The sequence below is a fragment of the Nicotiana tomentosiformis genome, chromosome 4 (genome assembly GCF_000390325.3).
Source record: "Nicotiana tomentosiformis chromosome 4, ASM39032v3, whole genome shotgun sequence".
NCBI lineage: Eukaryota > Viridiplantae > Streptophyta > Magnoliopsida > Solanales > Solanaceae > Nicotiana > Nicotiana tomentosiformis.
Window position 1 is genome coordinate 3,014,353 of NC_090815.1, and position 144,179 is coordinate 3,158,531.

Below are 144,179 nucleotides of genomic sequence, written 5' to 3' on the forward strand. Positions count from 1 at the left end.
GAGGTAAGTCTCCTTTATAACCTTGTAAGAGGGAATTAACCCCATAGGTGAATTGATTAAATATGTGCTTCTATTTGCGGGGGCTATGTACGAGGTGACGAGAGTCCGTACGTAACTACTAGCTATGCCTATGTCCAGGTAGTTTTAGGTTTACATCATGCCTTGTTGATATTGTTATTTGATTTGTGGTTACTGTTTGCCTTGAAAAGAAGCTAGATTGAGGTTTGCGCATTAATTGTCTTGAGAAGAATTTAAATTGAGGAAATTAAGTTTTCAAAAAGTTTTCATTTAGACTTCGTATTTTCGAAAAGAAATTGAGGAACATTATAATAACTTAATAAATTTATATTTGATCGCGTCGCATGTATGATCCGCGAGCGGGGTAATAGATGTATGATTTATTGATACATTTATATTTGACCGCGTCGCATGTATGATCCGCGAGCGGGGTAATAGATTCATCTATGGTTCGTTCCGTTCGACCCTCGACAGTGCACAATTTATAATTATATGTTGTATCGGGCCGTACGACCTCGGCATGACTTGCGCATGATTGTATTAATTGCTTTGGAAATTGTAATACGCGATACTGCTTCATTGGCCTGAGTTACAAATTGTTAAATGATGAAAAATGAATTTGGGAAAATTTCTTATTAACAAAAGAATTGTTTACTTATTTCATGATATTGGGCTTACAGTCGTTCTACGTGATCCGTGCTTAATTAAATCATTGGTATCATAATTATAGCCCATAGTAAGTGTCTGAGTCGACCCTTCGTCACTACTTTTTCGAGGTTAGGCGGGATACTTACTGAGTATACGTTGATTTACGTACTCATACTATATTTGCTGCATATTTTTGTGCAGGTATATATATATTTAGAGGCCTTGTGGGCGCAGAGGCGCGGTTATTGCGGGGACTTAGGTGAGCTGCACTCTCTACTATGATTCGCAACCAGCAGAGTCTCCTTCAGAGTATTTATATTTCTTCTGTCCAAATTTGTATTCCAGACATATGTTGTATTTATTTTCCTTCCTAGTTGATGCTCATGCACTTGTGACACCGGGTTTTGGGGTGATTATGGTTGTCCTGTATTGAACTTGTTGAAAACATTATTATTTATCTTGTAAATTCCACCCTTTACTATTTAATTAAAGGAAAAATATGATTTCAAAATATTAAAACGAGAACCAAATTGAGTATTTATTGTTGGCTTGCCTGACAGCGGTGTCCGGCGCCATCACAACCTTTAATAAATTTTGGGTCATGACACTTCCTTTCCCAGTTCTTCAATCACTGACCCGTGTTGTACCAAGGTAGCCATGATCGTCTTTTGGTTCTCCAGGAGCTTCTCCAGTGCCTCGTCAATGGTCGGGGGAAACTGAGGTGCCTGAGCAGTGGACTGCGTTGAAATAGTATTGGACAAGTCAGACAGCTTTGCAATAGCTGTCTGTATCCAGTTGTTGAGACTCGCCAATGTCTGGGAGACTCGCAACGTAGATAGTGGGGCAGTGGGCATGGGCAATGGCCTAAAAACTGAGGTGGAGGCTGTGGCAGGAGCTGTAGTAGGTGTTGTGGATGATGGCACAGGCATAGCTGCGACACTAGAGGAAGGCTCGACCGAAGTGGAGGGAACATCAACTGCCTCAGAAGTTACTATGGCTGGCTCATCAGACTGGCATGTTGGGGTAGGAGACTGAACTTTCCTTTTCAGATTGTTCGCATCCATGAGTGAGTACTGTGAACAACTAATTTTTGACCACACCAAAATTTTATACCTTTTTAGCGTAAATATTTCTTTTACGTCTAATCTTAATATCTTAAACTTTGATTTTACTCTTAATAGTTTTTTTTTATATTTTATTTTACTACAAAAAAACATTCAAAAAAATATATATGTACATTATATATAGTACGTATATGATTTTTTTTAAATTATAATTTTAATAAGTAAGTTATAGAATTTTTCTTAGTATCATTTAAGTTACATATAAATATTTAATTTTTCTATATTGTAAGAAATGTTGGTTAATCTTCTTATCCTTATAATTTAATTTATCTTTTAAAATAAAAGACAAAAAAGGGTAAACAAATGGAAGCTAACGTAAAAGAGATCAAACTTTATCTCAAAAAATAAAAAACAAAGTAATCTAATTTAACAAAGATAAATAATCACAATCCCCACTCCCCATTTTTGGGTAACTTGCCTCACGTTATTCTTCACACACCCACGTCCCAACCCCCAAATTCCCTCCTCTCATCCCCATTACCCACTCCCTCACATATTCCCTCCACATATCGATCTCCATCACACAATGATTCTATACATATAACACACATTTGCACTTGCTGGGGGGACGGGGGAAAAAGAAAAAAAGAAAACAGAGAAAATTGTGCAAGTAAGAAAGAAAGAGAGGTGAGGAAAGCAATCTGGAGAGAAAAATCCAGCAACTTAAAAAAAACTGTTCTTCGAAGAAGAAAGAAAAAGTTTGGCTAAGTTAATTATTGAATCTGAAGATGGGAGTTCGGAATTTCGTTCATGGTTTCGAGTTCGTGGGTTCTAGAAGTTTTATAATTAGTAGATTAAGTCCATTACTGAGTGAAATTTTCGCAAAAAAGGTAACACTCGAATCTTCTTAGTAAAGCCATATAATAACATGAGATTCATGTTTTCTTAGTGTAATTTGAAAAGTTTTAGCAACCGAATGCTTCATTACTTATTTATTTGATTTCATGTTTAAGTTATAATTGTAGTTAGATTCATTGTTGATTTGAAGCATGTGATCATCTAAGTTAAGAAAAAACTTGTATGGAGTTAATTTTTATTCGGAAATTATTGTGTCGTCGCTAGTCATCGCATAATGTTAATGACTATTAGACAAAATAATCAGAAGGTATTTTTTGTTTAAGTTGTTTTAGGTGTAAATATATATCACATAGAAATCGTAATTTTAAGAGATATCGTCGATTAGAAAAGCGAACAAAAATAGTATTTCAGTTTTCTCAAAGTTAAGGCTTTGAAAAATATTTTGTAAGTCTGAGTCTTTAACGGAAGAAATCCTTTTCATCGCTACTGGGCTTCAATTTCATTATGGTTGAATGGGTATATTGGAATTTCAAGTTGCAACAAATTTATTCTTTAGTCTTTCAAATGAGATAACAATAGTTGGTATCACGTCGATTTGTGTTTACATTAGCTTTAAAGCATATGAAGTGTTTGGTTAAGAATTCAAAGTTTAGTATTTGTCTTGAAAATAGTTAGTCCCTTCTATTCTAATAGTTGGTGTCCAGAGTGTTAAGCAAAATTTTTAAGGATATGTACTTCTTTCAGTTAAGTTTTAAATTATTCCCATGATGCTTGAAAGTCAGCTTATAAATTCATTATTGTTTGGTTGGTTCTCAAAAATCGATGTGTTGGATTTGTAGTTTTAGATTACTCTTTTTTAAATGCCCTTCATACAAGTTTTTTTTTCATGTTATATATCATATGTATATTATTGCTATGCTCGTTTGTATATATTAAATTACTAGATTATACAATGGCTCATTATCTTCATACATAATTATTTCAAATTAATTCTACAAATAGTAGACAACTTTAGATGTGATTAAAATATTATTTTGACCATCAATATGTTTATTTGACATGGTTATAACCCATAAGTAGAAAGTTAAGGGTGCATTTGTGTAACTAGATAAAATGTTTTTTTTTTATAAGGAACGAGATGAGCGATGAACTAATTCAAGACTCGTTCCAATAGGTAAAAGAAATAATAATAGTAATAAAATACAAAAAAAATAAATGGAATACTCTGAATACGCTAGTATGCTTTAGGCGCGTGTTAACCAATCAATTATCGTGATTATGTATACGTTCGCGTGACATAATTACGATTTTTGAAATTAAAAACAAAGTAAGCGTTCGCGCACCTTTGACAAAACAATCTTAAAAATAATAAAGTGTTATTAATTGTGTACACGTACGCGTGACATGATTCATGACACACCAAACAAAACGAATACATGTACGGGTGATTCATTTCAAGATAAAATATCTAGAATTGGTTAAGCCAGGTAAAGCGACTGTGCTAGAATCATGGAACTCGGGAGTGTCTCACACCTTCTTCCGGGTTAACAGAATTTCTTACTCGGTCTTCTGTGTTTCACAGACTTAAACAGAGTCAATTTCCTTGAATTGGGATTTTAAAATAAATGGTGACTTGGGACACCGTAAATATTTATTCCAAGTGACGACTCTGAATCTAATAAATAATCCCATTTCGATTAATGTCACTTAAATTGGAAAAACTCCATATCCCTAGGAAAAAAGGAGGTGTGACAAGTACCAAGTAAACGGATTCTTCGGCTTCACCTTTATATCATAATCCCTCGGCTCTACCTTTGCATCGGTGAGATATTCTGTAATAGTGTTGGGATATGGGTAGGATGATTCCTCTTGCCGAGTGATCATTGAGATGTTGGCTGACATCACGGCACCCACATTGATTGGGTACCCGACCATAATAGAAGCCAGCAGAACTGCCCGAGGAATCGAATGGTGATTCTTATTCTGGCTCGGGTCCAGTCTCCTGGAGACAAAGGTTTTCCACCTCTTCGCCTCAAAAATCAACGTGCTCCGATGGTGGATGGGAACCCCAGCAGCAATCCATGGTGGTGGTGGTTCCAGAATATCCGCTAACTAAGGTCGGACCTCGTCCCCCAGTACACACTTCTCCAAATACTCCTTCGGCACAACATCTTCAAATCCCAAGTACGCGTTGAGCGTATGCTGATCAAACTTCACTTTGAGGTTATGCACTTTGGTCACCTTTGTCCCCTTTTTGATATGAGCCACATTGGCATAGAATTCACGGACAAGGTACTCTTTGTCATCCACTACACTCTGAGTGAACCACATGCACCCCTTGCATACCCTGAACTTTCTTAAAATGGCTGGGTTATACCTCTCCAAATCTATCAACAGAAACTGTCGCTCAAGAGTTAGCGACCTCACTGGCCACCACGTACGTAAGCTGGTGAAAGCAGTCAGGATGACGAAACTGTCCTCCCAAACCTCTTTCTTCTTTGATCTTTCAAGGCCGGCAGTTGTAGCATCTCCCCCTCTGCCATCATCGGGGATATCATGAGCTGGTGCATCCTTTGCCTCAGGAACTGGTGTAGCTGACGGCTTAGAAGCCTGACTAGCACTCTGAGATCTCTCGAAAGTGCTATGAGATAAGGACGACTCGTCCCTGAGTTGGTATCTCCCTTGCGGCCTTGACTGTACTTCCGACTACTCCTGAACAGAGGCTGCGTTTCCCTCTAATACTTCCCTAGACGAGACATATGAGCTCGTCTCAGAGAGATCTGCACCTCTCCCTCTGCCGGTTGTTGCTTTTTTCCTTATTGTCTTTGGTTGGCCAAGGGTTAAGTCACTCTTGCCTCAACCTCGAGAAGGTTCACCTCTCCCTTTTGAAGTGTCGCCTCGTCCCCTAGATCAAACCATTGTCTGTATCACGCAAAGGTGAGTGTTAGCTGCAATTCTATGTTCAAACATACAAAGGAGTCATGAAAGTAAAGGATAAACCGGAATACACAATGAGGATGTTCAGTTAGACCATGCTTGCAGGGAACAAGATCTGCGGTCCGCACAATATTTCTTGCGGACGCAGATTAGGATTTGCGTACTGCATATTTTTGTTGTGCGGCCGCAAAAGTGAAGTGCGGGTCGCACAATTTCACTTGTGGCCGCACCTATGAAACCCAAAAATGTCGACTCTCTGATGATAAAGAATTGGCTAATGTGCGACCGCAACAGGATTTCTGCGGTCCGCACAATTGAACTTGCGACTGCATAGTAAATGTGTTGATCTACGACCGCGATGGGAATTCTGCAGTCCGCAGATTTTGACTTGAAACCACATACCCCTATGTTTCCTTAAAATCAACATTTGCGGACCGCACAAATTCAAGTGCGGCCGCGGATTTCAAAAGTGACGCACAGATAAAAAATTTTCACTTAGGTTTTTCAATTTTTGTGCACAATTTGACATGGCAACATTATAAAAACTTGAAATTACACTAACCCAGTCCCCATATAGCATATATCAAGCTAGCACAGTACATATTTACCCTACATGGATACACAATTGAACTCGACTAGCAAATGGCCTAAAAAAATTAAACATCTATAAATTAAACTAATTTAAAAGATTAACGTGAAATTGAAGCATACCAGATAGAGTGTGTTTAATGAGTGACTGATCAAAATGGTTGTGTGTGTGGACAGATGAAATCACCAAGAGAATTCACCAGAGCATAATATTTTTTGTTCAGAGAGTGAAAAACGTAACAATGGGCCTCGTTCCTCTATTTATACACTTGGTTTGCTAAGGGAAAGAAGGGCGAGTGTGACCGCACATTTTCATGTGTGGTTCGCACTCTGTTACCTGGGACCTCATCTTAGCTTTTCATCTGCGGTCAGCACAATTTCATGTGCGGCCGTAGATTTCATGTGCGGTAACAGATCGACCTCCTCATTGACAGCCTAAAACTTCAAAGAGTTGGTATTTTCATCATCTTGATTGTGCGGTCCGCAAGCTAAATGTACGGCCGCAATGCTCTTTTGCTATAACACCCATAATTATGGTGTATGCACAAATCAACTGAAGTCCGCAATTCTTAGAACACTTTGCCAAATTTTTGGTCCACAATTCCTGTAAGTCACATTCACCCCTGTAGCACACTTCAAATCAAGTTAGAACAAAAATAACACCTAACTACAAAAGTAAAAAAAGAGAAACACGGGTTGCCTCCCAAGAAGCGCCTAATTTAATGTCGCGACACGATGCAGAATACACTCAGGTGAATGAATGACCGCCACGACGTGGCTATCTCTAACTTTGCCCAAGTAGTGCTTCACCCGATGACCATTGACTCGGAATACTTCATTATTTTTGTTATTCAAGTCTAATGCACCAAAAGGTGTCACACACACAATTTCAAAAGGACCTATCTATTTAGACTTTAGCTTCCCGAGAAACATCCTCAACCTTGAGATAAACAACAATACAAGATCGCACACCTTGAACTCTTTGTTCCAAATGTATTAGTCATGAAGATATTTCATCTTGTCTTTGTACATGGACAAACTTGCATAAACATGGTACTGGAAGTCATCCAATTCATTCAAATGTGCAACCCTCAAATTAGCGGCTACATCCCAATCAAGATTCAACTTCTTTAGAGCCCTCATGTCCTTGTGCTCTAGTTCCACCGGAAGATGACACGCTTTTTCAAACACCAGTCGGTATGGTGACATCCCGATAGGTATTTTGTAAGCCGTCCGATAAGCCTATAATGCATCATCAAGCTTATTGGACCAATCCGTCCGATTAGCATTCACCGTTTTGGACAAAATAATTTTTATCTCTCGGTTGGAGACTTCCACTTGCCCACTAGCTTGTGGATGATAGAGGGTCGTGACTTTGTGAGTAACACCATACTTGCCAAGTAGAGTGTCGAAAGCTTTGTTGAAAAATATGATCCCCCATCGCTTAGAATTGCCCGCAGAGTACCAAACCTTGTTAAAATATTCTTCTTCAAGAATGCCACCACACTTCTCGCCTTATTGTTGGGTAGAGCAACGGCCTCAACCCATTTGGACACATAATCCACCGCGACCAAGATGTAGGTGTTTTCACAAGAACTCACAAAAGGACCCATGAATTCAATACCTCACACATCAAAAATATCAATCTCCAAAATGGTAGTGAGAGGCATTTTGTTTTTCTTTGAGATTTTACTAGCCCGTTGACATGCATCACATCTTTTCACTAACTCACTTGTATCCTTGTAAAGAGTGGGGTAATAGAAACCACAACTAAGCACTTTTGTTGTTGTTCTCGCTCCACCATGATGACCACCATATGGCGAAGAATGACAAGCCCCAAGAATTTTACCTTGCTCTTATTCCAGTATACATCTTTTATCACCCCATCCATACAAATCTGGAAGAGGTATGGTTCATTCCAATAATAATCTTGACAATCTCGTTTGAGATTCTTCCTTTGGTTTGAATAGAACTCACCTGGAATGATCCCACACACAAGAAAATTTGCTAGATCCGCGAACCATGGCACCTCCTTCATTGAAATAGCTAAGAGTTGCTCATCGGGGACAGAGTCATTGATTTTAAGGCCATCATGCGGCCTCCCTCCTCCTCCAAACGAGACAAGTGGTCCGCCACTTGGTTTTCACTACCTTTTCTATATTGGATGTCAATATAACACACTTGCAACAAGAGAACCCATCTCATCAACCGAGATTTAGAGTCCTTTTTGCTCATAAGATAATGAAGCGTCACATGATCCGTGTGGACAATGACTTTTGCACCCATCAAGTACGGGCGAAACTTCTCAATTGCAAACACAATGGCAAGGAGCTCTTTCTATGTAACAGTATAGTTGACTTGGGAACTATTCATGGTCTTACTAGTATAGTAGACCGGATAAAAAATCTTGTTGATACGTTGCCCCAAAACAACCCCAATCGCTACGTCACTTGCATCACACATGAGTTCAAAAGGCACACTCCAATTTGGAGCGGTGATGATGGGAGTAGTTATCAACTTGAACTTTAACAATTCAAAAGCTCTCATGCAATCATCATTGAAGTTAAACTTATCATCCTTCTCAAGAAGCTTGCACAACGGGTTTACCACCTTAGAGAAATCTTTGATGAAACACCGGTAAAACCTCGCGTGGCCTAAGAAACTCCGCACACCCTTCACCGAAGTTGGAGGTGGAAGTTTAGAAATCACCTTAATCTTTGACTTATCAACTTCAATTCCATTTTTTGAGATTTTGTTGCCAAGGACAATGCCTTCCTCGATCATGAAATGACATTTCTCCCAATTGAGCACCAAATTTGTTTCTTCACATCTTGCCAATACTTTATCCAAATTTGCAAGACAATCATCAAAAGAATCTCCAACCACCGAGAAGTCATCCATGAAAACCTCAAGGTATTCCTCCACCATGTCCGTGAAAATAGCCGTCATACACCTTTGAAAATTCACAGGTGCGTTGCACAAACCAAATGGCATTCGCTTGAATGAGAAAGTACCATAGGGACATGTAAATGTTGTTTTCTCTTGATTTTCCAGAGCAATAAGGATTTGGTTGTAGCCCGAATACCCATCAAGAAAGTAATAGAAAGCACGGTCGGCCAATCTATCGAGCATTTGATCTAAGAAAGGAAGTGGAAAGTGATCCTTCCTTGTGACTTTGTTGAGCTTGCGATAGTCCATACACACTCTCTAATCAATCACTGTTCTTATAGGAATCAACTCATTCTTGTCATTGATGACCACTTTCATGCCCCCCTTCTTCGGGACACATTGAACCGGAGAGGTCCACAAACTATCGTAAATGGGGTAGAAAACCGCGACATCCAACCATTTGATAATCTCCTTTTTGCCAATTTCATGCATAACCTCATTGAGTCTCATTTGATATTCAATAGATGGTTTGGCGCCATCCTCTAAGTTGATCTAATACATGCAAAATGCGTGGCTTATCCCTCTAATATCTGCTAAGGTCTACCCAATAGCCTTCTTCCTCTTTTGTAGCACCGCCAAAGTGGAATCTACCTGCACGTTAGTCAAACAAGAGGAAAGAATAACCGGTAAAGTAGAACAAGGACCAAGAAATTCATACCAAAGGTGTGGAGGTAATGGATTCAACTCCAAGGTAGGAGGCTCTTCAATAGAGGGCTTTGTAGGAGGAGTTGTCCTATTTTCAAGATCCAAGGACAATTTCTGGGGTGCATAGTTGTGAGACCCCATTCCTTGCAAAGAGTTCACACATTCCATGAAGTCATCCATCTCTTCATCATCAAAGTTGAGCAAGACGGCCTCCAACATATCACCAACATTGATTGTATCACTTGTTTTATCAACAATAACATCGGTCACCAAGTCCACAAACGAGCACACCTCATTGCTATTTGGTTGCCGCATGGACTTACACACATGGAATACCACTTTTTCATCACCAACCCGGAAAGTAAGTTCTCCGGCTTCAACATCACAAAGAGCCTTCCCCGTAGCAAGGAAAGTTATCCCAAGAATTATCGGCACTTGATAATCAACTTCACAATCTAGAATGACAAAATATGCCGGAAGAATGAATTTATCAACATGAATCAAGACATATTCAATCCTTCCCAAGGGCCTCTTCATAGTACTATCTTCCATTTGTAATCTCATAGAGGTAGGTCTTGGTTTCCCAATTCTCAAAGTCTTGAAAACCAAATAGGGCATCAAATTGATACTTTCCCCAAGATCACAAAGAGCTTTAGCAAACTCGGCACTTCCAATTGTACAAGGAATTGTGAAGGCACTGAGATCCTCAAAAATTAGGAGCCATTGAATGCACAATTTCACTCACTTGATAAGTGACTTTGATGGTTTCAAAATTCATTGACCGCTTCTTTGTCATAAGATCCTTCATAAACTTTGTATAATCATGCATTTTCCAAGGCTTCAACTAATGGAACATTGATTGATAGACTCTTCATTATTTGAATGAACTTCTTGAATTGATTCTCACCATTTTTCTTGGCAAGTCTTTCAGGGTATGGAGGTGGAGTCTTAGGCAGTGGTGCCTTAGCCTTTTGCACTACCGGCTTCGGTATGTCAATAATGTGTTCCCTAGACGGGTTCACTTCCTCTTGATTCTCTTCCACATTATCATCAATATCAATCTGAACTTCATCATTAGGTTGCACCACATTGTTCAAGATCTCTTCTTCTTGCACCACTTTCTCTTCATCCACAAGTTGCCTTTGACTTGAGGTGGGTGTATTCCCACCTCTTCCACTTCTCGTAGCAACGGCCATGGCATGCCCTGTGTCGTTTCCACCCTTTGGGTTTACTACTATGTCACTTGGTAGTTCCCCCTTGGGATGAGAATTTAGAGCTTGAGAGATTTGCCCCATTTGAACTTCTAAGTTGTGGATTGATGTGTTGTGTGAGGCAAGTTGGGCATCCGAATTGGCATTCTTTTCCATCATTTGCTTGAACATATTTTCAATACGCCCCATCTCAGTATTTGAAGAACTTGGACCATGGGAAGGATAAGGAGGGGGGTTGTTCGATTGTTGATATATCAGGGGCCTTTGAAAACCCGACCCCCAATTGCCTTGATTGTTGTTCTATCCGCCTTGATGGTTCTCCCCCCCCCCCCACAATATCCTTGGTTATTTCCACTCCAATTTCCTTGATTGTTGCCACCACTCCAATTTTCTTGATTGTTAGAATTCCAATTGCCTTGATTGTTTTGCGGTCGCCATTGTTGTTGGTTTGGGCCTTGGAAGTTGTTTCTTTGCCCTTGAAAATTGGTCACATATTTCACCTCCTCTTCTTGTTCATTATAGGAATCATCTTGCTAAAAACAACTATCTTCTTGCACATAATTCTCTACTCAGTTTTGCACTTATGGACCTTTGGTCCTTCTCTTGTTCACCATCATCTTTACCCCTTCCATGGCATTGACTTGCTTAGGATTTTGCACTTGAGGAAGTTGAGCCTTTGCTAGTTAATTCATGGTAGTAGTCAATTTAGCAATGGCTTGCCCATGGTCATGCAATTCTTGTGAAGGTGGATCATGTTCGAATCACCTTGTGGAACATTGGCCCGGGATTGCCACGTCGATGATGTTTCTGCCATTTCATCTAAAATCTCACACGCCTCCGCATAAGGCATAGTCATAAAGTTCCCGCCGGCAAGTTGATTCACTACACATTGGTTGGTTTTGTTAATCCCACGATAGAAGGTTTGTTGAATCATGTTTTCCGTCATATCATTGATGGGACATTCCTTGACAATAGTTTTATATTGCTCCCACATCTTGTGTAGTGGTTCATTCGGATCTTGCTTGAATGCCAAAATCTCATCTCGAAGTATAGCCATATGCCCCGGAGAGAAGAACTTAGCAATAAATTTCTCCGCCAACTCATCCCAAGTGTGAATGGAATGGTTCGGTAATCATTCCAACCAATCTAAAGCTTTCCCATGTAGAGAGAATGGAAAAAGCCTTAGCCTCAATGCATCCTCGGAGACAATTATTTGTTTGCTCCCCCAACAAGTATCCACAAACCTCTTCAAATATTTGTATGCATTTTGAGTTGGAGCACCGGTGAAGAAACTTCGTTGCTTAAGCAAAGTGAGCATCACATTAATGATTTGGAAGTTGCCCGCCCTAATACGAGGAGGGACTATTGCACTAGCATATCCTTCGTTGGGTAACACCCGGTGTAGAGCCGTTCGTGGTGGAGGTAGGGGGTGGAGCAGGGACATTGTCATGAGGCACTCGACCTCTTCTATTGTCTTGAGGTTTAAGAGGAACCTCCTCAACTTGCTCATCCTCGACGTCCACATCCCCCAAAAACATATTTTCGAGTTCATTGTTTGCCACCATGATTGTACCTAAAATTCTCACACAAGTTAGTAACAATGAAGGAAAAGAAGATATTCCAAAATTAAAATCAGATATATTGCTAACATCGTTTTAACTCTCCGGCAACGGCGCCAAAAATGATGACGTCCACAACACACCTCAATAAGAGATATGATACGGTTGTATGCAATTTAAATTATCCAACTATGAGTCGGGATCGAATCCACATAGAGTTATGAGGGGTGTTAGGAGTATATATTTGAAGCAAGAGAATGGACTACCTAAAATTGCACTTGCACAACAGAGTTTTGATTTATACTTCTACTGTTACTCTAATAATTGCAAGCTAAGGAAAATAGACTAGAGATGAATGTATTTGGTGTTTTGCCAAATAGTTTAAAAGCCTAGGGATGTGACCATAACCTAGGTGTTTGCCTAATGGGATAAAGACGTTAATGCTTGCTTTGTTGATTGGGGTATATTATAGTTCTCAACTCTACATTACCCACTCAATATCTCTCGGTCAGCGAGTGATTTTTCCCAATTTGGCTTTCTCAAGTCCAAATGGGTATCAAACAAAATAGTTAATATGAGCTCAAATCGGGTTCTTACTTTCTCTAGTTTGAACCCTCTAATTAGGAAAATCAATCTCTCAATTAACCCAATTCCTTGTTAGCCAAGTCGTCCTAGACTATATCCCTCTTTGTCAAGTAGAGACTAAGTCAAATAGGCATGAATCAATGTTTGCAACCATTAATTCTAAAATTGAAGCATGAACTAAGCTAAATAATTAACACTCAATCATAAACAAGCATTAAATTAAATACCCATAAGGTTTATACACTAGGGTTGAGTCACAAACCTAGTAAAAATCTAGTTACTCATAATGAAAATTGAAGAACATAAAGAATAAAAGCTAATTAAACTCATAATTAAAGATGAAAATGGTAAAATTTAATGTTTAAACACTCAAATAATCTAAAACTTACTAAAATGGTAAAAAAACGGCTACAGTAGCTTTGAACGTTCAAACTTAACCTATATTTGTCAAACTCGTCAATTTATACTGGGCCAAAAATCGCTGACAAAAATGCCTCTCGGGAGATTTTGCGGCGGCACGATTCCATGTGCGGTCCGCAGATTTCTTCAGTTGGTAGGAAAGAGGATTCTGCAGCCGCACATTTCTGGACTACGGCTGTAAAGCAACTTCTGCGGCTGCATAATTCTTGTGCGGTCCGCACTTTTGCAAGGTGTCAGGACTTGATCTTCTGCACATTTTTTGAACTTGAAAATACTTGTTAGTGCGGACCCTGTTTTGCGACCGCACAATTCATGTGCGTTCTGAATATTTGTCAATCTTTTGTTGGACTCTTTAGCTTGGGTTGCGACCGTAGATGGAATTCTGCGGTCTGCAATTTCTTTTGCGGACTGCACATCTTTGCTTCTACACCTTTTATTGCCTTGTACTTTGGAACACTCCTTTTTTAGTCGAATTTCATCATGGAAGACCAAACTTCCAGCATTCTTGCAATTTGCACAATTTCATTAGTTTTGGGAACATAATTCAATACTTTCAGACTAAAACAAAAGCAAAAAAGATGCTAATAAGCAGTCAAAATTCTCACTTATCAGTTATCGCCTCTCCAAATACTTGATTTTTGGCATTTTAGGGCTATAAACTGGAATTTTGCATGATTCCCTGATTTTTGTGTGTTATAGCCCACAACTTTTGCATGGCCCGGGGCCACCAGACCTGGACTGCCTAAAATTTTGTTATACCATCAAAACTGACATGAGGAACAATAGTTACCGCCTCGTCATGATCGTTCCTCATTTTTTGGTGTTTTAGGGCCATAAAACTAGAATTCTGCCAGATTCTTAGATTTTTGTGTACTATAGCCCGCGCCTTCTGCATGTGCCCTGGCCACCGGACTTGGACCGCCTAAAATGACCATCACAGTTTACCAGAGGAACAATAGTCACCGCCTCGCCATGACTGTTACTCGTTATTTGGCATTTTAGGGCCATAAAACTGGAATTCTGTCTGATTCCCAGTTTTTTGTGTGCAATAGCACATGCCTTCCGCATGGGCCCGGGCCACCGTACCACATAAAGTTTTGCTGGACCATTAAAAATGACCTATGGAAAAATAGTCACCGCCTCTCTAATTACTCGCTTTTGGCATTTTAGGGCCATAAAAATGGAATTTCGTTCGATTGTTAGATTTTCGTGTGCTATAGCGCACGTCTTCTGCATGGAGCCGGGCCACCAGACCGCCTAAAAATTTTTCGGACTATAAAAATAGACCTAAGTAACAATAGTCACCGCCTTTCCATGAACGTTCCTCGTTTTTATGCATTTTAGGGCTATAAAACTAGAATTCTGTCGAATTCCTAGATTTTCGTATGCTATAGCCCACACCTTCTGCATGGGCCCAGAACACCGGATCCGGACCGCCTAAAATTTTGCCGGACATTAGAAACAACCTAAGGAACAATATTCACCGCATGTCCATGACCGTTACTCATTTTTTGGCTAGGGCCATCGGACCCAGACCACCTAAAATTTTGCAAGATCATCTAAATCGACCTAAGGATATATAGTCAACACCTCTCCATAACCGTTAATCGATTTTTACCGTTTTAGGAGCATAAATTTGGAATTTCGCCCGATTTCCAAATTTTCGTGTGCCGTAGCTCACGCCTTCGACATGGGCTCGGGCCACCGGACCTGGACCACCTAAAATTTTGCTGGACCATAAAAACGATATAAGTAACAATAGTCACTGCCTCGCTATAACCGTTATTCATTTTTTGGCATTTTACGTTCATAAAACTGGAATTCCGTTCAAGTTCCTAATTTTCGTGTGTTATAGCTTACGCCTTCTGCATGGGCCAGAGCCACCGCACCGGACCGCCTAAAATTTTGTCGGACCATCAAAAATTACATATGGAACAATAGTCACCGCCTCGCCATGACCGTTACTCTTTGTTTGGCATTTTAGTGCCATAAAACTGGAATTTTGCCCAATTTTCAGATTTTTGTGTGTTATAGCCTACGCCTTCTACATGGGCTCGGGCCATAGGACCCGGACTACCTAAAATTTTGCCAAACCATCAAAAATGACCCAAGAAACAATATGCACCGCCTCACCATGACCGCTACTCGTTTTTTGGCATTTTACGGTCATAGAACTAGAATTCTGCCTCATTCCCAGATTTTCGTGTGCTATAACCCACGCCTTCTACATGGGCCTAGGCCATCGGACCCGGACAACCAAAAAAAATTCAGAGCTTCAAAAACGACCAAAAGGAATAATAGTCATCGCCTCGCCATAACAGTTACTTTTTTTTGGCGTTAGACTGCCTTAAATCTAGAACTCCGTCTGAATCCTAGATTTTCGTGTGCTACAGCCCACGCCTTCTGCACGGGCCCGTGCCACCGGACTGGGAATGCCTAAAATTTTACGGACCAATAAAAATGACCCAAGGAACAATAGTCACCTCCTCGCCATGACCGTTCCTCATTTTTTGGCTTTTTGGGCCACTAAAACTGAAATTCGGCCCGATCCATATTTTCATGTGTTATAGTCCTCGCCTTCTGCATGGGTGTGGGCCACCGGACCTGGATAACCTGAAATTTTGTCGGACCATCAAAAACGACCTAAGAAAAAATATTCACCGCCTCGCCATCACCGTTACTCATTTTTTCGCGTTTTAGGGTAATAAAACTAGAATTCCGTACTATTCCCAGATATTTGTGTTTTATAGCCCACGCCTTCTACATGGGTCCGGGCTACCTAATATGGACAGACTAATATTTAGTCGGACCATCAAAAACGACCTAAGGAACAATATTCACTGCCTCGCCATAACCGTTCCTCATTGTTTTGGCATTTTAGAGCCACAAAACTGGAACTCCGCCCGATTCTAAGATTTTTATGTGCTATAGCTCACGTCTTCTGCATGGGCCCGAGCCGTCTAAAATTATGACGGGCCATAAAAAATGACCTTAGAAATAATAGTCACCGCCTTTCCATGACCGTTACTCATTGTTTGGTGTTTAATGCCATAAAACTGGAATTTCGCCCGATCCTAAGATTTTACATGTGCTATAGCCCACGCCTTCTATATGGGCACGGGCCATCAGACACGGACCACCTAAAATTTTTTTGGACCATCAAAAATGACCTAAGGATCAATAGTTATCGCCTCACCATGACCGTTACTCATTTTTTGGCGTTTTAGGGTCATCAAACTAGAATTTCGCCTCATTCCCAAATTTGCGTGTGCCCATTTGGGAATGAGGCGGACCGCCTTCTGCATGGGCCTAGGACACCGAACCCAGACCACCTAATTTTTTGTCGGACCATAAAAAATGACCTATGGAATAATTGTCACCGCCTCTCCATGGCCGTTACTCATGTTTTGGCTTTTTAGGGCCATAAAACTGGGATTCCGCCTGATTCTCATATTTTCGTATTCCATAGCCCAAACCTTCTGCATGGGCCCGGGCCACCAGACCCGGACCACCTAAAATTTTGTCGAACTGTCAAAAAATACCTAAGGAATAATATTCACTGCCTCGCCATGACCGTTACTCATTTTTGGTGTTTTAGGGCCATAACGTTTGAATTATGCTCGATTGCGAGATTTTTGTGTACTATAGCCCACACCTTCTGCATGGGCCCTGACCACTGAATCCGGACCACCCAAAACTTTTACGGACCATAAATAATGACCTATGGGACAATAGTCAACGCCTCGCCATGACCGTTACTCAATTTTGGTGTTTTAGGGCCATAAAACTAGAATTGCACCTCATTTCTAGATTTTTGTGTGCTATAGCCCACGCTTTCTGCATGGGCCCGGGTCGCCTAAACCTTTTGGCGGCCCATCAAAAATGACCTAAAGAACAATAGTCACTTCCTCACAATGATTGCTTCTTGGTTTTTGGCATTTAGGGCAATATAAATGAAATTTCGCTCGATTTTCATATTTTCGTGTTCTATAGCCCACGCTTTCTGTATGGGCCCGGGCCGTCTAAAATTTTGCCGGACAATCAAAACTGAAATTTTGCCCGATTACCAGATTTTCGTGTGCTATAGCCCATGCCTTTTGCAAGGGCTCGGGCCACCAGACTCGGACCGCCTAAAATTTTGCCGGATCATAAAAAATGACCTATGGAATAATAGTCACCACCTCGCCATAATCGTTACTCGTATTTTGGCGTTTTAGGGCCATAAAACTGGAATTCCGCCTGATTCCCAAATTTTCGTGCGCTATTGCCCACACCTTCTACATGGGCTCGGGCCATCGGGACCAGACCGCCTAAAATTTTTAGGGACCGTAAAAAATGAACTAAGGAACAATAGTCACCGCCTTTCCATGACCGTTACTCATTTTTTGGCATTATAAGGCCATAAAACTGGAATTCCACAAGATTTCCAGATTTTCATGTGTGTTATGCATGGGCTCGGGCCATTGGACCCGGACCACCTAAAAATTTTCCGGACCATAAAAAATTATCTAAGAAACAATAGTCACCGCCTCTCCATGACCGATTCTCATTTTTTAGCGTTTTAGGACAATAAAATTTGAATTCTGCCAGATTCCAAAAGTTTCGTGTGCTATAGCCCACACCTACTGCATAGGCCCGGTCTACCGGACCCAGATCGCCTAAAATATTGTTGGGCAATCGAAAATGACCTAAGTAATAATAGTCAATGCCTCGCCATGACTGTTCCTCATTTTTTGGCATTTTAGGGCCATAAAACTGGAATTCCACCCGATTCCAAGATTTTTGTGTGCTATAGCCTATGCCTTCTACATTGGCTCGGGCCACCGGACCTGGACCGCCTAAAATTTTTCTAGACCATCAAAAATTACCTAAGTATCAATATTTATCGCCTCGCCATGACCGTTAATCATTTTTGGCATTTTAGTACCATAAAACTAGAATTCCGTCTCATTCCCAAATTTTCGTATGTTATATCCCACGCCTTTTGCATGAGCGCGGACCACCGGACCCGGACCGCCTAAAGTTTTGAAGGACAATAAAAAACAACCAAAGGAACAATAGTCACCGCCTCGCCATGACCGTTACTCATTTTTTGACGTTTTAACGCCATAAAACTAGAATTTCGCCCGATTCACAAATTTACGTACTCTATAACCCATGTCTTCTGCATGGGCCAGGACCACCGGACTCAGACGTACTAAAAATATTTTGGACTATCAAAAGCGATAAAAGGAATAATAATTACCGGCTCGCCATGACCGTTCCTCGTTTTTAGTGTTTTAGGACCATAAAACTGGAATTCAACTTGATTCCCAGATTTGCGTGTGTTATACCCCACACCTTTTGCATAGGCACGGGCCACCGGACCCAGACCGTCTAAAAGTTTTCCGAACCATAAAAAATGACCTAAAGAACAATAGTTACCACCTCACCTTGACCGTTCCTCATTTTTTGACGTTTTAGGGCCATAAAATTAAAATTTCACCTGATTCCTAAATTTTTCGCGTGCTATAGCCCACGGCTTCTGCATGGGCCCGGGCCACCGGACCTGGACCTCATAAAAGTTTGTAGGACCATCAAAAATGACCTAAGGAATTGTCACGCCCCAAACTCGGAAAGCGCGACCGGCACCCAACCGAGTAAACCTGGTCAAGCAAGCCTGTTAGATGCTTTTTACCCGACGCACACATGATCAAGAGAAGACATAATTTCGTTAATTAGACAGTAGGGAGATCATGTACACAATACTAAATCATTTCATTAGTTACTCCAATTTTAAGTCTCAAAATACATATACTCTTATAGTTTGAGTGGAACAAGTCATCAAAATACAACATAACTTGTTTGACTTTTCTAGCACCCATGTACAACCCACATAGTGTCTACGGAGCCTCTAAAAGATACAAAAGAGTGTTATGATAGTGCAGGCAACAAGACCCCGTCTATACCTCAAGACGTGATAATAATATGAACAAAAGATACAATCATGACCGCGGGATGAAGTGGGGCTCACCAAGTCTGCTGGAGTGGGGCTCACCAAGTCTGCTGGGAAGAGGATGTACCACTATCACTTATCAACACAACATGCTATAGAACCACCTGCATCCATTTAAAGATGCAGCGCCCCCGGCAAAAGAGACGTTAGTACTGTCGAATAGTACTAATATGTAAAACTAAACACCATCACAATAGAATGAATAATAATACATGGGGGAAACAATCAAGAAATCAATAATAGCTTCAAATAATACTAAAATATCAAGTTAAGGATCACATAAGTTTTCAAGTCAATTTACATGTTATTAGGTTGGGTAATCTTTAGTGTCCATATACCATAATTTACAATACCACCGTATTCTTACACGGAGTCCGATCACACCCGATCGGCTAGGTCGTCTCATTTGAGACATCAACCATAACCACAATTTCATTATAATTTCCAGCACAGTCACCATCATGTGTCCAACATGGCGTCCAATCACGGCCCGATCAGCTAGGTCGTCTCAACCGAGACATTACCTTTTTTAGTCAATCATCTCACATCATACTTCTTTCATATCCTTTTGATTCATTGGCACTAGTGGCCACAATTATAAAGTCATTCTTGGCACTTGGCCGTATTTCATAATTCCAGTTTCCCTTTCCTCATTCAAACATCATTATCATTATCAACAATAATAAGGCTTCCCATTCAAGACATTAAATTCATACATGAGCAATTTGGGAATCTTAGGCACATAGAGTATTTTCATACAATTTGGCATAACAACTTTTATTTCGATCTTGACTTGAAGTCTTAACATTTTTAACACATATTCCATATTTTGAACACATCCTCAATGATAAAGTGATATGGTAAAGCATTTACAATACATATTGAGCATATATCCTTCAACACAAGCACATTCGGAATAGCCAATTCTATTATGATTAATTTGGGACTTACACCAATTACATGAACACCATGGGATTCGATTCTAAGAAGAAGGGGGTTTAGCCAACATACTTCAATTGAGCTTCCTTTAAACTCTAAAACGTTCCAGAATTCTTAGCAACTTTGATCTATTTTAGAAATATAACAAGTTGGACCAAAAATAGGAAGATGGTCATGATTCTAGCTCATTTGAGCACATTATCAAACATTAGGTGTGCATTAATATTTTTAAGGCCCTTTTGTGAAAGATTCCAACATTCCCCAACCCATTCTCTACCATTTTTAGTTCACAACCTACCCACATTCTTTGATAACACACGCATGCAAGATAACAACTCTCATACCCAAGAATTATCTTGCTAATTACCCACTCTTAGATAAATCTCGAAATTAAGGGCTAGGGTGTAGAATCTTACCTCTAGGATGAAGACCTAGTGAGTTTTCCTTGTTAATCTTCAAAGATTCGAGCAAGAATTGAAGAACAAATTGTTGAAGATCACTCTCCCACTCTAGGGCACTCCCTCACCATCAAAATATCAGATTTTACCTCAAAAGTGGTACAAATCGTCTATTTAACGAAGTAGGGTTGGGTTATAAAAACCCAAAAATAAAGCTCCGGAACAGGGTATGCGGTCGCATATATGACCGCATAATGCTTATACGGTCCGCAGAATAGGCCGCATAATTGCCCTCCAGAACTGGGAAAATCTGACTCGGTTTACGGTCATTATGCGGCACGCATACCTGTTCTGCGATCACAGTAATGCGCCGCAGAACCTCCCTCCAAAAAATCCTAAAGTTGCATATGCGTTCAGAGTGCGGCCCGCAAAATAGTTTTGCGGTCGCACAATGGGCCGTGAAAAATGACATAAAAAATGGCCCAAAAGACTGTCTTACTTTGCGACCATTATGCGGTCTGCAAAGTGATTCTGCTGCTGTATAATGGGCCGCAAAAGTGCATTTCTTCTGTCCAAATTTTTTTTCTTTACTTTCTAGTGTATTTCTCAACCTAAAAAGTCCGAGCTTGTGAACTGGTTCACAAGCTCGCCGCGAAGAATTTATACAATCCTAAAAAATATAAGCCCAGTTCGGCACCATAAAACATTATTTTCCTTTGAGAAATCTTTCGGGGCCTTACATTTTCCCACACTTAGGATCATTCGTCCTCGAATGAGGGTCAAAATCTATCATTAGCATCAAATGTGCCCCAACTGTTAATTCACACTTACTAGTAGTTTTATAATTTGGCTAACTCCCTAAATTTCCAAAACTTTCGCCAGAGTTACCCCTGTAACTGGGCTTATCCACCTGCAAGAGAACCTGAGAAACACATCCTAACAATATATACATAATCTAACAACGTAACATAAGACCAAACAACACCAACTGTGGCCTCACATACAATATATTTAGAAAGAAGCACCTTTACATTAACTAAACAAGTGATACAAGAATCCATAGGCGACAATTTTATAGAAAGGTTACATAGCTTATACAAACAAGTAAGGATACTTCTTTTTCATCTCTTCCTCGGCCTTCCAAGTAGCCTCTTCAACCTGCTGGTTTTGCCACAACACCTTCACATATGCAATTTCTTTATTCCTCGGCTTTCGGACTTGCCTATCAAGAATGGTAACTGGAATTTCTTCATATGACAGTTCTTCATTAACCTCAATGGTCTCAATCGATACAATAGCTGAGGGATCTCTAACTACCTTCTTCAACATAGACACATGGAATACCAGGTGCACTAATGACATCTCATGTGATAGCTCAAGCTTGTACGCCACCTCACCGATCCTCTGAATGATTCTGTACGGTCTGACATACTTCGGACTCAATTTCCCTTTCCTTCCAAACTGCATTATACCCTTCATGGGAAAAACCTTCAAGAATACCCAATCATCTTCCTTGAACTCTAAGTCTCTGCGGCGAACATCCAAATAGGATTTTTGACAACTCTGAGCAGTCTTCAACCGCTCCTTAATGATCTTAACTTTTTTCATAGCCTGATGCACGAGGTCTGGCCCTATCAACTCTGCTTCCCCAATCTCAAACCACCCAATGGGAGATCTATATCTCATACCATATAATGCCTCAAATGGTACCATTTGAATACTAGCATGAAAGTTGTTGTTATAAGCAAACTCTATGAGTGGCAAATGATCATCCCAGCTACCCTTGAAGTCAAGAACACAAGAACGTAACCTGTCCTCAAGTGTATGAATAGTCCGCTCTTCCTCCCCGTCGGTCTATGGATGGAAGGTTGTACTAAGATTCACCTGAGTACCCCAACCTTGCTGAAATTTCTTCCAAAACTTTGCCGTGAATTGAGCCACTAGATCGGAAATGATAGAAACTGGAGTGCCATGTAGCCTGACTATTTCCTTGATATACACCTGAGTATACTGTTCCGTTGTGTCGGTAGATTTAACTGGCAATAAGTGTACTGATTTCGTGAGTCAATCCACAATCACCCAAATTGAGTCAAACTTGCATGGAGTGCATCGTAATCCTATCACAAAATCCATATTAATTATTTTCCACTTCCATATTGAAATTTCTATGTTCTGTGCCAACCCACCAGGCCGTTGGTGTTCGGCCTTCACTTGCTGATAATTTGGACATCTCGCCACAAAGTACGCTACATTTCTTTTCATATCATTCCACCAATAGGCTTCCTTAAGATCATGATACATTTTTGTAGGGCCGAAGTGTGAGCCGAAGTCATGATTCTTTACCGGAGACCATTTATATTTGGAATACATAGACGCCATTGGTACCTTAGTGTACCATCATCCATGCCAAAAGAAAAGGACATGGTCTTATGTTTTTGAATCCTCTCCTTCAGTTGTACCAACAATAGATCGGCGTATTGCTTCTCTTTGACTTCCACAACAAGTGATGAGTCATCCCTATTTTGTACAATCATGCCTCCTTCACTAGAGTCCGCAAGACGAACTCCCAAACTAGCCAATCGATGAACTTCATTGGCCAATGGCCTTTGAAATGCCTCCAAGTGTGCTAAACTACCCATAGATTTCCGGCTAAGAGCATTCGCCACAACATTGGCTTTCCCCGGGTGATATAGAATATCGATGTCGTAATCCTTGATTAACCCAAGCCATCTTCTCTGCCTCAGATTCAGCTCATTTTGTTTGAAAATATATTGAAGACTCTTGTGGCCCGTGAATACATCCACATGGACCCCATACAAATAATGACGCTAAATTTTCAATGCAAAAACCACTACCGCAAGTTCCAAGTCATGTGTTGGATAGTTCTTCTCATGATTCTTGAGTTGCCTAGAAGCATATGATGTAACCTTGTCATGTTGCATTAACACACACCCAACCCCGATCCTTGAAGCATCGCAATATACCACAAACCCATTTGTACCCTCTGGCAGGGTCAACACCAGCGCCGTAGTCAATCTTGATTTCAACTCCTAGAAGCTCCTTTCACAAGCATCGGACCATTGGAACTTAACCGCTTTTTGAGTCAATTTAGTCAACGTAGAGGCAAGAGTAGAGAAACCCTCCACAAATTTTTTGTAATACCCTGCTAAGCCCAAGAAACTGCGAATTTTGGTTGGCGTTGTAGGTCTAGGCCAATTCTTCACCGCTGTAATCTTTTGAGGGTCAAACTTAATTCCTTCTCTGGAGACAACATGACCTAAGAATGTGACAAACTCGAGCCAAAATTCACATTTTGAAAATTTCGCGTACAATTGGTGTTGATGAAGAGTTTGCAAAACTGCCATAAGATGATCGGCATGGTCCTCTCAGCCTCGTGAATACATAAGCATATCGTCAATGACTACTATCACAAAGGAAACGAGAAAAGGCTTGTAAACCCGATTCATAAGATCCATGAAAGTCGCCGGGGATTTGTTATCCCAGAAGACATTACCAGAAATTCAAAGTACCCATATCGGGTCCTGAAAGTTGTTTTTGGAATATCCTGCTCCCTGATCTTCAATTGGTGGTACCCGGACCGTAAATCAATTTTGGAGAAGTACCTAACACCATATAACTGATCAAACAAATCATCTATTCTTGGTAATGGGTATTTATTTTTGATTGTGACTTTGTTGAAATACCGGTAGTCAATACACATCCTCAGTGATCCATCTTTCTTCCTCACAAAGAGAATCGATGCGCCCCATGGTGACACACTCGGTCAGATGAAACCCTTCTCTAACAAATCCTTCAATTGTTCATTTAGCTCCTTCAATTATGTTGGTGCCATCTTGTAGGGCGGAATAGATATAGGCTGCGTGCCTGTATCACATTAACCCCAAAATCAATCTCCCTGTCGGGCGGAATTCCAGGGAGCTCATCAGGAAAGACCTCTGGAAATTCATTCACAACTGGCACATACTCGAGGCAGGTGCCTCAACATCGGTATCCATAACCCGGACCAAATGATAGATACAACCCTTATTAATCATCTTCGTGGCTTTAAGGTAAGAAATAAACCTACCTTTTGGCATTACATTATCCCCCTTTCACTCAACAACAGGCTCATTTGGAAATTCAAACCTCACAGTTTTAATTCGGCAATCGAGCTTGAAAACACATGAATAAAGCCAATCCGTTCCCATAATTACATCAAAATCGACAATCCCCAATTCAATGATATCGGCCACGGTGTCCCGACCACACACCGTGACAACACAACCCCTATAAACCCATGAGGCCACAATAGACTCGCCAACCGGAGTAGATACAGAGAATGGCTCAGGAAGCTGTTCAGTTTTATCCTAAATTCCATAGCAACTTAAGGGGTAACATAGGACAAGGTGGAACCGGGATCAATAAGAGCATATACATCATGAGATTGGACAGTCAATATACATGTGACAACATCTGGAGAAGCCTTTGCACTCTGGCGATCACTCATAGCATAGAAACGGTTGGGTCCTCCTGAATTCTACGCACCACACCTAGTTGCACCACACCCTGCCGGTGTTGGAGTGCCTCGAGCTGGAGGGGGTGCTGAAGATGTACCAGCTGCAGAACTGGATGGTTGTGTTGTGCCTCTGCCCACACCCTAGTGGGATGAATGACACTCCATTTGAATATGACCCCTCAATCCGCACCCGTAACATATAGGTAGGTCCATGTAGCAGATCCCCAAGTGCATCTTCCCACACCTAGGGCATGGGGGCCTCTGCTGCTACTGGAATCTCCCTCCTGATCGGCCCTATTGGTAGGGTTCCCTGCTGACCTGATTGGGCCTTAAACGACTCCCCTACTGCTGACTGAGCCCTGTTGGCGGTGCACTGGCTAAAGACTGAGCAAAGAACTGGGATGGCCCTGATGACCCTCCCCTAAAAGCTGATCTTCCCTCACCAAATGACTCCCCAAATTTCCCCGCGGACCGGGCCTTGCTGGTACCCTCTCGCTCCATTATGTTCTTCAATTAACGGTTCTCTTAGCTTGATAAAATGTTACCATCTTCCCATAGTTCATATCTGAATTCAAGGCAGCTGTAGCGGCCTCATTGATAACCAAAGGGCTAAGGCCCTGCACAAATCGGCGCACTCTAACCTCCATAGTAGGCAACATAAAAATGGCATATTTAGACAGACGCGCGAACTCTATGTGATACTCCCACACACTCTTACTTCCTTGCTTAAGGTTCTCAAACTCTGCGGCACGAGCTGCCCTAGTCTCAGCCGATAAGAAATAGTCCATGAAAGCGTCAACAAACTCACTCCACCTCGCTGGAGAGCTCCCCTCCTCCCGAGAGTCCTCCCACAACTCAAACCAAGAATAGGCCACCCCTTTCAGGCTGTAGGCGGCCAACTCCCCTCCCTCTGTATCAGTAGCGTGCATAACCCAGGGAGTTTTATGCATTTTATCAATGAATTCCTGTGGGTCCTCCTTAGTATTAACACATGTGAACACCGAAGGATCCAACTGAAGAAACATGTTCACCCTGGAACCACTAGAATCCCCTTGTTGGTTAGAAGATGTGGGTGCAACATTTGATCTCTAGGCTTGAGAAGCCACTATCTGTGTCAGCATCTGGATAGCTCCCCTAAGATACCCGTCCGAAATACTAGAACCAGAAGCTGGGGCTGGAGGTGGGACCGGAATATCAGTTGGAGGAACCGCTGCACCCTCAGTAGGTGTAGGAATTAGTGTGGCCTGGTCAGGTGTAGTGGAATCGGGCAGTGTAGCAGTCGAGGGATTATCCCCACCCCTCGGGTATTCACCAGCATCACCAAATAAAGGGTCAACTGCCACTCCTAAGGTGGGATTGGCTCCTTGTCCAGTTCTTGCTCTCTTCTTAGGTGCCATGTACTGAAAGTTAAAGGAATGCATGAGTTAGAGGAGGAACATTTTCACAATCAGTTTCATAGCATGATCCAGAATATCAAAGAAGGGTATTATTCCTAAATGTCCAAGTAGCCTCCAACTTATAGATGTGGTCGACAACACACAGATAAAAAGGATTCTACTAGACACGACTCCGAGACATCCTAGGACACTTAAAAACCTTAGGCTATGATACCAAGTTTGTCAAGCCCCAAATTCGGAAAGCGCGACTAGCGCCCAACCGAGTAAACCTGGTCAAGCAAGCCTGTTAGATGCTTTTTACCCAACGCACACATGATCAAGAGAAGACATAATTTCGTTAATTAGACAGTAGGGAGATCATGTACACAATACTAAATCATTTCATTAGTTACTCCAATTTTAAGTCTCAAAATACACACTCTTATAGTTTGAGTGGAATAAGTCATCAAAACACAACATAACTTGTTTGACTTTTCTAGTACCCATGTACAACCCACATAGTGTCTACGGAGCCTCTAAAAGATACAAAAGAGTGTTATGATAGTGCAGGTAACAAGGTCCCGGCTATACCTCGAGACGTGATAATAATATGAATAAAAGATACAATACGTGACCCCGGGATGAAATGGGGATCACCAAGTCTGCTGGGAAAAGGATGTACCACTATCGTTGATCAACACTGCCTGCTATAGAACCACATGCATCCATTTAAAGATGCAGCGCCCCCGGCAAAAGGGACGTTAGTACAGTCGAATAGTACTAGTATATAAAACTAAACACCATCTCAATAGAATAAATAATAATACAAGGGGGAAACATCTAAGAATTCAATAAGAGTTTCAAATAATACTAAAACATCAAGTTAAGGATTACATAAGTTTTCAAGTCAATTTACATGTGCCGATATACCATAATTCACAATACCACCGTATTCTTACACGGAGTCCGATCACGACCCGATCGTCTAGGTCGTCTTATTTGAGACATCAACCATAACAACAATTTTATTATAATTTCCACCACAACCACCACTATGTGTGCGGCATGGCGTCCGATCACGGTCCGATCGGCTAGGCCGTCTCACCCGAGACATTGCCTTTTTCAGTCAATCATCTCACATCATACTTCTTTCATATCCTTTCGATTCATGGGCACTAGTGGCCACAATTATAAAGTCATTCTTGGCACTTGGCCGTATTTCATAATTCTAGCTCCCCTTTCAACATTCAAACATCATTATCATTATCAACAAAAATAAGTCTTCCCATTCAAGACATTAAATTCACATATGAGCAATTTGGGAATCTTAGGCACATAGAGGCTTTTCATACAATTTGGCACAACAACCTTTATTTCGATCTTGACTTAAAATCTTAATATTTTTAACACATATTCCATATTTTGAACACATCCTCAATGATAAGGTGATATGGTGAAGCATTTACAATACATATTGAGCATATATACTTCAACACAAGCACATTCGGAATAGCCAATTCTATTATGATCAATTTTGGACTTACACCAATTACATGAAACACCGTGGGATTCAATTATAAGAAGAAGGGGGTTTAGCCAGTATACCTCAATTGATCTTCCTTTAAACTCTTAAACATTCCAGAATTCTTAGCAACTTCGATCTATTTTAGAAATATAACAAGTTGGACTAAAATTAGGGAGATGGTTATGATTCTAGCTCATTTGAGCACATTATCAAACACTAGGTGTGCATTAAGGCCCTTTTGTGAAAGATTCCATCATTCCCCAACCCATTCTCTACCATTTTTAGCTCACAACCTTCCTACATTCTTCGATAACACATGCATGCAAGATAACAACTCCCATACCCAAGAACTGTCTTGTTAATTACCCATTCTTATATAAATCTCGAAATTAAGGGCTAGGGTGTATAATCTTACCTCTAGGATGAAGACCTAGTGAGTTTTCCTTATTAATCTTCAAAGATTCAAGCAAGATTTGAAGAACAATCATTGAATATCACTCTCCCACTCTAGGGCACTCCCTCACCCTCAAAATATCAAACGATTAGCTCAAAAGTGGTACAAATCGTCTATTTAACGAAATAGGGTCGGGTTATAAAAACCCAAAAATGAAGCTTCGAAACAGGGTATGCGGTCGCATATGCGACTGCATAATGCTTATGCGGTCCGCAGAATAAGCCGCATTATTGCCCTCCAGAACTGGGAAAATCTTACTTGGTTTGCGGTCATTATGCGGCCCACAGACCTGTTCTGCGATAACATAATGCGCCGTAGAACCTTCCTCTGAAAAATCTCAAAGCTGCATAACCCGCGAAATGGTTTTGCGGTCGCATAATGGGCCGCGAAAATGACATAAAAATGGCCCAAAAGACTATCTCAATCTGCGATCATTATGCGGTCTGCAGAGTGGTTCTGCGGCCGCATAGTGGGCCGCAAAAGTGCATTTCTTCTACCCAAATTTTTTTTCTTTACTTTCAAGTGCATTGTTCAACCCAAAAAGTCCGAGCCGCGGTTCGCACCATGAAATATTATTTTCCTTTGCAAAATCTTACGGGGCCTTACGGAAATAATAGTCACCACCTCGCCATGACCGTTACTCGATTTTTGGTGTTTTAGGGCCATAAAACTAGAATTCTGCTTTATTCCCAAATTTTCGTGTGCTCCTTCTGCATGGGCCCGGGCTGCCGGACCCAGACCGCCAATTTTTTTGCTGGATCATCAAAAATGACCTAAGGAATAATAGTCACCGCCTCGCCATGACCGTTACTCATTTTTTGGCATTTTAGGTCATAAAACTAGAATTTTGCCCGATTCCTAGATTTTCGTATGCTATAACCTACGCCTTTTGCATGGGCTTGGGCCACCGGACCCGGATCGACTAAAATTTTGTCGGACCATAAAAAATGACATAAGGAATAATAGTCACTGCGTCGCCATAATCGTTCCTCATTTTTTGGCGTTTTAGGACCATAAAACTAGTATTCTGCCTGGTTCCAAGACTTTCACGTGCTATAGCCCACGCCTGCTACATGGGTGTGGGCCACCGGATCCGGACCACCTAAAATTTTGCTGAACTATCAAAAACTACCTAAGGAATAATAGTCACCGTCTCTTTATGACTGTTCCTCGTTTGTGGCGTTTTAGTGCCATAAAACTTAAATTTCGTCAGATCCCCAGATTTTCATGTATTATAGCCCACGCCTTTGGCATGGGCCCGAGCTACCTAAAATTTTATCGAATCGTAAAAAATGACCTAAGGAACAATATTCATTACCTCGCCATGACCGTTACTCATTTTTTGATGTTTTAGGGCCATAAAATTTGAATTTCATCTGATTCCCATATTTTCATTTACTATAGCCCACACCTTCTGCATGGGTCCGGGCCACCGAACCCGAACCTCCTAAAATTCTGTCGGACCATTAAAACGGCCGATGGAACTATAGTCACCGCATCGCCATGACCGTTACTCATTTTTTGGCATTTTAGGGCCATAAAACTGGAATTTCACCCGATTTTCAGATTTTCGTGTGCTATAGCCCACACCTTTTGCAAGGGCCCGGGCCACTAGACCCAGAACGCCTAAAATTTTGCCGGACCATAAAGAGCGACCTATGGAATAATAGTCACCGCCTCGCCATAACGTTTCTCATTTGTTGGCGTTTTAGGGCCATAAAACTGGAATTTCGCCTGATTCCCAAATTTTCGCGTGCTATAGGCCACTCCTTGTGCATGGGCTCAGGCCACCGGACCTGGACCGCCTAAAATTTTGTCGGACCATCAAAAAATACCTAAGGAACAACAATCACCGCCTCGCCGTGACCGTTACTCGTGTTTTGGCTTTTTAGGGCTATAAAACTGAAATTCGACCCGATTCCCAAATTTTCATGTGCTATATCCCACATCTTTTGCATGGGCCCGGGCCACTGGACCCAGACCGCCTAAAATTTTGTCGGACCATAAAAAATGAACTAAGGAACTATAGTCATTGCCTTGCCATGACCATTCCTCATTTTTGGAGTTTTAAGGCCATAAAACTTGAATTCCGCCTGATTCCCAAATTTTTATGTGCTATATTCCACGCCTTCAACTTGGGCCCAGGCCACCAGACCCAGACCGTCTAAAATTTTGTCGGGCTATCAAAAATGAACTGAGGAACAATAGTCACCGCCTCGCTATGATCGTTCCTCGTATTTTAGCGTTTTAGGGCCATAAAACTTTAATTCTGCTCGATTCCTATTTTTTCGTATGCTATAGCCCACGCCTTATATATGGCCCGGGCCACCGGACTCGGACTGCCAAAAAATATTGCCGGACCATCAAAAACGACCTAAGAAACAATAGTCACTGCCTCGCCATGATCGTTACTCATTTTTTGGCGTTTTAGGACCATAAAACTGGAATTACGCGTGATTCTCTAATTTTTGTGTGCGCCTTCTGCATGGGCCCGGGCCAGCGGACCCGGACCGCCTAAAATTTTGTCGGACCATAAAAAAATAACCTATGTAATAATAGTCATTGCCTGATTATTATTCCTTAGGTCATTTTCGACTATTATTCCTTAGGTCATTTTTATGGTCCACAAACTTTAGTAGATTCAGAGCCGGTCGCTAGAATTCATACAGATTGCGTGGATTACATCATAAGAAAATCTAGGAATCGTCTTGAATTCCTATATTGTAGCCCTAAAACGCCAAAAATGAGGAATGGTCATGGGGAAGTGATGATTATTATTCATTAGATTATTTTTATGGGCTCGTAAAATTTTAGGCGATTCGGATCCGGTCTCCCGAATTCATGCAGATGGCGTAGACTATAGCACACAAAAATCTGAAAATCGTTTGGAATTCGTGTTTATGGCACTAAAATGCCAAAAAATGAGGAACAGTCATGGCGAAGTAATGACTATTGTTCATTAGGTCATTTTTATGAGCTCTCAAAATTTTAGGAGATTCGAAGTCGGTCGCCTGAATTCATGCATATGGTGTGGACGTACATGAAAATTTGGAAATCGTCCTAAATTGTTGTTTTATGGCTCTAAAAAGTCAAAAAGAAGGAACGGTCATTGCGAAACGATGACTATTGTTCATTAGGTCATTTTATGGGCCCGTAAAATTTTAGGAGTTTCGGGGCCGGACGCACTAATATGCAGATGGCAGCAAAAGAAAATTCGAGAATCGTCTTGAATTCCTGTTTTATGACCCTAAAATGCCAAAAAATGAAGAACGGTCTGAAAATTGTTCATTAGGTCATTTTTATGGGGCCATTAAATTTTAGGAGATTCGGGCCTGGTTTCCCGAATTCATGCAGATGGCGTGGACTATAGCATACTAAAATTCGGGAATCGTCCTGAATTCCTCTTTTATGGTTCTAAAACGCAAAAAATGAGGAACTGTCATGGCAAAGTGATGACTGTTATTCATTAGGTAGTTTTTGGTGGGCACACAAAATTTTAGGAGATTCGGAGCCGGTTGCCCGAATTCATGCAGATGGCATGGATTATAGCACACGAAAATCTAAGGATCGTCCTGAATTCCTGTTTTATGGCCCTAAAACGCCAAAAAATGAGAAACGGTTATGACCAAGATATGACTATTGTTCATTAGATCGTTTTATATGGGCCCACAAAATTTAAGAATATTCGGAGACGGTCGCCCGAATTCATGCTGATGGCGTGGACTGGCACACGAAAATCTGGGAATCGTCCTGAATTCCTGTTTTATGGTCCTAAAACGCCGAAAAATAAGGAACGATCATAGCGAAACGATGACTATTGTTCATTAGGTCTTTTTTTATGTGCCCGTAAAATTTTAGTAAATTCGTGCTAGCCAAAATCTCTATCCAGCCCCAAAGACTTAAATCTAGTAATAAGAACCACATGATGTATGCATTAGATGTACATTACGGGTCCGAACTCTACAATAGACAAAACTCTGTAGTTAAGTAAAGAATGATTAACAGTAGCCAACAACTATCAATCATCGAGTTTCTAGCAGTACTTAATGGTATGATCAGTGGTCAAGTGAGCACAGTTATTTGTAGGAGTGTTCGTTGGTCGGTACGGTACAATATTTAGACATTTTAATTTGGTATTTTCGGTATTCGATTTCTTAAAATGCAATATCAATACCGTACCTAATTAAATTCGGTATGGTTTGGTTTTTCTCTTTTCGGTTTCGGTTTGGTAACTTCGATTTATTCGGTTTGAATACTAACTAGTGCATAGAAGCACATACTGTAATATTCTAAATTAAAGTACTCAAAAATACAAAACTAAAAATATTTGTTGACAAAAGTTTTGTCTAAAACTAGCAAATATCAACCCAGAGAGAGAAAACTATATATAAATGAATAAATTTGATCATTAGAAATGTCTTGTTACTTTTTAGAGTTAACTGATGAACTTAGAGAATAAAGAAAAGTAAAATTTTAAATTTTTATATTTATGTTATAACTAATAATATGTGTATTGTGTAATATAATATATATTTCGGTACAGTATCGGTATTTCGGTATTTTATTTTAAAATACCAAATACTATACCTAATACCAATATTTTTTAAAACTTAAACCAAATATCAAAATATTGAATATCAAATATTAAAATTTTTGATTTCGATACGATAATTCAATATTTACCAAATTATACACCGTCCTTGATATTTGATACTTATAGTGATAGGTGCAGCTGCACAGTGAAATAACACAAACTAGCATGGACACATCCGTCATACAAAAAAAAACTGACGCTACCTAAAAATAATCTTATTTATTATTTCCTTTCTAATTTTCCAAAGGATGCAAATTAAATATAAAAAAATAACGACACGTGTGTCTCAATTATTAATCTAGTACTAGTACAACCCCTAGAGAATTCTTCTATAATAAAGAGTGACACGTTCAGTACGTGTTCTACTCATCTTCAACAAACATCTTCAGTGATTTGAGTTTCTTCCTTAAACTGTAAAAATGGAAACTAAGCCTACAGAAATCAGCAGCTCCAAGATGTTTGGAGGTTACAACAAGAGATACAAACACTTCAGCCCAACACTTGGTTGTTCTATGAATTTCCACATCTTTTTCCCCCCTCCTACTTCCCCTTCTCACAAGTTCCCTGTAAGTTTTCCACTTTTTTATCCATTTTTTCAAGAACCCGTTTTTGAATTATCGATAAATTTATTAACAACCATCTTGGATTTATGGGTTTTAGTTGCAAAGTTTCATTTTTTAAAGCTCAATATTGGAGTAAGATGGGCCAAATGTGCCTGAATTGAACAGTATGATAGTAAATGATTTATGTGACTGACCTCTAGGATAATTCTTGCTGAATAGAATCATCTTTTAACTACCCATTGATTAATTAGCAGCTAGGATTTATGGGTTTTACTTGCAAAAATTCATTGCTCTTAATTTATATTCTCAGTCTTTTTGTTGCTTTCGGGTCTTTCGGAAACAGTCTCTCTCCCTTCTTGAAGGTAGGGGTAAGGTCACATACTATCCTCCCCCAAATCCCACAAGATCCTCCCCAAATCCCACAAGACCCCACTTGTGGGATTACACCGATTCTGTTGTTGTTGTTGTTAGCCTTTTTGTTGCTTTGTTGCACTAGTCAATGTCTTTGATTGATCTCTTCTTGTTACCTTATCAAGTGAATTCTTTTGTTAGTCTGTTCTTTTTTCTTGTTTTTTTGTATTTCGTCCAAATTTTTCTGACGGGTTTTGACAGGAGATGTAGTTTAAGAAAGAAAGAAGGATTTTTACAGACAGTTGTGTTGTTATAAATCATCTTATTAATTGTAAAATGTGAATTTTAAAGTTAAATTGCTTCTCAATATGGAAATGTGTCATTCCTTTTGGATAGACGAAAAAGGAAAGTGTGTTGCATAAATTACGACATCGGTAGTAAGGTTTTTGCTAGTGTATTATTTAGCTCAGAATTGGACTGAAATGGGCTTAAATAGAATGGAATGATTATTAAATGATTTATGTGACTGACCCCAACTAGCTTGTATTGAGGCGTAGTTGATTGATTGAATGTGTTCTTGATCCATTCACTTGGAATCAGTTTGATGTTTGTTTTTCTCCATTTGTTAAGTGGTAGGAGTGTATTTACAATTATTTTATGTGGTGCTATGTTAGCTGATGCCACATTGATTTTGTTTCATTGATGGACCTGTTTTATGTTGGTTATGAGTGTAATCATATTGGTTAGCTATGTTTACGGATGTTGTATGGCTGCACCAATTTTTAGGTTCTTTACTGGCTCTCTGGCTTAACTTGCACGGACGAGAACTTTATAGCTAAATCTGGTGCTCAACGTGCTGCTTCAAATGAGGGTGTTGCGCTGATTGTTCCTGATACATCTCCAAGTGAGCTTCTTGGCTTATTTGAAGTGTTTATTGGCTTTTAAGCACTTTTCTAGTTTTTGTGGTGTTTGGCAATGATAAAAAGTGCTTAAAAGCACTTACGTTTAGGCATGAAAAGTACAAAAATAAGCCATTACCAACTTTTGGCTTTTGGTTTTTAGCTTATAAGCTACTTTTTAAAAGTCAATCCAAACACCCTCTAAATCACTATATGATAGAGGTCATTCATTTTCTAACACTAATATCTTTTAGATGATGCTATACTTTTATTTGTGATTGTCAATGAATACAAATTTAAAGTTCTTACCTGGTTATTACATGTTTTGAAGCTTGTCAAGGTAATACAGAATTTGACTATACATGAATACTCGGAAAAGAAAAAAAACAGAAGCATTACTTTTACTTAAAATGTAATGCATTTATCCTGCTATTAAAATTGACTTTTGTTATGTTAAAGTTCATAGTGGAGCATGAGCATCAATAAGCTGCACTTGACCTAGAAGAAGTGTGTGCTCCATCTCCCGCTCTTTGCTTAATTCCCATTGGGCTTTTTTTTGGGCGTTTTTCACCTTTTGATTTTCTTAAAACGTTGTAGTTAAACTTTCCACATAAACTGGGAGGACTGGGGGTTTTACAAAAGAAGTGCTTATTTCTCTTTAAAAAAAATGTTTATTTCTTTTCCCTATATTTCTTTAAAAAAAAAGAATCTTGGATATTGTTGAACAAATATTTGTCTAAATATGGATGTTCTGAGCTTATGCCTAAGAATGATCTAGTGCTTTGACCAGATTTGTTGCTTGTTGCATCTAAGCTGTTAGATGAACAAGTCAACAGGGAATCATATCCTATTGAGAAACCCATTTTATTTTGTGTTATAGTATGTTTAGTCAGATAAAATCTATTGGTGAAATGTAAATTTGGATCTTTGAGACCTACGCTTTGTGCTAGTTAAGAAATTACATTTGTGAGGAACGGGATCATGCCATCCTAGTTTAGATGGTGGGGCCCAAGGGGTGGATTGTTGAGTATACACCATGTAGTCATATCACTTTTGTGCTGGAGTTCACCTGTCCTGAGCAGCAGACTATGTAATGAATCACAGAGCAGTAGATGTAGTCCTGTTGCAATTTAAACCTTATTAGTCAACTAGGCAAATCTTGAGTTAGGTGATGAGGCTGCAAGCTCTCATATATGTATGTGTGTGTGTAACTAAAACTTAGCCTTCTATGTGATGGTAATTATCTTAATCAAGCTATTCTTATTTCTTACTTTTGTACATATGGGCTATAAATCTAACTTGGTATTGCCTGTTCTTATTACAGGAGGCCTGAATGTGGAAGGAGAGTCAGACAGCTGGGACTTCGGTGTAGGTATGTGAAAAATATGTGTCCTTATCGATATATATAAATGATTGACAGGGAGTACATACTTATAAAGAGTTTGACATCTGACGACCACACAGACCATGTGGGAGTTTCAAGGCTTACCTTATGATATGTTTCTTCATGTCTGCTCTACATGTTTTCCATTGATGAATCAGTGATGGGGATAGTAATATGGACAATTTGATTTGTTCGCATATATTAGAACTCCCGCCAATATGATTTATATGCTTCCAAATCCTGTATTTTTCCCCTTCGTTCCCAAAGTTCAAGGAAAAAAAAAAAAATACTACTAGAAACTAACAAGAACGGCTTGTCTTGGTGTGGACAGCTTTTGGCCTATATTGGTTATTGATGCCAACATCTCTCTTTGTGCCAAAATTTGTGGTTACTTAAACTAAAAGACCTCTAGAATCCTCACCTATAAGATCAAGCTTGAAAATGCAATAGGATCACTTGTCATGATTCATGCAACTTCCACTTATACTGATATTTTGATGTCATTGCATCTTGTAGCCTGTTGACCGAACTTTTCCTTTTCTTAATCAATTTCGTTACTCTTCTACTAAGGCTTAGGCTTGTTTACATCATGTATTGTCTTTTCTGATGTACTTTTTTGTTCCCAATATGAACTTAACATTTGCAACCCGAAGAAGCTTGACTTACGATAGATTATGTGTAACACTGGGAATAAAGGGTTCTAATTTCCTTAGAGAAAAGTGCCTCACATTTCCTTTTAAAATGCTGTTATGCTCCATTCAGGAAATAATGGTCAACCATACTATCCCTTAATTTTCTTACACCTGAATTGCTTTTTCAGAAGGAATGGGTTATTTGCAGTGCCATCTAAGTTTATGATAACTCTTAGCTGAGATTCTTTGTTTAAATTTTCATAAGCTGAATTCGGCAACGTATGAGAAACTTCAAATTTATTTTTTGGAATAGGTGCTGGTTTCTATCTAAATGCTACACAAGAGAAATGGAAGAACTGGAGGATGTATGACTATGTGGTCAAAGAATTGCCGACACTTCTTCTTGAAAACTTTCCAGAACTTGATACATCACGCGCATCTATCTTCGGTCACTCTATGGGTGGGCATGGAGCACTGACAGTCTACCTGAAAAACCTGGATAAATATAAGGTAGTTCTCTGTGAAAATTATGTCTCTACACATGAACTGAATTTTTGCCAGCAGCTGACTGATTTTATTTGCCGCTGAATCCTAAGGTTTGAAATTTTGAATATTTAAAGCTTCTTTAGACCTTTAGTTTTCATATGAATTCATGTGAGCATTCACACGAAGCATTTTGCTTGTTTTCTTTCCAGTCAGTATCTGCTTTTGCTCCTATTGCAAATCCGATCAACTGTCCCTGGGGCCTGAAGGCTTTCACAAACTACTTGGGTGAAAATAAAGCTGATTGGGAGGTATGGTCTTGAAGTTTTGCTGCGTAAAACTAGACATTCTTGATGTGTCTTCATCTTATTGGGATGTTAAATTCTGAATATGCAGGAATATGATGCTACCTGCCTTGTATCAAGGTTTAACAATGTCTCTGCTACCATTCTTATTGATCAGGTACGGCTAAATCTCTAATATAACAGATGATTTTCTCGAATTGAGCCTTTGAATAGTTTGTTGTTAAAATGTATCTCTATCTTCTATTTACAAAGTTATCAAGGGACATGAGCTTCCTGCAGTTGGTCATAGGCTTTAATGAGTACAATTGGGAAATAGCATCTTGCTCAATTCTGTTGCGTGGAAGTCTTCCACCTTTACAAGTCTATTGAAAAAGAAAGGTCTCCCATGTCTATGTAGCTTCTCTTGCTTTAGTCTTATCTAAGGGTGGCAAGTGGGCCGGTCCAGGCCCGGGACTGCGGGCCAAACGGGGCAAATGGGCTAGGACCGTTTGGCCCGGTTTTAGTGAGCCTGTGCCGGTCTCGTGGGCCGGTCCTATGCTTTGGGCCCGCCAGAGACCGGACCGGTCCCTTAGCGGGCCAAACGGTCCCAACATCTATAGTCATTGGGCTGTCAAAAATAGCCGTTGGCTATTTTTATAAATAGCCATTTAACCCCCCAACTTTGTTTTAACCCCAAACTTTTTATAATTACACTTTTCCCTATTTTCAACTATAAATACCCCTCATTCTTTCATTTTTCTTACAAAATCATCAATCTATCACAATCTCTCTCTAATTTTCTTCTATAATTGTTACTATTGCTTACTTTATTGTAACATGAAAGGACCAAAGTATGGTACTTTTTAGCTAGTATAAATATGCGATGATGGAAGATCAAGTTTTAGCTCAACTCAGATTACAGTTTTAACTAATTTCCCACTCTTAGATATATTATCCTCTCTATCGGCTAGCTACACCAGTAACATAGCTAAATATAATGTCGCTTAAAATCACAGCAGAGAATTTGGCAGCTGGTGACCCCATTAGCCATATTATATATAGTATAATACGATATAAGATTGTATATCTTTTAGCTCTATATATATCGATATAAGATGTATATATAGTATAGTATAGAATATATAATATAGTATAGTATAGTATATATACTAAATGTATAATATATAAGCTATATATATATACATAAGATGTATATATAGTATAGTATAGAATATATAATATAGTATAGTATAGTATATATACTAAATGTATAATATATAAGCTATATATATATATATATATAGCTTATATATTATACATTTAGTATATATACTATACTATACTATATTATATATTCTATACTATACTATATATACATAATAAGCCATCCAGATCTAGCTAAATTTAGCACCCTTTTGTACTAGAATTCTTTCTAGAATTCTCTATTCCATGGATTCATAAGTGGACTCCGGAGTTGGGATTCACTGAATAACAAATTATCTTCATATGGAAGAGAGACAATATGCTTTTTTCGATTCCAAAAAGCACTAGGATGATCATCACAAATATCAATAGCAATTTGTTCGGAAATCAATTTAATCTTTTCCTGTACTTTAGTGGATTTTAAAGTATCAAATATATTCATACTAAATAATTCTAATCGTAAAGAATCAATATGTCTTTGTTTCATATCAATTAATGCATTTATATCTCTAGTTACGGGATCTGTAACAAAAGTATAGCTTATTTTTTTATCCTAAAACCTTTTGAGTCTATGCTAGTAAAAGGATAAATAGCGTTAATAAAAGGTGTTCCAAGTATAATGGGAGGACATAACTGGTTTTTGACCAAGAAAAAGAAATGAGAAATGCAGACTTTATTCTGACAAATACTCGTATTAGGCAATTTATACTTTATATCTAAAGCATGTCCTGATGCAGATTTAACCATATGAGTAGTTTTTTGAAAATATTTAGTAGGTACTAAACTTTCTTGAATGCAGCTAATATCAGCTCCACTATCAATCATAGCAATAATAGAAAAACTATTATCAATTAAAATAGTACATTTAATATACCATTTATGGGCAGTAATAATTTGCATCATTCCCAAAAACATATCACGTTTAGGATCAAGACTAATAGGTTCTTCCTCAATATCATTTTCAGAAATACCTTTGTTTTTATCATTAGATTTCTCAGCTGGAGAATTGATTTTCTCAATCTGAGTAATCCTATGATCACAAATCATTTGATTTTGTTTAAGAGATTTGATCTCTTTTTTTAAATTTTCAATTTCAACCTTTAAATCGTCGAAAGAAGAATCTCTTGCTGAAGTTGTATTTTTAGTTATAAGACGGTTATTAACCTCTAATAAAGAATAAGGCGCAGAATATTCAAATTCGTTTTTTAAGTTTTCAAAAGGTTTTGAAGAACTTGAACTACTTGCAGCCAAATTTATAATTTTTTCTCGAAGTTTTTCATTAGTAACTTCTTTTAAAAGTTCTATCACACTATCAGAGGTGATAGTTTTTATATTAAAGTCTTGAAATTCTAGTATCACGTTCTTCCTTAGATCTATATCTAGACCTCTTTTTCTTATATGGACTATCAAGGTTAGGGTATCTATGATACTTGTGTTTCTTCTTCTTACTATGAGCAGAAGTCTCGGGTAAACCGAACTGGGTACAAAAGTCTCCTAATTGATATTTTTCCTTAAGCTTATCTTTCTTAAGCTGTGTAGACAATTTCAACTCATTACACAAGTTTAATCCTTTTTGTGTGCATACTCCTATCAGTTTTCCATAGGTATAATCCTTATATGGAATTTCACCGTAACTATCCCTTCGAGTTTTTCTTACTCTTTCAGCAAATAAGGAGGGAAGGCCATCTATAAACTTAGCTTTCCAATGTTCATAGCTATTTTCGGGTAATTCCATAACCCTACTCATAAAGGTATCTTTATACCATCTAAACTCACCTAAGGTCATACATCTAAGACCATTTAGTAGAGTACGAACTGTCTCATACTGATTGGTAAATCTACCATTGAAATGTTCTAATATAGTAAGAATAAGGGTATAAACAACATCTTCTCTATTTTTCACTAGAGTCATGCCTAAGTTATCAACTCCTTCGTCAGTGGCTATTGCATTAATAACCGAAGCCTTTTCATCAACAGTTAAATAATTATCCCACCAGCCACGAAGTAGGCCAGTAAAACCTGTAATAATCATTTTGCAAATAGTTCTATCTGTATTTTTCACACTTTTACAGATAGTTGCATACATAAGCATTGTATGCATAAGAATAGTCAATTGTCTATCAGTCAAACCATCAAGATTCCATTAATAAATTTCGGAACCACTATAAGACGTATTAGTCTGATTCCAATCTCGTTCTTCTATTAACACATCTTGAGGAGTAGGACGATTATAATAATAAGTTTGCATCTTGGGTTTATCAGCATACATATTATTCTTTTTGGGATAACCTCTGAGTTTATTAAACTCTGACCAAATTTCATTTTTATAATCAGAATTGGTTTCTAATTTATCAACAATTTTTTTTGATAAATCAATTGTTTTGACATTTAAACCAGATAACTTTTTATCAAGAAGTTCTTCTAAATCATTTAACGATTTGAATTTAAAATCCTGAATCTTAGGATGTCTTTGAACACGAGTAAGAACAATTTGAGTGTCTAATTTACTTCCAGAAGTAGAAGCAATATCAATTTTGTTAGTACTCATTCCTTTTATCAAAACTGTTAATTCGTCAAGTTTTTTATCAAGAGAATTTATATGTTCACCCAAAACTTTGATATATAAACTCAAATAATTATTTTGAGAAATCAGTTTATTAATTTCGGTGATGCTGACTGCGGCCACATCTTCTTCAATAAATTTTTGAAATGCAGTGAAAGTAATACCTGTATTATTAGGTAAAACAAAAGGTGCTTGAGATGGGTATATGGTTTTTAAAATATTACCACTCCCATCTTTATAAGATCTTTCTAAAACCTTTATGTATAATGGTAAATAGGTGACTATAAACCAGGGAACAAAATACATAATTTGATTATGTAAAACACGAGTTTTTTAAAACTCTTGTGAAATATTATTCAAATCTTATTTACTATAAGTGTCAAAAAACCAAGTTTTAAACCGGTTCCATTTATCACTAAAGAAATCCTTTTGAACATATTTTCTTGCCTGTGATCCTGGACTAAAATCAATTTTGTGAGGAATCATTTAAACTTCATTTGGGTCAAAATCCATTTCGGATGCAGAAGGAATATCCTTATCAAAAATATTATCATTATCCTGAACAATATTTGTTTGAGGGTTAATTTTAACCCCTTTCAACAGGCTTATCACCAATTTTAGTAGAAATAGTGTGCAAAGATGCAGCACGATTTCGAGCTGGTCCATAGATTGGTTCAACAAGAGAAATATGTTGAATAGCAGGCAATAATTTATGATTAGAAAATGAATGCCTATTATAATTAGGACTAATAGCAGGCAAAAGTTTATTATTAGAAAATGACTGCCTATTATAAGTGGATCAATTATCATCAAATTGAATGCAAATCCTACCATCTAGATTTTGAGTAATATGAGAATATTCAGTATTAGTGACAGCATTTGTTATTTGACTTGGGGATATAACTGAATCCAAAGTCCAAGTAGTTGGGAAATTAATTTCTTCCCACTTAATAGGTCTCCGCGTGGTGACCTTAGACTTTGCAAAATTGGTTCCCACCAATATAGTCTGATCGGATGTATCATATAATTTACATCTAGGGTTTAACGTAGATAGTAATTTAAAATAAATTCTATACGATAAACATTTAAGTTCAGATCCAGGCGCATAATTATAACCATACGCTTTCACATTTAATGTCAATGCATCAAGTATATTAACATCAGAAAGAGATAATTAAAGATTGGGTTGAGTATTAAAATATACTGGACCATAGGCCACAGTAGATTCAATCGAATCTAGCATCTCTAAGAGCCGCCAAAAATGTCTCTGGTAACCCTTTAAGGGTTAATGGTTTAAAAGCAATTTGAACCATACCAACATGCAAATAATTATACTGATTTTTATATAAATCAACATCTTGTTTGTTTAACAAACGAATAGTCTGTTCAGACGAGTTTAAAGCTAAAGATTGCTCAATAGTTTTTACCAGTTGTTTTGAAGATAATTTATCAAACCATCCATAATCATAAATTATTTTTTTCGGGTCTTTAGGAATTGTCCATTTATTTAACAAATCAAGATGCATACATAAGCAAAATGATTAAATGTGGAAAATTTGGTTACGGAGGGATATTGAAACAAATAAATCCCAATGATAATTGTGAATACTTGATAAGATTTCACTTTGGAAAATGGACTGAAGCCCAGAAAAAATATGCTACTGTGGCTCATGAAATGTTAACTATTGTTAAATGTGTTTTAAAATTCCAAGATGATTTATACAATCAAAAGTTTTTGATAAAATTTGACGCTCAATCTGTTAAATATATGTTTAACAAAGATTTTAAACATGATGCCTCAAAGTTAATATTTGCAAGATGGCAGTCTTAATTAGCCCCTTTTGATTTGAAATTCCGTATAAAAAGGGAATTGATAACTCTCTGCCAGGTTTCTTATCTCGTGAATATTTGCAGGATGGATCCTCCATGGGTCAGAGGTAGAGGTAGAGGAAGGGGAAGATCGTCCCCACATTCCCAAGGGAGATCATCTCCGTCATACTCTCAAGGATCGTAATACGGATCCTCATCAAACTCCCAGTTATACAAATGGGAAAAAGAAGTTTAGTAACTGAGAAGATATCTCTCAAAGGCGAATCTTCGTCAGGTGGGATAATTCATCTAGAAGATATTCCAGAAGATGGTCCGTTATACACGTACACTTGCAAGCATATTTGGCTGCTCAAAAGTAAAGTGATACTTTTGCTTCAATTACCAAAGAGGACATTAAGTCCTATGAAAAATTGCTTAAAAAAGAAATGATATTTCTTTTAGAAAATACTGAGATTCAAAGGAAAGAAAGCCATGGAAGATATTACAAAGGTACTTGATAAATGGATTATATTATCCGGGTGAGTCATACAAAACCCGTTCTTAGTATGAGACTATTCTCGCCAGTACATGCAGTGCAGAATTTCAGCATTTTTCCGGTTATAGCACGGACGAGAATGTTTATAACTTCTCAAAAATTATTATCAAACAGATTATATCAGTTGAAGATTGGGGTATATCTACAATGAAAGAAAGGCAGATAAGCCTTAACAAATCTCGTATGAATTTTACTTATTGAGATTATATCCAAGCTTTTGATAAAGTGCTCTATTATAATAATGATAGACATAAGTACACTTGGTTCATAAAAGTATGTGCACAAATATTTACTGAACCGATTCCTAATTGGTTTTTAAATTGGTGGTCATACCACGGTCCAACAGCCAGAATATTACCTGATCCATTTCTTATGTTATACAAAGAATGGACAAAAGTTTCACCAGATTTAAATGAGTTATACCACACAGATCATATCGGTTATTTAGAAAAAAATCACCAAATATATTTCTTTCTAGAATTCTCTATTCCATGGATTCATAAGTGGACTCCGGAGTTGGGATTTACTGAAGAACAAATTCCTTGTTTATACAGGACTTTTTATAATAATTTCTGTGATAAATTGATAAAAAAAGATCCCAAAACAAAGATGTTATACGGTCAAGAACTCTTGGATTCCATTAAAGCAAAAATCCAAGAATATTCCAACAAACCCCAAAAGGAAAAAATTGATGATAGCTCAGCTCGGCACATTGCCAGAAAAATCTCTTTTCAAGGAGATAAAGATGAAATGATTAATGATTATCTGGAAGAAGTAAAAAGAAATCTGCTTCGCTCCATCAACCAATATGAAAAATCTGACACTTCGATGCAGAGTGAGACTAGCAACGATGATATTGCGGATGATTCTCAACCTATTGAATCAGAAAAGATATTATCTGATGATGTCATACAAAGTGCGGAAGAATTCCTCCAAAGGATGAAGGAATTAGAAAAACAACCTGGACTATGATATTTGGGACCTACAGCACAGTGAAGCCGCCGGGCACCAGGGTATCTATGATACTTGTGTTTATAGAGAATTCTAGAAAGAAATATATTTGGTCAATTTTTTCTAAATAACACATATGATCTGTGTGGTATAACTCATTTAAATCTGGTGAAACTTTTGTCCATTCTTTGTATAACATAAGAAATGGATCAGGTAATATTCTGACTGTTGGACCGTGGTATGACCACCAATTTAAAAACCAATTAAGAATCGGTTCAGTAAATATTTGTGCACATACTTTTATGAACCAAGTGTACTTATGTCTATCATTATTATAATAGAGCACTTTATCAAAAGTTTGGATATAATCCCAATAAGTAAAATTCATACGAGATTTGTTTAGGCTTATCTGCCTTTCTTTCATTGTGGATATACCCCAATCTTCAACTGATATAATCTGTTTGATAATAATTTTTGAGAAGTTATAAACATTCTCGTCCGTGCTATAACCGGAAAAGTGCTGAAATTCTGCACTGCATGTACTGGTGAGAATAGTCTCATAGTAAGAACGGGTTTTGTATGACTCACCCGGATAATATAATCCATTTATCAAGTACCTTTGGAATATCATCCATGGCTTTCTTTCCTCTGAATCTCAGTATTTTCTAAAAGAAATATCATTTCTTTTTTAAGCAATTTTTTATAGGACTTAATGTCCTCTTTGGTAATTGAAGCAAAAGTATCACTTTACTTTTGAGCAGCCAAATATGCTTGCAAATGTGCGTGTATAACGGACCATCTTCTAGATGAATTATCCCACCTGACGAAGATTCGCCTTTCAGAGATATCTTCTCATTTACTAAACTTCTTTTTCCCATTTGTATAACTGGGGAGTTTGATGAGGATCCGTATTACGATCCTTGAGAGTATGACGGAGATGATCTCCCTTGGGAATGTGGGGACGATCTTCCCCTTCCTCTACCTCTACCTCTGACCCATGGAGGATCCATCCAGCAAATATTCACGAGATAAGAAATCTGGCAGAGAGTTATCAATTCCCTTTTTATACGGAATTTCAAAATCAAAAGGGGCTAATTAAGACTGCCATCTTGCAAATATTAACTTTGAGGCATCATGTTTAAAATCTTTGTTAAACATATATTTAACAGATTGAGCGTCAGATTTTATCAAAAACTTTTGATTGTATAAATCATCTTGAAATTTTAAAACACATTTAACAATAGTTAACATTTCATGAGCCACAGTAGCATATTTTTGGAAGAACTTAAAAATCGATTCCTCAAGATAAAAGTATGATTTGTGATCGTACTTATATTTGATAAAGTACAGGAAAATATTAAATTGATTCCCGAACAAATTGCTATTGATATTTGTGCTGATCATCCTAGTGCTTTTTGGAATCGAAAAAAGCATATTATTTCTCTTCCATATGAAGATAATTTTTCTGAGGATGATATCCCTGCTAAATCTCGACCTTGTCAGATGAACGCTGAATTGATAGAATTCTGCAAAAAAGAAATTAGAATTCTGCAAAAAAGAAATTGATAATTTGTTACAAAAGGGTTTTATAAAACCTTTGAAATCTCCATGGTCTTGTACCGCTTTTTATGTTAATAATGCTGCAGAAAAGGAACGCGGTGTTCCTAGATTGGTTATAAATTATAAACCTTTGAATAAATATTTAAAGTGGATAAGGTATCTTATCCCCAACAAAAAGGATTTGTTATCAAGATTATATGACGCCAATATATTTTCAAAGTTTGATTTAAAATCTGGTTATTGGCAGGTTCAAAATTTTAAAGAGCAAACTTATTATTATAATCGTCCTACTCCTCAAGATGTGTTAATAGAAGAACGAGTTTGGAACCACTATTAAGACGTATTAGTCTGATTCCAATCTCGTTCTTCTATTAACACATCTTGAGGAGTAGGACGATAATAAGTTTGCATCTTGGGTTTATCAACATATGTATACTAAATAATTCTAATTGTAAAGAATCAATATGTCTTTGCTTCATATCAATTAAAGCATTTATATCCAAGTATAATGGGAGGATATAACTGGTTTTTGACCAAGAAAAAGAAATGAGGAATGCAGACTTTATTCCGACAAATACTCGTATTAGGCAATTAATACTTTTGATCTATCTCATATATACCATAAAAGTTCCTAGGCTCTGATACCATTTTAACAGGATCGAGTAGGCGGGCGGTAATCCGCCGGCCATCCAGATCTAGCTAAATTTAGCACCCTTTTGTACTAGGACATAAGAACCAAAATATACATAGAAGAATGAGATTGGAATCAGACTAATACGTCTTACAGTGGTTCCGAAATTTATTAATGGAATCTTCACACTTTTGCAGATAGTTGCATACATAAGCATTCTATGCACAAGAATAGTCAATTGTCTATCAGTCAAACCATCAAGATTCCATTCATAAATTTCGGAACCACTATAAGACGTATTAGTCTGATTCCAATCTAGTTCTTCTATTAACACATCTTGAGGAGTAGGACGATTATAATAATAAGTTTGCATCTTGGGTTTATCAGCATACATATTATTCTTTTTGGGATAACCTATGAGTTTATTAAACTCTGACCAAATTTCATTTTTATAATCAGAATTGGTTTCTAATTTATCAGCAATTTTTTTTGATAAATCAATTGTTTTGACATTTAAACCAAATAACTTTTTATCAAGAAGTACTTCTAAATCATTTAACGATTTGAATTTAAAATCCTGAATCTCAGGATGTCTTTGAACACGAGTAAGAACAATTTGAGTGTCTGATTTACTTCCAGAAGTAGAAGCAATATGCTACTGTGGCTCATGAAATGTTAACTATTGTTAAATGTGTTTTAAAATTTCAAGATCATTTATACAATCTAAAGTTTTTGATAAAAACTGATGCTCAATCTGTTAAATATATGTTTAACAAAGATTTTAAACATGATGCCTCAAAGTTAATATTTGCAAGATGGCAGGCTCAATTAGCCCCTTTTGATTTTGAAATTCAGTATAAAAAGGGAATTGATAACTCTCTGCCAGATTTCTTATCTCGTGAATATTTGCAGGATGGATCCTCCATGGGTCAGAGGTAGAGGTAGAGGAAGGGGAAGATCGTCCCCACATTCCCAAGGGAGATCATCTCCGTCATACTCTCAAGGATCGTCATACGGATCCTCATCAAACTCCCAGTTATACAAATGGGAAAAAAGACTTTAGTAAATGAGAAGATATCTTTCAAAGGCGAATCTTCATCAGGTGAGATAATTCATCTAGAAGATATTCCTGAAGATGGTCTGTTATACACGCACACTTGCAAACATATTTGGCTGCTCAAAAGCAAAGTGATACTTTTGCTTCAATTACCAAAGAGAGCAATGAGGATATTAAGTCCTATGAAAAATTACCTAAAAAAGAAATGATAATTCTTTTAGAAAATACTGAGATTCAGAGGAAAGAAGAGCCATGGAAGATATTCCAAAGGTACTTGATAAATGGATTATATTATCCGGGTGAGTCATACAAAACCCGTTCTTACTATGAGACTATTCTCACCAGTACATGCAGTGCAGAATTTCAGCACTTTTCCGGTTATAGCACGGACGAGAATGTTTATAACTTCTCAAAAATTATTATCAAACAGATTATATCAGTTGAAGATTGGGGTATATCTACAATGAAAGAAAGACGGATAAGCCTTAACAAATCTCGTATGAATTTTACTTATTGAGATTATATCTAAGCTTCTGATAAAGTGCTCTATTATAATAATGATAGACATAAGTACACTTGGTTCATAAAAGTATGTGCACAAATATTTACTGAACCGATTCCTAATTGGTTTTTAAATTGGTGGTCATACCACGGTCCAACAGTCAGAATATTACCTGATCCATTTCTTATGTTATACAAAGATTGGACAAAAGTTTCACCAGATTTAAATGAGTTATACCACATAGATCATATCTGTTATTTAGAAAAAATTGACCAAATATATTTTTTTCTAGAATTCTCTATTCCATGGATTCATAAGTGGACTCCGGAGTTGGGATTCACTGAAGAACAAATTCTTTGTTTATACAGGACTTTTTATAATAATTTCTGGGATAAATTGATAAAAAAAGATCCCAAAACAAAGATGTTATACGGTCAAGAACTCTTGGATTCTATTAAAGCAAAAATCCAAGAATATTCCAACAAACCTCAAAAGGAATAGCTCAGTTCGGCATATTGCCAGAAAAATCTCTTTTCAAGAAGGAGATATGAAATGATTAATGATTATCTGGAAGAAGTAAAACGAAATTTGCTTCGCTCCATCAACCAATATGAAAAATCTTACACTTCGATGCGAGTGAGACTAACAACGATGATATTGCGGATGATTCTCAGCCTATTGAATCAGAAAAGATATTATCTGATGATGCCATACAAAGTGTGGAAGAATTCCTCCAAAGGACGAAGGAATTAGAAAAATAACCTGGACTGTGATATTTGGGACCTACAGCACAGTGAAGCCGCCGGGGACCCCGCACAACAGTAGATATGAAACAGTGAAACACTGTTTGTACAGTAGAAACACTGTACAGGGACCCAGATTGTGGGACCTTCTTTTATTGTTTTAAGAATTGTTTTTATATATAGGTGCATTCATTTGAGAGAAGGCATCAGCCTTTAGACTCTCTCTCTTGTAATTACTCTTTTGTATCTATTTTCCTGAAGTAAATAAAATCCCCCGTTCATCGGACTCAGGCCTTGCATCCCGGCCTTAAGAGGTATTTATTTTATTTTGTTAGATATTTCAAGTCTCTTCTCTCCAGCCGTGACTATGTCCGGCTAAGAGATTTCATATCTATGTTGAATATCTAACTTCTCTCCTATGTACACCATGAAAGATCTAGCCTCTATTCAAATATAAATAGTTTATTGGCTTGGTTCCGAGATGGTGGTACAGTCGGATCTAGTACTACTCTTATTGGCTTTGCCTTAGTGGCTCCGTCTAGCAAGCCGTGGACCTAAGCCCGTTAAAGATGTTAAAAAAAGGGCGTCCTTTTTCACGGTTAAAACCGCTAGACACATGAGTTCAATAAGAGTATGTATTAGATCTGGACATGCCCCTTGTTTGGGTAAAAGGATAACCCTTCCATACAGTCATCAAGCTATACGATAATTCTTGTATATTTCGGTTCTTATGTCCTAGTACAAGAGGGTGCTGAATTTAGCTAGATCTGGATGGCCGGCGGATTACCTCCCGCCTACTCGATCCTGTTAAAGCTATAACTATATATATACATCTTATATACTATATATAAGATGTATATATAGTATAGTATAGTATAGTATAGTATATATACTAAATGTATAATATATAAGCTCTTTCTCTCTCTCTCTATATATATATATATATATATACACACTAAGTGTATAGTATATAAGTTATATAAGATGTACGTATAGTATAGTATAGTATATATATATAAGTTATATTCGATATAAGATGTATACTATAGTATAGTATAGTGTGTGTGTATATATATATATATATATAAGCTATATTCGTAATTAAATATTGAATATTAAAATTTAGGATGTTAAATAAAATTTAGGTCACAATTCTATAATAAAATTTACAAAGCATTGCCTTAGATATTTTTTTTAACATCCTTTTGTCTCTAATATCTATTTATTTTATTTTTTTTAAAAATATCCGTTGGGTCCACTTAGCCCGTTTAGCCCGCGACCAAACGGTCCCGGGCCGGTCCCTACAAAAAGACCACTTAGTTCGGGACCGTTTGGCCCGTTTAATTTGGAACCGGCCCGGAACCGGGACCGAGGCCGTTTGGACCGGCCCACTTGACCCGTTTAGGTCCGGGACCGGCCCACTTGCCACCCTTAGTCTGATAGTTGCCTTTCAACTGGAAGAAACAGAGCCCTTGGTAGCTCATCCTTGTTATTGCAAAAACAGCTAAGATTGTGACAATTTGAGAGCTTAGATTTGGCCGTACACGAAGCTTGATGGTATTGGATTAAAAATGGATGTTCATTTGACCAGTTTGAAATTTATCAGCTAGTGAGAATACGATACAGTTTAGAGCATAATTTCTCAGTTATGTCTTTTCAGGTTTCTAACAGTGTCCTCTGACCAAAGCTGCTTAGGCTAAGGAGATACATCCTGACACCTATCACACCAACACTTTTTGTTCTTTAAAATCCCATGACTATAAGAGATGGAACTACTAAGTCTGGAGATGATATAATTAATTCGTTGTGCAACACATATTCTATTTGCTTTGTGGAGGAAATAGGAAAAAAGTATAGGTTCATGATTTCGTATATTTTGAATTAGAATTGATTGTTGGGAACTTGTGACGAGGAACTGTATCTGCTGTCAAAATTCAACTTTAGCTGCGAAAAGCATTGTATTTTGAACTGCTGAAGGGGAAATAAAAGGACACCATTTGATGTATTATATAGTCTGCTCTCTGTTTGCAATAGTAGAATAGAATGATTCCTAGATAGCTCGGTATACGTCCTATATTTCCTATGAAGATATGACCTAACATACTTCTCAATTTATTTGAACTTCTGATTGTTTTATATTGTAGGGAGGGGATGACAAATTCTTGAAAGATCAATTGCTCCCACATAAATTTGAGGCGGCATGCAGAAAGGTTGGCGTTCCTTTGCTGGTGCGGTTGCAACCTGGTTATGATCACTCTTACTATTTCATTGCCACCTTCATTGATGATCACATTCGTCATCATGCCCAAGCCCTTAAGCTTTGATTTGGTTAAGCTTCTACTTCTGCTGAAGATTTTCTGGAAATGTAACGAGGGACAACTTAAGCAAGTTAATAGTGGTGCACTTTTCGTGTGGCAGGAAGTATGTTGAGGTACTTAATGAGTTGTACTATCAAATTAAAGTGTGAATTTCCTATCACATTCTATGTCTGTCTTTCCTGTTACTCTTGTTACAGTTTTTTCATTTGCTATAACTCATCAGTGGGCTGATGTAGTAGAGTTAATGATGTAGTATAAGTCTATCAAGTTTAGTGAATAGTGCAAATCCATCCTCTTAAAGCTTTAAAATTTTGATGTGGTCCAAGAACATTGAGTCCAAAACCAAAATGTGGTTCTTTTGGACTCAAAGAACCAAAATGTGTGGTGAAAAAACTGGTGACCATAATATATATATATAACTCCCTAATATAAGGCGTTATACCTTAACTGTCGTTTGTCCGTTGTCTTCGGGGTGACGAGGTGGACAATTCCTTACTCCAACTTCAAAGGAGCATCTTTGCAAGGTATAGCGCCTTATATTAGGGCGTTATATTTGAACTCAAACGGGCGGAAAGGTATAGCGTCCTAACATAAGGCGCTATACTTACATAAATAATCGGTCCCTTCCCCTTCCCGGCAAAACAGAACGGTCCCCCCACCCCATTAAAAAAAAGAGAAACATCGGTCCACACACCATTGTTAACCAAAACAAGCTCGAGTGGAGCCTACCGGTCCCACAAAGTGTAGATTTTCGGTCCCACGTCATATCTAAGGCGTTATCTCGTAGCGGGTTGCTTGTTTCGACTCTAAATCACCAAATCTTCAACTTTCCAAAAATTTTAAATCGAGGTATTCCGACTAATTTTATGTTAAAATTCATGTATAAAAAATGCCTATTAGTTGTTTTTATTGTGTTCTATATTATTTTGTGATTGTTTTGCGATATAATTAATTTGTTATTTTTTATTCGAATTATATTATTAGTGCGCTAAAAAAATTAGTAAAATAGAGAAATTATTATTAGTTGTTAAAAAAATATTAATTAGTTACTTTTTACTGTGGTATATGTTTTTTCGTGATTGTTTTGTGATTAAATTAATTTATTATTTTTATCCTATTTAGATTATTTATTTGCTAAAAGACTAGTAAAATAAATAAATTGTTATTTTATGAATAATTAATCTTATTTAGATGTTGTTGTACATATATGAGTATGTGACTTTAGTTCCCTGTAGTGGTATCTTGTGCCCTAATGTAGTGCTCGTATTTGTAATGTAGTGCCTTTTTAGCCTAGTAAAATGCAGTGCCCTTTAGCGTAGTATCTTTGTAGTTATTGAAATTAATCATTTAGTTATCTGTTAAAGCCAAAAATATCTGAAAAAGTTGATAGTTCAAACACACTCCCTTGAATTCTAGTCAACAAACGTAAGAAAATAACATGAGAAAATAACAATATTTGTCAAACTAAGTATTGTTATATGAATATTTAATAATTAAATCAATAATTAATTATTTAATTTTATTATAGTAAAAAATAGGTGAGTAACAAACAAACATATAAAAAATATAAAAATATAATATAGAAAATGTATCAACCTAATTAACAAAATAGTAAAAATATCGAATAAATTTTAATATTAATGATATTACAATATATTTAAAGATGTTAAGCAATGAAAAAGAAAAATACTTTAATTAATATTGTTCAATTTACAGTAGTCGTCAAGGAGGTTGCGCCTGCGCATCCCGGACCTGCCTCGCTAGAGCTACTGTTGCTACAGGCCGAGCATAGGTCTTCGTACATATGGGATGGGCAGTTATTGGCCCAAACGTTCCGTGCTAGACGAGTAGACGATATGTGAGACTTTCTTAGGGCCCACAATCTCCATCCCCGTATAATCAGACGCCTCTAGGATACGGGTTTCTAGAGGATTATTGAGATCGGCCGGTTGTAACTGGATTGGTCGTTGATCGCGGATTTGATAGAGCGGTGGTGACCAGAGACACACACATTTCATTTACCCATTGGCAAGGCTACTATCACGCTTCAGGACGTGGAGGTTCTGTGTGGGCTGCCGGTTGATGGTCATCCTGTAGCTTTACCGCATGCTATCAGAGATTATACGGGAGTGCAGTACCTGGAGATGTTGCAGTGACTCACCGGTTTCCAGCCAGCGGATGATGATGCATTGAGTGGGGCTAGTCGTGTGCAGTTGACGCCCGTCCGGCTGCATCTGGAGGCGATGCATGCGGACATTACAGATGATACATCGGATCTTCATATTAACCGGTGCACGAGATTGTTGATGCTGCTTATGTTTGGAAGGGTATTGTTCCCGAACACTTCGGGAAACCTAGTTAGGTTGAGATTTCTTCATTATCTTGAGCGGCTAGATGATTTACCTGGTTACAGCTGGGGTGCAGCTGCTCTTGGTCACTTGTACATGCAGATGTGCCGGGCTAGCATGGGAACCCAATGCGACGTTGCCGGATTTTTGCTGCTGCTGCAGGTGAAAACAAAGCTAATTATTTTCATGATTATAACATACATAGTAAAAATATACATTAAAATTTATGTCCAAATTGTATATTAGGTTTGGGCCTGGGAGCGGTTCCTGCAGTTGCATCCACCTCTACCACCCATCGCTCCGGGTGCACCACCTTCACCGTTTCTCCCTTTAGCTAGGAGGTGGGTTGATAGGCGAGGCTACGGACGCGAGTTCGAGGGTCGACATAATCTCCCATGTTGCAGGGATTTGTTGGATTTGCTGGAGGCCGCGCAGGTAAATGTATATTTAGGTTTACTTGGCCTGGCTTTATATGTGTTGCGTATTCTCACGATTTCTGTTTTTACTTGATAGTTCATTTAGAGGCCATACAACGACGAGCTAATAGCTGGTTTGCCCGATTATTGCTCGACCGACCGACTTATGTGGAGCTCTTCCGTCCCGTTGATGTGTCTCGATATTGTTGAACATCATGCCACCGAGTGATTCCTTTGCCAGTTTGGTCGACCGCAGCTTGTACCTACTCTGCCCGCTTGGCTTGGGACACATTACCAGCGGGATGATCGTTCCAGGGTTGACCAGACATATGTGGCCTAGCTAGAGGCACAGATCGAGATTTGGGACCAGCGGCATGACCTGATTCTGCCACCCCCTCCACCTAAGCGTACAGATGGTGAGTGTGAGTATATGGGCTGGTATCACATTACTAGCGGGATGATCGTTCCAGGGTTGACCAGACATATGTGGCCTAGCTAGAGGCACAGATCGAGATTTGGGACCAGCGGCATGACCTGATTCTGCCACCCCCTCCACCTGAGCGTACGGATGGTGAGCGTGAGTATATGGGCTGGTATCGCAGCGTTACCCGACTTTTCGTCGGGAATCCCGTTCATCGCGCTGTCGGTCAGTACGTTCCATACGCCGGGAGGCATGAGGCACTGGTACCCGTCAGTGCTTGTTTTCAGCTGAAATTACATTACACACGTTAGAAACATGGGCCAAGAAAGCACATTCACAGCACAGAAACGCGCCGGTGCACTCCCTGTAACAACAGCCACCGCCAACGGCGGCGTCCGCAGCCGCTCCGCCACCAATTCTTCTGCCTTACCACGCGGCCGTCAGATCCAACGTACATTCAACAACGTCAAAATCACCATCCTCTGCGGCTTCGTCACTATCCTCGTCCTACGTGGCACCATCGGCATTGGCAACCTCTCATCCTCCGACGCCGACGCCGAGACTCAGAATCTCATAGAAGAAACTAATCGGATCCTCGCCGAAATCCGATCCGATAAGGACCCGGACGACCCGGTTGATCAACCCGAGACTTTCATGAGCCTGAATGAGACTTACAGTTTAGGTCCAAAGATTGTTAATTGGGATAAAGACCGGAAAATGTGGCTCCAGAAGAATCCAGAATTTCCGAATTTGGTTAATGGTAAGCCTCGGATTTTACTTGTAACTGGTTCTCCCCCAAATCCTTGTGATAATTCAATTGGAGATCATTATTTGTTGAAGGCAATAAAGAACAAGATTGATTATTGTCGGATTCATGGTATTGAAATTTTGTATAATTTAGCTCATTTGGATAAGGAAATGGCTGGTTATTGGGCCAAACTGCCATTGATTCGTAGGCTAATGTTATCTCACCCTGAAGTAGAATGGATTTGGTGGATGGACAGTGATGCATTGTTTACTGATATGGTTTTCGAGATCCCTTTATCTAAGTATAATCGTCATAATCTTGTTATTCACGGGTACCCGGATTTATTGTTTGATCAGAAATCATGGATTTCAGTGAACACGGGTAGTTTTCTCTTTAGGAATTGCCAGTGGTCTCTTGATTTGTTGGATGCTTGGGCACCGATGGGACCTAAAGGTCCTATTCGTGATGAAGCTGGGAAGATTTTGACAGCTAATTTAAAGGGTAGACCAGCATTTGAAGCGGATGATCAGTCTGCGCTAATATACTTGTTCATATCACAGAAGGATAAATGGATGCGGAAGGTGTTTGTTGAAAATTCTTATTATCTACATGGATATTGGGCGGGGTTAGTTGATAGGTACGAAGAGATGATTGAGAAGTACCATCCCGGTTTAGGTGATGAGAGATGGCCATTTGTTACTGTTATTTGGTATACTTACTTGTAACGTTAACCTAGCGTTCCGTAATTAATATTTTACATATTGTGCAGGCTATCAACCTACATATGTTCTACCAGTTGGGACTGCAGATGCAATAGCATACCGGCGAGGGAGCGGCCGCTTTGCACGAGTATGACCGGCAGGTTACAGATCTGGCTTCCCGGACATTGAGGCGAGCTCGAGATGATGAGCGCTTAGGATACGATGCTGATTATGTGGCGTCATAGCAGTACCATCGTGTGCCAGCATTGGAGCCTGGACGTGGTCGACGTGGCAGTCGTGCCCAAAGAGGTAGGAGTGTCCCACAAGGTCGTAGGGGTCGGCGATGAGGTGGTCCCCAGCAAAGGGTCGTTGAGGCACCTGTTGAGGATGTTGGAGTTGATCATCCGGGTGACCACCCTAAGCCAGACCGTGCTCCTAGTGATATGCCGTCATTCAGCTTGCAGCTTACTCCAGGGATTTCACAGTTGACCTCATCAGCTCCATTGTTGATCACGGGCACGACCATTACACGACAGGAGTGTGATCAGTATTTTCCTGGTCCTCCAGAGCCATCGACGGTTGCTGATGATCGTCCGGTACGAGATGTGGAGAGTGGGCGCCGACTGAGTTATGGCTCATCATCGAGGGATGCTGAGGATCTTTCACAGGATTTGGTTAGTTTGTATTGCTATTATTTATATTTGTTTTTATCTCATTGATTAGTCATAAAAATCTAAAGTATTTTTTTAAGGCATCATCCTCGGCCGTCACGGAGGCCACTTTGTGCGATACTGACATGCCTGAGACGGATGATTATACTCAGGAGCCCGCCGAGACCATGGTAAGACAATTTAATTTTTTTGACTTAACACGTACGTTACTAATATATATTTCATATATTAAAATATCTTATTATTCTGTAGGTTACTGCTGGACCGACGGACCCTTCTACTGAGCCTGCCAGCATTTACTGACGATCATGCTGCAACGCATCCTCCGATAAAGAGGCGACGTGATGAGGATGATCCTGATAGTGTACCCGGACGGGATGGGATGCGCCTCGGGCCATCCAATGCTTTAAAGCATACAAGCTGTGGGACACATTGACTTTTTTTGATTTTATGTACATATGACATTCAGTAAATAATAACAACATTATTTGTGGTTTACATTATATGCGCATTATGTTTTTATTTCTCGAGTTCTTTGTTATTTTAATACTACAACACAAACATAGCAATTTAACATAATATATATTCGATACAACTAATGAAAATACATGACACGGAAAACATAAAGATAAAATACTACACTCAACACATACATGTGTTTGTTTAGTCACTATCTCTCATTATTCTCTGCTTCAACCACTTAAATTTCTTTTTCAACCTATTTTTTTTTTCTTCCGCCTCTTTTAGTTTCTCCTTCACTGTTGCAAGTTGTTGTTGTAACACAACACTATTAATTAACATGTTATATAAAGAATATTAAGAAATATTTTTTTCAAAACAATAACTTACAAGTTGTTGACATATCCAGCATCTGCGCCCCATATTACTATTTGACCAACATGGATTTAACCACAATAACACCTTGGTACGTCATTGCGTCCAGACATTTCGTAATGCAAGAAAATGAAAAATTTATGGAAAGTTTTTCTAATTGTTTTGGTTAAGCGCAAATAATAACTAAAATGCGCTACGCTTTTATAGGCAAGAAAAAACACATAACGTGGTATTTCACTGCACTATGTTTCGTGTGATAATGATTCTTTAGGGTACAATACAACTTTTTCAGAAGATAGCTTTTGTAGAACAACATCTTTTTCAGGTCAACAAGACAATACACATAACATGGTATTTTCGCGCGCTATGTTTCGCGTGATAATGATTCTTTAGGGTACAATACAACTTTTCCAGAACGCAGTTTTTTCAGGTCGACAAGATAATACACATAGCGTATATTGGTGGCGCGCTATGCTTCGCGTGATAATGATATTTCGGGTATAAGACAACTTCTTAAACTGAACCAAGTCATCCGTATTCAAAGACCATTTGAATAAACATTACAACATCCATTTAAAAATGCCACTAACATTTGACAAGTGATTCAAAATGAGGCAAAAGGGTGAAGGTAGTTCAACAGATGCCCATGGAACACGTCTTAACACTATCGATCCTTACCTTGAAAAAACAATTCTAGGTTGCTACACTGACTTGGTTGATGACAAGTGGTATGGTATTCTGCGTACCTTGGAAAATAAGCCTATCAATATACACACTGATCTCAAAGTTGCAGGGCACATTATTGAGGGTGAAGCGCATTCTACAAAGCCTGAAGGTATGCGAATTTGGGGCGAAAAACTACAATGGATTCCCCTTTACTCAAAACGGTGTGATTAAAAAGTACTATGTTGCTCGCATGGGCTTGTTGTTTTATAAGCACTGTCTGCAACCTTCCAAACAAACACACACAAAGATGAACCAGAAGTGATTCGGCATTTGATGAAGGAGATTCTAGAGATGGAAAAGGCACTAGTTGTTCATCATGCAATGGATGATCTTAACTTCCTGGGAGGAACGGAGGATTAGTATTGGGATTTATTAGAAATTGATAAATTGCATAGAGATAATGATTATCTTGTTTTCTCAATAGTTGTCGAGTGGGAGGGACTCCCTAAGTTTCTACCACAAACATTGGACGTATGTGTCCCATATTGTTATAGAAATCAAGCAAGTGGTCTTCTTGTTGACAACGATGAAATAAGAGAAATGTGTGTCAATTGAGGCCTAGATTACGATGCCCTCGGTCCCAAAAGGTACGTACACGATGTTGACGAAGAAGATGAAGACAATGACAATGAAATAGTGCCAGACAACGACGATAATGGCAAATGACAATTGTTTTTCTTGGGGTGTATGTTAAATTGTTATACTGAAGTATTAATTCTAAATATCAATAAGACTTAACACTAATGGAAACATAATTTTATTTCATACATTCTGCAAGATGAACATGTACATACACTTATTACAACAAATTATTGAAATAAAATACTACGGGTATCCTTGATAATTGGGCACATTGGATGAACTTCCACCGAGAGATGAATTACCATCGCTACCCAAACCAGCTGAAAGACATTTACAACGGTCGAACATATGCGACTTTTACGCGCATAAACGGTATCACCAACATCCATTTGGTTTCGTATACACGTTCTTTTTTGCACTTGTCATTGACGCAAATACTCCTTGTTACACACCATTTTAAATGGTTCCGGTGGCCAATAATGCTCAGCACCCACTGGCTGCAACTGTCTACTATAGGTGTTTAAGTATGCAGCAACACTATATTCTTTATCAACGTAGCTGATTGCCGTGAAACCTGTATGTTGAAAGCACTTCATGGCATATGAGCACGTCATGTGGTAGATGGACCATTTCCCACAATAACATAACCTTTTGGCTTCATTTACAGTGTGTGTATTATTCCCCCGATTTTGATGGATAGCGGTGCAAACTTCAAAAATATTTCGCTCGTTGCAATACTGTAAATATGAATGCCAATGTTCTCGCCTCCTGTATTTCTCAAATCTTTTCATTGGTATTGACATAAATGCAACACCACTTTCCATCAATTACGATGCACCTTTAGCCCTTTCAACAAACCTCTTCGCCATCTACTTGAATGATATCTGCACCATGGCAGTGACAGGAAATCCACGTGGAGACTTCAATAACCCATTGAAAGACTGACACATTTGTAGTCAGAATTCCCCATTTTATACCACCACCCGCATGCAAAATCCACTTATCAAGCTCATGTCGCATCAACCAATGATATGCTCCTTGGTCTTCCTGCCTGATCAATTCCATGCGCCTCCTGAATTTACACTCTTGGTGATTTGTTGCATCCATCCACATTAAATCATGAAAATCCTTGTGGGGATGTGCCTTCTGGAAATTGACCTTCAGGTGCCTCACACAGTAACATTGGTAGGCATACGGTTCCTTCCAGGCAGACAAATTCTGTACAGAGCTTAAAATACCTCCATGCTGATCAGATATTAGACAAATACCTGAACGTTGTCTGACAACGTGCTCCTTCAAGTGGTTCAAAAATAATGTCCTCGTCTCTTGGCTTTCATTGTCATAAATAGCAAAAGCTAGGGGAAATATACTTCCATTAGCATCTACTGCAACGACGATCAACAACTTAATATCATATTTCCCAAAGACATGAGTGCCGTCTATGGATATTACCAGCCTACAATGTACAAAACCATCAGTTGCTGGTTTAAATGCCCCAAACATATATATGAATATATGTTCTGGTATTCCCGAACTCTGCTCAAGCTTCCATTCAACAACGGTTTCGGGGTTAAAGTATTGCAATGCGACCATGTACCTGGGTAGATATGTAAAGGACTTATCCCAGTTATTATAAACAATTTCAAACGCACGTTTGCGCCCGAGAAATGCCTTTCTTTTGGTAATGGTACACCCATATTCCTGGTGGGCAGATGTTATACACTCTTTGATCTTGTACCTTATGGACGCTTCAATATGTGGAATCAGGACAAAATAAATCAAGTCAACATTCAAGTTAAAAAGATTCCCACGGAATGTGTCCATTTCACAATTATGGGTGCCAATGTATTAACCCACAACCCACATATTTGTTTTCTTCTTCCTCGTACGGAGCATCCAATTACAACCCGTAAACCATTTACGACAAATAACCTTATATACATCCAGAGATGACTCTGCTACCATGATATCACGACACTCTTTTATGATGTACATTCGCACCGCCCTGCTTAAGCGCACTTTATCAGGGAAAAACATGCCCTTTTGACAATACCATTGCTCTAGATTCATCCCACATTACTGTCTAAATTTTGTCAATATCCCATGTGAGGGCATCCACATCCACCATACTTGGCAAATGATCAAGGTAAGGAATCTCCCTTGAATGAAACGGCACGTGAGACTCGTACACTCTTGGTCTAACGAGAGGTGGAGCATGCTCCCTCGTCAAATCAGGTTCAACATTCTCTTCCTCCTCATTATCACCCTCATCAGGGAAGGGTGTGTCATCTCCAGACTCATTGGCATTGTTGTCATAATCACTATTCTCTTCCTGACTCTACGCATCTGCCAGATCCCGATTAAATATGTCGTATTCGGGAAATTGAGTAAGGACAGGACCTTCAAGTTGCTCATTTTCACTGCACAACCAATAAAATAATGAGTTACTCAAATTGATCCAAACTTTCCATATAGCTTTATCACTTCACTTACAAATTATAATGGGTTGATATCCCATGATGGACATTATCCTGTTGATGATGACTCCTGGATAGACCACCATGATCCAACACACCAAAACTAGGCATATTCTAAGTGGGCGTTGGTTCATAACTTGTAAAATTCATATCTGACTGGTACCCCCTGTGGATATATGAGTGCTAGTACAAATTCAATACATAAAAATAAATATCTTAACACAAAAGAGAATTGAAGTTTACCACTCGGCTTGTGGATTACGTAAACTAGGCGATAAATTATTTCCTCGCTCCTCATTCGCCCATGAATATAAGTTTAGATCATGCCAAACTCTTTCACCCGGAACCTGTTCGGCTAACACAGTTCCAAAATAACCACCAGATGATTGAGGAATATCCCTACTTTACGCAACCTCATTATTGCGAACGTGTTCACCCTTGAAGTACATTTATAACAGTTTTATCACAAGAAATTCCCGGTATTCATCTAGAGTCCTCAAAAAATCTCTCAGAGTTTCATCATCTTCGATGTTAAACTCATCATAACAAGTAACCCCTTGCGGAGTGACAGAATACAGATATCTTCGGGTTACTTTAATATTCACCGAACGTTTGCTCACACTCATTTTTTTACATAATAACGACACAAATGTATCGTACTCCATTGTAAGTGGCAACCTAACATGACACTGTGGAGATAAACTATAGCTTATTGAGTTATTAGCCACCACAACCTCCTCCCCCCCCCCCCCCAACCCCAATATAATGAAACCTTAATTCTTCGCTCTTCAGACATTATGACAAAATGCAAAATAACTTAACGAAGAAATATTTCAGAAAACTTGAAAATATTTATGAATGAATTTTTACAAAATCCTTAACCTCTTTAAATAAGGCAAAAACCAATCTGAGGTACAATTATTTGAGGTATAGTGCCTTAAATATGGGCGTTATACCTAGTTAAATTATTGTTATGTCAGTTAAGTCCAAGAGAATTATTTGTGGACCCACATAATATATATATCGTCGTATGTTAAGGCTTTATATATATAGCACCTTATATTAGGGCGATATACCTTAACGGACAAACCGCCGTTAAAATATAGCGCCTTATATTAGGGCGTTATATATATTATGGTCACCAATATTTTTTTCACATATTTTGGTTCTTTGAGTCCAAAAGAACCACATTTTGGTTCCGGACTCCAAGAACATCCACTCTCCTGAAGATTCAGTCATAAAGTCCATCTGAAGTGCGTTTTTCAAGAAACTACTTTGAGTTTTAGCAAAAGCGACAACAACATAATGAGTATGAATAAGATCTTTTTCGATCTTGCCGTCTATTATGATTAGGGGTTGCAAACGGGCGGGTCAAACGGATAAATTATCCGACCCGACCCGTATTTGAGACGGATAAAAAATGAGTTATCTGGTAGATAATATGGATATTCATATTGTCCATGGCTTCTTGAATATGATCACTTATGGGAGAATTCTTAGTCTCCCAAACTTAGGAACCCCCAATTTGAGGCTTTACAAATGTAAAAGTTAAACACATTAGTTATCTATTTTCTAAGCGGATAATATGATTCTTATCCATATTCGACCCGTTTTTAAAAAGTTCATTTTCCAATCCATTTTTAATGGATAATATGGATGGATAACTGTTTCTATTTAACCATTTTGTCACCTCTAATTATGATTCAATTTTTCTTAGTTTTATGTTAAGATGTTGCTGCGAAATTTTATGTTCAGCTTGTCTAAATATGGATACATGTTTTTCTAGCAATTATTACAACCAAAATTTGATAACATTTTGAATCACTTCAATCTAACACGGACTCTAGGGGAATAAAAAAAGTAGTAAGCATTTACTAACACCACTAAATGGTGTTATGAAATGGTAAAAGCTTCTTTTAACTAGAAATCTTGAGTTACGTGACTCAAATCATATTTGTAGAAGAATTGGAAACTCCACATAGTAGGCTTCCACGGTGCAAACTCAAATTAGTTGGGTAGTAAGGTCCGAACACTGAATGTTGACACAAAAAGAAAAACATTGTGTCATGGCCCGTTTGAACAACCGTTTGTAGCTTGAGTTACAAATTGTCAAAGCATTGTCTCATGGCCCCGCCACATCATCATGCCACATAGGTGCCACTTGGCATATATTTTTGACATATGGAAAACTTACATATAAAATAGACTAGCACATGTGGGAAGGTTCTTGAGAAATATAGAGATTTCTCATGGAAGACCTTAGAACCCTATGAAATTGCTAGAAAAGTCCTTAGAAGATTTTAGCTATGTAGAAAATTCTAGATAAAGGACTTACTTGTAAATAATAAGGGCCTTGTATAATAATTTTTATTCACTCACTAGCCCCTAGAAGACTAATATATAAAAGGGGATATTCATTTGTAACTCATCAAGCAAAACAATCAAGTTCTCTCTAATACAAAAGTTTCCTTTGACAATTCTCTTGTGCTTTAACATTCCCTTAGCGATCTTGAGTGTAGTAAGACTGACTTGGCATAGCAAGAACGTGAGCATGTTGTTCAAGATCATGAACGAGTTGTCAAGTGCCGCACGTGCGCTTAGTTTGAGACTAAGGACGTGACAATTGGCTTTAAATGTTAAGTACAGTGCATATGAGAAGCATGAGTATGCAATCGATGATCAATATCATCTTAAAGAAGCAAACGGACTAATGGTTACAACTATAACCCTATGAACATCAAGAATTCTTCTTTTAATGGCTCTATAAGATCATTTCTTGTGATTACATTGTCAACAAAAATGTCCTCCAGGAGAAAATTTTGCCAACTATTGGCTGATTACATTTAACTTTTACTATTTAACAAAAAAAGTACAAATGAGTGCCTACTGTACATCACCATGCTTCAAGTATAGTAACCAAGAAGTCTCGTGCTCGGAGTCCTATGAATATTCTGTACAAACCAATATACAATTCTGCACTTCCTCCTCATTCTGCTACTGCGTTTTTCCAGCAGAACGGGTTTCTGCTGTCCAAGCCTGCACTTGAATCCCTCAGGGAAGAAAGACTCGGTAGCTCAACAAAAAATAAGACATAATAACGCATTTGTCATACTATCAGCCAGCTAACAGATTATTATGTCTTAATGCTTCTTCCTCAGCTCCTGCTCTCCCACCACTGGTGCTGATATCCGACATAGAATAGTTATGGTTCCCCTCTCGGGTCGTAGGAGGGGTGGCAGTAAATGCTGATTCAAGGTTCTCGTTGACGCTCTTAGTTGGCCTCTTCAGTCTTTTTGGCCTTTGTTGCATGTCAATGTTTTGTGGGGAGCCATCTATATCATCTTCCATCAGTGAGTTGGGTGATAATGATTCAAGATTTTTTGGATTCTTTTGAGGCCTCGATTTTGGGGTTTGCTTGTCGGTGGAGCCTTTCCTCTGCACATATAAGATTATGAATCAAGTCAAATTGAAAATTTTACTATGCAGTCGAGCTTGTTCATTGTGCAACAAGAAGAAGCTAAGGCAATTATTTTGAAATGAGTGTACTAGTATAACTTAGCCATTATATGCAGCAACTATAAACCGGGAGGTAACTTTAAGGAGTCAAAACTGTGAAATGCAGGAAAGAGTAACTAGACAACCTAAGTCCGTGAAAAGGTCAATATCAGAAACAATATTTGCATCTGAGAAGTAATCACCTTTTTACTACTTGATTTTGCTTTCCCGGGATCAAGAGTGTCATCCCCATTCCCAACAGATTCACCGTTTGTAAGATCTCCTTAGTTTGACCCAGCCTATGAGCTCTATCCATTGCCTGTAAATCTAAAGTTGGATTCCAGTCACTCTCATAGAAGATGACAGTGTCAGCAGCTGTCAAGTTGATACCGAGGCCCCCTACTCTTGTACTCAGCAAGAACACAAAAATGTCGCTCCTATGAGGAAATCAACATTAGTCAGTACAAATATTAAAAAATGGATTATAAGTTCCTTCGAACTCAAAACATACCGATGCTGGAAATCTTTGACCATGTCTCGTCTATCCATTATAGTGGAAGATCCATCAAGCCTCAAGTACTTATATTTCCTGTAGTGCATGTAGTCCTTCAAAACAAGTGAAAATATTAGCAATCTCACAAGTGAAGAGTTGCTTTAGCATTGCAATTTTAGATCCATTACAAATGAAAACTTTCCTAGTCATGGGGTTATGTTGCAGTAGAAAACATACTCTGGTCTTTGCAAACTGAGTCCAATATAAGATGAATGAAGCAAATAGAGAAACCAATACAAGAGTCTCAACAACAGCTTCATATAACTTTTTCTTTAAGGCTTAGCTTCATATAATAAGAACTATGAAGCATAAAGCATAGTTGTTAATGTTGTTATTATTGTTGTATGCTTAGCTTCACATAGTATGCTCAAGAAACTACTCCATGATTCAATCTAACCTAAGCTTGGTAGGAGTTAGAACGTCAAAAGAAAGCAACACTCAGAACTCATTGTTTATGCATAGGCGGGTCTAAGTATCTGTTATAAAACAGTTCTTCCAAGATGAGTTACAAACCTCCCCCACGCATTGATGGCGGAAGAGAACCTGTACTAAAAAGCACCAAAACACGGGAAAAGGTACTACATGACAAACATTATAGCAGTCTCTTCTTCATGTACAATTTATTTTGACTGTTTTTCTTCAAAAATTTATCCTCCAGTGCTTTCCATAATTTACTTGCAGAAGTTTCCTTTGTGTATGGATATTTCTGCTCTCTAGCAAGGTAGGATCGAATGGTACCGCAAGCAACACGATTGATAATTTTCCAATCTTCTTCTCCAATAACATCTGGCTTCTTTTCTTCAATGGCAAGATCTAGCCCTTGTTGAAAAAGAACATCTAGAACCTCGCCTTGCCACATCCCAAAATGTCCTGACCCGTCAAAAATTTCTACCGCAAATTTCGCATTTGACACAATTCTTGTCATAAGCGAAGATGCCAACGATGACGTATTATTGACACTTGATGTAGATTCTTCTTGTTTACTGTCTCCCATTTTGACACAAATATTATTTAGTAGCTGACGACACAAATCAAGATTATTTCCTTTCTGGTGTGGAAGATCAGACTAAGCTGCAACCACAGAGCATACTCAGACAGAACCTTGACTCAGTTACCAAGATAGATCTTTTCTGATGTGGAAGATCAGACTATGCTGCAACCACAGAGCATACTTAGACAGTACCTTGGCTCTGATACCAATTGTTGCGGAAGCCAAATGTATATAGTGTGAATGAGTCACAACTACTATACCAAAAATTATGACAACCACTAAATAATAAACAAGACAATAAGACAACAATAAAAGAACACCAGAATTTACGAGGTTCGGCCAATTTTGCCTACTTCCTCGGACACAATCAATATTTTATTCCACTCCAAAATTACAAGTGAAATAATACTAAAGAGAGAAGATACAAATGCCTTAAGAAGATAAAAGGCAAATGAGAGGTGTATTTAAATCCTAAACATTAGGCCTCCTTTTATAGGGTGAAATTCTCATTCAAAATTGTCATCCACCGATGTGGTACTTTTGCCAATTTCAACAAATCTCCACCTTGGCAAAATTCCACATCTTCAATTTTCTCTCAATAACAAATTTTGGTTGTGTCTTCATCTTCAATCTTTAGTGTTCAACAATGTTGATCAAATCCAAACAATGTTGAAACTTGACCGCAGTCACCACTTTTGTCAGCATATCAGCAGGGTTCTCCGTAGTATGAATTTTCTTCACCGTGACTCCACCTTCTTCTATGATTTCTCGTACGAAATGATACCGAACATCAATGTGCTTCGTCCTTGCATGATAAACTTGGTTCTTCGCTAATTGAATAGCACTTTGACTATCACAAAAAATTATAATATTTTTTTGTTCAATACCAAGCTCCTTTAGCAACCCCTGAAGCCAAATTGCCTCCTTCACAGCCTCTGTAATAGCCATGTACTCTGCCTCTGTTGTAGACAAAGCAACTGTTGACTGCAAAGTAGACTTCCAACTAACTGGTGCCTTTGCAAAAGTAAACACATAACCAGTAGTTGACCTTCGTTTGTCCAGATCACCCGCAAAATCTGAGTCACAATATCCAACTACAGACCGATTGCCTTCCTGCTCAAAAACTAACCCAACATCTACAGTACTATGAATATACCGTAGAATCCATTTCACAGCTTGCCAATGCTCCTTTCCTGGATTATGCATATATCTGCTAATAACTCCAACGGCTTGTGAAATGTCAGGTCTCGTACAAACCATTGCATACATCAAGCTACCAACAACATTTGCGTATGGTACCCTTGACATATACTCCTGTTCAGTTTCATCCTTTGGCGACATAGTAGTACTTAGCTTAAAATGGGGAGCAAGTGGCGTACTAATTGGCTTAGTCTTCTTATCTATGCCAAAACGCTTTAGTACTCTCTTCAAATATTCTTTCTGAGATAAACAGAGTTTCTTTGTACGTCTATCTCTTATTATCTCCATGCCAAGAATTTTCTTTGCCTCACCCAGATCCTTCATCTCGAACTCCTCCTTCAGTTGAATCTTCAACTTATCAATTTCTTCCGAATTCTTGGAAGTTATCAACATATCATCAACATATAGGAGAAGATATACAAAGGAACCATCATTAAGTTTGCGCAAATACACATAATGATCGTATTTGCTTCTCTTGTACCCTTGCCGCAACATAAACTTGTCAAATCGCTTGTACCATTGTCTAGAAGATTGTTTCAATCCATACAACGATTTTTCAAGTTTGCATACCATATTTTCTTTTCCAGCAACTTTGAATCCTTCTGGCTGATTCATGTAGATTTCCTCCTCCAAGTTTCCATGTAAAAATGCAGTTTTTACATCCATCTGAACTAGTTCCAAATCCAACTGTGCTACCAAAGCCAACATAATTCTAATGGAGGAATGTTTTACAACTGGAGAAAATACTTCATTGTAATCAATTCCCTCCTTCTGAGCATATCCTTTGGCCACCAATCTTGCTTTGTAGCGAATATTTTCTTGGTTAGAAAATCCTTCTTTCTTTGCAAATACCCATTTGCACCCAATTGTTTTCTTTCCTTCGGGAGATTGGCCAATTTCCATGTATGATTCTGATGAAGGGACTGCATTTCTTCATTCATGGCAATCCTCCACTTATCTTCTTCTGAACTTTGGATTGCGTCTTTATAAGTGGTAGGAACACCATTAGCTACAATTGAGGTTGCGCAAGCAACCGTCTCTATGAGACGAACAGGTTTCGTTATTGTCCTTTTTGGCCTGCTGGTTGCTATTGATTCAAGTTGTTGTCGAGGTTCCTGAGTTGGAATCTCCCTCTCTACTGGCTCTTCTTCCAGAGGGTAATCTTCATGAGTTTCCTCCTCTGCTTCTTGTGTAGGAAAAATAAATTTTCCCTCAAACTCCACCTGCTTTGATGCACCACCAGTTTGTTTGACATCTTCAACTGTCACCTTATCTGTTATGGCAGATTCATCAAAGGTAACATCTCTGCTGAATATTGCTCTCGAATCCAATTTTGACTCTTTCACATAATAGTATGCAATTGAGCCAAACACATGTAAAGAGTTATAATCTACAGCAGGTTTTCCATACAATTTTTCAAATGGTGTCTTGCCATCAATAGCAGCAGATGGTAGACGATTAATGAGGTGGCATGCATATGTAATTGCCTCAGCCCAAAATTCTTTGCCCAAGCCAGCATTGGACAACATACAGCGTACCTTCTCCAGTAAAGTCCGGTTCATACGTTCTGCCACTCAATTCTGTTGTGGTGTATGTCTGACAGTGAAGTGTCGGACGATGCCATCATTTTCACAGACCTTATTGAAATGATCATTTTTGTATTTGCCTCTATTGTCTCCACCATCGTCTTCCATTTGAGAAAAATTCCCAATACTTCATCTTTCCTCTTCATTATATACACCCACACTCTTCGGGAAAAATCATCAACAAAGGTTACAAAATAGTGCTTCCCACCCAATGAAGTTGTTTTGGAAGAACCCCAAACATCAGAGTGTACATCATCCAAAATGCCTTTAGTATTATAGATCGTTGTACCAAATTTAACCCTTGTCTGTTTCCCTTTGACACAATGCTCGCAAAACTCCAAGTTGCAAGTCTTTACGCCTTTTAACAATCCTTGATCAGATAGAGCTTTCAAGGATTTCCCTCCAGCATGTCCCAAGCGCATGTGCCATAGCCTGGTTGCTTCTGCCTCTTTATCATCACTGGATGTCACTGTCGCTGTCCCAATAACTGTACTACCACGATAGCGGTACATGTTATTGTTCTTCCGATTGGACTTCATTACCACTAGTGCACCGGAGCATATTCTCATCACTCCATTTTCTGCAATGATTTTGAACCCTTTTGATTCTAGGGCTCCCACAGAGATGAGATTTTTCTTCAAACCCGGTACATATCGAACATCTGTTAATGTTCTGATTATTCCATCATGGCTTCTTAATCTTATTGAACAAATGCCATATGAGGTAAGAAGGCTGTTATCCGCTGTGTGGATGACTCCATATTCTCCTTCTTGAAAATTCACGAACCAGTCCTTGTTGGGACACATATGATACCTACAAGCCGAGTCCATCAACCATATGTTTGATGATGTTGATAACTCTGTTATAACTAATGAGAAGTCTGAATCATCACAATCAGCTACATTTGAATCCATAATGGCCTTTCCATTGTTATGTCTGGCCTTATTCTTCAACTTCGGACAGTCTTTCTTCCAATGCCCCTTTTCTCGACAAAAGGCACATTCATCTTTGCTGGCTCTAGATCTCGACTTGGATCTTCCCTTCTTAGTCCTCATTTGATTTTGAGGACGAACCCTCACAATTAGTGCTTCTCCTTCTCCGCCCTTCTGTTTTTCTCCCTTTCTTTGTTCATAGCTGTACAAAGCCGAACTGACTTCTCTGAGAGAAATTTCGTCATTTCCATGGAGTAGAGTAGTTTCAAGGTGCTCGTACTCATTAGGAAGTGACCCCAACAACATCAAGGCCAAGTCACCATCATCAAAAGTTGCATCCATATTTTGCAAATATGTGACCAACTTATTGAAACTGGTGATATGTTCATTCATTGTGGTACCAGGAACATAGGTGAAGCGAAACAGTCTCTTCTTCATGTACAATTTATTTTGACTGTTTTTCTTCAAAAATTTATCCTCCAGTGCTTTCCATAATTTACTTGCAGAAGTTTCCTTTGTGTATGGATATTTCTGCTCTCTAGCAAGGTAGGATCGAATGGTACCGCAAGCAATACGATTGATAATTTTTCGATCTTCTTCTCCAATAACATCTGGCTTCTTTTCTTCAATGGCAAGATCTAGCCCTTGTTGAAAAAGAACATCTAGAACCTAGCCTTGCCACATCCCAAAATGTCCTGACCCGTCAAAAATTTCTACCGCAAATTTCGCATTTGACACAATTCTTGTCATAAGCGAAGATGCCAACGATGACGTATTATTGACACTTGATGTAGATTCTTCTTGTTTATTGTCTTCCATTTTGACACAAATATTATTTAGTAGTTGACGACACAAATCAAGATTATTTCCTTTTTGGTGTGGAAGATCAGACTAAGCTGCAACCACAGAGCATACTCAGACAGAACCTTGACTCAGTTACCAAGATAGATCTTTTCTGATGTGGAAGATCAGACTATGCTGCAACCACAGAGCAAGACAGTACCTTGGCTCTAATACCAATTGTTGCGGAAGCCAAATGTATATAGTGTGAATGAGTCACAACTACTATACCAAAAATTATGACAACCACTAAATAATAAACAAGACAATAAGATAACAATAAAAGAACACCAGAATTTACGAGGTTCGGCCAATTTTGCCTACTTTCTCGGACACAATCAATATTTTATTCTACTCCAAAATTACAAGTGAAATAATACTAAAGAGAGAAGATACAAATGCCTTAAGAAGATAAAAGGGCAAATGAGAGGTGTGTTTAAATCCTAAACATTAGGTCTCCTTTTATAGGGTGAAATTCCCATTCAAAATTGTCATCCATCGATGTGGGACTTTTGACAATTTCAACAGTTCCTAGAGCATTTTGTAAGCAAAATTTCTATCCGAGCAATGAGCATTTATCTACAAGATACATCTTGTAGTTAGTAACTAATTGCTTATGCATGGAGAGCACAAAGTAAGAGCAAACAATGTAATACCACTTACAGGGGGTGCTCTTGTTCTAGGAATGGAGGAGTATATGGAATGTAAGAGATTAACATTAGATAAAAGCCTATCCTGATGCTCCATGACCAAAGCTTCAAATGGTGCATCACTAGGACCTGTGGCAAGTCGTGTTCTTAATAAATCTGTTCCTGTCTTAGATGGAAGTTGTTAGTTTACAGCTATGTATATAGTGTAGTCCTGTCCCACATTGGAATAGAAGTAGTATGTCCTTGTATAGTATAGCTATAAATAAGGACATCTTGTATTGTATTGATCATCTAATATCAATAACATATTTTTTCCTGTGCCTTCTCACATGGTATCAGAGCAATTGTGAGAGATTTATCGCTGTGCATAAATTTCAGCGATTCCGGGAAGAGAAATCAGTCAGCAGAAGTCTTTTCCCGGCGATTCTTTTTAAGGTTGTTTTGCGTCTACTTCGTCTCTGTCAGTGTTGTACAAAATCCAACACTACCACAAAAGTCTTCACTGTCTGGCGACCAAACCCCAATGAAAATCTCCGGCAACAGCCTCCTCATGCGCCTCCACGCGCCACCAGAAGCTCACGCGCCGGCGCGTACGACCACTTTCGGCCATTTTTTAAAAAACTTCCTTCAGAATAGTTGGGTCGCCTGGTAATTTTGATCCTACCCCTACTGTTTTCATTTCATTCCGACTACTTTGAGTTTTTTCCGGCAGCTACAGTACTATTCAAATAGCTACAGTAAGATTCCGGCAGCTACAGTATTTCCTTATTCTGTTTCTGTGTTCCCTTACTCTGTTTCAGTAGATTACAGGTGATTCTTTCTCTTATTTAGTAATAATTTGCAATGATGTCTTTGGGATTTGATGCTTTTGGGTCTAGAAACATGAGTTCTGGAAGCTTTAGTACTATTATTATCTCGGAACCTTTAATGGGAGGTTCAAACTACTTAGCTTGGGCTTCATCTGTCGAGTTATGGTGTAGAGGCCAAGGTGTTCAAGATCATCTAATCAAACAGTCTAGCGAAGGAGATGAAAAGGCAATAGCACTTTGGGCAAAGATCGATGCTCAGTTATGTAGCATCTTGTGACGATCTATTAATTCCAAGTTGATGCCCTTGTTTCGTCCATTCCAGACATGTTATTTGGTTTGGGCAAAGGCACGCACCTTATACACTAATGACATATCTCGCTTCTATGATGTGATATCGCGGATGACAAACTTAAAGAAGCAGGAATTAGATATGTCTACTTAATTGGGTCAAGTGCAGACAGTCATGGAGGAATTTGAGAAGTTGATGCCAGTTTCTGCTAGTGTTAAAAAACAACAAGAGCAGCGACAGAAGATGTTTCTCGTTCTTACCCTCACCGGACTTTCTAATGATCTTGATTCAGTACGCGACCAGATTTTGGCTAGTCCGACTGTCCCGACAGTTGATGAATTATTCTCGATTATTTCGCCTTGCTGCAGCACCTAGTCACCCAGTGATCTCATCACAGATACTTGATTCCTCTGTTCTTGCATCCCAAACAGTGGAATTTCGGGCATCTCAAACTATGGAGCATAGACGAGGAGGAGGTCGTTTTGGAAGATCTAGACCCAAGTATTCTTATTGTCACAAACTTGGACACACTCGTGAAATGTGCTATTCCTTACATGGTCGTCCACCTAAAAATGCTTACCTTGCTCAGACCGAGACTACAGGTAACCAGGGATTTTCTTTATCTAAAGAAGAATATAATGAGCTCCTTCAGTATCGAGCAAGTAAGCAGACATCTCCGCAAGTAGCCTCAGTTGCTCAGACCGATACTTCGATTACTGGTAATTCTTTTGCTTGTGTTTCCCAGTCTAGTACTCTTGGCCTATGGGTCATGGACTCAGGCGCTTCTGATCACATCTCTGGTAATATATCACTTTTGTCAAATATTGTATATTCATAGTATCTTCCCACCGTTGCTTTAGCCAATGGATGTCAAACTAAGGCAAAAGGAGTTGGACAAGCTAATCCCTTGTCTTCTATCACACTAGATTCCGTTCTTTATGTCCCTGGATGTCCTTTTAGTTTTGCATCTGTTAGTTGTTTGACTCGTGCCCTCCATTGTAGTATATATTTTATTGACGATTCTTTTATTATGCATGACCGCAGTACGAGACAGACAATTAGTACAATACGTGAATCAGAAGGCCTTTACTACCTTATCTCACTCAGTCCTTCCACAACATGTCTAGTTACAGATCCTCCAGATCTAATCCACAGACATTTATGACATCCGAGTTTATCAAAACTTCAGAAGATGGTACCTAGTTTATCTAGTTTGTCTACATTAGACTGTGAGTCATGTCAACTTGGAAAATATACCCGAGCCTCCTTTTCACGTAGTGTTGAGAGTCATGCAGAGTCTGTCTTCTCCTTAGTTCATTCTGATATATGGGGTCCTAGTAGAGTCAGTTCAACCTTGGGATTTCGTTACTTTGTTAGTTTCATTGATGATTATTCAAGATGTACTTGGATTTTCTTAATGAAAGATCATTCTGAGTTATTTTTTATATTCCAGAGTTTTTGTGCTGAAATCAAAAACCAATTTGGTGCTTCTATTTGCATTTTTCGCAGTGATAATGCCTTAGAATATTTATCTTCTCAGTTTCAGCAGTTTATGACTTCTCAAGTAATTATTCATCAGAAATCTTGTCCTTATACCCCTCAGCAAAATGGGGTTGCTGAGAGAAAGAATAGGCACCTTATTGAGACTGCTCGCATACTTCTAATTGAATCTCGTGTTCTGTTGCATTTTTGGGGCGATGCAGTTCTCACAGTTTGTTATTTGATTAATCGGATATCTTCATCTCCCATCAAGGATCAGATTCCGCATTCAGTATTGTTTCCTCAGTCACCCTTATACTCTCTACTGTTGGTTGTCGTTGGGTTTATGCAGTCAAAGTTGGTCCCGATGGACAGATTGATCGACTTAAGGCCCGTCTTGTTGCCAAAGGATATATTCAGATATTTGGGCTCGATTACAGTGATACCTTCTCTCCCGTGGCTAAAGTGGCTTTGGTCCGCCTTTTTCTATCCATGCTTGCGGTTCGTCATTGGCCCCTCTATCAACTGGACATTAAGAATGCCTTTCTTCCCGGTGATCTTGAGGATGAGGTTTATATGGAGCAACCACCGGGTTTTGTTGCTTAGGGGGAGTCTCGTGGCCTTGTATGTCACTTGTGTCGGTCACTTATGGTCTAAAGCAGTCTCCTCGAGCCTGGTTTGGTAAGTTCAGCACGGTTATCCAGGAGTTTGGCATGACTCATAGTGAAGCTGATCACTCTGTGTTTTATCGGCACTTTACTTTAAGTCTCTGTATTTATCTGGTAATCTATGTTGATGATATTGTTATTACTGGCAATGATCAGGATGGTATTACCAATCTGAAGCAGCATCTCTTCCAGCACTTCCAAACTAAGGATCTAGGCAGATTGAAGTACTTTCTGGGTATTGAGGTTGCCCAATCTAGCTCAGGTATTGTTATTTCTCAAAGAAAATATACTTTAGATATTCTTGAGGAGTCAGGGATGATAGGTTGCAGACCTGTTGACACTCCGATGGATCCGAATTCTAAACTTCTGTCAGGACAGGGGGAGCCACTTAGCGATCCTGCAAGCTATAGGCTGCTGGATGGAAAACTAAATTATCTCATAGTGACTAGACCCGATATTTCTTATCCTGTGAGTGTTGTAAGTTAGTTTATGAATTCTCTCTGTGATGGTCATTGGGATGCAGTTGTCCGCATTATTCGGTATATAAAATCGGCTCCAGGCAAAAGGTTACTATTTGAGGATCGAGGTCATGAGCAGATCGTTGGATACTTAGATGCTGATTGGGCAGGATCACCTTCTGATAGACGTTCTACATCTGGATATTGTGTTTTAGTAGGAGGCAGTTTGGTGTCCTGGAAGAGCAAAAAACAGAATGTAGTTGCTCGGTCTAGTACAGAAACAGAATATCGAGCAATGACTATGGCAACATGTGAGCTAGTGTCGACCAAACAATTGCTCAAGGAGTTAAAATTTGGTGAAATCAGTCGGATGGAACTTGTGTGCGGTAATCAAGCTGCCTTTCATATTGCATCAAATTCGGTGTTCCATGAGAGAACTAAACACATTGAGATTGATTGTCACTTCGTTAGAGAAACGATACTTTCAGGAGAGATTACTACAAAGTTTGTGAGGTCAAATGATTAACTTGCAAATATTTTTACCAAGTCTCTCACTGGTTCTCGTATTAGTTATATACATAACAAGTTCGGTACATATGATTTGTATGCACCGACTTGAGGGGGAGTGTTAGTTTACAGCATGTATATAGTGTAGTATTGTCCCACATTGGTAAAGGAGTAGTATGTCCTTGTATAGTATAACTATAAATAAAGACCTCTTGTATTGTATTGTTCATCCAATATCAATAATATATTTTCTCCCGTGCCTTCTCACACTTGTCATATTGCTAAATGCCTAGGTGCCCAAGCCAAAAACCATCATCTAACCTATGGTTGACTTTGATACTTCAAGAAGATCAGTTTTATGAAGCAATGTTTGCCTCATCAATATTTATAATAAAATTAAAAGTGCCTTACCAATAATGAATGTCAATGAACAAGAAGAATAGAAAATTCAGCTCAAGGATTATAGATCAATCAGCCTAATTGGGGTGTCTATAAAATAGCTGCAAAGTTACTGGCTATAAGATTGAAAGAATGATTGGGAAACTTATATCTGGAGATCAAAATGCCTTCATCAAAGGCAGACAAATCACAGACGCAACCTTAATTGCCAACGAAGTTCTTGACTGGAAACGGAAGAGAGGGGAATCAGGCATCCTATGTAAGTTGAACATAGAAGAGGCCTTTGATAAACTCAAGTGGCAATTCCTCATCACAATGCTAAGGAAGATGGGATTTGGTGATAGATGGATCAAACAGAAAGGTATGAGGCAGGGAGACCCCCTTTCTTTATTTTGGCTATGGAAGGGTTAAGCATAATGCTTGAAAAGGAAAGGGACCTGTAATAGATAAAAGATATTGAAGTAGGCACCGGTCAAGGGAATGCTATTACAATCTCACAACTGATTTTATGAAGATGATACCCTCATTTTTTGTGGAGCAGAGGAACCTCGTGCTACTCTTAAATCTTAAACTGCTCATTTTTTAGGCACTGTCAGGACTACACATTAATATGATGAAAAGTTACATTTACCCAGTTATACGTTCAGAATTTGGAGAGACTGGCAGATATCTTGTGTTGCAAAATTGGTACTTTCAAAACAACATACCTTGGGCTACCACTTGGTGCTAAATTCAGGTTAACTGAAATTTGGAATGGTAAAGTGGAAAATTTTGAAAAAAGGTTGGCTACTTGGCAGATGCAATACCTCTCAATGGGTGGCAGACACACACTTATCAATAGTGTCTTGGACAGCATTGCCACATATTTTATGTCATTATTCTCCATCCGGCATGGTGAAAAAACAACTAGACAAGATTAGAAAGAATTTCCTTTGGGAAGGTAGCAGCGAAACACACAAGTTTCATTTGGTCAAATGGCCAAAAGTCACACAGCCTAAATCCCTTGGTGGTATGGGCATAAAAAGCCTAGCTATCCATAGCAAATTCATGCTTATGAAATGGCTTTGGAGATATGGCCAGGAATCACCTGCTCTCTGGAAGGATGTGGTGGCTCCAAAGCATGGTGTGCAGAGCCACTGGTGCACCAAAACCTCTACAGCTCCACATGGTGTAGGCTAATGGTAGAACATAACCAAACTGTGGGATGAATTTTACCAGAACTGCAGGTTCCTGGTTGATAACGGGACAAACATAAAATTTTGGAAAGACAAGTGGCTGTGGAATTCAGCTTTGCAAACTGATTATCCTAATCTTTTTCTGATCTCCAGTAATCCAGACTCCACCATCTCACAAAATAGAGCGGACAATGTACGGAACCAACAAATTAGAAGGAACCTACAGGAATGAGAGCTTGAAGAACTATGCAACTTACTTGAAAGATGGGGAAATGCAGAGCCAATGAGTAGATTTCAGACAGACTAAGATGGGGTGATAAAGCAAATTGTCTATACCCTGTTAAAGCAGGATATTCAACTCTTTGTGCCCAGAATGAGATGATGGATAATTGGCCATGAAAATTAATCTAGAAACAAAATTACCTCCTAAAATGATTTGTTTCAGTTGGATAGCACTCTATGAAGCATGTTTGACTCAAGACAATCTCCGGAGAAGGAACATACACATTGTCTACAGATGCTATATGTGCCATCAGAACATAGAAACCAACAACCATCTCCTATTACATGATATCTGGAACATGTTCTTTTCAGTTTTTGGACTCAGTTGGGTCATACCTGAGAGGATTAAGGATGCCTTCATATGCTAGAGTTCATGGAAAGTTGGTAGGTCCATCAGGAAGATCTAGAAAATGGTTCCTTCTTGTATTTTTTGGTGTATCTGGATAGAAAGGAATCGAAGATGTTTTGATGGAATATCAACTCTAAATCACTCTCTCAAGGCTAATTGTCTTTTATTTTTATATAGCTGGAGCAATCTCTTTCCTACAACCTCCATTGAAAAGTTTTTGTACTTTATTAGCTCCTTATCTTTAGAATAGGGCATATTGTAATGGAGCTTACAACTTACTTTTGAATTGACTATCATTGGTAGTACTTGCGGATTAATGATATCACTTTACAACTTGATGCCATTAATGATATCACTTCATCTAAAAACACAATAGCAAATTCAAGATCAATGAGGGAGACATGAAAGAACCAAAAGTGTAGGTAAGTCCACTACTCCTGTATTATGTATAGCAATAACCAAAGCCAAATGAAATTACCGTCGATATAGACGTTTTGGGTTAATATTCTTCCGAAGTACCATTCGCTCTTGTAACCCTCCCCAATAAGGAAGAGTTTTCAGATCGGGGCAGAAACGACCAATTTCATCAGCCCAGTTGTTCAAGACTGATGCGGGAGCAACAACTAAAAAGGGACCCCATATATTCTTGTCCTGTAGAGATCAATGAAGCCAAGTTACTAGACTTCTCTGCCAGAAAGATTTTTGTTTTGATAATTTACTACAAGACAGTTGATAAACAAAACATGAACAAATAGATCGCTTACTTCTGCCAAATGAGCCAAGAAAGCCATGGCCTGGATTGTTTTGCCAAGACCCATCTCATCAGCAAGAATACCATTTAAACCCTGACAGATAAAGTTGAATGTTATAAGCCAGCCAAGCAAAATCTCCATAGAGGTTGAGCAAAAAGATCAACTTTCAGGAAAATGACAACTTACCTGCTTGTAACTATTACAAGCCGCTGGAGGCCTTTCAACTGATACTCTTTAAGAGTACCCTTGAATATTTCTGGCATCTGTATTGTTGATGCCATAGGCATGGTTGACCTAAAGGTACACTGAAACATAGCGAGCCAGTACCATCAGAGAGTGGAGCAACAAAATTGGTGCCACTACAATCTCTCAGCAAAAGAACAAAGACGATATCTTAGAGGAGCTCAAAAACTCATGGATGCAATAAGTCTATGTTAGCGGCTGCGACATCTTGCTGGGAGGGTTCAATTTCAGCAGCTTGCCGCAGCTTCAGACATTCACTATCAAATGCACTTGTCATCATTTTCTGCTTTGAAACTGCATCCTGTGCAGCTTTCAAAGCCTCTTTTCTTAGCTCAGCCTCTTCAGGATCCTCTTCCTCTCCAGGTCTAGCTTCACTGGAACTTAACAACATTTCTTGGTCATTTGTCATTTCATCACCTAAAGTCACAGCCTCAGAGGATAAAGTTGATCTATTTTGCATGAAATGGCTGTAAAGTTCAGTTTGAGATAGCAGAAAGTTGAGCCTCTGTTGTTGTCTCTTTGCTTCATGAAGCTCCTATTCACGCTTCAAAGCTTCTGCAACTTCTTTTTTCCTCCCTTTTCTTTACTTCTGCCTGCAACATTAAAAAATTTACATCTTAGGAAGTCCTCTAGTCAAACAGTCAACAACAGAAACTCGTGAAGAAGCATGTTCTTTTAGCATATTCAATCTTCTGGAGGAAACACAACAAAGGACATGCATCTTTATGAGTCCTTAATCCTTATAAATGTACACTTTCTTTTCTCATAAGTGTATCAATACTCCATTGCAAGCTTTAGTAGGTAAACCAACAAATAACCCAAAAACATATTGGCTGAAAAGAAACTCTTACGGCAACAATATCATCAATCTAACATGCCGTTATGATATAAAATAGGGACAGAACTAGAGAGCCAGAATAGGTGAATATATCTTTATCACCTTTCATTATCTTCTTCAGGATAGTATAGGCTAAGATGAATATACAATGTGGTAATAGTCTTAAAACCATCAAAACAGAGAGCTGCATCTTGGCTAATTAAGGATGCAGTTATCAACAACAACAACAAGCCCAGTATAATCCTATATAGTGGGGGTCTGGGGAGGGTAGTGTGTACGCAGCCTTACCCTTACCTTTGTGGGAGATAGAGAGGTTGTTTCCACCTCGGCTCAGAGAAGCATAAGCACCACATTAAAAAAGAGAAAAACAAGAATCGCAACCGTGAGAAGCCATGTAAAAGAAGCATAAATAACAACCAAATAATCAGGAGACCGCAATGAGAGAGGAGACCGCAATGAGAGAAATGACAGTAGTCATAGAAATCTAATGCCAACATAATACTAATGTCCGTGCTAATACTACCGGTAAGACAGGGGAGAACACTAAACTACCTACCCTACTACCCTAATCTTCGACCTCCACACCTTCTTATCAAGGGTCATGTCCTCGGTCAGCTGAAGCTACACCATGTCATGTCTAATCACCTCATCCTAATTCTTTTTCGGCCTACCTCTACCTCTCCTTAGGCCTTCCAATGTCAACCTCTCACGCCTCATGACTGGAGCATCTGTGCTCCGCCTCCTCACATGTCCAAATCATCTAAACCTCGCTTCCCACATCTTGTCCTCAATTGGAGCCACACCCACCTTGTCTCAAATAACTTCATTCCTAATTCTATTTAACCTTGTGTGCCCGCACATCCATCTCAACATCCTCATCTTTGCTACTTTCATCTTCTGGATATGGGAGCTCTTGACTGGCCAACATTCAACCCCATACAACTAAGGATGCAGTTAACCATACTTGAAAAAAGAATGCAGTTAACCATACTTGAAAAAAGAATGCAGTTAACCATGGCTGACTTTCCTCCCTCCTCTCCAGCTGCTCAGGTTGCTCTCGAATAGCAACTTCTTATACATACCATAATAGCAAAGAGTTCACTATGAAATAATGTCAAAAAGGTAGAATTTAAGTACCATCTCCTTGTCAACTCTCTTCCAAAACACGAGCATGTCCCTAACAAGTTTCTTTGTACGAATTGCAGCACCTCTCATCACCTTAAGTGATCTGCTAACTTTCATTTTTACCTGAAAAAGGGAACCCACCACTCAAGTAAGAACGTCCAAAAGACAATTAGCATAGAAATTTGGAGAATCGCACACAAATTTGTTCTAACAAGATCAAGGCCGTGCTTACCTCTCTCTGACAAATTTCTGAAAACCTCTTGGCATCAGTCAATTGCTTTCTGTGGAAATTGATGAATATCTTATGATGTTTTGGGATTTCTTTTCTGACAAGGTTTATCCAATATTTTCCAATCTTATCCATTTATTCCTTCTCAATCACAGAAGGATCTTTCTTCAGTTTTGGCTATTTGGGTAGACTACGTTCAATAATCTGCAGCTCCAAATGACCACTCATATGTAAGCAACATGACTGATGCCCATATAGCTATAAGATAAACATAAACTGAACTGCAATGCTAAAGAGAATTACTGACCTCATATGTGTCTCCTTTCTCTAACACTTTCACATAATAAATCTGCAAGACACCACCCTCTGACTATATAGAATGCCGTATACCAACTGCAGCCCCCTTAGGGATGGAAGAAGCCTCTAATACAACTTTGCTGACTTGCAGACTGAATTTATGACCGGCACTATTAGCTGGCTGGGCTCGCAATCGTGCCTGAAGAGATTCAAATTGGGGCTTGGGATCACTCATTCCAGCTTGACGTTTGGGCCCAAGTCTCTCATCAGAAGCCATCATTGCAGCCAAAGTCTCCAAATTAAGTGTACCCTTGAGGTAAATTACATTAACTTGAATATCTGACATGGTTGGCAAATTCAATAATGTTGCCAGCTTTTCATAGGGTGGAGGGATCCTGTATATGATGTCCTCCCCGAGATCCAAGAAAGCAGGTTCATAAATAGATATGCAAAAATTCCAAACATTAGGTGACACACTTTACCTTTTGGGGGCTTAAAGTACAAAATAACTTGGGTAAACATCTTTATATTCATTTCAAATGATTAAGTGAAAGCAGAGTATGGTCCTGGAAAATCAGACTGAATATGGTTCCCTAACTTCTGAGTGCTATTGTTAAAAAAATTTGATGCAGAGTCAAGTTTGAGTGCTCCTCCTCTATGATCATTTGTTGATTTCTGGTCTCTTGATCCTCCACCACTTCTCGTCGCAGGCATCCTATTACGAGTAGTTGCAGGGCTTGCTGAGGAATTACCAAGCCTCCTCTTATTCCTTTGAACGTGTTCTCCCAGCATTGCCCTATACCTTTCCTCTGAAATATGGGTATTATAACCTCTGTCCCCGTCCCCCTCTTTGTCACTACTATATGAAGTCCGCCTCTTTTTCTTCAACTCCCTACCAGACATTATACCATTACTCTGGTTCCCTGGTGCTCCACCTATCAACCAACATATGATGCGGCTGATTATTACAACACTTCATTAGCTTAACTTTTCATTGCCTAAAAGTCAAATTTGCATTATAATAGGATAAAGAATGTGCATTTGCTAACTCAAGTATTTTCTTTCTTTTGGATCAATATTAGTAATAAGGATTTTTAGTGAAAATAATGTGTTATCAGTCACGAATTTGGTCCTAATCGGTCATACTTCTTTTTATAAGTACACAAATTTAGTCCTAATTGGTCATGCTCATCGACCCATATAATAAAGAATTCAATTTAAAAAGAAAAAAATAACAATGTCAAGAAAGAATGTCTACCTGGGCTACCTCTGCTCTCATACTGACTACTATTCCCATGATGATCAAAATCATCATCCAGTTGAGGCAACTGGAAGTTAATCAAAGACTATCCCCAAAAAAAAAAAGTTAAAGGGAGTAAAATAAGATCCACACTTCAAAAATCTCTAGAAACAAGCAAGTATAAATGGACTTTCTCGAAGAATACACCAAAAGAAATTCCCCACAAAATGTCCCAAAAGTAATACTAATTACCAGGATTTTATTAAGCAAGACACCATTTTGAAAACCCAACTGAAATTCCAAGAGAAACGCAGTTCATATTAAATTAAAAATCACTACAAACAAGCAAAAAACTAAACTCTCATGAAGAATTAACCATCAAATCCGTAATTTGTAACAAAATAATTCTAACACTAAGTACCAAGATTGTAACATCAGAAGAAACCCTTTTCAGAATAGAACGTATTAAATAAAAACTCACTCCAAACATGCCAAAAAAAAAAATTCAAGACTTAACCATACCCTAATTTGTTATAAAATTATCCTAACACTAACTAGCAAGATCTTAATATCACAAGACACCATTTTGAGAATAGAACAAAAACTCGTATAAATCATAAATCACTACAAACATGCAAAAGAAAAAACTAAACCTGATACGATCCTAATGAAGCTCTTTCCAATTATAAAACACTCATCTCAATTCAGTTGCATTAGTTATTAGTTTGTTAGGTTAGTTACAACCCACGTGACTAGCACGCGTGCAAGAATAAACGAAAAAGGGGAATCCAAAAAGTTAGTTATAACTAACTTTCCTACCCCTTCCTATATAGTGGATGTTTTCTCATTTTGTAAGATCTCATCGGATGATTTGAAATAAAGAATCTCTTTCTTCCCTCTCGTTTGTCTCTCACTTCATCTCTGTTTTCCAGAACTCAATTAAGTTCTTGTCGAGCAAGCTGTTCAAAGACAATTCTTCCCATTTGTCCTTTAGGTGAGCTCATTGTTCTTTCCTTTTCCTGTTAAAACTGTAGAGGTCGTAACATTGGTATCAGAGCTTTTTGCTCCTTAGATCTATGAAAATGGGGGACCATAATACTCGTATGCAAAAGCTACGCAAGGAAGTCGATAATCTCAAGGGTTCGATGGATGCAGTCACAACTTCTGTTTCGAAATTGAGAAGTTTTTTGGATCATAAGGTGGTCCAAGATATGGAGGAAATTGTTGGTGAATAATTTAACTAATCATCACGTGGGTCCTGTTGAGAATGAAGGTCTAGAGGTGGTGGTTCCTCGACCTAGAGGTTACCAATTGCCAACTCGCGATTATCATGTGGAGTTCCCAGCTTTTGATGGCCTAGGGTTGAAGGACTGGCTGTATAAATGTGAGCATTTATTCACTGTGGATGACACTCCCGAGGATTCTAAGGTGAAACTGGCTTCGTGCAAGCTGGAAGGGAAGGCACTACAATGGCACCAATCTTACATGAAGCATTGAGTGACTAGAGACTAGCCTCGCTGGGATGAATTTGTAGCTTATTTGTATGCCAGATTTGGATCTGAACTGTTTGACGATCCCATGGGAGACTTCAAGGACTTGAGGCAGGTAAGCTCGGTGCAAGACTATGTTGACCTGTTTGATGAATTGCTTACTAGAGTAGAAGTATCAGAGGAGTATGTTGTTAGTTGTTTTGTTAGGGGGTTGAAACCAGAAATTGGTTTACTTGTCAAAATGTTAGCACCCAGAACTTTAGCTAAGGCAATTAGTCTAGCTAAAATTCAGGAACAAACATTGATAGTACAGAAGCAAGTTTTCATGGCCACCTCAACTCCATCTTATTCAACTAAAAACACTCCAAAATTTCCTTGTGTTAACTCTAAGTTCCCTCAACACACTACCCCAATGCCCTCCAAATTTAGCCAACCTTCTAGTAGACCTCCAAATGTTCATACCACATCTATAAAACCTACTTACAGAAATGCCAAGAAATTAACTCCAGCTGAAATAGAGGAAATGAGTAAGGGACTATGTTACAATTGTGATGAGAAGTATAGCTTTGGGCATGTATGTAAGAACATGAGGCAATTATTTTCTATGAAGGTGGAGGAGGGAATATAAGAAGTTAAGTTGGGAGAGAAAGTGATGTTAGACCCAGCAGAATTGTTAACAATGATAGGTCAAATGTTGGAGACTGGTGCTGAGGGGTCCATTCTACCTCATGTATCAGTCCATGCCATGAATGGACTGCATGATTTTAGAACTATGAGGGTAACTGTATCAGTCAAGGGCAAGGATGTGCAGGTTCTAATTGATATAGGGAGCACTCACAATTTCTTGGATCTTAACACTGCCAAGAAGTTGGGATGTGTTTTGACAGCTATATCTCCTTTTGATATATCTGTTGCTGATGGAAAGAAGGTGCAGAGCAACTATATATGGAAAAAGCTGGTTTGGAAAATGCAAGGTGTTTCTTTTGATTCTGATATGTTAGTGCTGCCAATTGGAGGGTGTAGTATGGTCTTGGGAATTCAGTGGTTAATCATATTGGGTGACATTATGTGGAACTTCAAGAAACTTAGAATAGCGTTCAGTATCATTGGACATAAAGTGTCATTGAGAGGAGTTCAACCTCCTACAACTAAGATGATTCAACAGGCCAACATGGACAAGCTATTAGCCAAACCTGCAGAGCTGTGCATGATATCTGTGGGTTTATTTCTTGAGAATCAACAACAAGGAGTGAAAATCAGCCTTTTTACATTGGAAAGCCTGCCAAAGGAACCAAGTATAAACTGAGATTTGCAGTCTATATTGCAGAAGTACAGTGATTTGTTTGAGGAGCCAACACAACTCCCTCCCTCTAGATTACATGACCACAAGATCACCTTGAAAGAAGGTGTCTTCCCCATCAACATCAGGCCTTACAGATATCCTAATGTTCAGAAAAATGAGATTGAAAAGATAGTAAATGAGATGCTAGTCTTTGGAGTTATTAGGCACAGCACCAGCCCTTATTCATCTCCTATTGTGATGGTAAAAAATAAGGATGGATCATGGCAATTGTGTGTAGATTACAGGGAGTTGAACAACTGCACAATGAAGGACAAGTTCCCTACTCATGTAATTGAAGAATTGCTGGATGAACTTCATGGTGCCAAATACTTCTCTCAGCTGGATTTAAGGTTAGGATATCATCAAATTAGGATGTTTGAACCAGACATACCTATGACTACATTTAGAACCCATCATGGCCTTTATGAATTCATGGTTATGCCTTTTGGCTTAACAAATGCCCCTTCTACTTTTCAAAGCCTAATGAACCAGATCTTTCACAAGTATCTCAAAAAATTCATCTTAGTTTTTTTTGATGGCATCTTAATATATAGTCAAAGTTGGTATGACCATCTGTTATATTTAGAGGAAGCTTTCAAGGTCATTCGATCCCATGCATTGTTCATAAAATAAAGCAAATGTGCTTTTGGAGTCACACAGATTGACTACTTAGGCCACATCATTTCTGAACAAGGTGTGGCTATGGATAAAAAAAAAGTTCAGGGTGTGTTGGATTGGCCACTACCCACTACCATATAAGGGCTAAGAGGATTCTTAGGGTTGACACGCTACTATAGGAGATTTATCAAGGGATATGGCATCATTGCAAGACCCCTCAATGATCTACTCAAAAAGGGGAATTTTCAGTGGAATCCTGCAGCAACTGCTGCATTTGAAGATTTGAAATTAGCTATTACTTCAGCTCCAGTCTTAGCTCTTCCAGATTTTTCAAAGGAATTCACAGTGGAAACTGATGCTTATGGTGGAGGAATTGGAGTTGTTCTAGCACAAGTGTAACGACCCGGCCGGTCGTTTTGAGAATTAGAGCCCCGATCTCCTAATATCTGCTATCCCTATATTTGTTTCTGCTTTTTGGGACTTGCCGAAGTAATTGGTTATGAGATTCAGAGAGTTTTGGGATACGTAGTCCCTAGTTATGAGTTTAAGCCTTAGAGTTTGGACCGTAGTCGGAACTGTATAAAGACGGATCTGAAATGGAATTTCGTCGACTCCTTTAGCTCTGTTGAGTGATTTTGGGATTAAGTGCGCTTCCGAAATATGTTTTGGAGGTCTGTATTAGATTTAGGCTTGAATTGGCAAAAGTTAGTTTTTCGGTGATTTTGGCCGATAGTGAAAATTTTGATATCGAGCTCAGAATGAAATTCCAAAAGTGGTTGTAGGCTCTTAGTGTCATTTTTGACCTGTATGCAAAATTTGAGATCATTCGGACTAGATTTGATGTGGTTCGACGTCGTTTGTAGAATTTGGAAAATTTTAATTTCTTAGGCTTGAATCCGTGCTTAATTCATGATTTTGGTATTGTTCGATGTGGTTTGAAGGCTCGACTAAGTTCGTACGGTATTTTAGGATTGGTCGGTATATTTGGTTAAGGTCCCGGGGGCCTCTGGTGTGTTTCGGATGCTTAACGGGGGAAAGCTTGGACTTAGAGGAATTTTTGAGTTGCTGGTTGTGGTGTTTTCGCACCCGCGGTGGGGAGTCCGCAGGTGTGGCCTCGCAGAAGCGAGGCTGGGATCGCAGGTGCACTTTTAGGTCGGGGAGTCAGTGGTTGCAGATGCGACAATTGAGCCGCAGGAGCGGAGCCGCATCTACGGAAGGGCAGTCGCAGATGCGAAATGAGAAGGACCCAAGGTTCCGTAGAAGTGGACGATTGAGCGCAGAAGCGCATCCGCAGGTGCGGACTCAAGTGCGCAGGTGCGTACCCAGCCCGGATAAGTGACCTTCGCACCTGCATTGATTTTTCCACAGGTGCGTGACCGCAGATGCGGCCCCATGCGCGCAGGTGCAAAAATCGCTGGGCAGAAAAGAGGATTTCGAGGGTTTGAAATTTCATAACATAAAATTCGATTTAGAGCTCAGTGGGAGATGATTTCTCGAGGGATTTTGAAGGATAACTATTGGGTAACTAATTCTAACTCTATTTTGATCATAATACATTAATCTATTGTTGTTTTCCTCGTCTAATTAAGGAAATTGAGGGTAGAAGTTTGGAAATGGGGGGAAAAGGTTCCCCAATTGAAAATCTGAGATTTGAATGGGAATTTGACGTCGGATTTAGATGATTTTTGTTCAAGTGAACTCGTGAGTGAATGGGTGTTCATAATTTATAATTTTTATCCGATTCCGAGATGTGGGCCCGGGGAGACCTTTTGGGCGTTTTTCCTAATTTCACGCTTTAGCTTCGAATTAATTTGTTAAATTAGTTACTTGTAGTTATATTTACAATATGCAATTAATTTGAATAGATTCGGGCCATTTGGAGTAGGATACTCGTGACAAGAACGTGATATCGAGTTGATTTGAGCGGTTCGAGGTAAGTGGCTTGCCTAACCTTGTGTTGGGGACTTTTTCCTTAAGATGTTTGATATTAATTGATGTGTGGGCGCCATGTACGTGAGGTAACGAGTACGTACATGGGCTATTATTACAAAAACAAATCCCGTTTTTCCTTTCTAAATCATAAACTGTTTTCCCTTATTAAATTGCACTAATACGTTTAATTGTTTAGTTTAGATTAGAGGAGCATGCTTACGTGTTTTAACTGCCTATTTGACATTTTGTGCGCCATGCTTAGTTAAGTCCCTATTTTTCTTATATATGTTCAGTATAAACCGTATAACTCGATGTCATACCTGCCATTTCATCTTGCATTGTTTATTTAAATTGGGACTACGGACGTATTCCGGGAGATCCCCCTGTCTTGTATATTTATTTTGGGACTACGGACGTATTCCGGGAGATCCCCCAGCACTGCATATTTACTTTGGGACTACGGATGTATTTCGGGATATCCTCCCAGTACTGCTTATTTACTTTGGGACTACAGACGTATTCGGGGAGATCCCCATGTACTGCATATTCATTTGGAACTACGGGACGGTATCCCGGGAGATTTCCCACTGTGTTTACCTTGTTCTGAGCCGAGGGCTCCCTTAACTGTTAAATTTTTGAGAATTTCTTTAACTGTGTTACCATAAATTTTACTTATACCTTTTACTGTTTAATTTATTATATTTACTCTGGTAGGGCCTTGACCTGACCTCGTAACTACTCGACCGAGGTTAGGCTTGGCACTTTCTGGGTACCATTGTGGTGTATTCATGCCCTTTCCTGCACATGTTTTCATGTGCAGATCCAGGTGCAAGCTATCAGCCTCGGGGTTAGTGCGTGCTGCTGATTTTAGGAGACTTCAAGGTACTACTACTTGCGTCCGCAGATCTTCGGAGTCCCCTTCTACTCCCTCGCCTAGAGGCTTTCTTTATTATCTTCAGACTTTTGTATAGAGCTATATAGATTATAGCAGCTTGTGACTTAGTAATATTTCGGGTCTTGGGAAATTATTTTGTATATGTCGAATGGTACTACTCTTGGCTATTCACAATATGCTGTTGAAATTTTAAAATGTTATATTTTCTTTATATATATTTTTTGTAATATTAGGCTTACCTAGTCGTAAAGACTAGGTGCCATCACGACACCTTACGTAGGGTTAATTTTGGTTGTGACAAGTTGGTATCAGAGCACTAGGTTCATAGGAGTCACGAGTCACAAGCCAATTTATTAGAGTCTCGCGGATCGGTGCGGAGATGTCCGTACTTATCTTCGGGAGGCTATGTAACTGTTAAGAACAATCATATTTCTTTGATTTCCTTGTCGTGCGAGTTATTGACATAAAGAATTCTAAGATTCTCTTCTATTCTTTCTCACAGATAGTGAGGACCCGTACTGGGAGAACCGACGATCAGGCACCCGAGCCCCCTGCCAAAGCCGCTAGAGGCCGGGGTTGGGGTAGAGGACAACCACGCGGTGTAGCCCGAGCACCTGCGAGAGCTACGTCAGAGGAGCCCCCAGCAGTTCCAGCTGGAGGGCCAGCACCGGAGATCCCTATTGCTACTCCAGCCCTCCAGGAGACTTTAGCTCAGTTCATGAGCATGTTCAGTACTCTAGCTCAGGCTGGACTATTTCCGATAGCTCCCGCTACATCTCAGGCTGGGGGAGGGGTACAGACTCCCGCAGCCCGCACCCCTAAGCAGAGGGTCCAGGTTGATCAGGCCCCAGAGTATATTCTTATGCCCCTAGTGGCTCCGGTTCAGCATGAGATCAGAGTAGCTGCTTCTGAGGATGAGCAACTCAGACTTGAGAGGTAAAAGAAGTACCACCCACCTACTTTCAGCGGACTAGCTTCAGATGATGCTCTGGGTTTTCTTGAGGAGTGTCATCGTATTCTTCACACTATGGGCATTGTGGAGACGAGTGGGGTTTCCTTCACTGCTTTCCAGCTGAGGGGAGCAGCATATCAGTGGTGGCGTGCCTATGAGCTAAGTAGTCCGGACGAGGCAGCCTCACTCACTTGGACTCAGTTTTCAGAGATGTTCTTACGTGAGTATGTTCCCCAGAACCTCAAGGATGCTTGGCGCGCAAAGTTTGAGCAGTTGCGTTAGGGTGCTATGACTGTGTCGGAGTATGCAGTCCGTTTCAGTGAGTTAGCTCGTCATGCACCGGCTCTGGTTGCTACAGTCAGAGAGAGGGTTTGTCACTTCATTGAGGGACTCCAGCCCAATATTCGGACCAGTATAGCCAGAGAGTTAGAGATAGACATCACTTATCAGCATGCAGTGAGAATTGCCAGAAGAGTGGAGGGCATGTTTGCCCGGGACAGAGAGGAGAGAGAGGCCAAGAGGTCTTGAGAGACTGGTCATTATTCAGGAGCTCGTGCACCAGCAGCACACTATGGTAGGGGTTTTGTGAGTCGCCCTGTTCATTCAGCTCTTCCAGCAGCCAGTGGTGTTCCAACTCATCCTAGACCTCAGGAGCCCTATTATGCACCGCTAGTATCCAATATGCCTCCTACTCGAGGTGTTATTACCGGCCAGTCCAACAGGCCAGGTTCGAGTCAGTCTCAGCCGTCACGTCCTCCGAGAGGTTGTTTTGAGTGTGGTGACACTCGTCACATGGTTAGAGATTTCCCCAGAGCCAGGAGGGGTATACCTTCATAGACTTATCAGCCTCCACATGCTCCACCGGGTCCTCTGGCCATTCTTCCAGCACCAGCTGCCACCCCACCTCCTCAGCCAGCTCGAGGTGGAGGTCGGGGAGGTGGAGGTTGCCCTAGAGGGGGAGGCCAGGCCAGGTACTATGCCCTTCCAGCCCGTTCAGAGGTCGTTGCTTTAGATTCAGTCATCACAGGTATTGTCCCTGTCTGTCATAGGGATGCATCAGTATTATTTGACCCAGGCTCTACGTATTCATATGTGTCTTCTTATTTTGCTCCACATTTGGGGATATCTCAGGATTCTTTGAGTTCCCTTGTTTATGTATCTACTCTCGTGGGAGATTCTCTCATTGTGAACCGCGTATATCGGTCGTGTTTGATTGCTCTTAGTGGTTTTAAGACCAGAACCGATTTGTTATTACTTAGTATGGTAGATTTTTATGTTATCTTGGGTATGGACTGGTTGTCGCCCCATTATACAATTCTTAATTGTCACGCTAAGACCGTGATGCTGGCTATGCCAGGCTTGCCGAGATTAGAGTGGAGAGGTACCTTAGAGTATACTCCCCGTAGGGTCATTTCATTTCTTAAGGCTTAGCGAATAGTTGAGAAGGGGTGTGATACGTATTTGGACTATGTGAGAGATGCCAGTATTGATACCCCTACAGTTGAGTCAGTTCCAGTAGTGAGAGATTTTCCAAATGTGTTTCCAGCTGATTTTCCGGGCATGCCGCCCGACAGAGATATTGATTTTGGCATTGATTTGTTGCCGGGCACTCAGCCCATCTCTATTCCTCCATATCGTATGGCTCCTCCTGAATTAAAGGAGTTGAAGGAGCAGTTGCAGGAGTTGCTTAATAAAGGCTTCATTCGGCCCTCCTGTCTTATTTGTGAAGAAGAAGGATAGTTCTATGCGGATGTGTATTGATTACCGCTAGTTGAACAAAATTACAGTGAAGAACAGGTATCCATTGCCTCGTATTGATGACTTATTTGATCAGTTACAGGGTTCCAAAGTGTTTTCCAAGATTGACTTACGTTCAGGTTATCATCAGTTGAAGATTCGGGAGTCGGATATCCTGAAGACTGCTTTCAAGACCATATATGGTCACTATGAGTTTCTTATCATGTCATTTGGCTGAACAATGCCCCAGCAGCCTTTATGCATTTGATGCACAATGTGTTCCGACCTTATCTTGATTCTTTCGTCATTGTGTTTATTGACGACATCCTGGTATATTCCTGGTCTCGGGAAGATCATGATCAGCACCTGAGGACCGTGCTTCAGACTTTGAGGGAGAAGAAATTGTATGCAAAATTTTCTAAGTGTGGATTCTGGCTTGATTCAGTGGCATTCTTGGGCCACATAGTGTCTTGTGATGGGATCAAGGTAGATCCGAAAAAGGTGAAGGCAGTGCAGAGTTGGCCTAGACCGTCATCAGCTACGGAGATCCGCAGTTTCCTTGGTTTGGCGGGGTATTACCGTCGCTTTGTGGGGGGGATTTTCATCCATTGCAGCACCTATGACCAGGCTGACCCAGAAGGGTGCTCCATTTAGGTGGACCGATGAGTGTGAGGAGAGCTTTCAGAAGCTCAAGACAACTTTGACTACAACCCCAGTATTAGTATTGCCTACAGATTCAGGGTCCTACACTGTCTATTGTGATACCTCGAGGATTGGCCTTGGAGCGGTATTGATGCAGGACGGTAGGGTGATTGCCTACGCGTCTAGAAAGTTGAAGGTGCATGAGAAGAATTATCCGGTTCATGATCTCGAGTTAGCGGCTATTGCTCACGCCCTGAAGATTTGGCGTCATTATTTGTATGGTGTTCCCTGTGAGATTTACACTGATCACCGGAGTTTGCAGCACTTGTTCAGGCAGAAGGACCTTAATTTGCGTCAGCGGAGGTGGTTAGAGCTACTTAAAGACTATGATATCACTATATTATACCACTCGGGGAAGGCCAATGTAGTGGCCGACGTCTTGAGTCGCCGGGCAGAGAGTTTGGCATATCTTCTGGCAGCTGAGAGGCCCTTAGCCTTGGTTGTTCAGGCCTTAGCTAGTCAGTTCATGAGATTGGATATTTCAGAGCCTGGCCGGGTATTAGCTTGTGTGGTTGCTCGGTCTTCTCTTTATGACCATATCAGGGAGCGCCAGTATGATGATCCTCATCTTCTAGTCCTTCAGAACAGGGTTCGGCAAGGTGATACCAGAGATGTGACTATTGGTGATGACGGTGTGATGAGGATGCAGGGCCGAATCTATGTGCCCAATGTAGATGGGCTTCAGGAGTTGGTTCTCGAGGAGGCCCACAGCTCGCGGTACTCCATTCATCCCGGTGCCGCGAAGATGTACCAGGATTTGACACAACACTACTGGTGGAGGAGGATGAAGAAGGATATAGTTGGGTTTGTGGCCAAGTGTCTCAACTGTCAGCAGGTCGAATATGAGCACCAGAGGCCGGGTGGATTACTTCAGAGGTTAGAGATCCCAGAGTGGAAGTGGGAGCGGATCACCATGGACTTTGTAGTTGGACTTCCACGGACTTTGAAAAGGTTTGATGCTATTTGGATGATCGTGGATCGGCTGTCCAAGTCAGCTCATTTTATTCCAGTGTTGACTACTTATTCTTCTAAGAGGTTGGCTGAGATTTATATCAGAGATATTGTCTGCCTTCATGGTATTCCAGTATCTATCATTTCAGACAGAGGCACACAGTTCACATCACGGTTTTGGAGAGCCGTACAGCAGGAATTGGGTACTAGAGTGGAGTTGAGCAAAACCTTTCACCCTCAGACGGATGGGCAGTCCGAACGCACTATTCAGATTCTTGAGGATATGCTTTGTGCCTGTGAGATGGAGTTCAGAGGGTCATGGGACCAATACTTTCCACTTGCAGAGTTCGCTTACAACAACGGTTACCAGTCCAGCATTCAGATGGCACCATATGAGGCTTTGTATGGTAGGCGGTGCCGGTCCCCAGTGAAATGGTTTGAGCCGGAAGAGGCCCGATTGTTGGGTACAAATAAGGTAATTCAGGAGAGACTTCGCACAGCCCAGTCCAGGCAGAAGAGTTATGCGGACCGAAAGGTTCGTGACTTGGCATTTATGGTTGGTGAGCGGGTCTTACTTCGGGTATCGCCTATGAAGGGCGTCATGAGGTTCGGAAAGAAGGGCAAGATGAGCCCGAGGTTCATTGGTCCTTTTGAGATATTACGGCGAGTTGGGGAGGTTGCTTATGAGCTTACCTTGCCTCCCAGCCTAGCAGGAGTTCACTCGGTATTCCACGTGTCTATGCTCCGGAAGTATCACGGTGATCCGACTCATGTATTGGATTTCAGCTCAGTCCAGTTGGACAAAGATCTATCTTATGTTGAGGAGCCAGTAGCCATTTTGGACAGGCAGGTCAGAAAGCTCAGGTCAAAGAATATTACTTCAGTAAAGGTCCAGTGGAGGGGTCAGCCGGTCGAGGAGGCGACTTGGGAGACCGAGCAGGGCAGCCAGTACCCTCATCTTTTCACAGTTTCAGGTATGTCTTTATACTTGTTCGAGGATGAACGATTGTTTTAAGAGGGGGAGGATGTAACGATCCGGTCGGTCAGTTTGAGAATTAAAGCCCCAATCCCCTAATATCTGCTTTTCCCATATTTGTTTCTACTTTTGGGACTTGCCGGAGTGATTGGTTATGGGATTCAGAGAGTTTTGGGACACTTAGTCCATAGTTGTGAGTTTAAGCCTTAAAGTTTGGACTGTAGTTGGAACTGTGTGAAGATGGATCCGTAATAGAATTTTGTTGACTTCGTTAGCTCCGTTGACTGATTTTGGAGTTAGGAGCACGTCCGGAATATGTTTTGGAGGTCTGTAGTAGATTTAGGCTTGAATTGGCAAATAGTTTTTCGGCGATTTCGGCCGATAGTAAAAATTTTGATATCGAGCTCGGAATGGAATTCTGAAAGTGGTTGTAGGCTCGTAGTGTCATTTGTGACCTGTGTGTAAATTTGAGGTCATTCGGACTAGATTTGATGTGGTTCGGCGTCATTTGTAAAATTTGGAAAATTTTAAATTCTTAGGCTTGAATCCGTACTTAATTCATGATTTTGGTGTTGTTTGATGTGGTTTGAAGGCTCGACTAAGTTCGTATGGTATTTTAGGATTGGTTGGTATGTTTGGTTGAGGTCCCGAGGGCCTCGGGTGTGTTTCAGATGCTTAACGGGTGAAAGCTTGGACTTAGAGGAATTTTTGAGTTGCTGGTTTTGGTGTTTTCGCACCTGCGGTGGGGAGTTCGCAGGTGCGGCCTCGCAGAAGCGAGGCTGGGATCGCAGGTGCACTTTTAGGCCAGGGTGTCAGTGGTCGCAGATGCAACGAGTGAGCCGCAGGAGAGGAGCCGCATCTGCGGAAGGGCAGTCGCAGATGCGGAGGTGAGAAGGACCCAAGGTTCCGCAGAAGCGGACGATTCAGCGCAGAAGCGCATCCGCAGGTGCGAACTCAAGCGCGCAGGTGCGTACCCAGCCCGAATAATTTACCTTCGCACCTGCGTTGATTTTCCTGCAGATGCGGCCCCATACACGCAGGTGCAGAAATCGCTGGGCAGAAAAGAGGATTTCGAGGGTTTGAAATTTCATAACACAAAATTCGATTTAGAGCTCGGTGGGAGACTATTTCTCGAGGGATTTTTAAGGAGAACTATTGGGTAACTAATTTTAACTATATTTTGATCATAATACATTAATCTATTGTTGTTTTCCTCGTCTAATTAAGGAAATTGAGGGTAGAAGTTTGGAAATAGGGGAAAAGGTTCCCCAATTGAAAATCTGATATTTGAATGGGAATTTGACGTCGGATTTAGATGATTTTTGTTCGAGTGAACTCGTGAGTGAATGGGTGTTCATAATTTATAATTTTTACCCGATTCCGAGACATGGGCCCGGAGAGACGTTTTGGGCGTTTTTCCTAATTTCACGCTTTAGTTTCGAATTAATTAGCTAAATTAGTTACTTGTAGTTATATTTACATTATGAAATTAATCTAAATAGATTCGGGCCATTTGGAGTCGGATACTCGTGGCAAGAACGTGATATCGAGTTGATTTGAGCGGTTCGAGATAAGTGGCTTGCATAACCTTGTGTTGGGAACTTTTCCCTTAAGATGTTTGATATTAATTGATGTGTGGGCGCCGTGTACGTACATGGGCTATTATTGCAAAAAAATCTCATTTTTCCTTTCTAAATCATAAACTATTTTTTCCTTATTAAATTGCACTAATACGTTTAATTGTTTAGCTTAGATTAGAGGAGCATGTTTACGTGTTTTAGCTGCCTATTTGACATTTTGTGCGCCATGCTTAGTTAAGTCCCTATTTTCCTTATCTGTGTTCAGTATAAACCGTATAACTCGATGCCATACATGCCATTTCATCTTGCGTTGCATATTTAAATTTGGACTACGGATGTATTCCGGGAGATCCCCCTGTCTTGCATATTTATTTTGGGACTACGGACATATTCCGGGAGATCCCCCAGCATTGCATATTTACTTTGGGACTACGGACGTATTCCGGGAGATCCCCCAGCATTGCATATTTACTTTGGGACTACGGACGTATTCTGAGAGATTTTCCTGTACTGCATATTCATTTGGAACTACGGGACGGTATCCCGAGAGATTTTTCACTGTGTTTACCTTGTTCTGAGCCGAGGGCTCCCTTAACTGTTAAATTTTCGAGAATTTCTTTAACTGTGTTACCGTAAATTTTACTTATACCTTTTACTGTTTAATTTATTATATTTACTCCGGTAGGGCCTTGACCTGACCTCGTCACTTCTCGACCGAGATTAGGCTTGGCATTTACTGGGTGCCATTGTAGTGTACTCATGCCCTTCCCTGCACATATTTTTGTGTGAAGATCCAGGTGCGAGCTATCAGCCTCGGGGTTTGTACGTGCTGCTAATTTTAGGAGACTTCAAGGTACTACTGCTTGCGTTCGCAGATCTTCGGAGTCCCCTTCTACTCCCTCGCCTAGAGGCTTTCTTTATTATCTTCAAACTTTTGTATAGAGCTACATAGATTATAGCAGCTTGTGACATAGTGATATTTCGGGTCTTGGAAAATTATTTTGTATATGCCGAGTGATACTACTCTTGGCTATTCACAATATGCTATTGATCTTTAAAAATATTGTGTTTTCTTTATATTATTTTTTGTAATATTAGACTTACCTAGTCGTAAAGACTAGGTACCATCAAGACACCTTACAGAGGGTTAATTTGGGTCGTCACAACAAGACAACAGACTAATTGCCTTTTTTAGCAAGGGATTATCAAACAAGAACAAGGCATTATCTGTCTATGAAAGGGAGCTGTTGGCATTGGTTTTTGCTGTACAAAAGTGGAGTCCTTATCTACTAGGGAGACCATTTATCATCAAAATTGACCACCACAGTCTTAAATACTTGTTGGAGCAGAGGATTACCACTCCCAGTCAACAAAAATGGCTGGTCAAATTACTTGACTATGATTATTCTATAGCCTACAAGAAGGGGAAGGAGAACATTGTAGCTGATGCCTTGTCCAGAAAAGAAGAGTCCATTCAGCTTTACAGCATCTCTGGTGTCAACTCAGATCTTTTAGACACAGTTAAAGCCACATGGAGGCAAGACCATGCACTTCAACATCTTATCCAATCCATACAGGATGAGCATGTCAACAAGCTTGATTACAAATTCCAAAACGGGATCTTGAGTAGGAAGAACAAACTGATGGTAGGAGCTGATGCCACAATCAGAGCTCAACTTATCTCCTTTTACCATGATAGTCCTATGGGTGGCCACTCTAGCATTACAACCACCTTAAAAAGGCTTAAACAAGACTTCTATTGAAAGAAGATGAAGCAGGATGTTTATACTCATGTAAGAGCCTATAATGTTTGTCAAAAATGCAAAAGTGAGAATGTAGCCTATCCCGGTCTACTATAACTTCTCCATATACCTGATAAGGTGTGGCAAGACATCTCAATGGACTTTATTGAGGGCTTTCCTAAGGCTGCTAGGAAGGAGGTGATATTTGTGGTGGTTGATAGGTTGAGCAAAGCTGCCCATTTCATAGCCCTTAAACATCCTTATACTGCTTTGGATGTGGCTCAGGTGTTCATGGATCAGGTGTTCAGACTACATGGAATGCCCAAATCCATAGTGTCGGATAGAGATGTTGTCTTTACAAGTAAGTTTTGGAAAGAGTTATTTAGATTGCAGAAGGTTTCATTGCTGACTTCCACTGCATACCATCCTCAGACAGATGGTCAAACAGAGGTTGTTAACAGGTGTTTGGAATGCTACCTTAGATGCATGACATTTGAGAAGCCCAAAGCATGGCCACAGTGATTGCCTTTGGCTGAGTGGTGGTACAACACCGCTTATCATTCCAACACAAACATGACACCATATGAGGCAGTGTATTGTTAGAAACCACCTCCCTTACTTCCCTACATGAGTTTTGATTCCCAATTGGATGCGGTTGATAGAAGTCTCCAAGATAGAGAAGCTACTATGAGATTATTGAGGTTCCAACCGGAGAAAGCTCAAAATAGAATGAAGGTGCAAACTGATAAATGAAGGACTGACAGGACATATGCAATAGGAGATTGGGTCTATGTCAAGCTATAGCCCTACAGATAACTCTCTCTCACGCAGCATGGTGTTCAGAAACTATCATCCAAATATTTTAGGCCCTTCAAGATACTTGCTAGAGTGGGATCAGTAGCATACACCTTGGACCTCCCTGTTGGTACCAAGATCCATCCTACATTCCATATCTCACAGCTGAAAAAGAAGATAGGGTCTCACTCGGCCACAGTCACTTTGCCTATAGTACTTTCAGAAGCTGGTCATGTGCTGCTACAACCTGAGGCCATACTTGATAGACGGATGATTCAGAAGCATGGGAGAGTTGTATCCCAAGTTCTAGTCAAATGGTTTAATGCCGCACCTGAGGACAGTACATGGGAAGACTACCACGACCTTAAGCAGAGATTTCCTCATTTCAATCCTTAAGGACAAGGATTATTTGAAGATGAGGGTATTTGATACGATCCTAATGAAGCTCTTTCCAATTATAAAACACTCAGCTCAATTCAGTTGCATTAGTTGTTAGTTTGTTAGGTTAGTTACAACTCACGTGACTAGCACGCGCACAGGAATAAACGGAAAGGGGGAATCCAAAAAGTTAGTTATAACTAACTTTCCCACCCGTTCCTATATAGTGGATGTTTCCTCATTTTGTAAGATCTCATCAGATGATTTGAAATAAAGAATCTCTTTCTTCCCTCTCGTCTCTCTCTCACTTCATGTCTGTTTTTCAGAACTCAATTGAGTTTTTGTCGAGCAAGTTGTTCAAGGATAATTCTTCCGATTTGTCCTTTAGGTGAGCTCATTGTTCTTTCCTTTTCCTGTTAAAACTGTAGAGGTCGTAACAAAACCTTCTCGAAAAAACTAACCATCAAATTCCTAATTTGTAACAAAATTATCCTAACACAAACTACCAAGAATTTAATATCACAAGACACCTTTTTGAGAATAGAGCAAAGCCCATCAAAGATATTTCAAAAGCGCTACAAACTAGCCAAAAATCTAAACTTTCTAGAATTTTTAACAATCAAATCCCTAATTTATAAAAAAGCTATCCCCAACACTAACAATTAAGATTTTTATATCACAAGATACCATTTTGAGAGTAGAGCCAAACCCACAAAGGATACCTCAAAAAGCACTACAAACAAGAAAAACAATAAACTTTCATGAGAAATAACCATCAAATCCCTAATTTCACAACAAAATTATCCTAACACTAACTATCAAAATTTTAACATCACAAGCAACCCTTTTAAGAGTAGAGCAAAACCCACAAAAGATACATCAAGACACCATTGGTAACAAAACTGTCCTAGCAGTAACACTAATTACCAGGATTTTAGCAAGAACAAAACCCATATAAATTCACATGTTCCACACACCCAAATAAAATTCCAACAAAAACCCAGTTCATATTAAATCAGAAATCACTCCAAACATGCAAAAAAACTAAATTTTTATTTAGTATTAACAATCAAATCCCTAGTTTTGTTACAAAATTATCCTAAAACTAACTATCAAGATTTTAACATCACAAGATACCTTTTTAAGAGTAGAGCAAAACCCAAAAGAGATACCTACAAACATGCAACAAAAATAAAATTTCTAGCAAATTTAACCATCAAATCCCTAATTTGTAACAAAATCATGCTAACATTAACTATGAAGATTTTAATATCACAAGACACCCTTTTGAGAATAGAACAAACCCCACTTCATATTATATCAAAAAAAGAATCACTATAAAAATGCAAAAACATATCTTTCACGAAGATTTAAACATCAAAACCCTAATTTACCACAAAATTATCCTAATGGCCTGACCTCCACCTCTAATGGCCTGACCTCCACCTCTAGCTACCAGAACCCTACCTCTAGCTGGCTGAGGGGGCGGTGAAGCAACCGGTGCCGGGACCATGGCACGAGAACCCTGCTGCTGTGAGTTGCCCGGTGCCCGAGGGCAAAATCTAGCAATGTGCCTCGGGTCACCACAAGTATAACAGGACCTCTGTTGTTGTGACTATTGACCCTGAAACTGACCCTGACGACTTGAGTAACCACTCTGAAAACTCTGGAGTAGTGGTGCACTAATAGAAGCTGGTGGTGCATGGTGGTGCATTGTAGGCTAGCTGGTCGGAATAAGACATATGAGGGTCGCGACCACCTGAAGCACTGCGGGATGCCTAGAGCACTGAGTGAAATGGCTTGGGAGGATGGCCTCTACCAAAAGTACCCCTGCCTCCAGACGAGGCACCACTGAACCCACAGAAATGATGAGGTCTCTTATTAGACCCCTGCCATCTCTCTTGTGTAAGAACTATCTCGATCCGCCTGGCGACATTAGCAGCCGTCTGAAAGGAAATCTCACCCCCAGTCTCCTTGGTCATCTGTAGCCTGATAGGGTGAGTGAGTCCATCAATAAACCTCCCCACCCTCTCTCTCTCTCTCTCTCTCTCTCTCTCTCTCTCTCTCTCTCTCTCAGTAGGAAGAAGAAGAAGAGCATGACGGGCTAGATCCACAAAACGGGTCTCATACTGAGTGACAGTCATACTGCCCTGCTGGAGACGCTCAAACTACCTGCGGTAATCCTCTCTCAGTGTGATAGGGAGGAACTTCTCTAGAAAGAGCTGAGAGAACTGGTCCCAAGTAAGAGCAGGCGACCTAGTTGGTCTGGTCGATACAAAATCCTCCCACCACCTCTTGACGGAACCCGTCATCTGAAACACAACAAAATCGACCCCATTGGTCTCAACTATACCCATATTCTGTAGCACCTCATGGCAGCGGTCAAGATAATCATGTGGTTCCTCAAATGGTGCACCACTGAAGTGAATTGGGAAGAGCTTTGTAAACTTTTCCAATCTTAGTAAGACCTCAGAAGACATGGCTGGCCTATTACTGGCATGTGCCGCAGCAACCGGCTGAACTATCCCAGCTGGCGGGGCTGCTGGAGTTTGATACTGGGGAGCCATCTGCTCTGGAGTATGAGTAGCGGGAGTCTGTGCTCCTCCTCCATCCTGAGAGACGGCTGATTCCACAGGAAATGTACCGGCTTGGGCCACACTCTCCATAAGGCCTACCAAACGGATTAGGTCGTCCTGAAGCACTGGGGTGGCGATGAAACCCTGCAGGACCCGAGCTGGTCCAACAGGTACAGTTTGAGATGGAACCTCCTCATTAAAGTCCATCTGAGGCTCCACTGCTGGTGTTGCTGCTCGAGCTCTAGGATGAGCTCTGCCTCTGGCGCGACCTTGGCCTCATCCTCTGCCCCTAACAGGAGTTGCCACTGGGGGCTCCGGTTGCTGTCCAGCTAAAGATGCAATACATTTTCTCTCCATCTGTGAGAGAACAAGAGTAGAAGAGTTCGATTATCAATGGGAGAATAAAATCGCACGACAGAGAAGAATATAAGTGAAATTTGTTCCTAAACTCTATAGCCTCTAGAAGACAAGTGCAGACGTCTCTGTACCGATCCTCCAGACTCTACTAAGCTTGCTCGTGACTTGTGAGACCTAGGCAACCTAGTTCTCTGATACCAACTTGTCACGACCCAGAATTTTTACCTTCGGAACCATGATAGTGCCTAACATTTCACTTGCTAGGAAAGCCAACGTTAGAGTAATTTCTTTTGCCAATCTTTAAACACTTCGAACAATGTAACCAATTAAATAGAAAAGGAACTAAAATGAAGAACAAGTATAACCCAATCATCTAGTACAACCCGGATATGGAGTCACAAGTACACGAGCTTCTAGAGGTTCTACATATAGGGTCTGAAATAAATACAATTGTCTCGAATGAGATGAACAGTAAATAAGGAAAGAGGAAAGGGGACTACAAGGTCTGCGGACGCCAGCAGATCTACCTCGAGTCTCCAACTAAGCTAATCTGAGCTAATGCGCCTTACGGACAGCTGGGACCAGTACCAAAATCTGCACAAGAAGTGCAGAGTATAGTATGAGTACAATCGACCCAATGTACTCCGTAAGTGTCGAGCTTAACCTCGACGAGGTAGTGACGAGGCTATGACAGGACACCCACGTAATTAAACCTATGCAGACGAAAATATACGTACAACATAACAATAATTGAAGGCTAAACATGTACTATTGGGAGGGGACATGCGAAAGGGGTACAAGATACGGTAACTACAACAGGAAATGACAACATGAAACAGTCAATAAACTTCAGTCAATGAAACGGATAAACATAATGAATAAAAACTGCACAGCATCACCATTCATGATTTTACTTTCAACCTCACCATGAAACAGCAATAATGGCACGGCATCACCCTTCGTGCTTTTACTCTCAATCTCTCCATAAAATGATAAATACGGCACGGCATCACCCTTCGTACTTTTACTCTCAATTTTATCATGAAACAATAAATACGGCATGGCATCACCCTTCGTGCTTTAGCTCTCTTCCTTACTAAGTATTAATTAATAATTGCAACAATAATCGGCACGTCATAACCCTTCGTGCTTTAACACTCTCCCTTACCATGTAACAATGAACATATAACAATTTGGGAGATAGAATAAGCAAGAATAAACCTTATGTCAACAACGGTTCCACAATACCAACCTCAACTTCAAAAACAATGCTCAATTATCACAATAGCCCATAAATGCGGAAGGAATGATCAATTTAGTAATAAACTAGTCTAAGCATAGATGTCATGATCAAATAACGAAGTAAATTACAAGAAACAAGTCCCACCCGCATGCATTAACCCAACAACAACGCATAAGTACTCATCACCTCATATATACATTGTACCAACCATTTAAGCATGTAACAAATAATCAAACAAAGTCCTAATCCTTCAAGTCAAGGTTAACCACGATACTTACCTCGCTCCAAAAATTAACTCAAAGCTCAACCACGGCTTTGCCTTTCGAACAAGCCTCCGAATCAACCAAATCTAGCAAATTATCAACCAAACGATTCAAAATAAGCCTTAGGAACTACCCACAAACGAAAAGGGTTCAATTTAGGTCATTATTGAAAAAGTCAACTCCCTGGCATGCTTGGTCCAAACCCAAAATTCTGACCAAAATCCGATTATCCATTCACCCCTAGCCCGGTTTATGTAATTTGTTTCGAAGTCTGACCTCAATTTGAGGTCTAAATTCTAATTTTACAAAAATCCCTAATTATAACCAAATCCCCAATTTTTACCATGAAAATCCTAGATTTTAGGTTAAAATCTTATGAAATGTAATGGGTAATTGAAAGAAAGTATGTTAGAATCACTTACCAATGAATTGGGAAAAAAGATCTCTTGGAAAAATCGCCCCAAAGGTTTTTAGGTTTGAAAATTTGAGAGAATGAACTAAAATCCTGTTTTTCCCATCTTAAGTTCAGGCACAGATGTCGCAATTGCGACCTAGGGTTCGCAATTGCGACCTAGGGTTCGCAATTGCGAATCCCGCAAATGCGAGAAATCTTTCGCAATTACGAAAGTATCACATTTCTGTTGTCATCGCAATTGCGATGGCTTTTTCGCAATTGCGAACTTTAATTCCTCGCAATTGCGATCATTTTGATCGCAAATGCGAACAATGCTCCCCAGCCCCACTTCGCAATTGTGAACCATTGATGCCCAGCTATTCTTCACAATTGCGAGGATATAGCTCGCAAATGCGAACCTAACATGAAGTCTGCAATACCGCAAATGCGAAGCCAAACCTCGCAATTGCGAGGTCTGAGGCCTGCACCAGAAACAGTAGAGCACCATCTATTTTTCTAAGTCCAAATTCACTCTATAGCCTATCCGAAACTTACCCGAGCCTTCGGGACTCCAAACCAAACATGCACACAAGTCCAAAAACCTCATACGAACTCGCTCGCGTGATCAAATCGCCAAAATAACACCTAGAACTATGAATCGGATACCAAATCAAATGAAATTTTCAATGAAACTTTAGAATTTCTATTTTAACAATCGGATGTCCGAATCAAGTCAAACTAATTCCATTTTTCACCAAATTTTGCAGACAAGTCATAAATATAGTAATGAACATATAACAAACTCCGGAACAAAAATCCGGGCCCGGTAACAATAAAGTCAAACCTTAGTCAAATCTTTGAATTCATTAAACCTTTAAACTTTAAATTTTCGACAAAATGAGATAACCCGAGCTAGGGACCTCCGAATTCGATTGCGGGCATACGCCCAAGTCCCAAATCACGATACGGACCCATCAGGACCGTCAAAATACAGATTCGGGTCCGTTTTCTCAAAACATTGATCGAAATCAACTCAAATGGGGTTTTAAGGTATAATTTCATATTTTATCAATTTTTAACATAAAAGCCTCTCGGAAAAAGACACGGATTGCACACACAAATCAAGGAAAGCTAAAATGAGATGTTTGAGGTTTCGAAACACAAAATTAAAGTTTAAAACTCTAGATGACCTATCGGGTCATCACAGTAAATTAACATTCTATTTACACTATGGATTGTCCAGAAAACATAACATCTAGACAAGTCTTGAGGAGAACTTCCCTTTTGCTTCTTGTCCATACAACTGAAATCGTATAAATAGAGGGTAGCATTTGCAAATAGAAACAAGAGCACATCGCATCCAATCAATTGGTTGTAACTTAAACATATACACTTCTGTCCCACATTTTTATCTTTTCTTGGCCTTTGTTTTTCATCTTTCAAGATGCAAAAGCAAGAAAACCAAGTAAACCAACCTCCTCCAAGTATGTGTTTCTTCCCCCTCAACTCCTCCCCATATAGAGGCAAATCTAAGACGGTTCTATGAGTTCCGTTGAATCCATTAATTTCAACTCAAATTATAAAGACGTGTATAAATAACATTTAAAATATACATACATAATAATATCACACTCATTCTGAACAGATTTTAGATTCTGAGTTCGCCTATGCTCGTTCTAGACTCACTTTCTTTTTTATTTTTGATTAAAGGCTATCCCACAGAATTTACTCCAAATGAGAACAAGAAGAGATATAGTTACTCCTGGAAGGATGGTAAGTTTGTTAAGTCATCAAAATTTCTGCAAATTAAATATGGTTTCAACAGGCAGAGATATAGTTATCAGCTAAGAAAATCAAGTCTACAGAATTCTCTTAATAATTTCTATAATATCCTGAACTTAACTAATCTTGCCTTTGTTTTGTGCAGCCTTTTTGCACTATGCTGCTGCTGGCTATGTGAAGCTTGTTTTGACTAAACGTTTGGAATATAACTAATCTAAAGGAGTCAACTGGTGTTGGTTTATTCAACTAGCTAGTGATGCAATATATATGTACTCCTATGTGACACTTTACCATGTAACCAAATATGTTTTTAGGATCTTTATATTGATGCAGCACATATATTTCTTGTTTTAATGAAGAATAAAGTACTTTGTTTATGAGAACTTGGCTGCACCTAAATATGAAGTGGAGGTTCATTAAGAAAACTAAAATATGTCAAGAAAATGAGTAGCACCCGAAATCATTACAGTACTACCTGAGGGGAAGGCAACAACTGCTCCACCATCTTATTAGAAAGGATATATGCAGTTGGTTTCCAGAGAACTTTTGAGGTAGCCATTACTGTAAAAAGATGATTTGCCCCCCCCCCCCCCCCTCTCAATATAGTCACATGGGGGACTTTCATGAGAGGTACAAGCTAATGTAACTGTAGATTGTAAAACAAAAATATAGAGTGCAAAACGCATAAAGGGAACATACAATAGGATGTAACTAATCAGTAATATTTTGAAAGAATAAAACTCAACATATTAAAAGAATAGTCTAGAAGTAAAGAGTAAAAGCTAACAGTGTGTTACAGCACCTGTGTATGTGTGTTCCCTATATAAATCAATTACACCAAATAAAATTCGCAGAATTATTTTGGACAACAACAGCAACAACAACCCAGTATAATCCCACTAGTGGGGTCTGAGGAGGGTAGTTTGTATGCAAACCTTACCCCTACCCTGGGGTAGAGAGGTTGTTTCCGATAAACCCTCGGCTCCCTCCCTCCAAGAACTCACCACCTTGCTCTGGGGTCACTCGAACTCACAATCTGTTAGCAGAATTATTTTGGGGACACAATCACAATTCACATACATACCTTCAGTTAACCTTTTACAAGCTTATGGCTTGTACCAAAATTTTTTATATTAATTTATTACCTCCATTCGCTTAGACAACCTTCTAAATCATCATTACAAGCTATGAGTATCCAATCGTCATCTGTATCCTGGTACTGAATACGAAAAAGTTCCAATCTTCAAGCTTGTTTTCCAGTTCTGCAAACTGATGATGAAAAGTAAGTTGATGTATTCCCCATATCATTGTTGCAGTTTCTCCATTTTGCAAAGCAGAAACAGGTGGACGCCGAGAATTTTGGGGGACTGTGCCAGGAACTCGTTTACTCAATTTATCATTTGGCATTTCAGTTCCAAACTCTATCTGCTGTAATGGCAAATCATGATTGATAATTTTCTTCAAGTTGGTTGAAGAGTTTGAACCAAAACCAGACATAGGATCTAGTGCCCTGCCCACAAAGTAGGAGTAGATGTGTTCTCAACCTTGCTTTAAGTAATGCAATATCAAATTCTGGCCCTTGCTGCATGGCCAGACTGTTTTTTTGACCCAATTCTGGCCCTTGTGGGATTAACACCAAATGGTTGCCCAAAAGTTGCAAGTACAAACTGACTATTGTCCTTCACAAGTGCCCAAAATTGAATTAAAATGTCCATTCGCACTGACAAAATGCATCTAACTGTAGGTGAATCATCAGGATATGAACCTGTCGATGCATTAATCCTTTTCCATACAATGTTTCTGGCTTGAAAACTAGAGGTTATAACAGAAAAGGTAAATACCCTTTTAAAGGAAAAACAAAAAGCAATAGACAAAAGAGATATATATTATGCAATTCAACTACTAGCAGGCCAAAGTTCTATGTTTGAGGTCAATTTCCATAACCACAGATTGTGATAGTATATTGCCTGACATTATTGAGGCATCAAAAGCACCATTTTTCACAGCTTTTAATGCAAAATTTCTTTTTTCAAGTGTGACATAGGTTTGTGTCCCCATATCATTGTTTTGCATATCCTTACTGAGATCATGTCCTTGCCTGAATTTGCCTCTCAAACATTAAAAATATAGATGTAATAAAAAAGATGCATTTTACTCTCTTCATAAAACTTCCATATTAATGCCCGTTAACCATCAATCCTGCTATATGTAGAAATATCTCATAATTCAGCATTTCAGTCTATCCTCTTGACAGATATGAGAAATATTCCACCTTTTATTATATTTGCGCAGACAAAATTAAGTAAATAAAAGTGCATTTTCTATAACAGCTTATGTTTTTAGATAAGGTTAGTCATACATTTCAATATGGTATCAGTTCAATGTGGGGCATATTGATAACATAATTAAGTAAATAAAAGTGTGACTTCTCTAATAGATTAAGCTTTTACATAAGTCGGCAAGCAATCCAAGTTTCCACCAAATTCCAAAGCAATATAAAGTAATCTATATAAAAAGTCAAGGTTTTGAAATCATAAGGGAACTTACAGAGTTACAGGAAAGCCATGGATTATCGGTGATCCTTCTAATGGCTTTCAGCAGAATTGGCAGTAACTCTGCAATCACAAGGGGAGATAGGAGGAAATAGCAGTCCAGATAATAAAGATTTATTGGGGATTCTATAAGATAATTCTTTTTCTTCTTCTACCATTACAAATTCTTGAATTTGTACTTGTTCTTCTCCCATTATTCAAAGATATTATAGTAGGTAGTACAAGTAGAGAAAGATGCTTGTGCAAAAAGATTTTCAAGAATATTCTCTCTGCTCCTTGACATCTTAATGAGTGATCTCATGAAACTGATGTAAGTTGAAACAGCTGTTGTTTTGACACAATTCATAAGCAATCAGATTTAGATAAAGAGTACCCTAGTGTAAATGGAAACCCATGAAGTAGCAGACTCAAGCTGCCCAAAGAAGTAAAATGATTGGAATTTAATGTCCTTGAGAGAATCAAAAGAGCCTGGAATCCCTTTTGCTTTGATCGAAAGGATGAACAGTTTTCTTCACATTTTTGTTCTTCTTCTTCTTTTGGTACCTCAAGGTAATCAAGAGCTTGAGAATCCAGAATGGGATTTGATTTTCAAGCAAAAAGCATATCTCAAAGTTATCTGATGCGTCTGATATGCTTATATATCTCAATGAAACATGCATTGAGAAGCATCATTCTTGCAAATGCAGCATCATTGTACAACCTCTGATAGATATAACAGGTTTGGTCGAAGTGGTGGTGAAGGAGTGGAGGAAGGATTTAGTTGTTAGGACAGGATTTGATGCTGAAACTATAAACTCGAGAGTTAAACCTTGATTTTGCTCAATATTATTCTTACTTTATAAACTCAAGAGTCAAACCTTGATGTTGCTCATTATTATTCTTTCTTTAAATCCAGAAATGAATGGGGAATGCCTTTATTTAACATAATTTCTGTTTGCTGGATATGCGACAAACAAATGTTAACCAGAATTTCTCTGATTAGGTAACTTTCGTTTTGTTTTCTTGGACCGAGACAAAATGGTATATCAATTCCTTTCATTCAGTAGAATAACAAGATGCAGTATTCCTTTACTGTTCCTGTCTTTATAATAAGAACCAATTACCTTCTTTTTCTGATAAGTTAATAAGAACCAATTACGTAAGTATACAACTTCAAACTGATATTCACTTTTAATGCAAGTTTGTGGAATAAAATAATACAAGAGAGATATACAAAAAGAACTATAAATGAAAATGGAGGGGAAAATAAGAACAGCAGTATCTCTCTGCCAAGGAGATAAGCTTGACAAGCTTCTCTTCTATTCAAATTACACAAATCATTATGAGTCAACTTAAGAGTTTTTTTAACTTCAGAATACACTATCAGGGGACATACAGAAAGGATAACATAGCACAAGTGTCAAAAGAGAATCAATCACAATCTCAACTGTCCAAACGTTTAATAGGTAAGGCACTTAAAACCCAAATGAAGGAAAAATGAAATGTTTAAAGAAAAGCAATTCTACGTCACTCTGAGGAGGCAAGAGCTGACTGCAACACATCTTCAAGATACTTCTCAGCAGCAGCATACTGCCTTTTCTTGTCCTCAATTGCCAACGCTGCCAAGGCTTTATCCTGCAGATGGAAGTCTCAAAGTCAACAGCATAATCTAATCGAGAAGAATAATGGAATTCATGTCACGTTTAGAATAATTACAGGAGGCAAGTCTTGGTAGCTTCTCAGAGTATCAAGAATTGGTTTCGTCTTCTTCTCCAAGTCCTTCTTATGCTCTGCCATCTCAACCAATACCCCATGACTAATCTCTGGCGTGTAACCAACACGATTAAGTACTGCCTGCATCCAAAGATCTTTTAACATCCACTTCACAGTTTCAGGTATACATGAGTACAAAATTATGATCAAGTGACAGGTATACATTCAGATCAATTAAGTTTCTAGCTTGTTAAGCCAAAAGGATCCGCTCCTATTAATGAACAGAGCATCAAATAAAATATGTTTCACAGCAGTTCTCTTGTGATAGAAGATGAAAGATGAACATTGCTGCTCCATGGAACGATAATTTGAGCCCATTAAGCAATTCGTCTGGTTCTACGCATGCTTCTTCTGATTCATCGCAATTATCCCAATGTGCACACATTAGCCAGTCCTCCAATGGTGACCTTACTGACATTAAGCCCCTGCTGCGAAGGTTTATGCATCACATTTGCTATTACTCATAATTATGCAATGCTTAAACTGCCATAATCCCTATTTAAGGACTTAGTTAACGAGCTGCAGTTGCATTTTGTAATTCTTTCTATTCGCAAAAGTTTTGTTTACAAGACCGAGAACCATTTATCATCTGTAATTAGACTGTGGGGAGTTTTTAGATCACTTGTTCTCACCATGTTTCTGTAGTGTTATCTCCATTTCCTTTTATATCCCTTCTATACAACTAAATGATAGGCACTACTTTCAAAGCCCCAAAAAAGAAGCAGCTGTATTTCGGACCTGCGCTATAGTCCAACCTTAAAGACAAACAACTAAAAAACACCCTGCACACACCAAAATTAGTACTTTGGGTCTTCTATCAGAATGGTAGGTGTGGGAAGTGTGTGGATGTAGGTATGAAGCAAGTAGTATGATAAGGTTCGACAGTAGACTATTCTTTCTCTTTTATAATAGTGGAGTCTGGGCCAGCTTGCGCACACCTCGACTAATCCACCGGGCAGCTGCTATCTCCCACCAGCACAGATACCAGTAACTCTATCCACCAAAGCTTAGATAGAGAAAATCAGAGAATCTTTCAAAACAGAGGGATGAAAAGTCAAGTGTTACTACATAACAACCAAATGTTTTTCAAGAACATGAACGACTTGCAAAATTTCCTAACCTGCACATTCTGATGCTATTAGCCTTCAATCTACTAGATAGTTGCATCATATTAAGATCTTAAACAAGTGCCACGGTATAAATTCGAGTAGATAAATATACAACACTAGTAGCATTAGCTCTATTCTTTCCCACATTACTTCCAACTTCCATTGACCATCTAGCCAAGTTTCATACAACTTCCACTCTTCCATTCCATGTGTAAAGTCCTTTTTCTTTTTCTTATAAGGTCCGCAGCAACTTTCAATGACTGAACTACTTTTTCACTTACATTTGTCCAACACTGAGGAGAAACTGGGGGTTAGATTTCAAGTTACAGATAGCAGAGCCCTAGAGGCCTTTCACCAATCCCCACATGCAACCAACTCAAGGCTTTAACCTAGCCAAGAACCTCCATTTAGCAGGAGAATTGAAGAGAAACAGCGTCAGACAACTTTGTCACCATTAAAAAAAATAGTGCCAAAAAACTTGGAACAGAAAATGAAGTCCTCAAATTCACAGCAATAATATTCAACACAAAAATAAGCTTACCTTATAATAACCATATTCTTGCAAATACTGCCGCTCTTTCGACTCCATAATTGCCAAGTTTGTTTTCCAGTTCTCCATTTGTGCTTCGCAAGGAGAAATATCATCTTCAAGCTGTGAAAGTGTTCTGCTAAAACACAGATAGTTAAGAGAAGAAAGTATGACATTGCTTAACTAAAAGACTCAGAATTTCTTTATGCCACGGAAAGTATTTATTTCTAGAAACAACATAACACACTAACATAGTGCCATGAAGTCAAAACTACTACCACATTCAGCAGGAGTTACTTCACGATGAGCAAGAGAGACGTAACTAAAAATTCACCTTTTCAAATAAGTCAATCTTGCTATTGCCTTCCGAGTGTATTCAAGAAGGACTTTTGATTCCTGCTGCACTTTAGCTCTCTTCTCTTCTACAGCTGTTTTCCGTAAAGAAAGATCTGCCACTGCAACAAGAAAACTACAATGTTTTTTCCTAGTAAGTACAAACGAAATTAAAAGAAAGAATTAAATAAAATTAATTAGTGAAAAAAGGTGACCCACCTACTTAATTCAGTATCTCGAATATCCAATAAATTTGCAACCTTTGCAAGAACATGTGCAGATGAAACCACATTGGATGGTAAACTCTCTTGAGCCAATCCCACACTCTCCAGTATCTCTCTCATCCTTGCAGCTGTAATCACAAACACACAATCAGCTCACTCAGACAAGAACCTCAATTTCAACCAAGGGTGTGTTTGGTATGGAGGAAAATGTTTTTCAAAATTTCCACATTTGGTTGTCTCAAATGTTTTGAAAAATATTCAAATTATGAACACATTTTCCTCTAATTTTAGGATAATGACTTCCCTAGTGAGAGAAGGGAATACATTTGCCGTAACTCTCAAATGGATAGTTTCAATCCTCCCACCACCTCCCTCACCCCCTGAACCCCTATTCGCCCGCACAACCAACAACCCCCAAACCCACCCCATCCAACCCAACCCCCAACTCTCCATAGGGTCGCATAGTTTATATATAAATGCTCTTAGGATAACATTTTCTGCTTACTTACCAAACAACAGAAAATAAGAAAGAAAACCAATTATTCCTAGGAAATCATCTATTAGGAAAACATTAAAGTGAAAATATGACCTTGGGACCTGTACTCAGCTGCCTTTTGACGGTAATCATTGGCAACAATAACAGCAGCTTGAGTTTTGGCTTGTGATAGAGTGGCAATCTTGTGTAATTCACCGATACTTTTAGGAGTATACTCAAAATCAGGGACATCTTTACCCACAGCGTCAAATTGGGAAGTAAGCCAAGATTTCACTTCAGCAATTCGATTTGCATCAAAACCAATACTTTTTGATGCTTCTGTAGTACCAGAAGGATTAAGTCCCCCGCCTATATCACTCATCTCTATAATATTGGAAAAGAAGATTACAAAAACCTAGGGTTTGTAGAGAAAGATACTGATTTCAAAGGAGAATGAGCGATTCGCTTTAATTGTTAGCGTTGAAACAGTGAGGTTGATGATTCAGGAATATAAATCGTCAATTTGAATTTGGAAATATGAGGGGAGAGTTTTTGAGAACTGAGAGGAAAGGCGTCTCTGGGACTAAAATGCAGAAAGAGAACAATTTGGGGGATTTGCGTAAAATAAGTCCATAAACTTAAGTTATTTAAAAAAGCTTTTTTTCTTCTTTAAACTAGTACTATTATATATAATACGCGGCGGTCAATATTAAAAAATATTAATTATTTTAAATTATAATTTATCTTTTTAGTATATTACATTATGTTTTGTTAATAGAATTTCAATTGGCATTTTACTTCTCAATACAATATATCATTAATTAAACTATATGAAATTAAAGAAAAACAAATTATATAGTCACTGTATAACATTTTTGTTTCTTATTTTTCTTTATTATAAAATTAACAGGTACTTAGTACTATACATTTACTAATATAACTTTTTATTAACTTATCAATTGGCTTAATATTTTGATACTACTTCTCTTTTAATATAATATAGATATATATTTTCTTACTCTGAAATATTTTTATTTTTCTAACTTATGTTATACTGTTCAAAATTCTTCAATTATCTAAATTTATCAATAACCATTTTGAGTGTTATTTATTTATATTTTATTAATTAATTAATTCAAATTAAAAATATCATAAAATTATCTTTATCCCCTCTTTTCATACATTCTAATCTACTGTAATATTTGATTAGTTTTCTCTTTTTATATTTTACTAAATATTTAAATAATATAATATTTTTTATTAAATTATAATTTTAAATTCATCAAACGTATAAAGAGATCAGATTTTTATTATTTTTATAAAAACCTACCAATATTTTTAGTAATTACTAATTTGTGTTATATATATAATATACTTATCTTATGTATAATATCCTAATAGTATCTTTATATATATATATATATATATATATATATATATATATATATATATATATATATACTAATTAAATTTCTCATGTAGGAAATTTTCGTTAATAAATAAAACTCATAATTTCATAATGAAAAATACAAAAATATAATATACTTATCTTATGTATAATATCCTAATAGTATCTTTATATTTTTGTATTTTTTATTCTGAAATTATGAGTTTTATTTATTAACTAAAATTTCCTACATGAGAAATTTAATTAGTATATATATTTTTACGCTATCGCTTGAATTTTTTTTTGTGTTATATTATTGTTTCTTTATGACTATTTGTTTATTATGATTTTAGTTATATGTATATGTGCAACTTTTCTCATCATAATTATAATTATAAGTCTTATTTTGTATTTTTTTCACAAATCTATATTTTATTTATTTTTTGTTTCTTGCTTATCTAATAGCTTTATCCATTACTTAATGTTATTAAATTGACATATGAATTTTTAATAAATTATCATTTTAATATAATACAATGAATATATTAATATAATTGTGTATTACTCTTCAAATTTAACTTGACTTTATCATATATGACTTTCTAAAATTATTTCGATATTTAAATTTATCAGTAATATTTTGAATATTATTTATTAAATTTATCAAGAAAATTTAAAGTGTGATAGAATCACATTATATCTATTCTCCTCTTTATACATTAATTTTTGTTCTACAATATTTCAAACTTATTTATTTAGTGTTTATCAATGATACGAATATTATTTTTCTAAATATATGGTGTTGAATTAGTTCAAAGGTTAGACAGAGAAGTTCTTTTATTATATGTCATCAATATACTAATAATTGTAATAATTATTATTTTTAATAAGAAAGTAATTGAGTTCTTCTTCCCGTTTGTATTTAATATGAACATTTAATTTTTTCTTATTAAAATTACTACATAATAAGTTAAATTATATCTTTATATATTTTATTTATTTGTTGAAATAATTTTTTATGTATTTGTTTTTATTTTTATCTATTATAATATTTTTAGTTACATGATCTTATCCATATAGCATGACCATATGAATTATTATTCAAAAACTTTCTCATCTCAAAAAATAAATTAGTCTTATCATTTTATATATCTCAACATTGAAATTATTTATTTATATATATATTTAATTTTAAAAGAGTAACTAATTATTAACTAACCTAACTAACTATGTCCTAAATTTGACACTTATTGAATTTTTGTTGTGACACTTAGCATCATCACATTGATTTGTTTATCCTATTCTATATAGATAGATAAAAATTCTAAGAAATTGGAAAAGAAATATCAGTAAAAAAATTAATTAGTGAAAAAAGGTGACCCACCTACTTAATTCAGTATCTCGAGTATCCAATAAATTTGCAACCTTCGCAAGTACATGTGCACATGAAACCACATTAGATGGTAAACTCTCTTGAGCCAGTCCCACACTCTCCAGTATCTCTCTCACCCTTGCAGCTGCAATCACACACACACAATCAGCTCACTCGGACAAGAACCTCAATTTTCAACCAAGGGTGAGTTTGGTAGGGAGAAAAACGATTTCATATTTTTAATGTTTGGTTGGATTAAATGTTTTGAAAAATATTTTCCTTACCAACATATGTCCTATTTTAGGACAATGATGACTGGTTAGGAGGTTTGGGAGGTTGACCATGGCGGGTCTAAGGAAGGGCAGAGGTAGGCCAAAGAAGTATTGGGGGAAGGGTGATTAGGCAGGACATGACATTGCTTCAGTTTACCGATGACATGACCCTCAATAGGAAGGTGTGGAGGTCGCGAATTAGGATTGAAGGATGATAGTTAGTCGAGAGTTTCTCATAATCTTACCAGTAGTATTAGTATTATTCTTATAGTTTCGTATTCCTAGATCTTTGTTATTCCATGTTATGTCATTCTTACTAGTATTACTAGTTGTATTCTTAGTATTTTTTTTCTTAGAGATTTGTTATTACACGTAGTGTCTTTGTTCTTTTCTTGTTGTTATTATTGTTGGTTGCTTCCTGTTTAGCGTTCCTTAAGTCGAGAATCTATCGAAAATAGCCTCTCTATCTTCACAAGATAGAAGTAAGGTCTGCGTACACACTACCCTCACAGGTCCTACTTGCGGGATTACACTGGGTTTGTTATTGTTGTTGTAGTTGCTTTCCCTAGCAAAAGAACGGAAAACACTTTCTGAAACTCTCATAGTTTCAATCCTTCCACCACCTCCCCCAACCACTGAACCTCTCTTCGCCTGCACACCCAACAACCCCCAACCCACCCCTCCCACCCAACTCCCAACTCTCCATAGGGTCGCATAGTTTATATATAAATGCTCATAGGATAACATTTTCAAATAAGAAAGAAAACCACTTATTTTCTAGGAAATCATCTTTTAGGAAAACATTAAAGTGAAAATATGACCTTGGGACATGTACTCAGCTGCCTTTTGACGGTAATCATTGGCAACAATAACAGCAGCTTGAGTTTTGGCTTGTGATAGAGTGGCAATCTTGTGTAATTCACCGATACTTCTAGGAATATACTCAAAGTTAGGGATATCTTTACCTGCAACGTCAAATTAGGAAGTAAGCCAAGATTTCAATTCAGCAATTCGATTTGCATCAAAACCAGTACTTTTTGATGCTTCTGTAGTACCAGAAGGATTAAGTCCCCTGGCTATATCACTTATCTCTATAATATTGGAAAAGAATATTACGAAAAAACCTAGGGCGCTGACTTGTAGAGAAAGATACTGATTTCAAAAGAGAATGAGTGATTCTCTAGAGGCTTGAAGCTTTAATTGTTATCGTTGAAACAGTGATGCGAAGAGAGTAGTTGATCGACTCACGAATATATATCTTCAATTTGAATTTGGAAATATGGGGGAGAGTTTTGAGAAGTGAGAACTGAAATGAAAGGAGTGTCTCTGGGACCTAAATGAAGAAAGAGAATATTTTGGGCCATTTGCATAAAAATAACTCCATAAACTTTAGTTTTTATAAACCCTTTTTTTTTCCTTAAAATAAAAATTCCAAGAAATTGGTAAAGCGCCTCCACACGACCGTTAGGTCCTGGGTTCGAGTCACACTGGAGGGTAAGTGTGAAAACACTATTGTATGCGGTCGAAATGGATTTGGCGTATCCGGTACGTTTCGATGGGTGATATATCGAAGTAATATCCGGGGGGAGGGGGGAACTAATCTAGAGCCTAGGAAGGCCGGTCCGTGTTGAGATCGGTATCATAATCAAACTCGGACAAGAATCGAACCATGACGCGGGTAGATCTATCGTGCGGATAATCCAAAAACCAACCTACATCGACCAGGAATCCGTTCGAGGGCTTGAACGGGGATCGAGCTCGAGTCAAGATCACAAGTTCGAGCCGAAATCAAGCTCGAACCAAATCGAGGGTTCTAAGCAAGATCGGGCTCACAGATAAAAGCCGTTGTAATCTCACTAAAGGAAATCTTGGCAGAAATTATGGAAAAGCTGATTTATCATGGGTTTCCCACTGAATGTTTATTTTATTATGCTTGGAGCCAAAGTCCATTCACTATAAAAGGACTTGTTTATCATTTTTGTAAGGAGGCCAATTAGGAGGACTTACACTATCACAAATTGTATTATCCCATCTACAAGCAAGAGGGATCTTTCTAGTTTCTTAGATTGATTCTATTTTTGTTAAATCCTAAATTTCACTATTCATAATTGATTGGCATAAGATTACGTTTTTCTCCATCCTATATCCATACTTTAATTTATCCTAGCGTTCTGAATTAAGTTGTACCACGTATCTTCGGAACTACGCATAAATTCAACTCTATCCCTTTTTCGGGTAAACAGTTTGGCGCCCACCGTGGGGCCGAGGATAATAGTGCTCACTTATTTTCGAAAACAACCTTCAATTCAGGCTCGGCTACGAATAGCCACCGACCAAATGGCTTCGCCGACCGACTACGAAGCTGGCCTTCAAGATGAAACCAACAACTTGGCACTACCCGAGATTCGAGCCGGAATACCACTAGATGTTAATTCACAAATTGCTTTGGAAGCAAACCAGCGTTCCAAACCGGAAAGAAGCATTCAGGGCGGTGCTCGATCCGTAGCCCAAGACACCCAAAACCCGGAGGATATCGGGACCAGCTTACGCATGATCTTCGAGATGTTACAAGCCCAACAATTAGCAATAGCTCAGCTACAGAGCCAAACTCGCGCACAAAGCAAGCCGGTTTCCAACCCACTTCGAGAGGTCACCCCCAAAACAGAGCCTGCCATAGTAAAATCTAACGAGCAGGAATCGGGGACTAATCCCGGAATTACTAAACTGCTCGAGGAACTCACGAAACGAGTCGAAGATAACGACAAGAGGGTGGAGACGTATAATGCTAGGGTCGATCAAATCCCGGGAGCTCCGCCAATGATAAAAGGGCTTGATTCAAAAAAATTCATACAAAAGCCTTTTCCATCGAGTGCGGCACCAAAGCCAATCCCCAAAAAGTTCCGTATGCCCAAAATTCTGAAATACAACGGTACGACCGATCCTAACGAACATGTTACCTCTTACACGTGTGCCATAAAAGGCAACGATTTGGAAGATGACGAGATCGAATCCGTGCTATTGAAAAAGTTCGGGGAGACCCTCTCGAAAGGAGCTATGATTTGGTACCACAATCTACCACCAAATTCCATCGATTCTTTTGCCATGTTGGAAGATTCGTTCGTAAAAGCACATGCTGGTGCCATAAAGGTCGCAACGAGAAAGTCAGACCTCTTCAAAGTAAAGCAAAGGCAGGGAGAAATGCTGAGGGAATTCGTATCCCGATTTCAAATGGAACACATGAAATTACCCCCGGTCACCGACAACTGGGCCGTACAAGCTTTCACCAAAGGATTGAACGAGCTAAGTTTGACAGCATCACATCGGCTGAAGCAAAATTTGATCGAGTACCCGGCGGTAACTTGGGCAGATGTACATAACCGATATCAATCGAAAATTAGGGTCGAGGACGATCAGTCGGGGATCCCGTACGGACCTGTTCATCAGAACATGACAGTTATTAATCAAAAGCAGATCAACAGAGAACAAAGGTCAAACAGAGACCGATATCGACCATACATCACCGATCGAGTGAACAGTGGTTCAACACGCAACGCAGTTCGGAACAGTCAAAGAATTGATTGGGGACAAAATTCTCGGGGGCTTATGAGTAAGAGCGGCTTCGGCAAATATGCCGAGCCTATAGAAGCACCTCGATTATCAGAGTATAACTTCAGCGTTGGCGCATCCGCTCTCGTATCGGCCATCGGACGCATCAAAGACACTAAATGGCCCCGACCAATGCAAACCAACCCTGCCCGGAGAAATCCCAATCAAACGTGCGAATACCATGGAACCCATGGCCACAGAACGGAAGATTGCAAGCAACTAAGAGAGGAAATAGCTCGCCTATTTAACAAAGAGCACCTTCGGGAGTTTCTGAGTGATAGAGCAAAGAGCCAATTTAGAAGCAGGGATGTCAGCAAGCAGAACGAGCAAGAAGAACCATAGCACGTTATCCACATGATCATCGGCGGCACCGATACTCCCCGAGGATCGATGCTTAAGCGCACTAAAACATCGATGGTGAGGGAAAAGCGATCTCGGACTCGAGAGTACGCACCCATGGGGACTTTGTCCTTTGGTGATAAAGATGCAGAAGGGGTCATCCAACCTCACAACGACCCCCTGGTAATATCCGTACTCGTAAATAAAACTAAGATTAAGCGTGTGTTGATCGATCTAGGTAGCTCGACCAATATCATCCGATTAAAGGTAGTAGAGCAACTTGGCCTGCAGGATCAAATCGTACCTGCAACTCTGGTCCTAAACGGGTTCAATATGGCATGCGAAACCACCAAAGGGGAGATAGCCTTGCCAATAAACATGGCTGGAACTGTCCAGGAAACAAAGTTTCACGTGATCGAAGGCGATATGAGGTATAACGCCCTTTTCGAAAGGCCATGGATCCACAACATGAGAGCCGTGCCTTTGACCCTGCACTAAGTCCTCAAATTTCCGGCGTCGGGAGATGTCAAAATGGTATACGGAGAGCAGCCAGCCGCAAAAGAAATGTTCGCTGTCGATGAAGCCAAACTAGTGTCCTCACTTTCGCCGATAAAGGGACCAGGCCCGGAAGGAGAACGGGACACCAAATAGCAATCACAGACAGTGACTCCAACCCAGCCTGACAACCAGAAAGTCGAAGAGAATAAAGACCAAAGGGTCCCTCGATATTTCGTAACTCCCGATGACTCCGATGCCACAAAATCAACGATCGAAGAGCTAGAACAAGTCGTATTAATCGAGCGTCGGCCCGAGCAAAAGGTATACTTGGGGACAGGGCTGAGCCCTGAACTCAGAAAGAAACTCGTTCAATTTCTTATCAATAACATCGATTGTTTCGCCTGGTCCCATTTAGATATAACAGGGATCCCGCCGGAAATAACGATGCACCAGCTAAGTTTGGACCATCGGTTCAGACCGGTGAAACAAAAAAGAAGACCCCAGTCCGATAGAAAGAACGCCTTCATAAAGGACGAGGTAACCAAACTTCTCAAAATAGGGTCCATTCGGGAGGTAAAATACCCCGAATGGTTAGCCAACGTAGTCGTAGTCCCTAAAAAAGGGGACAAACTTAGGATGTGCGTGGACTATAAGGATTTGAACAAAGCATGCCCCAAGGATTCTTTTCATTGCCCAACATCGATCGCATGATCGATGCCACGGCCGGCCACGAGATCCTCACTTTTCTCGATGTCTATTCCGGGTATAATCAAATACAGATGAACCCAGAGGACCAGGAGAAAACCTCGTTTGTCACCAAATATGGGACGTATTGTTATAATGTGATGCCCTTCGGGCTAAAAAATGCAGGGGCCACTTACCAACGCCTAGTGAATAAAATGTTCGAAGAACAAATAGGAAAATCAATGGAGGTTTATATTGATGACATGTTAGTCAAATCCCTGCGCGCAGAGGACTATTTAATTCATTTGCAGGAAACGTTCGAGATTCTGAGGAAATACAAAATGAAGCTCAACCCCGAAAAATATGCCTTCGGTGTCGGTTCGGGCAAGTTCCTCGGCTTCATGGTATCACATCGGGGAATAGAGATTAACCCCGATAAAATCAAGGCTGTTGAAGACATCACCGTCGTAGACAGCGTAAAGGCCGTGCAAAGACTAACGGGTCGGATCGCCGCCCTAAGCCGATTCATATCGAGGTCATCCGATCGAAGTCATAATTTCTTTTCTCTACTCAAAAAGAAGAACGATTTTTCATGGACCCTGGAGTGCCAACAAGCATTAGAAGGACTAAAATGATATCTGTCAAGCGCACCACTGCTTCACACTCCAAAAATCGATGAAAAACTTTGCTTGTACTTAGCAGTGTCAGAAGTCGCCATAAGCGGTGTCCTGGTTCGAGAAGAGCAAGGTACGCAATTTCCAGTTTATTATACGAGTCAAACCTTAGGAGAGGCGGAGACTAGATATCCACTCCTAGAAAAGTTGGTGCTTGCACTGATAAGCGCCTCAAGGAAGTTAAGGCCGTATTTCCAATGTCATCCCATATGCATATTGTCTACTTACCCGCTTCGTAATATTTTGCACAAACCCGAGTTATCAGGCCGGCTGGCCAAATGGGCCGTCGAATTCAGTGGGTACGATATCGAATATCGACCCCGTACGGCCATTAAGTCTCAAGTCCTAGCAGACTTCATGGCTGATTTCACACCAGCCCTCATGCCCGAAGCCGAAAAAGAACTGTTGAAATCAGGTACATCATCGGAGGTATGGGTCCTTTTTACGGATGGGGATTCAAACGTAAAAGGGTCTGGTCTGGGCATAGTTTTGAAACCACCCATGGGTGGCATTATTAGACAATCTATTAAAACTATCAGATTGACTAACAACGAGGCCGAGGCCGAGTACGAAGCTATGATTGCAGGTCTCGAGCTAGCTAGAAATTTGGGAGCAGAAATTATTGAAGCCAACTGCGATTCCTTGCTGGTGGTGAGTCAAGTAAACAAAACTTTCGAAGTTCGAGAAGGTAGAATGCAGAGGTATTTAGATAAGCTGCTTATCACTTTGCGCCATTTCAAATAATGGACTTTACGGCATGTACCATGGGAGCAAAATAATGAGGCCGACGCACTAGCGAATTTGGGGTCATCGGTCGAGGTAGATGATACGGGCTCGGGGAATGTGGTTCAACTTTCGAGATCGGTAGTCGAAGAAGGACACGCCGAAATAAATTCTACAAGCTTAACTTGGGATTGGAGAAATAAGTATATCGAATATTTGAAAAACGAAAAACTCCCATTGGACCCTAAAGAGTCCAGAACCCTACGGACCAAGGCCACTCGATTCACTCTGGCTTCGAATGGAACACTGTACCGAAGAACATTCGACGGACCATTGGCTGTATGCTTGGGTCCGGGGGATGTCGATATGTCCTACGAGAAGTGCATGAGGGTACTTGTGGGAATCACTCCGGAGCCGACACATTAGTCCAAAAAATAATCAGAGCATGGTATTATTGGATCTATATGGGCAAAGATACGAAGGAATTTGTTCGTAAATGTGATAAATGTCAAAGGTTCGCGCCAATGATCCACCAGCCCAGAGAGCAACTCCACTCGGTCCTATCCCCGTGGCCTTTCATGAAATGGGGAATGGATATCGTCGGCCCTCTGCCATCGACCCCAGGTAAAGCTAAATTCATTTTGTTTATGACTGACTATTTTTCTAAATGGGTTAAAGCGCAGGCGTTCGAGAAAATAAGAGAGAAAGAAGTTATAGAATTTATTTGGGATCATATCATATGCCGGTTCGGGATACCCGCCGAAATAGTATGTGACAATGGAAAGCAATTCATTGGCGGCAAAGTAACAAAATTCCTCGAAGACCACAAGATAAAAAGGATACTGTCGACGCTGTACCACCCCAGTGGGAACGGGCAGGCCGAATCAACGAATAAAACTGTCATTCAAAACTTAAAGAAGAGGTTGAACGATGCTAAAGGGAGATGGAGAGAAATCCTGCCCGAAGTCCTTTGGGCATATCGGACAACATCAAAATCCAGTACGGGGGCGACACCGTTCTCCTTAGTATATAGATCCGAAGCATTAATACCAGTCGAAGTTGGTGAACCTAGTGCCAAATTTTGATTCTCGATGGAAGAATCAAATAACGAGGCTATGAACACAAGCCTCGAACTTTCGGACGAAAGGCGAGAAACTGCCCTCGTCCGAATGGCCGCCCAAAAGTAACGAATCGAAAGGTATTATAACCGAAGAACCAAGCTCCGCCATTTCAAGCCTGGGGACTTAGTGTTAAGAAAAATTACTATCAATACCCAGAATCCGAATGAAGGGAAGCTAGGACCAAATTGGGAAGGACCATATCAGGTGCTCGAGGACATCGGAAAGGGATCATACAGGATCGGCATTATAAACGGCAAACAGTTATCAAGCAACTGGAATGTATCGCATCTGAAACGGTACTACTGTTAAGGCACAACCTTTCCATGTTCATTTACATCTCGAAACTGACCCCTGCAGAAGTCCGAACAGGGACGGATCTCTCATCAGAAAGCACGCATTGCACTCTTTTTTCCTTAAGACCGATTTTTTATCCCAAATGGATTTTTCGGCAAGGTTTTTAATGAGGAAACCACATGTCATGCAGCACTTATGATAATATCCGAGGCCCCATAAGAGAGTTTTTTCACCTATGATAATATCCGAAGCAAGCCATGCTCATATAAGTTGGCCCGAACCCAGGCATGTAATAACATGTGAAGAATCAAGATATAATGTGACCATTAAGCCTACGGGCTATATTTTTTTATTTTTCGAGCAAAAACTGTTTCGACCAAATAGCCTACGGGCTGCATTAATTCGAGTTCGAATCATTCACTCGATCAAGCCTATGGGCTATTCTTTAATTCGAGTTCGAGCAAACACTCACTCGACCAAATAGCCTACGGGCTGCATTAATTCGAGTTCGAATCATTCACTCGATCAAGCCTACGGGCTATTTTTTATTTTGAGTTCGAGCAAACACTCACTCGATCAGATAGCCTACAGGCTGCATTAATTCGAGTTCGAATCATTCACTCGATCAAGCCTACGGGCTATTTCTCATTTTGAGTTCGAGCAAACACTCACTCGATCAAATAGCCTACGGGCTGCATTAATTCGAGTTCGAATCATTCACTCGATCAAGCCTACGGGCTATTCTTTAATTCGAGTTCGAGCAAACACTCACTCGATCATTAATTCGAGTTCAAATCATTCACTCGATCAAGCCTACGGGTTATTTTTTATCTCGAGTTCGAGCAAAAACTCACTCGAACGAATAGCCTACGGGCTGCATTAATTCGAGTTCGAATCATTCACTCGACCAAACCTGCGGGTTATTATTTAATTCGAATCTGAGCAAACACTCACTCGATCAAATAGCCTACGGGCTTCATTAATTCAGGTTCGAATCATTCACTCGATCAAGCATACAGGCTGTTCTTTAATTCAAGTTTGAATCATTCATTCGACCAAGCCCACAGGCTATATTCTCTTCAAAATTGAATCGTTGACAACTAAATCGAGCACAAGCAGACACTCGCTAGGTTGAAGAGACTGCGAGGTTCGATTTTGATTAATTGGTTTAAAATGTTATGGAAATATTCATGAGACAAATCACGGCAACCCAGGAAACAGAATCAAAAGCAAGTCGGCAAAAGAAGAGGCCTATACACAAAATTTATTTATATGGGTGGCTACAGCAAAAAAAAATAAATTATTAAACGGGAGCGATCTTTTCTTTATCGGATTCCCCCCCCCCGCTCTCGGATCCACTTTTGCTCCCATCGTCATCATCATCATCATCGGAAATCAGAGCTTCGGCATCAGACTCGAGTTCTTTTGCCCTTTTTATCTCTTCCGTGAGATCGAAGCCGTAAGCATGAATCTCCTCGAGGGTTTCTCTCCTGGATCGGTGCTTAGCAAGTTCGGCAACCCAATGCGCCTGACCATCGGTGGATTCGGCTGCCTCTCTTGCCTGAACTTGGGCAGCTTCAGCATCAGCCCGATAGATGGCCACGAGCGCATCCGCACAAATCTTTGCCTTTTCGGCATCGGATTCGGCCTTGGCGAGTACTGAGGCCAACCGAGCCTCAAGCTCCTCGATTTTCTTTGCTTGAACCAGGTTTTTCTCTTTCACCTTTTGAAGTTGGGTTTCATACGACGATAGCTGGTCTCGAGCGGTCTCTTTTTCTGCAGCAAAGCGGTCCATACCTTCTTTCCACCGTAAGGATTCCATCCGTATCACATCAACCTCCTCACGAAGTCCCCCTATCATCTTGATTTTTTGCTACAGCTGTGAGACTGAAATGTTAGATACCGTTCCGGTATCGAACCCATAGGTTTTCAAAAGCATCATTACCTGCTCAGACAAATCATTCTGGTCTAGATAAGCCTTGGACAGTTCGTCCCGGAGATCTTTTATTTCCTCCTCTCTCTGTCCTAAGGAAAGTTTGAGAGAGTTCCTCTCATCGATAACGTGTTTCAGGTCAGCCTCGTATCGATGCAGCTCATTCTGGGAACGAGAACATTGTTCTTGATGGACTGCCGCAGCCTACGAAGAAACAAGGAGCGAAGTTAACGAAAGACGAACATAAAGGCAATACCAACAAAAAGGTTTTGAAAAGACTCACTTGGTCCAAAGCCTGCCGCAAACCGTGAAAAAGATCCGATTCATCACCGGTACCGGCACCGGCAACGTCCTCGATACCAGTGAACAGGTCACGAAACGGATCCTCTTCATCGCGAGGCCTATCTAGATTAAGGGCCCCCAGAGCTTGAGCTTCTCGAATCACCCCTGCGGAAAAAGCGGGAAAGAGAGGCGAGTCCTCGATAGCTGCTGCCTTGAATGAATTGCTCGGAACATTCACCTCGGCTCGGAGGGGTTCGAAGGGCTCCCTGATTGTAACCCCTGCGGGTTGATTCCGATGAGAGATATCTTCAATATCCGATAGTTCGGGGACTCTGCCGGAACCACTCTCCGGTATATTTTCAGTTCGAGACAGAGCCCCATAGGGCATCATCGATCCAGCCGGCATTGAAGCATCGGTGGCTCTCTTCGTCCGGACCGCCAGCGTGGACTCATCATATTCTTCTTCTTCTTCTTCATCCCTTAGGCGCAAAACGGATTCTACGGTCAAAGGAATGACATTCTTGTTTGGTTTGCGAGCCGTCCTCTTCTTCGATTTTGGATATTCAGACAACGAAGCTCTCTTCTTTTTATTTTCCTTTATAGGCTTTGGAACGACAGTCGAGACATCCTCCTCATTAGACAGAGGTCTCAAGACCGTATCCTTACCCAAACCTGCATATGGGAAACCTTATCAAAAATATATCGAGAAGTGCCTCGTCAGATTCCGAGAAATTAGCTTACCGTGGTTTTTGGCCTCCCACCGACCCTTAGACAAATCACACCATGAGCGCTCGATGTATGTGGAAGTCGAAACAAGAGCCCGTACCCAATTCTTGAGGTTGGGAACCGCTCCGGGAATCCAGGAAACCGCTACATCACGAAAAAGGGGAGTGTCGATAAGAGAACAAATGAAAGAACAAAATAGAAACAAGAGCAAAATCACACTTACGTTTCAAATTCCACCCCTCGGGAAAGGGCATCTTTTCGTTCGGGATCAGGTCCGAAGTCCTTACTCGAACGAACCTGCTCATCCAACCCCGGTCCTTGTCCTCATCAATACTCGAGAACAAGGCCTTGGTAGCTCGACGCTGGAGTTTTATTAACCCTCCCCGAAAAAGTCGGGGACGGTATAGCCGGATAAGATGATCAAGGGTGAACGATATCCCCTCGATTTTGCTCACGAAATATCGGATCAGAATAACGATCCGCCACAAAGAAGGATGGACCTAGCCTAAGGTTACCTGATACTGTCGACAAAAGTCGATAACGACGGAATCGAGGGGACCCAAAGTGAAAGGATAGGTATATACGTTCAAAAACCCTTTCACGTGAGAAGTAATGTCTTCGTCAGGGGTAGGTACTATCACTTCTTTTTTCCCCTAATTACAATCCTTCTTTAACAGATCGAGGTGCTTCTCAGTAATCGAACACATGTACCTCGATACCGGCTCACACCGGCCAGGGACCGATGAACCTTTATCAACTTTAAAATCTGAAGTAAGGACGCACGCCCCGGGGACACACTCTTCTGGCCGTGGTTCCACCGGTGTCTCATCGGCGACACACTGTGAAGATGAAGCTTTCTCCTTCTGAGGAACTGTTTGCGATATTTTCGCCATTTTTTGAATTCAAAAATAAGGAGCAGGGGGAGGTGATAGAGATTTGGTAGAATTGAGGGATCCTTTCGGACAGAAATCACATCTTTTTTGTAAGAAGAGATTGAGAAATTTTAGAAGATTGAAGATGTAAAATTGGTAAAAGATAAAAGTGAGAGTGATTTATAGGCTCAAAGCGACGGCGGTTCATTATCAGCAGTGGCCGACTACCGCCTGATATGCATTGAATGCCTTGGGAGACTAAACCGACAGGACAGCTATCATGTGCATCATGACCGAACCTGATGGAATCAACAGAATATAATCCGATCGAGCTGTTGAAAATCATATCGTTTCTCGTCATATTTATTTCTGAGAAACGAGGGGACTATTTGTATGCGGTCAAAATGGATTTGGCGTATCCGATACGGTTCGATGGGTGATATATCGAAGTAAGATCCCGAAGGGGGAGGGGGGGAGGGGAACTAATCTAGAGCCTAGGAAGGCCGGTCCGTGTTGAGATCGGTATCATAATCAAACTCGAATAAGAATCGAACCATGACGCGGGTAGATCTATCGTGCGGATAATCCAAAAACCAACCTACATCGACCAGGAATCCGTTCGAGGGCTTGAACCGGGATCGAGCTCGAGTCAAGATCACAAGTTCGAGCCGAAATCAAGCTCGAACCAAATCGAGGGTTCTAAGCAAGATCGGTCTCACAGATAAAAGCCGTTGTAATCCCACTAAAGGGAATCTTGGCAGAAATTATGGAAAAGCTGATTTATCATGGGTTTCCCACTGAATGTTTATTTTATTATGCTTGGAGCCAAAGTTCCTTCACTATAAAAGGACTTGTTTATCATTTTTGTAAGGAGGCCAATTAGGAGGACTTACACTATCATAAATTGTATTATCTCATCTACAAGCAAGAGGGATCTTTCTAGTTTCTTAGATTGATTCTATTTTTGTTAAATCCTAAATTTCACTATTCATAATTGATTGGCATAAGATTACGTTTTTCTCCAACCTATATCCATACTTTAATTTATCCTAGCGTTCTGAATTAAGTTGTACCACGTATCTTCGGAACTACGCATAAATTCAACTCTATCCCTTTTTCGGGTAAACAACTATAAATAATCCTAATTTGGGAGGGATTTAAAAATATAAAAAAAAAAAATTGAAAAAGAAAATTTGTGCAAGCCGATAAATTGCCCCCCTCCCCAAAAAAAGGAACCGCTCTAAGTTTTTGATATTTTAACTTTAGACCATCAATGATTTCATCTATACCAATTATTCCAAATTATCTCGCATTCCCCGCCATGTAATATGATACGAGGAACCAAACTAAACTAACCTTAAAAGAGAGAGAAAACGTCTTGGCTAAATGCACCTTATGTTTTTCTTTTTAGTTATACATATATATATATATATATATATATATATATATATATATATATATATATATATATAAACGTCTTGGCTAAATGCACCTTATGTTTTTCTTTTTAGTTATATATATATATATATATATAACGAAATTACACATGATGGGGAGCATTGCTCTTGTGTAGAGTAATATTGTAAGTCAAGATATTAGTACTATTACAAGTCGACGTAGTTCTTTTAAAATAGTTCTTAATATATTTGCAAATAAGAACTACCAAAAAATGTGAGCTGCCAAATAGTTTCATTCTTACTCCTTCCTTCGCGAGGAGGTCCACTTCTTGATTCTGCTCCCGATAGTTGTACTTAATTGCTGGGTTTTCCAACCCCTCCAGTAGCAACCTGCATCAATAAATGATTCTAGGTAATAAATAAAATTACCATTGTTCGACATTTTAATTACCTCAACTGAGTGATTGGGGGCGTTGCAAATTAGCCTGGAGGACAATTTGATGATCACACTATTTAACAGATGATGGAATCACAAGCCAAGAAACACGATACATCAATTTATTGTGAGAGTTACTATTGCTCCCAAACGTACACGCAAGTATACGTGATCGACAAGTAATAAAGTGATAAGTAGAGTATCGTTGCCACGAGGACTTGTGATTAACAATCAACTAAATTAAACTCAAACAATTAATCTATTCAAGCGATTCCTAATGTGTAAAAATTTAACTAAAACTAATGTAGAGTAGTAAACTGAGAGATTAAAGAAAATAACTCAGCAAGCTTTAATTACGAATTCAATGAGAGACAATAATCTAGAGTTATGAGTTAGCTAATAATCTCGTTGAGTCTTTCACTTGAACTACCTAATTAATTTATCTGGTTTATTGATTGATAGGGTTAATATTACTCGTAGTATTTTTCCGAAGTACTACTCGCCTATTCAAGCTAACCTAATACCTATATTCCTATGGAATTAGGATTAACAAGAAACCCATTAATAATTCCTATATAGTAACCAAGCAAGGTCATTAGGTATATCCATATCCTAACCGCAAATCTGTTCCTCAATGCTCAGGTTCAAAATCTCACCCTACTCAATCCTATATACAATCTAAAATTCTCTCTCCCGAGTTCAATCCTAGATTCGTGGATAGTATTCAATTGGTGATCAAACAATTGAATAATTAAGCATGAGATTGAATAAATAAACCAATATGATAAAAGAATAACCACAATATTCACGTAGCACCTACAACTCTAGAACTAATAAACTATGAGACTAAAGGAAGAGAAGATAAGAGAAGAAAAACTAGTTAGAAGCCTCATCCAAGCATAATTTACATTCTCCCTCCAAAGTGGTGTGTTCTCTTCCGAAAAATATGTTAGATCCCCTTCAAATTAGATTTAAGACCCCTTTTATACGAGTTGAGATCGTATAGGATTGAATCAACTTTATCTCAGACAAAATAGGAAAAATCACCCAACACAGCGTGTCGCGCTGGCCTATCGCCGGAACCAATGGCGATTTGCAATTTCAATTCCTTGCTTGCTTTGAATTGTATTTCTTATTTTTTGTATTCCACTTAGAGGATAAATACCAAATGGTGTCCCCCTTTGTCTCCTTCCTTTTTATTCTTTTATTTTTATTTCTTTTTCTTTTGCGTTTTATTTAATTTTTCTCCAAATTTCTTTATCCCTATCGCTTTATTCCTACACAGTTAAAATATAATATTAAATATAAAATAATATAATTAATACTCAAAAGATGATTAAAAGTACTAGAATGTTAGACAACAATGGTTAAATATATACATTTTTTGACCGAATATCAGTTACCCCGATAGTAATATGCTGGAAATTTTGGAAGGCTTGATGTGCCTCAAGGTACGGAGATACTAAGTTTTATTTTTTGCTAGAGTTAAGTTCTATGTTGTTAATCATTTAAAATAGATTGTCTCTAAACACAATATTCCATTTGATATGTCTATTAGCTGGCATAGGCTTTGTATTTATTTTTAATCTCTATTTTCTAGATTCAAGTGTATTATTGTGATATGGGAAAAACACGCATTTGGGTGGGTGAAGGTGAATATTGATGGTAGTTGGCTGAGTGACAATATGATTGATCTGGAGGTATTGTTAGGGATCACATATGTGACTTAATTATGGCCTTTTCATATGCTATTGGTTGTGACATTTGACAACATGCTTAAAGCTTCGGCAGTTTTACTGAGATTGAGATGGTGCTATTCAAAAGGCTTTTACAAGATTATTTTGGAGTTTGACTCTCTTTTGAATATTAAAATGTTGAAAGGAAAATTTAAATTTCCCCGGAAGTTGGAAGACACCACTAATGAATCATTACATACAGAGGCGAATCCAGAATTTAAATTTTATGGGTACAACTTTTAGGTTTTTATCATCAAACCCATTATAATCTTAAAGTTATGGGTGAATCTCTATAATTTATTATAATTCTAATAAATTTTTATATATAAATTTATGCTCCACGTCGAAAGTTATGAATTTAATTGAACCTATATATACAACGGTACATACGCCCCTGATTACATATACTTCAGCAGCAATCTTGTGTGATTCATTATTGTTACAGAAAAGTTAACCAATCAGCTAATGTACTTTCTAAATTGAGCCATAAAGTATAACGTGTTATCGAACTTTCCCGTTGCAGTTGCCTAAACAATCTTTGGGACCTACAAACTTGATAAGATACAGATGCGATGTGAGGCCAAAATGCTATACTTTTAGCACATTATTCATTCTATATTTTGTTATTATAATGAGTTATATATTTGAGCTAAATTGTGTTGTTTTATGTGTAGGAATAACGGAAGGAATCGTCAAACGAAAGTTGTACAAAAAGAGTACAAAACAATATAAGAAAAGAGCACAAAAATATCAAGTATCCAAACCGTACTACAGACCAAGCTTTGTAAGATCTATAACCAGATCGACCGCGCTATAGACCAGGCTTCGCGAGGTCTATAGCCAGATTGACCACGCTATAGACTAGGCTTCGCGAGATCTATAGTACGGTAATTAAAAGTTACGGGTTAAAAGACCCCAACCCGTATTTGGACCATGGATTGACATAAATACTCTCCAAACGAGTTATTCTAGGGTTGGATATGATTTTGGAGAAGAAAAAGGCTGCCAAGCACTGTGGAGCAAGATCAAAACGAGATTTCCTTCCTTTATCTCTTTACTTTGTAGTTTAATATCTTCGAACATTATGTTGATTGTTGTTGTATTTATGAGTAGCTAAACTCTCTTATCTAAGGTTTGATGGAACCTATTGGAGGATGATTTTCTACTGCGTTTAATATAGATTTACCTTTGATTTTTTTCTACTTGTTCAACTATATTTTCATTGTTGTTAATTAAAGAGCTATCAATTAATTGTGCCTATTTAGTGTGTATATTTCTCGAGAGAGAGTATATATTTAGGTAGTTGTTGAATAACACCACTCCTAACGTAGTTGAGAGATCAATACAGAGAGTTTAAAGGCAGGATTAGAGATAACAAAGTCTTGGTGCGATCGTAGTGAGTGGGGAATTAGTGTCAGCTAGCGTAGTTCGAAAGAATACGTCTAGTAAATTATGGTAGTTGCTAGAGAGAGAGCTACGACACTCAAGGTACTCACGATTGTTAGAGAATATTGAGACGAATTTATAAGAAACGTAGCGGGGAAGATTCCGACAATAGGGAAAAATAATAACCTTAGACTTTTCCAAATCTTGTCTACAATATTTGCTTTGCTAAGTTATAAAATACTGCATTTTAATTACTTTGATTTTAGTTAGTAAACTCTCAAATCGTTAAATAATATTTTTGAAGACTGATTACTTAAATTTGTGCAAAACTATTGGTTGTAATTAGTCTGTTATTTCCTTGTGGGATTTGACTCTGGACTTGTAAACCGAATTATATTTGCAACGACCGCTAGATCTTTTAGGAGGCATAGTTGGGCGTGATCAAATTTTGGCGCCGTTGCCGAGGAAGCAACAATGTTATTAATTACAGCTAGAAGAATTGTTAGGATTCTTAGTTTAGTCAATTTTCTCAATTTTTATTCATTATACAAAAAGTCTAACATTTTTATTCTTGTGTGTTATAGGTGTATACCTAGAAACTCCTCAAGAACTGGTGAATTGTTTGAAGCATTACCGGATCTTGAGAAAGCTTTCAAAGCATTAAATCTGCAAACAATAAGGACAAACAACAACAACACCCAAGAGAACAAAGTGAGTTAGATATGGGTGACGTTTTGGATCATCAAAACAATCGAAACAATGTGAATGACCCGAACAATCAGGGTGTGGCACCTCATGTGCCAGAAGCAGCTTTGTATGATTGGGCACAACCCACCACTGAAAATTTGGCAACTGCAATCGCAGTCTTTCAGATACAAGCGAAGTCATTCCAAATCACAAACAACATGCTACATCTGCTGCAGAACAAGAGACTGTTCTCCGGGTCTTACATTGAAGATCCACATCAACATCTGAATCTTTTTTAGTCAATTTGTGTCACGCAAAGGCAACCAAATGTGACATTAACAATAAGACTGTTGTTGTTTCCATTCTCAGTGAGAGGAGAAGCCCAAACTTGGCTTAATTCGCTCCCCATAAATTCCATCACAACTTGGGAGGAATTAGTCAAGTAATTTTTGAATAAGTTCTACCCACTTAATAAGACTGCCAAGCAGGTTGATGAGATATTGAGCTTCAAGCAGAAACTAACTGAAATATTACAAGAAACGTGGGAGAGATTTAAAAGTATGTTGGTTAAGTGTCCACACCATGGCATTCCAGATCAGATGTTGGGACAACGGTTTTAAATGGGATTGGCAGACAACTTAAAGGCCAATGTTGATGCTTCAGCAGGTAGAGCATTTTTGAGCAAGTCATTTAGAGAGTGTAAGGTCTTACAAGATAAAATGGCTCCAAACTCGGGATAGATGACAAGAGACTCCACAATCACCCCTATAGTTCACTCAGTAGCGTTGAACCCGAACAATTCCATAGTCGAAAATATGGCCACTCTGATGACGCAAATGAGTATCCTCACTAAGAAGATTGATGAATCAGGCCAGAAGCAAGCACACATAGTTGACATGACTAATGTGGGATTATGTACACCATGCATTAACCAACCATACTTGTGTTCGTGAAGTAGTGAAAGTGACAACCGGAACTATCATGAGAACATGAACTATGTTGGCAAGTATGGAGGTCAGAGACAAGGTGGTCAGAATTGGGGGCAGCAAAATCAGCAGTATAGACCAGCACAACAACAGTACAATAACACCAACAATACTGGAGCAAGTTTACTATATCTAACAAGTTCAAATCGGTTAATGTTTCTCAACCCTGAACTGTGATGATGCAATTTCTGAATATATACTCAACTTTAACAGATTCCCCTGTAGGTGTGGAAACCTCAAACGGAACCCCTAATTTTTCTGGTGCTTTTCCAAACTCGACACAAAAATAAGGAGACACATAAGAGAAAGTTGAACCAGGATCAACTAATACATAAGTAAGGGGACCAAAAACTGAGAGAATACCTGTAATAACTCTGTTAGACACCTCATCATTTTTCCTGTCTAGAACTGTATAGAATTTGGCTGGTCCGCCTCCTCCTTGAGCTTCACCTCTATTGGCACCATGCTCAGTCTGAGTATTAGGTGCCCGAACTAGAGGAGGTGCAACTATAGAATTACCCATGGATACTGCCTGAGTGGTTGGAGCTTTCCCCGGAGCTTGTCTAAGTCGTGGACAGTCTCTCTTAATATGAATCGGATCGTGGCAGTGGAAATAACCTGTTTGACCCAAAAAGGCATTTCCTTGGATGTTTGTCGCTGTACGAAGGACATATAGGATAGGAGAACCGAGGTTGGCCCTGACTAGTTGAACTTTTCCCCTGAGGGGCATGACCCTTACTATACTGGCCATGTATGAGTGGAGCTGGATAAGGAGATGAGTGAGTCGTTGATTGAATGTGACCTGAATGATTAGTGTTCTTACCCCCAACTAAAAATCCAGTATAACAACTTGTTGTTATAGTCTTCTTGTTGTTATCTCTAGCTTCCCTAGTGATTTTATCAAAAGCCTCCTTATGCATAGCGATATTTACAATCTGAAGATAAGTTTTATCATCGTAATATGAAGTCATATCTTTTACCATATGATATTAGTTGTCGTGTTGGTAACTGCACTGGCTGGGCAATATTTGTAGGGACAACTGGTGGTGGTACCTCGAGTGGAGATTGAAAATCATCTCCTATAACCTCCTCACATGAGGGTCTTCAGGAAGAGCATGAACGGGTGTAGCCTTACCACTAGCCGAATGGGCTAGGGACTCCAGAAAGTCCAAAATTTTGTATATTCAATCATCCTGCTGATGTGGTTGATTTGCCCTGAGTGGGTTGGAAGGGGGTGTGATTTAAACCTAATCACTAACAACCCGCTGAGGTGGAACTTGTTCCTGTGTAGTGGCCCTACTACGAGCGAGATTACCTCTGGCATTTCTACCTCTACCCCTAGCATTTTGACCTCTACCTCTACCGCTGCCACGTCCTCTAAGTGCAGCTGGTGCTATTGGTGCGGCATGCACCTCTAGTACTGCTTCTTGATGATTAGCAGCTAGTATCCCAATATTTTTAGCAACAAAAGATGAAGTAGATCTTGTTCTAACCATCTTGTTCACTGAAACAAGAGATAAATGCGTGTTAGAATTCTGAAAGGTTTAGCTCTAACGCACGATATGAGAATCAAATAAAATAAGTCCTAACATGCCCTGTAGCCTCCCAAATATAAGTATGGTGTATAATATACCCATGATTGAGACTCTGCTAGACACAACTCATGACTCCTTAGGACTTCCTAAACCTGGCTGCTCTGATATCAACTCGTCACGCTCACAAACTGGGGTGAGACGTGATTGGCACTCAACCCTTACCACTCGTTGAGTGAACCCTGTACTATTTGTATCAAACTTCAAGTTCAACAGCAAAGAATCTAACGTACTTAAATATTATTTCTAATCAAGTTGCAGCTCTTAAGCTGACTGATAAAAATAATAAATAAAGGATAAATTTCAAAATATTTTAATACTTACCCACTAACAAGTTATGATACTCTAGAATCTGGGAAAAAATTAAAATACATAGCCTACGGGTGCATCCCCCGGAAATAAAATAAACTTCAAAAAAAGGATATAAATAATAGTCTGAAAAGGGTCCGCTACCGCTAGGATGAATCAACAGAGTCTATAAACTGAATCAAGAATATCTCCTCTAGCCATGTGCCTCGTTACCTGCATCATCAATACCTGCCATATGACGTAGCAAGCCCAAACGGGCTAAGTACCACCAAAGGATACCTAATAAGTCTCATAGGCTACTTCCTAAAAAGGCGGAGCGAGACCTTCTGGGAGAAATAATAAAGAAAATGGATATACAAAAAAGTCATATAAATCATATAAAATTTTACAGCCAAGTAATAAGCTAGAAACTGAAATTATAAGCTAAATTGTAAGCTGAAACTTAATGTAGAAATTGAGTCTATAACTGATATCTGAAATAGAAACTGGGGGGGTGTGTGTATGTGTGTGTGTGTGTGTGTATATATATATATATATATATATATATATATATATATATATATATATATATATATATATATATATATATAAAACATAACTTTGCTGGAAATTATTACGCATAATGGCCCTGCATACGTGAGCATCTGGGAACACGTATGGGGGAGTGTCGTCCTATCTCCCCAACTGCGAGCGTGGAGTAGGTAACCCTGGCATCATGACACTCACGCTGGGGGAGGTTTTCCACTTCTCCCTACTGAATATGATCACACTGATGCATGAATTAATGTTGAAACTGAATACTTAACTGAATAAGAATATCACAAATAAAGGCACATAATAATTGGTAATACACATAAGCATGTATTCATGTCACATATAATATTGTACTAAATAAGAATAAGTGAATTGAGTATTGGATCACGAGAAGACATGACTTAGCTTTATCTAACATATGGAGCACATGGGTTCTAATGAAATTCCCCACTAGGAAAGTAAACCTCAACTCACCTCAATTTGCCTTTCGGTCCAATCGTAAGTTTAAGATGACTAACAATTCAATTTCTAAACCGTCACAATCACAATATTCTGCAACTCGGTAGAAGTTGTATGTCGTTCTCCTTAAGCTTATGTTTCCAATCTTTAGAAAAGGTTTCTTTCTTTCTTTCTTTTTTTCAATTGCCTACACTTATTATGGTTGCTGGTCACGCAACCCATGGGCTTGGACAAAAGAGTTTATTATCATATGCCATTATCTTTAATTTGATCATTTAGCTAGTGGCCTACGTAGATATTACTTAGATCCACATCTTAGTAAAAATGGCCATAAACTATTTTATAAAGGCAACCAATAGATGATTAAATTTGCTGTCAATGGAACTTAAAGAAACGTGACTTTCATTCTTCTTATTAATTCTAATCATATTTATTAAAATTGCCACATATACTCTCCATGGACATTGGTATAAAATTTACTGTTTGGTGATATACCCCTGGACAAATACAATATACTACGATCACGATAATAAACATATCTCATTCATGTCATTAGGCTAGTAATTGGCGTATTTAGAGCCTAAATATTACCGGGGGCTTACATTTCCCCTAATTGATTTCGTTCATTTTTCATATGTGTTCTGACTAGGTTGTTGCTTTATTACCCATTTACTTCTTGTGCCAATTATGTTTCTATTATTCCTTTGTTTGTTTTATATTAATAATCTTTATGTTGTTAGCCATACATTGATGTTCCTTATATTGCTAGCTTTATGTTTATCATGTACAGATTTTATGTCTAGTGAGTGTCTCAACTTACCTCATCATTACTCTACTGAGGTTAGTCCTGATACTTACTAGGTACCGATGTGGTGGACTCAGTCACTTTCTTGGGAAACGTTGTATCAGCAGAGGGCATTCAGGTGGATCCTAATAAGATTGAGGCAGTTTAGAACTGGCCTAGGCCCACTTCAGCTACAGAGATCTGGAGTTTCTTGGGTTTAACGGGTTATTACTGTCGGTTCGTGGAGGGGTTCTCATCTATAGCAGCCCCGTTGACCCAGAAGGGTGCCTTGTTTAGATAGTCAAACGAGTGTGAGGCGAGCTTTTAGAAGCTCAAGACTGTTTTGACTACGACGCCAGTGTTGGTGTTGCCCACAACTTCAGGATCTTATACGGTATATTGTGATGCATCTCGTATTGGACTTGGTGCAGTATTAATGTAGGATGGCAGGGTGATTGACTATGTGTCGCGGTAGTTGAAGATTCATGAGAAGAATTACCATGTTCATGACATGGAGTTGGCAATCATTGTTCATGCGCTAAAGATTTGGAGGCACTATCTTTACAGATTATCGTGTGAGGTATTCACGGATCATCAGAGTCTACAGTATTTGTTCAAACAAAAGGAGCTCAATTTGAGGCAGATGAGGTGGTTGGAGCTATTGAAAGACTATGATATCACCATCTTGTATCATCCCAGGAAGGCCAATGTGATTATCAACAAGCAAAGTATGAGCATCAGAGACTCGGTGGTTTGCTTCACAAATTAGAGATTCCTGAGTGGAAGTGGGAGCGTATCACTATGGATTTTGTTGTTGGACTCCCACAGACTCAAAGGAAGTTTGATGCAGTTTGGTTCATTGTGGACAGGCTGACCAAGCCAACGCATTTCATTCTTGTGGCAGTTACTTATTCTTCAGAGTGGTTGGCTGAGATTTATATTCGCGAGATCGTCTGTCTTCATGGTGTGCATGTGTCTATCATTTTTGATCGAGGTACGCAGTTCACCTTGCACTTATGAAGGGCAGTACAATATGAGTTTGGCACGCAGGTTGAGTTGAGCACAACATTTCATCCTCAGACGGACAGAGAGTCCGAGTGCACTATTCAGATATTGGAGGATATGCTCCACGCTTGTGTTATAGACTTCGGAGGTTCTTGGGATCAGTTCTTGACACTTGCGGAGTTTGCCTACAACAACACCTACCAGTCGAGCATTCAAATGGCTCCCTATGAGGCATTTTATGAGAGGCGGTGCCGATCGCCAGTTGGATGGTTTAAGCCGGGGGAGGCTCGGTTGTTGGGTACAAATTTGGTACAGGATGCCTTGTATAAGGTCAAGATTATTCAAGATCGATTTCGCACAGCTCAGTCCAGGCAGAAGAGTTATGCCGACCGTAGAGTTCGTAATATTTCATTCATTGTCGGGGAGATGGTATTGCTCCGGGTTTCACCCATGAAGGGTGTGATGACGTTCGGAAAGAAGGGCAAGTTGAGCCCTAGGTATATCAGACCTTTTGAGATTCTTCAGAGAGTGGGTGAAATGGTTTACAAGCTCGCATTGCCACCTAGTTTGTCAACAATCCATCCGGTGTTCCATGTTTACATGCTCCGGAAGTATCACGATGATCTATCCCATATGTTAGATTTCAGCTTTGTCCAGTTAGACAAGGATTTGACCTATGAGGAGGAACCAGTGGCTATTCTAGCCCGGCAGGTTCGTCAGTTGAGATCTAAGAGTTATCCTTTAGTTCGAGTGCAGTGGAGAGGTCAGCCCATCGAGGTAGCTACTTGGGAGTTCGAGTTGGACATGCAGAGTAGATATCCACACCTTTTCACCAGTACTTTTCTATGTCCATTCGAGGACGAACAGTTGTTTTAGAGGTGGAGAATGTGATGACCCGATAGGTCATCTAGATTTTAGAGCCTAATTCTATATTTTGAAGCCTAAAATATCTCATTTTAGCCTTCCTCGATTGGCGTGCACAGTTCAGGTATTTTTTCGGAAAGCTTTTATGTTAAAAACTGATAAAATATGAAATCTTTGCGTTAAAATCTATTTGAGTTGACTTCGATAAACGTTTTGAGCAAACGGACTCGGTTCCATATTTTGAAGGTCCCATGGGTCTGTATCGTGATTTGGGACTTGGGCATATACCCAAAATCGAAATCGGAGGTCCCTAGCTCGAGTTATCGTATTTTGTTGAAAGATTAAGGTTTAAAGGCTTAATGTATCTAAAAGTTTGACCAATATTTTGACTTTATTGATATCAGATCCGTATTTTGGTTTCAGAACCTGGCATAGGTCCATTACTATATTTATGACTTGTCTGTCAAATTTGGTGAGAAATGAAGTTGGTTTGACGTGATTTGGACGTCCGGTTGTTAAAATAGAAGTTCATGAGTTTTCTTGAAAATTTCATTTGATTTGGTGTTCAATTCATAGTTCTAGGTGATATTTTGGCGATATGATCACGCGATCAAGTTCGTATGATATTTTTGGACTTGTGTGTCTGTTCGGTTTGGAGCCCCGAGGGCTCGGGTGAGTTTCGGATAGGCTACGGAGTGAGTTTTGGACTTAGAAAGTGCTGGTGTGCTTCAGTTCTGATACATGCGAGGTCAGGCTTCGCATTTGCGACCTCTGATAGGTTCGCATTTACGAGCTACTCCTCGCATTTGCGAAGAGTAGCTGGGGCACCTCAGCTTCGCATTTGCGAAGAGTAGCTGGGGTACCCCAGCTTCGCATTTGCGAAGAGTAGCTGGGGCACCTCAGCTTTGCATTTGCGACCAATCCTTCGCAATTGCGAAGTGTGGCTGGGGGGACAATGATTGCATTTGCTTTCAAATGGTCGCATTTGTGGAGTGGCCATAGTTCGCAATTGCGAACTAATTATCGCAATTTGCGATGATAGCAGAAAATATGGGACTTCGCATTTGCAAAGAAAAACTCGCATTTGCAGGGTTCGCAATTGCGAACCCCAGGTTGCAATTGCGACATATGCGACTAGTCAAGTATGAGTTAGATGGGATTTTATCTCATTTTTCAAATTTTCAAAAGAAGAAAACCCTAGAGGCGATTTTCCCAAGAGTCCTTCTTACCCAATCCATTGGTACATGATTCTAACCTATTTTCTTTCAATCTTTCATTACATTTCATAAGATTTCAACCTAAAATCTAGTGTTTTCATGGTGGAAATTATGGGTTTGGGTAAAATTAGGGATTTTTGTAAAATTGGGATTTAGACCTCAAATTGAGGTCAGATTTAAAAATATAACCGGGCTCGGGGTGAATGGGTAATCGGATTTTGGTCCAAATTTCGGGCTTGGACCAAGCGGGCCCGGGAGTTAACTTTTGTTGACTTTTTCAATAATGACCTAAATTGAATCTTTTGCAAGGATAGTTCCTAAGGCTTAATTTGAATCGTTTGGTTGGTAATTTGCTAGATTTTGTTGGTTCGGAATCTTTTTTTAAAGGCAAAGCTGTGGTTGAGTTTTGAGTCGATCTTTAGATCTAGGTAAGTGTCGTGGTTAACCTTGACTTGAGGGATTAGGACTTGTTTGCCTATTTGCTACATGTTTAGATGTTGGGTACAACATATATGTGAGGTGACGAGTATTTATGTGTTGGTATTGGGTTAAAGCATGTGGTTGAGACTTGTTCCTTGTAATTTATTGCTTACTTTGATCATGTTATCCATGCTCAAACTAGTTACATATCGAATTGATCATTCTTTTTCGCGTTTATGGGCTTTCAATGATAATTGAGTATTATTTCTAAAGTTGAGGTTGGTATTGTGGAACCATTTGGCGTAAGGCTTGTTCTTGCTCATTCTATCTCCCTGTTATCATATGTTCATTGTTATATGGTAAGGGAGAGTGTTAATGCACGAAGGGTGATGTCATGTCGTATTTGAGTGTTAATGCACAAAGGGTGATGCCTTGCCATATTGTGAGAGTACAACCGACCCCATGTACTCTGTAAGTATTGAGTCTAACCTCGACGAAGTAGTGACGAGGCTATGACAAGACACCACGTAAATAACCTGTCTAGAAAACAATATACGTATAAGATAACTACAGATAAAGGCTAAACATGTACTATTGGGAGGGAACATGCGAAAGAGGTTCAAGACACGGTAATTACAACAGAAATGATAACCCGAATAGTCAATATGCCTTTAACCAGTAAAACGAATAAACACAATGAATAAAACTGCATGACATCACCCTTCGTGCTTTTACTCTCAACCTCACAATGAAACAATAATACGGCACAACATTACCCTTCATGCTTTTACTCTCACTTTCATTATAAATCAATAGATACGGCACGACATCACCCTTCGTCATTAACTCTCAAAATATGACACGCCATCACCCTCCGTGCCCTAGTTGTCCGTGAGGAGTTTCAGCTCAGAACTGCTTTAGGACACTCGAGGTAGATCTGTTGGCGTCCGCAGACCTCTAAGTCCCCTTCCACTTCCCCTATTTTACTGTTCTTTTTGTTCTAGACAGTGTCGCTTCCCATTTTCTCACGAAAGCGAGTTTCGACGTCGTGACAACTCTTTTTTTAGAGTGGGAGATAAAGTGCTAAAAGAAGAGTCGCCACCTAACGATTTTTAAGGTGTGTTAGGGCAGCTATTGTGCAGATAACTTTGTTTGACTAGTCAACGCTACCAAAGATCGGGAAGGATATAACGAGCCGACCCGTCATTTTGAGAGTAATATCCCTGATCTCCTATTTATTTGTTTTCCCCGTACCTTTTTCTGCTTAGGTGACTTGCCGGAAGGTTTTGTTTTTGGTTTGAGAATGTTTTGGGATACTTAGGCCCTAGATTAAGGTTTAAGCCTTATAAATTGGACCGTAGTCGGAACTATACGAAGACGACTCCGGAATGGAATTCCGTCGGTTTCGTTAGCTCCGTTAGGTGATTTTGGGTTTAGGGGCATGTCCGGATTATGTTTTGGAGGTTCGTAGCTCATTTAGGCTTGAAATGGCGAAAGTCAAACTTCTGGAGTTTTGGGACGGTAGTGAAAGTTTTGATATCAGGGTCGGTTTTTGATTCTAGAAGTTGGAGTAGGTCCGTAATGTTAAATATGACTTGTGCGCAAAATTTGAGGTCAATCGGACGTGGTTTGGTTGGTTTCGGCATCGGTTGTCGAATTTGGAAGTTTCAAGTTCTTTATATTTGAATCAGAGGATAATTTGTGATTTTAGAGTTGTTTGATGTGGTTTGAGGTTTCTACTAAGTTCGTATAGTATTTTAGGACTTGTTGGTATGTTTGGTTGAGGTCCCGGAGGCCTTGGGTGAGTTTCGGATGGTTATTGGATCTTATTTGGACTTGGAATATTTTTCTGGTGTTGGTTCTGCTGTAATCGCACCTGCGCAAGGCTCCCCACAGGTGCGAACCCGTAGGTGCGAGCAAATTGGCGCAGAAGCGGATTTTGTGCAGCTTGATCTGGGACCACAGGTGCGCAAAGAATTTCCGCAGGTGCACATGTGCAGGTGCGACCCTTTATCGCAGGTGCGGAGGCAGAAGGGGGGTAAGTGATTTGCGCAGATGCTCACATTTTCCGCACAAGCGCACCCGCAGGTGAATTTACCTATTTTTCCTTAACTGGTACTTAGGTTGAACTGTAGAATTTTGTGCCATGACTATTTAATTCTATTGTTTAGCTGCATATTTACTTTGGGACTACAGAACGGTATTCCGGGATCCCCCTGTACTGCATATTTACTTTGAGACTTCGGAACGATATTCCAGGAGATCCCCATGTACTGCATATTTATTTTGGGACTGCGGAATGGTATTTCAGGAGATCCCCATGTATTGCATATTTACTTTGGGACTACGGAACGGTATTCCGAAAGATCCCCCTGCACTTTTACGTTTGGAACTACGAGACGGTATCTCGGGAGATTCCCTGTTGTTATCTTTGTGTACTGAGCTGTTGTCTTCTATGAATTCATTCTTTGTTAAATTTCAGCACTTATTTTACTGCAATATTTCATTCTGTCTTAGTTTATTATTTATATACCAGTAGGGCCCTGACCTGATCTCGTCACTACTCGACCGAGGTTAGGCTTGGCACTTACTGGGTATCGTTGTGGTGTACTCACGCTACTCTTCTATACATGTTTTGTGTGCAGATCCAGGTACTTCTTATCAGCCCCGCTACTAGCTGAGAGTGCTTGTTGCTGTATGAAGACTTCAAGGTATATTTGTCGCGTCCGCAGACCTCAGAGTCCCCCTCTATTCCCTCCTATGTCATTTACCTTCCTTACTTCTGTTATTAGATTCTGGTGTATAGAGATACTAGTTTCCTTTTGTA

At 39.3% G+C, this 144,179-nt stretch overlaps 6 protein-coding genes, 1 long non-coding RNA gene, 1 other non-coding gene and 1 pseudogene across 9 annotated transcripts; 4 read left to right on the plus strand and 5 right to left on the minus strand.

Annotated features, from left to right (window-relative positions):
• Positions 1 to 33,607: 33,607 nt before the first annotated feature.
• On the plus strand, positions 33,608 to 51,928 carry LOC104095993 (S-formylglutathione hydrolase-like). The gene is made up of 7 exons (XM_070199493.1): positions 33,608 to 33,845; positions 34,980 to 35,097; positions 36,417 to 36,464; positions 37,422 to 37,618; positions 37,804 to 37,902; positions 37,988 to 38,053; positions 51,595 to 51,928. The coding sequence occupies exons 1-7, from the start codon at positions 33,699 to 33,701 to the stop codon at positions 51,772 to 51,774; spliced, it is 855 nt and encodes a 284-aa protein (XP_070055594.1). The 5' UTR covers positions 33,608 to 33,698; the 3' UTR covers positions 51,775 to 51,928.
• Positions 51,929 to 53,368: 1,440 nt separating this feature from the next.
• Positions 53,369 to 57,519, plus strand: LOC104107315 (uncharacterized). The gene is made up of 6 exons (XM_070199491.1): positions 53,369 to 54,278; positions 54,363 to 54,551; positions 54,630 to 55,216; positions 56,471 to 57,076; positions 57,154 to 57,243; positions 57,326 to 57,519. The coding sequence occupies exons 4-6, from the start codon at positions 56,846 to 56,848 to the stop codon at positions 57,374 to 57,376; spliced, it is 372 nt and encodes a 123-aa protein (XP_070055592.1). The 5' UTR covers positions 53,369 to 54,278; positions 54,363 to 54,551; positions 54,630 to 55,216; positions 56,471 to 56,845; the 3' UTR covers positions 57,377 to 57,519.
• LOC108946216 (probable xyloglucan 6-xylosyltransferase 3) lies at positions 55,228 to 56,426 on the plus strand. Its single transcript, XM_018772922.2, has one exon. The coding sequence runs from the start codon at positions 55,269 to 55,271 to the stop codon at positions 56,424 to 56,426; it is 1,158 nt and encodes a 385-aa protein (XP_018628438.2). The 5' UTR covers positions 55,228 to 55,268.
• Positions 57,520 to 64,540: 7,021 nt separating the features above from the next.
• On the minus strand, positions 64,541 to 68,834 carry LOC104103630 (chromatin-remodeling ATPase INO80-like). The gene is made up of 5 exons (XM_070200323.1): positions 68,679 to 68,834; positions 66,254 to 66,288; positions 65,699 to 65,839; positions 65,391 to 65,624; positions 64,541 to 65,127 (listed from the first exon to the last, which is right to left on the minus strand). The coding sequence occupies exons 1-5, from the start codon at positions 68,832 to 68,834 to the stop codon at positions 65,040 to 65,042; spliced, it is 654 nt and encodes a 217-aa protein (XP_070056424.1). The 3' UTR covers positions 64,541 to 65,039.
• Positions 68,835 to 78,749: 9,915 nt separating this feature from the next.
• LOC104114230 (chromatin-remodeling ATPase INO80-like) lies at positions 78,750 to 82,271 on the minus strand (annotated as a pseudogene).
• A 21,663-nt stretch (positions 82,272 to 103,934) lies between these two features.
• On the plus strand, positions 103,935 to 106,166 carry LOC104092047 (uncharacterized). The gene is made up of 2 exons (XR_011415718.1): positions 103,935 to 105,774; positions 105,929 to 106,166. It is a non-coding gene; the product is annotated as an uncharacterized lncRNA (long non-coding RNA).
• Positions 106,167 to 109,581: 3,415 nt separating this feature from the next.
• Positions 109,582 to 117,092, minus strand: LOC104092046 (AUGMIN subunit 1-like). 2 transcript variants are annotated; one of them, XM_009597534.4, is made up of 7 exons: positions 116,913 to 117,092; positions 112,872 to 113,172; positions 112,278 to 112,410; positions 112,060 to 112,194; positions 111,738 to 111,861; positions 110,031 to 110,168; positions 109,582 to 109,949 (listed from the first exon to the last, which is right to left on the minus strand). In XM_009597534.4, the coding sequence occupies exons 2-7, from the start codon at positions 113,137 to 113,139 to the stop codon at positions 109,842 to 109,844; spliced, it is 906 nt and encodes a 301-aa protein (XP_009595829.1). In that variant the 5' UTR covers positions 113,140 to 113,172; positions 116,913 to 117,092; the 3' UTR covers positions 109,582 to 109,841. The 2 variants fall into 2 exon arrangements, with proteins under 2 accessions (XP_009595829.1, XP_070055593.1); XM_070199492.1 differs by lacking the exon at positions 116,913 to 117,092 and having other exon boundaries at positions 112,872 to 113,371.
• Positions 117,093 to 133,664: 16,572 nt separating this feature from the next.
• Positions 133,665 to 133,771, minus strand: LOC117275107 (small nucleolar RNA R71). Its single transcript, XR_004505269.1, has one exon. It is a non-coding gene; the product is annotated as a small nucleolar RNA R71 (small nucleolar RNA).
• Positions 133,772 to 134,328: 557 nt separating this feature from the next.
• LOC138909177 (uncharacterized) lies at positions 134,329 to 134,919 on the minus strand. Its single transcript, XM_070200362.1, has one exon. The coding sequence runs from the start codon at positions 134,917 to 134,919 to the stop codon at positions 134,329 to 134,331; it is 591 nt and encodes a 196-aa protein (XP_070056463.1).
• Positions 134,920 to 144,179: the final 9,260 nt, after the last annotated feature.

Bases quoted from the DNA above. Each gene is read 5' to 3' on its own strand.
- LOC104092046 (XM_009597534.4), bottom strand. From the start codon at position 113,139: ATGAGTGATATAGGCGGGGGACTTAATCCTTCTGGTACTACAGAAGCA. The intron at 112,411-112,871 runs GTCATATTTTCA...TTGTGATTACAG, and splicing joins AGCTGAGTACAGGTCCCAAG to CTGCAAGGATGAGAGAGATA. The intron at 109,950-110,030 runs GTAATTATTCTA...TTCCATCTGCAG, and splicing joins GCTACCAAGACTTGCCTCCT to GATAAAGCCTTGGCAGCGTT.
- LOC104095993 (XM_070199493.1), top strand. From the start codon at position 33,699: ATGGAAACTAAGCCTACAGAAATCAGCAGCTCCAAGATGTTTGGAGGT. The intron at 36,465-37,421 runs GTATGTGAAAAA...TTTTTGGAATAG, and splicing joins CAGCTGGGACTTCGGTGTAG to GTGCTGGTTTCTATCTAAAT. The intron at 37,619-37,803 runs GTAGTTCTCTGT...TTTTCTTTCCAG, and splicing joins AAAACCTGGATAAATATAAG to TCAGTATCTGCTTTTGCTCC.
- LOC104107315 (XM_070199491.1), top strand. From the start codon at position 56,846: ATGCCGTCATTCAGCTTGCAGCTTACTCCAGGGATTTCACAGTTGACC. The intron at 57,077-57,153 runs GTTAGTTTGTAT...TATTTTTTTAAG, and splicing joins AGGATCTTTCACAGGATTTG to GCATCATCCTCGGCCGTCAC. The intron at 57,244-57,325 runs GTAAGACAATTT...ATTATTCTGTAG, and splicing joins AGGAGCCCGCCGAGACCATG to GTTACTGCTGGACCGACGGA.
- LOC104103630 (XM_070200323.1), bottom strand. From the start codon at position 68,834: ATGGAAATTGGCCAATCTCCCGAAGGAAAGAAAACAATTGGGTGCAAA. The intron at 66,289-68,678 runs GTATTTTCTCCA...GGTGCTTTTTAG, and splicing joins AGGGAATTGATTACAATGAA to TACAGGTTCTCTTCCGCCAT. The intron at 65,625-65,698 runs GTATGTTTTGAG...ATTTCCTCATAG, and splicing joins GTCAAAGATTTCCAGCATCG to GAGCGACATTTTTGTGTTCT.
- LOC108946216 (XM_018772922.2), top strand. From the start codon at position 55,269: ATGGGCCAAGAAAGCACATTCACAGCACAGAAACGCGCCGGTGCACTC.
- LOC138909177 (XM_070200362.1), bottom strand. From the start codon at position 134,919: ATGGCCAGTATAGTAAGGGTCATGCCCCTCAGGGGAAAAGTTCAACTA.